The following is a 144,179-nucleotide window of genomic DNA, read 5'->3' as shown; positions in this document are numbered from 1 at the left end:
CCTGAGGCTTTCATTTTCAAGAAGGAATTTATTACTGAAGGATAAGAGAGAGGGGTGAGGGGAGATTGCTGCTTAAGAAGCACTCCCAGTGCCCACCCTTAGGTCCGTAATCAAAGGAGCGAGACTGATACAAAGCAAAGGTCAAGCAAAGCTTTACTTCACACCAAGCATCGAGAATCAACCAACTGGTCGGGGCTGCCTCTTACAGAGAGGGCGACCACCCCCAGCCTCACAGACTAACTTTTATAGAGCAAAGACCATGTGGTTGAGCCTGGCCACACACAGGTGGCCAATGAGATTGCAACACACAGAAAAAGCTGCAGTCATGCTAGGTCACACACGGGTGGCCAACTGAATTACAATTCACCTCATAGTAGCTATTTGAACTAGCCTCAACATTACTCATCATCAGGGAAATGAAAATCCAAAGTACAATGAGTTATCATCTCACACTGGTCAGAATGGCTAGAATCAGAAGACAAGTGCAAAGAATACCAACAAGTGTTGGTGAGCATGTGAAGAAAATAAACTCTCCTACACTGTTGGTGGGAATGTGAACTGGGATAACCACTGTGGAAAAGAAGATAGTTTCTCAAAAAATTAATAGAATACTATATGACCCATTAATTTGACTGCTGAGTATTGACCCAAAGGAAACATACAAACAAAAAATACCAATTCAAAAAAGATATGTACACCCCTATGTTTATTGCAACATTGTTTATAATAGGCAAGATATAGAAGCAACCTAAGTGTCCATCATCTATATCATCTATAAAGAAGATAAATATATACATACACACATGCCCCACACAGGAATATTACTTAGCCATAAAAAAGAAAAATATTTTTGCCATTTGCAACAATATGGTTGGACCTAAAGAGGATGAAAAGTACACCATAGGGAATAGAGTCTGTGATATTGTAGTAAGTATTGTATGGTGACAGCTGGTATCAACTCTTGGCGTAAGAACAGTATAACACGTAGACGTACTGACTCACTATGTTGCACCCCTGAAATTAACATAATACTGTGTACAACCACACTTCAATGAAAAAAAAAAAAAAGGAGTGGAGGAGAAAAAAAAATAACCTGCTTTTATATCAGTAAAAATTAAGTAGTTTTGGAGCACCAAGATTAAAGATACATTACTATCTTTTTATAAAGATACTCTATCATATTAGTGTTTACACAGTAGTGTTTCAACTTTTGCTCAGCATTGTCTTCTTGCTTTACTGGGGCAAGTATATTTCATGTGTAGTACCAAGAATGCCTGAGGTCCTTCTTGTGTCCATTCCTGGTTCTGAGACTTATTTTGGTGGACAAAACCATTTAGATTTTAGCACCATCATTTTCCCAGAAAGATTTTGCTGATGGGAATACAATATTCTCTCTCTCTCTTTTTAAGATTTCTTTCTTTATCTGAAAGAGAGAGAGTAAGCAGGGCGGGGTAGGGCGGGGTGGGGAGAGACAGGAAACAGAGGGAGAGGGACAAGCAGACTCTCTGCTGAGTGAGGGCTCAATCCCACAACCGTGAGACTGTGACCTGAGCCAAAATCCAGAGTGGGCTGCTTCACTAACCAAGCCACCCAGGCACCCTGACAATATGATATTCTTGAATAAACAATGAACCTTCATAAGCAGATTTCGGAACAGCCTTGAAGAGCTTCAAGACTCTATAGCAGGACCATTGTAATCCAGTTTACAGAGTTTTCTGGGACATAAAATGATTACTCTCTGAGCTCCATGGTCCCTACTTACTTTATAGTTCTGAGAAACTCCAAAGAGCTTTCTCAGGTGTCCCAAAGCAAGGTCCATCATGACCATGTCTCCTGCTGGGCAGAAATCCCACAGGGAACTGGAGTGGTCATAGTGTGAGCAGGATTTATAATCCACTATAAGAAACTCGTAGGAGTCCTTAGAACACAAGATGGGTTCCAGCATCTCTTGGGGCTGCTATCCACTCTTACACACAAAATCCTGTAGGAAACCTTTCTTTCCTCTCTTGTTTTCTCACCTGTCCCTAGCAACCCAGGCTGATGGCACACCTGTGTCCTAGCAAATCTTTTCCACTGCCCGTTTCCGAAATCATTGTGAACCCTCCTCAGGTGCAATTTCCCCCGAATTCCCGCATTCCTGGATCTGCTGGGCAGGGACGGTGAATGTGACCGGCAATTTGATAAACTTGTTAACACTGGCTGCCTCATACTGCGGCTTCCTTGTTAACATTCCAAATATTGTTCTCCCTGCTTCGGTGTGTATCAGGCTCACTTCCTGTTCTTTGTGGTCTCTACAAAGTGACACGTGATTAACTGAAGATGTAAAAAGCTGTAGAAGTATTTATCGAGCCCTGCCCCTTGCCTAATATTCTGTTCCATACAAATGGACATTGGGGAGGGTATGCATTGTGGTGACTATAAGGGCCTATTTAGCCAGAGCAGCTCCATCCTGACCCTGCCACCCTCCACCCCTTTCAGGGAACTTACTTAAAAACAAGTCCTGGAAACCAGTCCCAGGTAACAAAGCCCAAATACAAGGGTGGGTCAGGCCAGGTGGAGGTATCCAATCGGTGGGGGTGCATACTATCTCCTAGCTACCAAGGAGTATGGGCCCTTTGGGTGCCCTTTGGGCACCAATTCTGACCAAGGTGATAGGCTAGTTCAAATAGCTACTGTAGGGTAAATTGTAATTCAATTGGTCACTTATGTGTGACCTAGCATAGCAGGACTACGTAGCTTTCTCTGTGTGTTACAATCTCATTGGCCACCTGTGCATGGCCAGGCCCAACCACGTGGCCTTTGCTCTTAAAAGCTAGTCTGTAAAGAAGAGAGAGGTCGCCTCTTTCAAGAGATGGCCCTGGCTGGTCAGTTTGATTCCTGATGTTTGGCACGAAATAAAGCTTTGCTTGACCTTCGCTTTGTATCAGTCTTGCTCCTTTGACCATGGACCCATTATTGGGGGACCCAACAGTGACCACTGTGTGTTGTGTAAGACTGATAAATCACAGACCTGCACCCCTGAAATAAGTAATACATTATACGTTAGTAATAAAAAATAATTAAAAAAATAAAAGAAAGAAAGAAATTAGCGAGTCAGTTCTGTATTTTCCAGCTTTCTGTATCCATGGTTATGACAGCTCATATAAGGTGGGAATCCTCAGGCATTTTTTGCTGTATTTTATGGTGAAACATATATACTGTAAAAAAAATAATCATAGGCTGCCAAGTGTGTAACTTCTACCAAAAAAAATGTATTTGAGATTCTGCTTGTATAAATACAAATGCAGAATTTTGTGTGTCTTCATTACATACACAATTCTGGGCTTAATGCTATCCCTTGTATTAATGTTTCCTTTTAAATAAAAATTCACACATAAATCGTGTATCATTTTATTAGACACACTTTGCATGTCTCTAGCTCAATGCCAAGGCAAAGTGGATGCTGCTTGAATTTTTATATGTGAAAAAAATAGTGGATAAGAGCTATTATCTCTGGTTTATAAAAATAGGAATTGTTTTTATTTCTTTGCACTCTTCTGCATTTTCCAGTTGGCCTAACATAAATAATTTGCATATATATTTGTATGTATGCATACATACCTATATATTGATACGTTTATCTATATCTGCAGACATGTTTTTATGGGACCTCAGGATATCGGACAGTCCTGTGTCCTGCCATCGAAATATTATGTGCCATTATCCTTAAAAGAGGTCAATCATCAGAAGCCTAGAAATATTTTAAGTGGCTTACTGAGAATTAGAGAAGCAGGAAGTAATGGAGGAGGGACCAGAATCAAGATGTTTCTGGCTTATATTTTATTTTGTATTTTTCCTGTTAAAATGAACATAACAGGTGGAAGTGTGGAACCACCCTTCTTGTAGCATTATACACATGTGGTACCTGCTCTATATTAAACCTCTGGTATTCTGAAATGTAAGGTGTGCAGTGCAGAAGTGTGTGTATATATGTGTGTATGTGTGTGTGTGCCACATCTTCTTTATGCATCCATCAGTTGATGTACACTTTGATTCTCTCCACACTGTGTGTGTGTGTGTGTGTGTGGTCCTTAATCACGTTGAAGATCTTGACCCTTTTTAAAATCTAAGAGTGCTTTATACAGTAATATGCATGTATTAGATTCTCAACAATAATGCCTTAAAGAAAATATTTTTCCATGTTTTTCTTATTTTCCATAATGATTACTGTGTAGCTTGCCATTAATCAAGACTGATTTTTTTTTTTTTTTTTTTTTTTTTTGGTAAGAAGACAATTGATATCCTTGAGTTCGTGTTTTATTCCTTAAATAGGGAGGAATTTTTCTTTTACTCAGCAAGGACATATATTCATGGTAAATATTTAACACTGTAAATGAACTGCTTTTAAAAAACATATTCTGTCATGGGTTCCTTTAATAATCTATTGGAAGTTATGAAAACCTCCTCCCCAGAGAAATACAAATACACATATACAAGCAAAATGTGAAAAATTTCTCAAGGTTCACAGATACCCTGAAGTTTGTTCATATATACTCTCTCAGCCTTGTTCAAAGAATGAGCTACAATTTTCATTAGAAGACCTGGGATGCTTGGAGGAATCTGGGTTCAGTTGGTTAAGCAACCAACTCTTGGTTTCTGCTCAGGTCATGATCTCAGGATCATGAGACTGACCCCCACGTTAGGCTTCACACGGGCGAGGACTCTGCTTAAGATTCTCTTGGGGCACGTGGGTGGCTCAGTCAGTTAAGTGTCTGCCTTCAGCTCAGGTCATGATCCCAAGGTCCTGGGTTTGAGCCCAGGTTGGTCTCTCTGCTCAGTGGAGAGCCTGCTTCTCCCCTTCCCATTGCCTGCCACTTCCCCTGTGTGTGCTCTCTCTCTATCAAATAAATAAAATCTTAAAAAAAAAAGATTCTCTCCTTCTCTCTCTGCCTCTTCCTCATGCGCCTGCTACATCATCTCTCTCCTGTGTCTTGGCTCTTCTTTCTTCCACAATCTCAAATTCTTCCTTTTCAATCACAAGAAATGATTAACTTCATCTTCTGTATGATTCTTGTGGAGTCCAGGCTACAATTATGCTGAACCCCTGCCTTGAGTCAGGCATTGTAATGGAAAGTGAGAGGATTACAAAGATGGGGGGGAGGAATCCAGTTTGTTTCTACAGAATCCACACCAGCATCTTCCTCATGATCCTTCTTCAGCCTTACTTCTGTTCTTTTTTTTTTTTTTTTTTTTTTTTTTAAAGATTTTATTTATTTATTTGACAGACAGAGATCACAAGCAGGCAGAGAGAGAGAGAGAGAGGAGGGAGCAGGCTCCCTGCTGAGCAGAGAGCCCGATGCGGGACTCGATCCCAGGACCCTGAGATCATGACCTGAGCCGAAGGCAGCGGCCCAACCCACTGAGCCACCCAGGCGCCCCGCCTTACTTCTGTTCTGTTCTGCATATAGCTTTCATCAGGTTTTCCGTGAATGCGTTCCTGATTTCTGTGCTGAACACATAAAAACAAACAAACAAACAAACAAATACTATCAAGTGAATAGAAATCTAGAGAATTCCTTGGTGGTGGATAATGTAAGCACATTTCTCTAAGCCTTGGAGGGGTAAAAAGAAGAACAGAAATGAAGGGGAGGACTAAAAGAAAAGACCTATTATCAGTTAGCAATGCTTAGATTTGGATCATAATGTATCATCTATTTTATATGTTCCTGGGTTTTGTTTGCCAACACATTGTCTAGGATTTTTCCATATATGTTCATCAGCACATTTGCCTAAATTTTTAAGTTCTAGTAATGTCCTTGTGGGATTTTGATATTAAAGTTCTGCTACTCTCATAAAATGAGTTACAGTGTTTTGTCTTTTTCCATAAAAGTCTAGGTAAAAGAGGTATTATTTTTTTCCTCGAATTTTTGCTAGGATTCACCAGAGAAGCCCTCAGGACTGTAGGGTGTGTTTTGTTTTGGTTTGGTTTGGTGGTTTTTTGTTTGTTTTGTTTTTGCATATTATTGCTTTAGTCTGTAAGTGAGCAGCTTACACAAATTTAAACTAGAATTAAATATTTTTTGTTAAGGTATGACTTAAAAAAAACTTCAAGTTTGAAATAATTACAGATTCACATGCAGTTGCAAAAGTAGGATAGAGCGGTCCCACCATACTCTTCCCCTAGATCCCCCAATGATGCCATCCAATATAATACAGTACATACAAAACCCAGGAAACTAACCTCAGAACAACGTGTGTATATCTACATTATTTTATCAAGTTTGTGTACATTTTTGTAGCTGTGTATATTTGTGTACCATATTGTAACTACACATTTTGTAATGAAAGTACAAGGGTTTTCCTACACCAGAGAATGCTCTGGTGCTAACCTTTTATAATTCTACTTATTCTTCCCTCTCTCACCACCTCAATCCCTGGAAACTGCTAATCTGTCTTCCTTCTCTACAACTTTGTCATTTCAAGAACATCATATAAATGGAATCATACTTTTGAGAATGGCTTATTTCACTTGGCATGATACCTTCCTAAGTTGTTGTATGTCCAAAGTCAGTTCTTTTTCTAAAAAAAAAAAAAAATCTTTTGTTTAAATTCAATTTCATTCACATGTACTGTATCATTAGTTTCAGGAGTAGAACTGAGTGATTTATCAGTTACATAATGACCAGTGGTCATTACTTCAAGTACCCTCATTAATGCATGTCACCTAGTTACCCATCTCTCTACCCACCTCCCCTCCAGCAACCCTTAGTTTCTTCCCTGGAGTATAGAGTCTCTTATGGTTTGCCTCCCTCTGTCTTTATCTTATTTTACTTCTCCTTCCCTTCCCCTATGACCCTGTTTTATTTCTTAAATGCCACATATGAATGAAATCATATAGTATCTGTCTTTCTCTGACTGACTTACTTTGCTTAGCATAACACACACTAGTTCCATCCACCTCATTGCAAATGGCAAGATTTCAATCTTTTTGATGACTGAGTAATATTCCATTATATGTATGAATGTATGTGTGTCTGTGTGTACGACGTCTTCTTTATCCATTCATCTGTAGATGGACATCTAGGCTCTTTCCATCAAGACAGTATGGTACTGGCACAAAAACAGACACATAGATCAATAAAACAGAATAGAGAACCCAGAAAGTTAATTCCTTTTTATTGTTGAGTGGTATTTCAAGTTTCATATGTACCCGAATTTGTTTAACCATTCAGTTATTGAGAAACATTTTGGTTGGGTACATATAAGGATATTACAAATAAAACTGCTATGAACATTTACATGCAAGTTTTTGTGTAAATGTGAGTTTCCATTTCTCGGGGATATACACCCAGGGGTACATATTGGGTTGCATATGAAGTACTTGATTTCTCAAGAATTTTCCAAACTTTTCCAGAGTAGTTGTACCAAATTTACATTGCCACTAGTAATGTAAGTAATGTATGAGAAGTCCCATTTCTCTACTATCTCACCATTAGTGGGTATTATCAATTTTAAATATTTTTGGCTATTCTAATAGGTGGTTAGTGGCATCTCATCGTGGTTGTGATTTTATGTTTCCTCAATGGTGTAGAAATGCTGAACTTATTTTCATGTGTTTATTGCACAGCTATGTATCCTTTTCAGTGAAATAGTTATTCAAGTACTTTGGCCATTTTCTAACTGTATTGTTTTGAGGGTTTTTTTTTTTTTTTTACTACTGAGTTTAGAGAGTTCTTTATATATTCTAAATACAATTGGTTGTCAGCTATGTGATTTGCAAATTTTTTTTACCCAGTTTGTACTTACTTTTTCATCCTATTAACAGTCTTCTCCAGAGAAAAAGTTTCATTTTGATCAAGTTTAATTTATCAAATTTTCCTTTTTTGAATCCTTTTTTCGTGTCTAAGCATTCTTCACCAAGTCCTAGACCCTGAAGATTTTCTCCTTTTATTTTCTAGAAGTTTTATAGTTTTATATTTTACACTTTTTTTTTTTTTAAATTTTTTATTTTTTATAAACATATATTTTTTATATACATATATTTTTATCCCCAGGTCTGTGAATCACCAGGTTTACACACTTCACAGCACTCACCAAATCACATACTCTCCCCAATGTCCATAATCCCACCCCCTTCTCCCCAACCCCCTCCCCCCGGCAACCCTCAGTTTGTTTTGTGAGATTAAGAGTCACTTATGGTTTGTCTCCCTCCCAATCCCATCTTGTTTCATTTATTCTTCTACCCACTTAAGCCTCCATGTTGCATCACCACTTCCTCATATCAGGGAGGAGAACACGGGCAGCAACCTCTTCGACCTCTGCCGCAGCAACATCTTCCTAGGAACAACGCAAAAGGCAAGGGAAGCAAGGGAAAAAATGAACTACTGGGATTTCATCAAGATCAAAAGCTTTTGCACAGCAAAGGAAACAGTTAACAAAATCAAAAGACAACTGACAGAATGGGAGAAGATATTTGCAAACGACATATCAGATAAAGGACTAGTGTCCAGAATCTATATTTTACACTTTAATCTATTACCCATTTTGAATAAATTTTTGAATAAGGTGTGAGATTTGACCAAGGTTCTTTTCTTTTTTGGCCCATGGATATCCATTCGCTTCAAATATGGGTATATATAACACATACGCATATTTAACATATTTAAATATATATTTAACGTTTTCTCTTGATGCATTTTTATAAATTTTATTTTATTTGAATGTAGTTGATATGAAATTTGGAAGTTTTGGGTTTGTGAGGGAATGACTAAGGAAGAATTCTTGAGATGTTTTTGGTGCAAAAAAGTGATTTTGTTACAGGATGGGGACAGGGCCAGTGGGCAGAAAGAGCTGCACCTGGAAGTAGTTGGGGTGATTGATTATATATTTAGAGTTTTTTGGAGGGAGGAGAGGTAGAGATAACATACGTTTCTAAGGAATTTCTACATGCCGAAAGCAGATTCTCACAGGAGCTATAATATTTAGCTGTTGTCAAGATAGGGTTACTTTTAGTCTATAATGAAATACAACATTAAGGCAATAAGGCGGCCATGAACTCCTTGAGGAATGTCACCTCAAGCCTTCACTCTCCCCATCAGTTGACACAATGCTCCATTAGTTTCAGGTGAATATCGTAGTGATTTCACAAGTCTGTATTTTATGCTGTGCTTGCCGTAAACGTGGCCACCACCTGTCACCATAAAATATAATTATGGGGGGCACCTGGGTGGCTCAGTGGGTTAAGCCTCTGCTTTCAGCTCAGGTCATGATCTCAGGGTCCTGGGATCGAGCCCCGCATCGGGGGTCTCTGCTCAGCAGGGAGCCTGCTTCCCTCTCTCTCTGCCTGCCTCTCTGCCTACTTGTGATTGCTCTCTCTGTCAAATAAATAAATAAAACCTTTAAAAAATATATAATTATGGTATCATTGATTATCTTCCCTGTGCTCTGCCTTTCATTCCCATAACTTATTCATTCCGTAACCAGAAGCCATGTCTCCCACTCTCCTTCACCCTCGTTGCCCATCCCCCCACCCTTTTCCCCTCTGGCAACCATCATCAGTTTGCTCTTACTTAGAGGTCTGTTTGTTAATGAATTTGTTTCTCAAGATTCCACACATGAGTGAAATTACACGGTACTTATCTTTCTCAGTCTGACTTATTTTACTTCGCGGAAGACCGTCTAGGTCCATTCCTGTTGTGACAAAGGACAAGAGCTCAACCTTTTTATGGCTGCTTGATAATCCATTATGTGGGTGGTGGGTTGGGTGTATATGCACACACCACTTCTTTGTCCATTTGCCTTCTAATGATACTTATTCTGTAACTGGAATCATTATCTGACCAAATTAGATATTTTGACAAAGGTACTTACTTGACAACTCTGCTCACATCAGCAAATCTGCTTGTCTTCCCCACAAGTGGCCATAAAGTTCAAATAGGTCTGTGTAGGCAATTTGAAGATGAACCTATATAGGAATTCATTTTACATGCACTTGATTTACCAAGAGCAATTTATGTACCTATCTTAAATTATTTTATAAAATCAAAAATTACTTACTTGGATTAAATTAGTTCCAAGTCACACAGTTTATATCAATGTCAAGGATCAAAATTCAAGAATACCCAAGTTCCAGAGAGAATGTTTTGAAATAGAAGGGAAACCTTTGGTTATTTTCCAAATCTTTTGCCACAGAAACAAAAACAAAAAAAGGAAAAAAGTAACACAGGAGGTTATTACCACTGAAAAGAATAAACGTGCCCTTTGATATTACCAATATTGTAAATTCCCAAAGGAACTGATTCTAATTCCACTGTACGTGTATTAATTTTCTGAAAAGTTGCTTGGCAGTTCCTCAAAATGTTAAACATAGATTTACCATATGACCCAGCAATTCCAATTCTGGTTATATACTCAAATAAACTGAGAACAGATACTCAAAGAAATGGCTGCACACATATATTCGCTGCTGCATTTTTCACAGAACTGAAAAGGCGGAAACAAACCAAATGTCTATGAACAGATGAATGGTAAGCAAACTGTGTTAGTGTCTGGGTAGCTCAGTTGGTTATGTGTCTACCTTCAGTTCAGGTCATGGTCCCAGAGTCCTGGGATGGAGTCCAGGATAGGGCTCCCTGCTCAGAGGAAAGTCTGCTTCTCTCTCTCCCTCTGCCACTCTCCCATGCTCATGCTCTCTCTTTCTCTCTCACTCTGTCAAATAAATAACTAAATAAAATCTTTAAAACAAAACAAAAATAAATTGTAGTATACCCATGCAATGAAATAATGTACAACCATGATAAGGAAAAAAGTACTGATATATAACAGAACATGAATGAACCTTGGAAACATTACACTCAATTAAAAAAGCAAAAAAGGTCACATAAGTAAGATTCTATTTATAGAATTTTAAAAATATTTCATTTTTAGAATAGGTGAATCCATAAGAACAGAAAGTAGATTTGTCATTACCAGAGGCTAGAGTGGTGAGCCACTGCTAATTGGTTTGGGGCTTCTTTCTGGAGTCATAAAAATGTTCTGGAATTAGACAGTGGCTATAGTCGTACAACTTTGTGAATATATTTCCTAGACTACTGAATTGCATAATCAGGAGAATAAATTTTTATGTGAATTTTGTCTTCCCTTATTAACTTAAAAATGATTATTAAATATGACCACCCATGTAATTTGTTTCTTTTCCTTACAACATTCTTAGTTTTGAGTCCTAAAAGTACAGGGTAAAAGAACGAAAATTTAAATCGGCTGATGATCAAACCCCATTTATAAACAATCTGATTTGTAAAAGGATGCAATTTCAACAGCAAATTCCTCTTTCACTGAGAAAAAGAAAAACTGTAGGATAGTAAATAAACAGGGGGTTCACAAAATAGGAAAGAAGCAACTTATATCTGTTAAAGAAAAATAATGTGATAATTTTTAGAGATTTTGAATATAAAAGGAACACTTGAGACCAGAGATGTTATTTAATTAATAGAAATTTCTAAAACATCAAGTGAGGTTTCTAAAACCAGTCAAACTTTCAGATTTTTGAGAACTAAGTTTTAAGGATCTCATATACAGCATGGTGTATATAGTTAATAATACAATATCATTTATTTGACATTTACTAAGACAGTAGATTTTAAGTGTCTCATCACACACACACAAATGTAACTATGTGAGGTGATGGATTTACTAATTAACTCGATTGTGGTAATCGTTCACAATGTCTATGAATGTAACTCATGTTGTACACCCTAAGTATATACAGTTTGTTTGTCAATGATACCTCAATAAAGCTAGAAAAAAAAAAAGAAATACAACCAGCCATTCGTGAGTAGTTTGGCTGAACTTAGAATCCATGTTGGAGTAAGCTTTCATTTCAAAAGGAAGCTTAAAAATGAAAATAAAGGCAGTCAGTCCATTTTTCTGAAAGAATATAGAAATCCTATTTTTATGGAAACGGAGTACTAAACGGAGTACTAAACCTAATGGACAGCTGTATTCCAAAGGGCAATCATAACTTAATGGTTGCTTTTAAAGAACTAGCAAGAGCATTGAATCTAAAACGAACCTGTGTAAAACAGAGCCTTGAGAGACGTTTAATTCTAACAGGGAAAACTGCTCATGTAAATACTATCCAGAGCAACCAATATGGTCTAGTTACAGAACAGAACATAAAGGAATTACCATCACCATTTGCCTGGTGAGCTATATGAGTGCAAAATCTCATCCAATACTTCACTTAGCTTGGTAGCTTCAATAGACTTTGCAAAATCACGGTCAATAATTAAGTGAAGGTAGAAAGAGATTCTTCTGAATAATCCACTCTCTACCCCTAGTTTTTGCTATTAATATTCTCTTGGAAACATTACACTCAATTAAAAAAGAGATTAACAATCAATTCCTCTCTCTGGGTTTTCTCACTTAAACTTTCAAAGTCTGAGAAACTAGCAGTGGATAGTGGGTTATTCCAAATAATCTATTTTTACTTTCACCTCATTATTGACCCCGATTTTTCATGTATATTAAATATTAATGATTTCTGATGGCATGACAATCACCAACTTTATCTTCAAGTGTCAGTGGGACCAAGGAGTGTCCCAAGCCTGTTGGTATCACCTAAAGGCCAACACGGAGGGAAAACATAAAAGAGGAAGAAAAGAATGCAATTGAAAAGGACATAGTAATATGAAAGAAAGAGATGAGAAAACTGGAAAATGAGTGAATGAGAATGCCAGCAGCATTTGCCTTAAATATCACTGAACGAAAAATGCATGGAGCATTAAAAAAATGTATTGAGTAATGTGAAGAAAGGGCTAGGTCAAGAAACAGCATGAAGAATCTTACTATCACACTAACCCACATGTTCGAAGAGAAAACAAATACATAGGCAAATATTTTTATTAGGGAATAAGATGTAAATAAATTTACAAGAGCATTTTAAATAAAAACAGGTATTACAATAAAGAATTAAGGACCACTTTAAAATGGCAATCTTACCTCTATAAGTTAATCTTACCAAAATCTCATTGGCAAATTTACAAACGTTCCTTGAGCAGACATGAACATTGTTATCTGACTTGCTTTTAAAGATGCAAAATCCTTAACAAAATATTAACAAATAGAATTCAAAAATATATAAAAAGAATTATATACCATGACTAAGTGGAGTTTATTCCAGGAATGCAAGGCTGATCACTATCAGAAAATCAATCAATGTAATCCACTACATTAAGAGGCTGAAATCACATGCTCCTATCTATCAGTGTCAAAGAAGCACTTGAGAAAATTCAGTTGCCGTCTATTATTTAAAAGCAAAACAAAACAAAACCCCTTAGAAAACTAGGAATAGAGGGTAAATTTCTCAGCCTGGCAAAGAACATCTACAAAAACTAGAGTTAACATCATACTTAATAGTGAAAAACCAAATGATGTTCCCTGTAGATAGAAAATAGGGGATAGGTGTTCATTCTTTTTTTTTTTTTTAAATTTATTCATTTTAAAAAGAAATAGTGGGAGGGGCAGAGGGAGAGGGAGAGAGAATCTCAATCAGACTCTACACAGAACAAGGAGCCCAGCGCAGGTCTCAGTCTCAGGACCCCGAGATCACAACCTGAGCTGAAACCAAGAGCCAGACGCCCAACAAACTACAACACCCAGGCACCCCCAGAGATGTTCTTTCTTAACATTTTGTTCAACAAAGTGCTTTATCTTGACTATGTTAATGTCAAAATCTTGTTTGTAATATTGTACAATAGTTTTTTGTAAGATCTTACCATTAGACAAGTAGACACAGGATGATTTTGTATTATTTCTTCTTAGTGGATATAAATCTATATATCTCGAGATGAAAGTTTTAATTTTAAAAGCCTCATTTTAATTGGAGATGTAGTCTTTGAGTTGGAATTCATTTAGTTTTAGTCTAATGGATTATTAAAGTAATCCTTGAAAAATGATGTAGTTTGATAAATGCATTATTCTTTATTCCTTAAATGGGATTGTTCTTTGAAATTTCTACCAATGAGCAAGATTCACTCAATACATTTTTTAATTAGTAAGTCATTATGTGACTTCTCTTGCCTAAAATCTTGTGCTTCCTTATGTCCCATATAATGGGACCCTGCAACAAGTAAAAGAATTCTTTAAGATAGTTGGCCTTTCACTTTCCAAAACCTTTTAATCAAGCAGTTCTTTTTCAGTCTATAGAAGCACAGTCTGAGGTGGGTTGAGCAACCATGCCCAGGTCTGGAAGAGTCTGGGAGGTTCTGTTTCTGCGAGTAATTGCTTTGGTGAAGCCTGGACTAGGGCTCTTGGGGCAGCCCAGAGGCCTCTCAGCAATCCTGGGTCTTGACTGGCCTCAAAACTGTCTTAACTTTTTAAAAATGTATTTTATTATGGATAATTTTGATGGTGTGGAAAAAGTAAGCATATGAATTAAAGATTTAATTATCTTTAATTTAGAGTAGAAAAATAGTAATATAGTATCTAAAATAATAATTGAAAATCACAGAGTTTTCAATATGTACCTTGTTAAAACGTGCACAATAAGACTGATGACTCACAGACCTGTGCCCCTGAAGCAAATAATACATTATATTTTAATTAAAAAAAAACTTGCAGAAAAAAAAAAAGCTGTCTTAACTTTCTTTTAAATTTTCTTTCATACCAATACAAAAATTTTTCATCATGAAAATTTTTTCATGAAAAAGTGTATCACATTTCATATTTTTCTACTTTTTCATATTTTTTATACTTCCTTTGGAAGTATGTCAATACTTTCTTTGACACACCTGTAAGCGTTATAACTTTCTTAATTTTTAGAATTCCAAGTAGTAAATTCACTTGAATCCCATATCATAAGTTTATTCTATTTTAAAGATTTATTTATTTATTTGTTTGTTTGTTTATTTGACAGTGAGGGGTGTAGAGCAAGAGCACAAGCAGGGGAGCAGCAGAGGGAGAAGGAGAAACAGGCTCCCTGCTGATGAGGAACTCGATCCCAGGACCCCAGGATCGTGACCTGAGCCGAAGGCAGACAGACGTTTAAGTGACTGAGCCACCCATGCGCCCCCATAAGTTTATTTTAATTTGCCAAAATGAATCCAGGGTATTTAAGGCCTCAATACATATTGTTTAAATTTAACCTTTCTGCCAAAAATGTTGTTTTCTATGCACATATTTTTCTCATCTAATTCTATAAATTTTATTTAAAAATCTTAGAAGTTTATGCAATTAAGGAATATCTGCAACACTCAACCATAATTACAGCCCAGATCACTTGCTCTCTGGTTAATTTCTCACATAGGCTTGTGACTTCTCACCTGAGTTCTACCCACTTCCATGCCTCCTCACACTGATTCTCTCTTTAACTCTTCCCACCATGTTCTCAAGCCACAAATTATTTTCCAAGAGATCTCCCTAAAAATTTAGCTCTCCCTTAAAATGCTGCCATCTCATCACTGCAACTGAAGGCCTGAAGTTTGGCCCTTGATAAAGATTTCCCTGCTGAGTATCAGGGGGAGTCTGCTCACCCCTACACCCTCATCTCTAGACTAGGAAGAAGAGTTGGTATCATCTTGGCTGTGCCTTCTGCCTCGTTCCATTCATTGCTCTACCACCTTCCTTTAAAAACTCTCTCACTGAGTTTCACAGTTCCTCACCTCAGTTTCAAGGATGTTCACTTTCATTTCAGGAACCTACATACTATTTACCACCCTGAAATACTTCTTTAAAATTTTTAAGTCAACAAGGTAAATTTTATGAGATGTGTATATGGTGATAAGTGACACACATTTTTGTCATAAATCCCCTTTTCTGCCACAACCTCCTATGCTATTGCTGATGCCACTCTCTGTTCCACTAAACCTTTTTATTGGCTTGACAGGACTTACAGCCTGCTGACTTTTCCTTTTTCCCTCAGTTTATCTATAATTCCCAGGGAAAATGGAGATCATCTAGTCTTGAATTCCCTCAACTCCCGTTCTCTGTCCCTCAGGACCCACGTGTTTACCAATTCGACATTCTTCCTTTTTGCTGCAGAGGGAAGAAGTGTCCTTTACCAGTTTTCGCCCGTGTTACTGTCTCCCTTCTGCTCAGGGAGCTTACCCATACCTTATCTGCTCATTTTTGATCTTTAATCTCTGGGTTCTTTACCTCATTTATACAAATCAGTCCTTTCCTGCACATACTAAAACACAAACCAAACATTCTCCATGGATCATGCATCCCCCTAAATTGATTTCTCTTTGCACATCTAAATGTCTTGAAAGTATAGACCGCCTTCATTTCTCTCCCGTTCACCTCCCATGTACTCCACAGTGTTTCTACAAATATCCACGTAAGTGCCTTGTTGGAATCTCCATCACAAGTGCCCACTCGGTGGGATTCAATAACCTCTTTCTTTTTCCCATCTTCATCTTCCTTCATCTTTGAAGGAAACACCACTGGCAGGCCAAAGTGGGTCCCCTTACTAGTGAGTTATAGACAGAGACTGTACCACGCAGAGTGTCACTCATGAGGTCATTCTTATTTGTACAAATAAGGGGATCACGGGAAATCATTTCCAAAGTTATTCCTACCTGAGCAAGGGAAAATGGAGCACAATTTCTCACCTCAGCTTTAAGGATGTTTCCTTCCATTGTACTAGGGTTTGGGATGAATATTCAGAGGGGAATTTTAACATTACCATGAGGCGGAGCCACTTTTTGATTCATTTATGCAGGTATCTTTCTCAAATGTTTCTTTTTCTGTTCCCACAGTTTGTCAGTTAGTTTCTCAAGGTAAGATGGACAGTGAGGCAGAAGGTTCTAGGAGCTCTGTTCCTAAAAAATAAGATTTGCAGGCAGAAGGTTCTACTAGAAATTTCCTGAGTTCAGGGGGTCAGACATCAGTGACAACACTGTTCACCATCTTCCCTCCAATCTTCCCACCTTGACTTCCATGATGCCACTTTCACCTGTGTAATTTCTCTCCCTCTAAAATTTTCACTTAAACACAATTTTGGTGGACCTGCAAACTCCTCTCTCCATCTTCACAGTCAACCTCTTGCCAATTCCTGTCATTTAACAACTGCAATGTCTCTCGAATCCATCCATTCCTCTCCGTTCACTGCCATGAACTTGGTCCAAGATCCTCACCTGTTATACAACCAATCCATCCCCCCAACCCCCGCCCACACCACAATCTCTATCCAAAGATCTCCACCATTGCCAGAGAAATCTGTCCAAAATCCCAACCTGATCAAATTGCTCTCCTGGAAAAGAAGATGAGTGGTTCTCCAGTGATCCCAATATAATATTCAGGCTTCATAGTAATCTTTACCTGCTTTCACTCATTGACCACCCCTTACATTCTCTGCTGGATTCTAAGCCAGATGAACTCCTTGGGCTTCAAAGCCAGATCCCATATTACATCCTCTAAAGTGTGTTTCTAATCTGACTTTCCTCTTTACTTCTTCCTTTCTCTTTCATTGTCCTTGAGGACCTGGCATAAGTATGTACAGAGCTCTTTGGGAACAAAGATGGCCAGTTCAGTTCCTTCTTTATGCTAAATATTCTCACACATTTCAATCTCATGAATACAGCTGCCACATAAGATGCAGGACCCCCATTTAAATTTGAATTTAAGATGAACAACAAACATTTTTTTTTTCATGGAAGTATATCCCATATAATATTTGGGATGTGTTATAAAACTATCAAGGGGTGCCTGGGTGGCTCAGTGGGTTAAGCCTCTGCCTTCGGCTCAGGTCATGATCTCAGGGTCCTGGGATGGAGCCCCCCATCAGGCTCTCTGCTCAGCAAGGAGCCTGCTTCCCCCTTTCTCTGCCTGTCTCTCTGCCTACTTGTGATCTCTCTGTCAAAAAAATGAATAAGATCTTTAAAAAAATAAAAAAGAAATATAAAGAAAAAAACTATCAAATTTAGCTGGAAATCCTTTATAGTAAAAATAGTTCATTGTTTATCTGAAATTCAGATTGAGCTGAATGTCCTGTATTTTTCTTTGCTAGTCTGGCATTTGCTAGTCGTCAACCAGGCTGAAGGGCAGGTAAATGATGAGTTTCATGGCTAATGAAATAGAATGAAGCTTGGAGAGACAATTTCCCCAAAGTCACCTGCCTCAAAAAGATGGCAAGAGACATGACTTGGACCCAGATTTCATTCAAGGGGTAAATCTGAACTACCCCTTCGGCATCAATAACCATGCGCCATGGTGAGAAGGTATGAGGGAAGTGACCCATCACCAAAGCCGCAGACCTGAGATCGGGGCTAGCTGCCTTTCCTTCCAACACAAACCTCCTCTGCATGAAGAACCAACTCTACACTTGACTTTGTGTTTCTTTATTTGGTTTACTGAACTTGCTGAGACCTGCCTGCTGTAACAGCAGTCTCCCAGGTTTCGACACCTAGCGAATCACCTCTACCCAAATTTCCTGACAAGATAGGAAGAGGGAGGTAAAGTGCAGATACCATGACTGGGCTACCTGGCTGTTGACATATCTCATAGGGCTTGATAGTATGAATACTAATACGAATACTAGCTAGCTCCCATTGATTGAGACTCAATAATATTAATCCTAACACAAACAGCAGCCATTTCATGCACTGCATTGCCGAATCTCCCATACACAGATGTCATCTCGTGTAATCAACACTCTTGGACAAAAAAAATACTGTTATCATCAGGGAGGTAAGTAACTTGTTGGAGGTGGTTGGTCAGAGCCGAAATTCCTACTTAATTTGGTCTGCTCCCAAGTCCTGTGATACACAGCTCTCTCCCCAGCTGCCCAAAAACTCAACCCAAGATGGTTGCTGCTGCTCCTCACAACTATTTGAGTTTCAACCGAGAGCCCAGGAATGTCAGGGATGGAAAAGTGCCCCTCTCTGCCTCAGTTTACTACTACTACTACTTCTCCTTTTTATTTAAATTTAGGTGGCACTTGGGTGGCTCAGTACTTAAGCATCTGCCTTCAGCGGGTCATGATCCCAGAATCCTGGGATTGAGTCCTGGGTTCCCTGTTCAGGGGAAAGCCTGCTTCTCCCTCTCTCACTTCCCCTGCTTGTGTTCTTTCTCTTGCTGTGTCTCTCTCTCTCTCTCTCTCTGTCAAATAAATAAATAAAACCTTAAAAAAAAATAAAACTTAAATTCAATTAGCCAACATATGGTACATCATTAGTTATTTTCTTTTTTTCAAGATTTTATTTATTTGACAGATAGAGATGACAAGTAGGCAGAGAGGCAGGCAGAGACAGAGAGAGGGGGAAGCAGGCTCCCCGCTGAGCAGAGAGCCCAATGCGGGGCCCAATTCCAGAACCCCGGGACCACAACCTGAGCCGAAGGCAGAGGCCCTAACCCACTGAGCCACCCAGGCGCCCCCACATCGTTAGTTTTTGATGCAATGTTCAATGATTGATTTGTTGCATAAGACACCCATTACTGCCCTTACTTCTAAAGAGGATACCTGAGCAGAAACAATACCTACCCACCCACAGCCCTCCTTTGTTTCCTAATTAATCACCTGTGCCATAACCCCAAAGGCATTCCTTTTCTAAAACTGTCCACCTGACTCCAAAGTGTCCACCCCCAGAATAGGATCTGTGTCTCTAGCACGACCCAGGATAAATGAATAGGATCATATTATTTGGATTTTTACTCAGTGAGCAAAGCAATTGCCATTTATTCTTGAGCAAGTTCTGCCCCTATTGTAACTCTTTAGGAAGTGAAGTACAAGATGGGACATGTCCTGTCCTGCCCAGGACTTAGAAGGAACCTACCTAACTCTTAAGCCAAATCAAGAAATAAACTGTGAACATTGTAGTAAGAGTGCAGAAAGAAGGGAACTAGGTTCACCCTCTTATATAAGAAGTTCAAAAGTTTTAATCATAAGAGAACCATGGAAAGGACCGTGTTCAAAGATAATGACTCAACATAACACTTCCTCAAATGTTTATCAGTATGTTTTTTAAGGAAGGGTTTAGAAATAACTTCTTCAGGGGTGCCTGGGTGGCTCAGTGTGTTAAGCCACTGCCTTCGGCTTGGGTCATGATCTCAGGGTCCTGGGATCAAATCCTGCATCAGGCTCTCTGCTCAGCAGGGAGCCTGCTTCTCTCTCTCTCTCTCTCTGCCTGCCTCTTTGTCTACTTGTGATCTCTCTCTGTCAAATAAATAAATAAAATCTTAAAAAAAAAAAAAAAAAGAAAGAACTTCTTCAGTTTATGTATGTGTAAAAAGGGTCAGGGAACCCTTATTAGAAAATGCTGGTCTAGACGCTTGCTACTCAATTTTGTCCAGAAACCAGGAGCATTCGTGTCACCTGGGAGCTTGCTAGACTCTCAGACCCAGTCCCAGAACTACTGATTGGGCAGGCAAGGCAAGCTGGTGTAATATACGGGCAATATACAGTTGACTTTGATCAATAATATGGGATTATAGGCACTGATCCCTCACGCAGCTGAAAATCCACATCTGTATAACTTCTGACCCCCAATACAAATCGCATGTCGTCCTTCTGAAACAAACAAACAAACAAACAAACAAAAACCTTAACAGAGCTGAAGTTTGATTCCCTTTCTCTTCCCCAGGGGCATCCTGAAGGCAACAATTTGCCATAGAACAATTCCCCAAATCTGAACATAATGTGCGGAGAGGAGCTCTGTCAGACTGGCTCCTACACAGTCTTTTTAACCCTCCAAGTCTTCTGGTGTGTTTGAGAACTATCTACTGGTGTGAAATAAGGATGGGACTCTTTATTCTTCCTGCAGAACCCTAACGCAGCTCCCCTCACTCCCACACATGCATCCACCAGGGACAAACAGCCAGAACCTGGGGAGTCTAAACCCATAGCAAGGAGAAGGGCTGTTGCTCCAAGGGCAACCTCACCAGAAGCTTCCCCCTCCCTCAGTGGAGAGAAAGCTTGACTGTGTAGGGCAATTGTATCAGTTCATCATTTTCTCTGCTTCCAGACTTTGCCCAGAAACCTATTATTTTTAAAAGATCAGATCCTTTATAATGTTTATCCAACAATAGAGAGTATGGTCTTGGTGGTTATCCTTCAGCAGTACGAAGTCCAAACTGAAGCCGATGGTCCGTTTGCCTTTACATCGGACCAGATCAAATTCCAGGACATCAGCCTCTATGAGCAGAGGATGAACAGTTGACAGAATCCTTTTCCCCCTGTCCAGAGCACACCCAGACAGGCTGGGTTCAGTGGTGTGTTCTCTTTTCTCTGCATATAAATCTGTATGTCGTATGTGAAGGCAATTCATCGTAACCATGTTTCCCCCCAGGGGAAGAGAACAATCTCACGCAAACTTGCCCCATACCTAGATAGGAGTCAGGCATGCCTTTCAAGTCTTTGTTTCTTGTTCACCTGCAGGCACTACTCCTTTCACCACATTAGAACGTCTAGCCAAGATGATCAGACCATACGGCTCTAGTTTCCCAAACGGTCCCTTTCCTGCTAAGCGTAGGCTTTACACTCTTAGCGTTGCGACAGACTTATTCATTGAGACTCGATTTCCTTTAGTGGCTTTATCCTTCAAAGAAAGCAAAGCATACACAGTCCACCCCACCCCTCTGCCCCGTGTTGGGGAAATGCTCCTAACACAAACATTATCCCCTACTGAGAATCTTAAAATACTTGGCTACAGAAAAATTAATTTTAAAAGTGCTTCAAAGAATTCAGGGTAAACTGAGAACTCGATACACCTCCTCTGGGTAATGACACGGTGAAAACACGCGCTTGCACGCAGACTGGTAACAAAGAACTTGGTTGCAGATTTAAAGATGTGGATTCGGGGAGGAGGAGCGCGGAGCCTCTCGCGAATGCTGGCTGTGATGGAGCGACCCCTTCTGGTACGTATGGAGTACTGCACGCTAGCTGGCCCCCTTTGAAGGAAGGCTCTTGCTCAGGTTAGTCTTAAACCAGGAAGAATTCAATCAATTCCACTGACCAAGTTCAGTTTCATCAACAGGGTCACAGGTCCGTGAGCATGTTGTTTGGAGAGTTCATAACTCCCACTGCTCGATTTTGCAAGTTGTTTCTAGCCTCTGACCTTTTGGAGAGAAACAAAGCAGCTTCAAGCACACTTTTCTCCTAGAATTATGAGAATTATCAGCCGGACTCTCCGCACCTCCCGCCGCCCCACTTCTTGTCCAACCCAAGAGGAAATATCATACGACCAAAAATGAAATAAAGTTTTTGCGACAGTGCCCATTCCAGACTCTCTTTGATACGTAGGAAAGCTAGTTGTTACAGGGTGTTACAGTTCATGTTGTTCTAATGGGCCCTGAAACAGCAGGGAGAAAACACCCCACAAACACAATAATGGGGTTCCTAACTTCATAAGAGGAAAACAGTGTATTACTTTGCTCAGGCTGCTGTCACAGTGTACCACCAACTGGGAAGTTGAAACAATAGAAATGTATTTCCTCCCACTTCTAGAAGTCTGAGATCCAAGCTTTCAGCAAGGTTTGTTTCATCAGAGAGCTGTGCAGAAGAATCTGTCCCATGTCTCTCTTCTAGCTCCTGGGGTTTTTCTGGAAACCCTTAAGTTCAGTGTCTCTTGACTTACAGACACATCATTTTGGTTTTTGCCTCCATGTTCAGATGATGTTTTCCTAGCGTACTTATCTGTCTCTCTGCAGGGTGTTCTTTTATAAGGATTCAAGTTACACCCATGTCCAGTATGACCTGACCTTAACTCATGACATCTGCAATGATCCTATTTGCAAATAAGATCACATTTGGAGGTACTGGAGTTTTAAGACTTCAACATAGGGATCTTTGGGAGAACAGGGACACAATTCAACCTGTGACAGTTTCTCCCTTGGTCCCCAAAACTCATGTCCTTCTCACATGCAAAATATAATCACTCCATCCCCATGTCCTCAAAAGTCTTCATCTGTTTCAGCATCAACTTGAAGTCAAAGTTTCTTCTAAATCAGGTCTGGCTGGGATCCAGGGTATGAGCCATCCTGGAAAACATCCCTCTCTGTGTGGGATATAAAACCAGACAAATTGTCTTATTGCAAACTTTGAAGATATAACAGCCATAGGACAGACAATCCCGTTCAAAAAAGGGAGAATTTGGGAAATTACATTTGCCAATATCTGTGCTCATGTTTCAATTTATGTTTGGGAAATACTGGCTGTGTTCTCTCTCTCACCTGGCATGCTATAGCAAGCTCCATCAACTAAACAAATCTTGTTTTTCTCCCCTGTTATCCGTATACAAATGCTCATCATTCTCCAATTCCTGGATTCCTTGGAAAGGAAGTAGCATCATGAAATTCAGTGCTATTAGCATTACACCCCTCTTCTGCCACACACACACAGCCACACACACTCCTAAATATACACACACAAAAGTATACCCCCTCTCTTAAAAAAGAAACTATAAGATTGGCCATTTGTTGATCATTTCAGAACCTAGGTGATGGATACATGGCGTTTCATTATCCTCTCTACTTTTGCATGTTATTTGGAAATTGCAACAATAAAAATGCTTTACAACTATTTTAAACTGTTTTAAATGGAGAAATTGAAAAGGAAAAAGGGGCACGATTTCAATCTTTTTATGGCAGAATATTATTTCATTGTATATATACACTACATCCTCTTTACCCACTCATCCATCGATGGGGACTTGGGCTGCTTCCATTTCTTAGCTATTGTAAATAATGCTGCTATAAAGATAAGAATGTGTGTATCCCTTTGAATGGGTGTTTTTGTGGTCTTTGGGTAAATAGCCAGTAGTGCAATTACTGGATCAATTACCAGAGGGACAGGCATTGGTGGATACATGAAATAGGTGATGGAGATTAGTAGTGCACTTATTGTCAGGCGCACAGGGTGATGTGTGGAATTGTGTAATCACTATATTGTATGCCTGAAACTAATACTATATTGTATGTTAACTAAGTGAAATTAAAAGAAAAACTTAAATTACAAAAAAAAAAGAAAGAAAGAAAGAAAGAAAGAAAGAATGAAAGAGAGAAAGAAAGAAAGAGAAAGAAAAGGGAAAAGGGGTCATGGGTCCCAAGCAAGTCAGAAACCTAACACAACAAAATTGCATTAGATTTTGAGACTTGAGAATCATCTTCTTTGGATGGATGCTGTCCTCCAGGCCCACCGGTTGGCAATAGCCTCGTGGAGCCAGGAGGTGGCCCCACACTCTGGAACCATGGAGAAGCTGGTCCCTGCGGGAACATCCTTCCCTTTAATTTTCTTTTATTTTCCTAATTTTTTACTTTAATTTAGTTAACATATAGTATATTATCATATTTATGGGTAGTTCCCTTTTCTTGGAGAAGAACAGCACGTATTCACAACCAAATAGCTCTATTATCCAGTTTCTTGCCTGGAAAATCCCAGAAGCCTAAAAGCCTCCCTTCATTTCTTCTAGTCTCTGCCCCGCTTCAGCCCAGTCTTATAGAGTGTCAGCAGAGATGGATGATGAGGTCCATGAAACACACACCTAATCTCTTGTTTCCCTCTGGAGAACTTTCTCATTTTTCGCAATATACATAGGCTAAGAATTTTCCAAATCTTCAAGTTCTTGTTCCTTTTTTTTTTTTTTAATTTAAATTCAATTAACAGTGTATTACTAGTTTCAGAGGTAGAGGTCAGTGATTGATCAGTCTTATATAACACCCAGTTCTCATTACACCACATGCCCTCCTTAATGCCCATTACACAGTTACCCCATCCGTCCCACCCTCAGTTTGTTTCCTATGATTAAGAGTCTCTTAGGGTTTGTCTCCCTCTCTGATTTCATCTTGTTTTATTTTTCCCCTTCCTTCCCCTATGATCCTCTGTTTTGTTTCTTAAATTCCATGTATCAGTGAGATCATATGATAATTGTTTTTCTCTGATTGACTTATTTCGCTTAGCATAATATTCCATCCATATTGTTGCAAATGGCAGAATTTCAGTTTTTTTTATGACTGAGTAATAATCCATTGTGTATACATTCCACACCTTCTTTATCCATTCATCTGTTGATGGATCTGGGCTCTTTCCATAGTTTTCCAATTGTGGACATTGCTGCTATAAACACTGGGGTGCAGGTGCCCCTTCAGATCACTCCATTTACGTTTTTGGGGTAAATCCTTAGTAGTGCGATTGCTGGGTCATAGGGTAGCTCTATTTTCAACTTTTTGAGGAACCTCCATGCTGTTTTCCAGAGTGGCTGCACCAGCTTGCATTCACACCAACAGTGTAGGAGGATTCCCCTTTCTCTGCATCCTCGCCAACACCTGTTGTTTCCTGACTTGTTAATTTCAGTCACTCTGACTGTGAAGTGGTATCTCACTGTGGTTTTGATTTGTATCTCCCTAATGTCGAGTGATGTGGAGCACTTTTTCATGTGTCTGTTGGCCATCTGGATATCTTCTTTGCAGAAATGTCTGTTCATGTCCTCTGTCCATTTCTTGATTATATTATTTGTTTTTAGGGTGTTGAGTTTGAAAAATTCTTTATAGATTTTGGATGCTAGCCCTTTATCGATAAGGCACTTGCAAATACCTTCTCCCATGTCTTTTGGTTTTGTTGACTGTTTCCTTTGCTGTGCAAAAGCTATTGATCTTGATAGAGTCCCAATAGTTCATTTTTTGCCCTTGCTTCCCTTGCCTTTGGAAATATGCCTGGCAAGAAGCTGCTGCAGCTGAAGTCACAGAGGTTGCTGCTTGTGTTCTCCTTTAGGATTTTGATGATTTCCTTTCTCACATTTAGGTCTTTCATCCATTTTGAGTCTATTTTTGTGTGTGGTATAAGGAAATGGTCCATTTTCATTCTTCTGCATGTGGCCGTCCAATTTACCCAACACCATTTGTTGAAGAGACTGTCTTTTCTCCACTGAACATTCTTTCCTGCTTTGTCAAAGATTACTTGAACTTACATAGAGTTGAGGGTCCATTTCTGGATTCTCTGTTCTATTCCATTGATCTATGTGTCTGTTTTTATGCCAGTACCATACTGTCTTGATGATCACAGCTTTGTAACAGAGCTTGAAATCTGCCATTATGATGCCTCCTGCTTTGGCTTTGTTTCTCAACGTTCCTCTGGCTATTTGGGGTCTTTTATGGTTCCATATAAATTTTAGGGTTGGTTGTTCCATCTCTGTGAAAAAAGACATTTTAACAATATTTGTTCTTGCAACCCATGAGCATGGAATGATTTTCTATTACTCTGTGTCTTCCTTGGTTTCTTTCCTGAGTGCCCTATAGTTTTCTTTTCTTTTCTTTCTTTCTTTCTTTTTTTTTTTTTTTTTAAGATTTTGTTTGTTCATTTGACAGAGAGAGACACAGAGAGGGAACACAGCAGGGAGAGTGGGAAAGGTTGAAGCAGGCTTCCCGCCAAGAGAGCCCGGTGTGGGGCTCGATGCGGGGCTCGATGCGAAGCTCCATCCCAGGACCCTGGGATCATGACCTGAGCCGAAGGCAGAGGCTTAATGACTGAGCCACCCAGGCACCCCGTGTTCTATAGTTTCTGGAGTACAGATCCTTTGCCTCTTTGGTTAGGTTTTATTCTAAGCATCTTATGGTTTTGGGTGCAGTTGGAAATGGGATCGACTCCTTAATTTCTCTTTCTTTTGTCTGATTGTTAGTGTATAGAAATGCAACTGATTTCTGTGCATTGATTATCTTTATCCTGCCACTTTGCTGAATTCCTGTAGGAGTTCTAGCAATTTGGGGATGGAGTCTTACTGGGTTTTCTACAGAGTATCATGTCATCTGCAAAGAGTGAGAGTTTGACTTCTTCTTTGCCAATTCAGATGTCTTTTATTTCTTTTTGTTGTCTGATTGCTGAGGCTAGGACTTCTAGTACTCTATTAAGCAGCAGTGGTGATAGTGGACATCCCTGCCTTGCTCCTGACCTTAGGGGGAAAGCTCTCAGTTTTTCCCCAGTGAGAATGATATTTGCTGTGGGCTTTTCATATATGGCTTTTTAAATTAAATTAAATTAATTTTTATTTTATTTATTTATTTGACAGAGAGAGAGAGAGAAAGAGTACAAGCAGGAAGAACAGCAGAGGAAGAGGGAGAAGGAGAAGCAGACTCTCTGATGAGTAGGGAGCCCAATGTGGGCCCTGAGCTGAGCTGAAGGCAGATTCTTAACAGACTGAGCTACCCAGGTGCCCCCATGAGTAACTTTTATGATCTTGAGCTACGTTCCCTCTATCCCTATACTGTGAAGAGTTTTAATCAAGAAAGGATGTTATATTTGTCAAATGATTTTTCTGCATCTATTGAGAGGATCATATGGTTCTTGTCCTTTCTTTTATTAATGTGTTGTATCTCGTTGATTAATTTGTGGATGTTGAACCATCCTTGCAGCCCAGGAATAAATTTCATTTGGTTGTAGTGAATAATCCTTTTAAAGTACTGTTGGATCCTATGGACTCCTAGAAAGAGTTTGGTAGTTTTCCTTCCATTTCACTTTTTTGAAACCACTTCAGGGGCACCTGGGTGGCTCAGTGGGTTAAATCCTCTGCCTTTGGCTCAGGTCATGATCCCAGGGTCCTGGGGTCAAGCCCCGCATCAGGCTCTCTGCTCAGCAGGAGCCTGCCTCCCCCGCTCTCTCTGCCTTAGGTGTAAGGTTAGGTTGTATAGGAGAACTTTCTTGTTTCTTGAGAAAGGCTTGTATAGCTATATACTTTATGTCCATACTGATATCTCCATACTGATTATGTCCCAGACACTCAGAACTGCCTCTTTTTCTGTGACGTGAGTTTTTCTATTTTGTCATTCTGTCTGGAGAAGGATAGATGAACAGGAGAACAAAATACTAAAATGGCAACAATGACCCCAGATAAATATACACTAAATAAATCAGAAGAGATCAAAAAAAATTTTTTAATTAAAAAAATATAATCAGACAGGTGAACAGAACAGAGTAATACACTGGATTCTGGTGTATTTCAATCTGTTTGTTAGAAAACTGGATATCAAAATTATAAAGAAAGGAAAACTTATATATGCACAAAAATAAAATTAAATACAGTGAAAATTAATAAAATTAAATACAGGATAGAATGTAACTGCAAAAAGGAAAATTAAAAGACAAAAAAAGAAAGAAAAAGAAAAAAAAAAAGGAGGAATAGAAACAGACAAGTGAACACAGAAGAAAGCAATACATTATATCCTGAGTGTATTTTGGTCTGTTTGTTAGAAGAAACTACATCTCAAAATTGTAAAGAAAGAAAAACTTACATATATACATAAATAAAATTAAATACATTTAAAGGAGAGAATGTAAATGTAAGATGAAAATTTAAAGTCTGAATAAAACAGAGAGAAAAAAAGAGAGAGACAGAATATGATCAGGTGATGAGAACAGAGCCATACACTAGATTCTGCTTCTTAGGAAGGAACTGCTTCCTAAAATTACAAAGAAAGAAAAAGTTATACATATACAAAAATAAAATTAAATACAATGAAAGAATCAAATGTAACTGTAAAAATGAAAATGAAAATTATTAATTTCAATAACTAAATAATTTTTATAATTAAATTTTTATTACTAATCAATCGTTATTTATCAATAATTAATAATTAATTTGTAATTATTAGTAATTTAATAATTTTAATGATTTAAAGATTGATTTCTAAAATAAGAAATAAGAAATAAGAAATCGGGTGAAAAAGGAAAAAGAAAAAATTAAAATTGGAAGACTAAAGAATCATGGGTGGGAAAACCAGGAATTCTTTATGCTATATTCTCCTACTGCTGGAGTTCCGACATTATCATTGATCTGTGAACTTGGTCTTGGCTGGATGTTCTTGTTGTCTTTTGGGGGAGGAGACTGTTGAGGTGCTTCTCAAATGTCTTTGACCCAGGTGGAATTGCGTTACCCTTGCCAGGGGCCGGGCTAAGTAATCTGCTCGGGTTCCTTATAGGGAGGGAGCTTTTTTCCCTGAACCCTTGGGGGAGAATGAAGATGGTGGCCTCTCAGTCTCCCAAAGGAGGAGCCAAGAGCTTGGGGCCTCACTCCTCAGTGTGCCCTCAGAGAAAAGCAGTCAGTCACTCCTATCTCCCTGGTCTCAGTCTACACTCTGTTCCATCCAGCCTGTGACAGAGTATTTGTATCTCAGGCACGGGACTCTGTTTCAAGTCTCCAAACCCTGCAGGCTCCTGTGGCTCACTCCTGTGGTGCTCCTTATGGGGGGAGGAGGAGGGGTCTTGCTGGTTTTGTAACTTGTTGGGCCCTTGCTTGCAGAGTAGTCGCCAGACCGTGCAGTGGTTGTTCACGGTTTATAGCAAACCCGAGCTGAGAGCCCCCACCTGGGCTCAGTTTGAAGCCGGCTCCCCTGCTCCAATGCCTGGGAGCTCTGCTGCACTAAGGCATGATCTCCCCACCCCCACCCTATCTTCCTATGACCCCAGGGATCCTGAGACCACTCTGTCTCTCCTAGGATTCCACCCCACTTCTTCACCCGAGCACCTTTCAGGCAGGGATGTCCCTCACCAGAGCAGACTTCTAAAAGTTTAATTTTGTGCTCTGCTGCTATATCACTTTCTGGTGTCTGATGGAGACTCCCTCCTCTCCATGGTTTATCTTCCTCTTTATCTCCTCAGATTCACTTGTCCACCTCTCCTGCCTTGCAGAAAGTGGTTGGTTTACTATTTGTGGAGCTGCAGCTCCTTTCTGGAAGCCCTGGTTGAGTTCGCAGGTGTTCAGAATGATCTGATAGCTATCTAGCTGAATTCCAGGGACCAGACGAAACTAGGGTCTCCTACTCCTCTGCCATCTTGGACTTATGCAGTTCATTTTTTGAAATCTGTGTGACTTATTCTGAAAACGGGCTCCAAAGAATCCATGGAGATATTCCTGAAAGCAGCCTGGATTCCAAAATGCTCTCTTTGTGGCATGTCAACCACTCTGTTCCAGGCTGGGGGGCGGTGACCACCCTTCCTGTGTTTTTAGCTAGGTGCCTCTCTCTTGCTGTCAAGCATCTGCCAGACACTCTTGTGTGACTTTGGCAACTGAGATAGAACCATCTTCTTTTTCCAGTAAGTTATTCAATAAGCGGGAAAAAATATATTTCCCAGAATCTATTTCTGCCCTTGTTTATAGCTTTGATCATGGGGACTGCATTCTGTAGCATGTATTGTGTGATTCCAAATACCCTTTTGCCTAACTGCTTTCTGAGTATTGTGATCCTTGGGTGAATATAGGAAGAAAGCACCTGGTTCACCTAAGGCACTCATGCAGCAAATATTAACTGAAGAGTATGAGTTAAACATTGTAATAGGTACTCAGTGAGAGGTACATTTCAAAGAAGGACTTCACACAAAAGCAAATTGATGAGTGTGGCAATAAGGAAAATGGGACACACAGAATGAGAATGGGAAACACAGAGGCAGAAGGCTCTCCCTACAGAGCAGCACCCACAAATGCTCAACCCTGAATATCTGGAAAGGAAGACAGTGGAGAAAAATCGAAGGCATTCTCTTTGTGAAAGCAGGCTTGTTTGCTCAGTTTCCAAAGCATAAAACAGGCTTCCCTATATACAATGCTTTTTTGTACAAGACATAAAGAAAACAAATCACAAAGTAAAATATTCGTAAATTGTGTCAAAATTGAAACATCTGTGCATCATGGGATACCTCTCAAAAAGTGAAAAGGCAAACCATGGATTGGGAGAAGACATTCACAACACCTAAAAAAGAATGGGTGTCCAGAACTTACCAGAGAATGCTTATAATTTAATAAGGAAAGGGGCAAAGAAGCTGCTCACAAAATGAGCAAAGATCTGAACAGGCAAGTCACTAAAGGGAAAACCCAAAGGCCAATAAATATTTGAAAAGATGCTTAGTCTAACTAGTAATCAGGAAAATACAAATTAATACAAATACAATTTTGGACCCATAATACTGGCAAAAAGGTAGACACCCAGCAATACCGAGCACCATAGGAATGTAGAGCTAAAGTCACACCTGCAGAGCTGGTGAGAGCTTGGAAGTGTGCCACCCTTTGGAAAGCCATCTGGGTATATCTGTCAAGGTTATAGATGTTCATATGTTCCTGCCCTTGGTATGTCCCAGAGAAACTCGCACATACGGTGCAAAATTCAAAACCTAAATTGGTATTAATAGGAAAATGCATCCATGAATAGTGGTACATCTTCAAACAATAGCTAAATAAATGAACTAGATGAGCTCCATGTATCAGTATAGATAAATCCTCAAGATTTAAGATTCAGGTGAAAGGAAGAGCTGCAGAGTTACATAAGTATGCTTAAGTATTACAAAACCCCGGGCAGAGAAAAACAGAAACGAATTGTGGGAAGGGTTACACGTGGGGCTTCCATGTTGTCGGTTACATATTCAGGAAACATGACCAAGCATTGGCAAAGCTCAGGGGCGGTGTGTATATAATGTGTTCAGTAACAGCTTTAAGAAAAAAACCAAAAGGCTTCAGCATTTGACAGACCTGATTTCGCACTGTAGCTAAAATCTCTGGGCTCTTTCACTGGCAAGCTCGGCCCTCGGGGGAGTTCCTTAATTTCCTGGAGCTTCCACTGCTCTGTACACGAATCTTATGTTCTGATATTTTGTGTGGTTCCGATTCTGAGTTCTGGTGCCTGCTGTTTCTTTGAGCTCTTGTTCATGGCTGTTTGTTTCCTTCTGAGCCCTGGGATTGTTGCAGTGAGTTCGGATTTCTTGGAATTTTCTCTGGGAATGCTCAGGGGTCCGACTTTAAAGTGTTTTTCCTCCAGGGAGAATATCTGTTTTCCGGAGGCTTACAAACCCAGGGACACTTTAAATGCTCACCCTGGGGGCTTTTCTTTTTCCAGAACACTCTCGTAGCACTGTGTGGGAGCTGAGCTCTATTGCAAGTGCATTTGTGGTCTATAATTCTGCTGTTTTATCTTCACCCAATATCAAGGTTTGAGACAATCAGTTTTCTTTGTTGCTCCATGAAAAGCTCATTATTTCTACTTTGCATTCACCCTTAGGATGCAGCCCTTTGACACCCACCGTAAGTGCGGGAGGCTCTTACTAAGCTCTCCGCCTGGTGTCGATTCTAGTTTTGGGGCTCTGTCCCCTGAATCCATAGATACCATTAAGAATGAAAATGCAGGGACGCCTGGGTGGCTCAGTTGGTTAAGCAGCTGCCTTCGGCTCAGGTCATGATCCCAGCGTCCTGGGATCGAGTCCCGCATCGGGCTCCTTACTCCGCGGGGAGCCTGCTTCTCCTTCTGACTCTGCCTTCCACTCTATCTGCCTGTGCCCACTCTCGCTCGCGCTCTCTCTGACAAATAAATTTAAAAAAAAAAAAAAAAAAGAATGAAAATGCAAGTTCATCTGAGTTTAGTTAAAATCTTCAAGGTGAAAGCCAGTTGGAATTCTCTGCCTGCTCTCATTTTTACTTTCAGGTTTTTTGCCTCTGAAAATACCTTGTTTTCTTGCTGACTCATCAATGCGTTTTAAAAGATCTTCCACCTTAATTTAATCCAGCATTAGAAAAAATATTTGGTGTGGTATTTCCTAATGATACCTCATCCATGATCCTGTTGGAAAATGAACTTGTGTATTTTTTCATATATTTTTTGTTATTTCTTTTTAAAGATTTGCTTATTTATTTGAGAGAGAGAGCATGAGCAGAAGGGACAGAGGGAGAAGAAAGAAACTCAAGCAGACTCCTTGCTGAGTGCAGAGCCTGGTGCGGGGCTCTATCTCATGACCCTGAAATCATGACCTGAATTGAAACCAAGAGTCAGTCAGACGCTTAAGCGACTGCGTCACCCTGGCTCCCCCATGTATTCTTTTTAGAAGATTATATGAAATCATAACTGGGATTTGCATTAAAATAATTCCATCGCCCCCCAAATCCACACAAGATTGGCAAAACTGGGTGACAGGTACAAAGGAATTTCTACTCCACCTTCTACTTTTATGTTTGTTTGAAAATGTCCTTAATAAAATTTTCTTAAGAGGCAGAAAAAAGGGGCTCCTGGGTGGCTCAGTGGGTTAAACCTCTGCCTTCAGCTCAGGTCATAATCTCGGAGTCCGAGGGATCGAGTCCCGCATTGGGCTCTCTGCTCAGTGGGGAGTCTGCTTCCCCTTCTCTCTCTCTCTGCCTCTCTGCCTACTAGTGATTTCTCCCTCTGTCAAATAAATAAATAAAATCCTAAAAACAAAAAAAAAAAAAAAAAAAAAGGAGGGGCATAAAAAAGGAGAATCCAGAGGTCTTATCATCAGAGGCCTCCCTTTTCTGTTCCCCTCAAGGACTGGACTATATAGCCACTAGCCACAGTGTGGAAAGTTTCTACTCTTGGTACATATACAAGTGTAAATATTTGAAAATAAAAATACTTTTACCAATAGCTATGGTTTATTGTCTTTACTCTGTTCCGGGTGAGTTCCTTCCTCATGGCCCAGTCAGGAGGGGTTACATGCACAGAGAGGGAACAGAAGCTCAGGTAGGCTCAAAGGGACTTGTAGGTAATCACAGGTGCCACCAGTGGTGGGGCCACTGACTGAACTTCCGGGACCAAAAATCACTCCGCGTGTGTCTGGCTGCAGAGCTCTGGCCTCTGACCACGGCAGTAGATTGCCTCCCGCCACATGTACTAGACCGAAAAGAAAAACCAAACGCATAAGCTCCTCCTCTTCTTGGAACCTTTCGGCATCTCTTCTTCCTGCTAGCTCTTCCGCTCCTCTGTTCTGTGCTTCTAACTGTCCGTCCCTCGCTGGACACCATCCTCCCTCCCTTGCCTTCCAGGCCTGGGTTGCCCACTTCCTGCTGGGAGTTTCCTATGGGCCATTCCTTGCAACCAGGTCTTGAAGCCATAATGTCTTCAAGCTCACCGCTCGTCCCCAGTTAGGTGTGATGCCTTGAATATATAGTAGCCTTCTAATCAGTTCTGTCCTCAAGTCTCTTATTTCTATAGACCAATCTGTATATCACATGGTTCCTTGTGCTGAAACATGGCTCTTGTGGGGACTCTGTTCTGAAACCTTCAAGTCCTCCTAGGACTTAGGGCTGGAATGGACAAGCACAGGTCACAGAAGAGCCCCTCTGTGCCCCACTCCTGTCCCTCAGTCTTAGCAGAGTGTGCAGCCCTCACAGCCCACAGCTGTCTTCTCTCTCTTCTCTCTAGTGCTCTGGACACCCCACCAAGTCAGGTGCACAGAGGAAACACCCTTCCTGTATTGTGACCTAGAGGCCTGAGGGTCAATACCTGCACTGCAGGGTCAAGGCCTCCCTCCACAGAGGTTTCATTCTTCAGGTGGAATCTCGTGGATACTTGCATGAGCCCTCTGTTCTACCAAACGGCTCTATTCCCTCTCCCAGGGACATGTCTGGCGTTTTTTCACCCTGGCTTTTGTTCTTTGCTCGTGCTGTTTTTCAAACTTTGTTTTCCAGGCCCCACCCTGTTCTACCTGCTGAATCCTCTTCCCTGCCAGGTCCAGCTCAGATTCTAACTCCTCTTTTTTTTAAAAAACAAAAAACCCCCAAAACAGTTAACATACAATGCTCTGTTAGTTTCAGCTGTACACTAAAGGGGTTTGATAACTCCACACATTATGCCGTGCTCCCCACAGTCAGTGTGGTTGCCGTCTGTAACCACACAATGCTATTACAATATTATCGACTAAATTCCCCATGCTGGACTTTTTATCGCCGTGACTTACTTATTTTATAACTGGAAGTTTGTACCTCTTAATCTCCTTTTCCTAGTTCACTCGTCCCACTACCTGCTCCCCTCTGGCAACCGCTGGTATGTTCTCTATATTTAGAGCCTGCTTCTGTTTGTCTGTTTTTTAAATTCCACATGGAAGTGAAATCGTATGGTATTCGGTGTCATGGAGCCCAAGTTCACCTGCCCCATGGACAGAAAAGCCAATCACTGAGACATCGAGCATGTAGCAAGGGAAGGGCTTATTCTAGAGATAGCCAAACAAGGAGACAGGAGGCTGGCTCAAGTCTGTTTCCTGGACTAAGATTAGAACAAATTTTTTATAATCCTGGGGTTGGAATTATGTACATATTGATGAAAAAGGTGGAGGAATTTATGACTATTTGTGAGGAAATGTATGACTATTTATGTGCAACTATTTGTGCATTGTGCAAACAGGTATGTAAAATGCACCCCATGTTCGCTTTGGGGTGGACACGTAAGGTGGCAAAATTCACCTTCTGACATCAGGAGGTTATTTTAGGACAAGCAGAGAGCTCCAGATATGCTCCCAGAGCCTGTATAAACCGGATGTGGTCTGGGGCTCATTAATCTAAGATAAGGAATGCAGGACCAACCCTTTACTCATAGGCTGGAACCTAACTTAGTGGAGTCTGAAAAGAAACAGTAGCTGATGAGAGAGAAACAGATCTCTGAAAAATAAGCTTTAAGTTTCCTGTTTGTTTCAACCTCAGTAACTGTGGGGTCTGGTTTCATTTGTCTGACTTACTTCACTGAGTATCATACCCTGTGAGTCTATCCATGTTGCTGCAAACGGCAAGATATCATTTCTTTTTTTAAGGCTGAGTAATATTCCATCACACACACACACACACACACACACACACACACACACCCCACGTCTTCTTTATCCATTAATCAGTCAATGGGCAAGGAGGTTGCTTCCATATCTTGGCTATTGTAAATAATGCTGTAATAAATATAAGAGTGCTCTACCTTTTCAAATTAATGTTTTCATTTTGTCTGGGTAAATACCCAGCACTGAAATTCCTGGATTTCATAGTATTTCCATTTTTATTTTTTTGAGGAGCCTGTTTTCCATAGTGGTTACACCAATTTAGATGGGCACTAAAAGAGCATGAGGGTCCCTTTTTCCTATATTCTCACCAACACTAGTTACTTCCTGCCTTTTTGATACTAGCCATTCTGACTAGTGTGAGGTGGTATTTCATTGTGGTTTTGATTTGTATTTCCCTGATGTTGAGTGATGTTTAGCATCGTCTCCTGGTCCTATTAGCCATCTATATATCTCTTTCAGAAAAAATGTCTATTTCAGGTCCTCTGCCCATTTCTTAATTGGATTATTGGGGGGGGTGTTGAATTTTTCATAAGTTCTTTATATTTTTTTATATTAACCCCTTACCAGATACATTATTTGCAAATACGTTCTCTCGTTCATTAGGTTACATTTTTATGATATTGATGGTTTCCTTTGGTGTGCAAAAGCTTTTTAGTTTGAGATCATCCCAATAGATTATGTTTGCTTATGTTGCCCTTACCTGAGAAGACATATCTAGAAAAATGTTGTCAAGGCTAACAATGTCCAGGAGATTACTGCCTATTTTTCTTGTAGGGGTGTTATGGTTTCAGGTCTCATATTTAACTCTTGAATCCATTTTGAGTTTATTTTTGTGTATGGTATAAGAAAGTGGCCCAGTTTCATTCTTTTTGTGTGTAGCTGTCCTGTTTCCCCAGGACCCAATCCCCAGGATTGAAGAGACTGCTTCTCCTCATTGTACATTCTTGCCTCCTTTGTCACTATTTAATTGACCACATAAGGGTGGGTTTATTTCTGGGCTATCTATTCTGTTCCACTGATCTATATATGTCTTTTTTGGTGCAAGTAACAGACTGTTTTGATTACCACAGCTTTGTTGCATAGCTTGAAATCAGAGTCTAACCCTTATACAAATCTCTCTTGATTGTCACAACTAACTGGATATGTCATAGCCCTCACTTTAAACCCTTCTCCCTTGTTTCCCTCTCTTACCTGACAGTGACCGCTTAGGAGTTTTCCCATGTCTCTCTGGTTCTGTCCCTTTATCCCTTAGACAGTATAGCTCCCAGGAAGATGCTAGAAACATAATCTGTTCTGAATTTCCCAGGTAAAGAAACAAAAGAGCAGAGAGGCTGAGGGACTTAGGCAAGTTTACACAGTCAGTGATAGCGGCCTGGGTACACAATGTCAATATCTTTTCTTTCTTTCTTTTTTTAGATTTTATGTATTTATTTATTTATTTGTCAGAGACAGAGGGAGTGTGAGCATAGCAGGAGGAGTGGCAGGCAGAGGGAGAAGCAGGCTCCTCACTGAGCAGGGAGCCTGATGCAGGATGCGGAACTCGATCCCAGGACCAGGGGATCATGACCTGAGCCAAAGGCAGATACTTAACTGGCTGAGCCACCCAGGGTTCCCCAGAATGTCAATTTCTGGATGCCTCTTCAGCATCATCCTGCCACACTATATACTGCTTCCTTCATCAACTAAACGCTAACTTCCCTGTGGAAGTTTTGTGTACATAGCCATTCCCTCCAGCTCCCCCGACAAGCATATCCTTCCCCTGCCTCCCACCCAGTCTAGTTTTAGAAATATTTGTTGGTGACGAAAGGGGAGTCCCATTTGGAACTACAGCATTTGTGTAGTCTCAAATATGAAAACAATTCTTTTTTCTTAGAGGAGGGGAACATTTGAACATATAACTACCAAAGAGAAGCAATAATAGAACAGAAATGCATTTAAACACTCTTATGCAGTCAAACCTTTCTCAGGAGCACAAAGAAAGGTACTGCCTCCCTTTGCCCAAGGCCATTTGAAGAGAGTAGAGGAGATCAGTAATGTCTTCCTTTTTCTAACTGCCAGATAATTCTGCTCAAAAATTCACTGCAGAGATCAGATGTAGAGACCTTGATCCCTAGTTCAGTTAAATGTGTGGGACCAATTGTGTGCAGTCCTGTGTTCAGCCAGAGAGGAAGAGGAGAAAGTGAGAGCCTCACAGTTTAATTGGGAAAGACACATGTAAAAGTAACTCTGCATGAGGACACACTGTCAGGGCATCTGGGTGGCTCTGGTCGGTTGAGTGTCTGACACTTGGTTTCAGCTCAGGTCGTGATCTCAGGGTTATGACCTCAGGGTGGTGAGATTGAGCCCTGTGTAGGGTTCTGTGCTGGGTGTGGAGCCTGCTTAAGATTCTCTCTCTGAACCCCTCCATCCTGTGCATGTACCCATGCGCTCCCTCTCTTTCTTTCCTTAAATCTTAAAAGAGAGAAAAAGAGAGAGAGAGAGACTGTCAAGCTGCCCTAATGGAGAGTCATATTATTGATAGAAAGCATTTGAAAAATTATCCTATCTTACTAGTAATCACAGACAAGCAAATTTACATAGTAATAGAGATCATTATTCCTTGATCAAATTGGCAAAGTTTTTTGTTTTAAATAGTAATATCCAGTGTTGACTTAAGTTTGGGCTCTCAAACACTGTAGTAGATCCTCTCAGGTGCTAATTTAGCAAAATTTTTTAAAACCTTAAAAACGTGCATACTTCATCTAGCATTTCTATTTCTACAAGTAGACTTAAGCAAGTCTGTTTTCCAAAGATTTTACTACAAATATCCTCATCGTATCAGTATTTTACTAGTCATAGTGAAAAACTGGACACAATCTAAATAATGATAATGGCTAACATTTAATTGAGTATTTTTCTATGTCCTAGACCCTTGCTTGAACACTTCACCCACCTTAATTCATGCAGACCTCATAAAAAACAATATGGGGGAAATACTATTATTATCATCATCCCCATTTTACAGATGATGGGCTGAGGCCCCACAGAGGTTATGTGATCTGGTCATCCGTAAGTGGAAGAGTCTGATTTAGTCTCAGCTGTCTAGTTCTAGTGTCCACGCTCTTAACCATTCTTCTACCTCCCACCCACACTAAACAACCATTAATAGCTATCATTAAAATCAGTAATGTTCAACATGTGTGGGTGTGAGGAGGCAGGAGAGAGGGAAAGAGAGAGAGAGGGAAAGTAGAAGGAGGAGAGGGAGAGGAGAAGGGGCGAAGGAAGAAAGAGACGGTGTATGAATTATAGCACATGTACACTAACACAATGCAATTATTAAAAATGATAATGCAAACGATGCAGGCATACCTTGTTTTACTGTTGATTACAGATACTGCATTTTTCAAAAAAAAATTTAAAGTTTTGTGGCAATCCTGCTTCGAGCAAGTCTATTAACACCATTTTTCCAATAGCATTTGCTCACTGTGTCTCTGTGTCACCTTTTGGTAACTTACACTATTTCAAACTTTTAAAATACTATTATTTGGGGTGCCTGGGTGGCTCAGTGGGTTAAAGCCTCTGCCTTCAGCTCAGGTCATGATCTCAGGGTCCTGGGATCGAGCTCTGTGTCTGGCTCTCTGCTCAGCAAGGAGCCTGCTTCCCTTCCTCTCTCTCTGCCTGCCTCTCTGCCTACTTGTGATCTCTGTCTGTCAAATGAATAAATAAAATCTTAAAAAAAATAAAATAAAATACTATTTTTTATGGTACTCTGTGATCCAGTGATTGAACCTTGCTGAACGTTCAGATGATGGTTAGCATTTTTTAGCAATCAAGTATTATTTAATAAAGATGTACTTTTTTAAAAAGACATGATGCTGTTGCACAATTAATAGACTATGGTAGAGTATAAACATAAATTTTATATGTACTGGAGCATTAAAACAGTCATTTGGCTCAATTGATTGTGATACTTGCTTTATTGCAGTAGTCTGGAACCTGGTCCAAACCAGGTTCCAGACTACTCTGAGGTCTGCCTGCATCAAGTTGTGTTCTAGAACAGTGTCATTAATATTCTCTTGACATGAGCTGTATTAAGAAATAAACATTTGGGGCACCTGGGTAATGCAGTCACTTGGTTGTGCGACTCTTGGTATTGGCTTAGGTTGTGATCTTAGGGTTGTGAGATCGAGCCCTGTGTCAGGCTCCACATTCAGTGTGGAGTCTGCTTGAGTTCCTCTCTCTGTCTGCCCCCCACTCTCTCAAATAAGTAAATCAATCTTAAACAAAGGAAGAAAGAAACATTTTGCATCACAAACATGCCTATCTATGACAGGTGGGGGGTAAGCTGGCTTCCACCAGGACAACTGTGCTAGTTGTATATGGTGCATGTCTCCTTTCCTATGTCATGGCAGTTCTTAAATTTTTGGAGTATCATGTACATTGTTTTACGCACACACACACACACACACACACATCTGAAAATAGAAGTTTCATGAAAACCACACTCTTACTAAGTGTCCTACTAAGTGTGATGCAGTCTTATTTTTTCCCTTTATTTCTATTCTATTCCATTTTTAAGATTCTGGTTGTCAGCCTCTAGTGGATCTCATCATCCTAAATTAATGTATCCATGATTTGAAACTGATTCTGGAAGAAAATCACAGTGCTTGTAATACCTAAAGTGTCCACAAGAAAGCACTACAATTCTAGACAGGCAAGTTTTACACCAAAGGCTCCCTGGGCTGGGGATGGAGAGAAGGCAGGGATGTTGTCTTTTGCTGGACACAACTCAGTGGACCAGGGACAAGGCACCTGGCCGAAGGACAGCTCATCTCTGGACCATGAACTTATCGAAAGGCATGAAACGATAATCTGTGGAGACTTACTATTATTATTATTAGATTATTAATAACCTAATAATCCCTGTGGAGACTGTCAGGGGTTCAGTCACATGCACCTGACATGGAAACTGCAGATATAAGTGACTGGCAGAGTAAAGATGAAAATCCATGAGATGATAAGAAGCTGGAGGGTAATAATGGGTCAGTAAATAAGCCAAAGTTTCAGTAAGTTCAAGTTATGTTTGGAAGATGAAACTGAACAGGATGATAGAAGGAGCTAAAAAAGATACCTGGAGCAGGGAAGCTGCTGATAGGAAGAGGAGATAGACTCATAGCATCAGTGTACACGGGGATGCCGTCACACGGATGGTGGCTCCCACACTCGTGCTGCGGGTGTCCCAGGAGATTCTAGCTCTCTGCAGCCCTGTCGTTCTGGAATTCCCTTTCTAGGAGCCTGGATCCCTCTATTCCTGAGCTCCCAGCATCCTTACAGCATATGCTGTCTCGGTTTGCTCGCCCAGCAGCAGACCCAGCTTTATTCCTACAAAGGAGACTAACTGAAAAAAAGCAAAATGAGAGGTGTTCCCAGATTAAGTTAAAAGGTTCCCATATTAAGTTAAAAAAAAAAGATATCACTGCAGAGCATTTCTTTATAAGGTAATTTTGTTTTAAAATATATAACACAAATCTGCAAGGGTATATATACATCAAGATACTGACAGTGGTTACAGCTGAATTATGATTTGTGAGCATACTATTTTTTTGCACAAGTTTTTTTTTCCTAAAATAATCATATACTAATTGATGTGCTAAGTGCAATGCTTATTAAAAAGAAAGAAGGAATTTTAAAAAACAAGATTTTTTTAGTATGTCTATTTTTTATTTTTGTATTTTTATTATTTATTTATTTATTCAATTAATTAACATATTATGTATCATTAGTTTCCAAGGTAGAGGTCAGTGATTCCTCAGTTTTGTGTAATACCCAGTGCTCATTACATCATGACAACAGGACAGGGTTGCTGAATGTCTTCCGAGGGGTGATGTGATTTGGGCTGGGTCCCAGAGGCCTTTCAGGGTACAGGTGTCCTGGGAACTTTCCTCAAAGGGGCCACTCTGAGTAAAGTCTGAAAGGCTAGTGCCCCCATGGAATACTGGGAAAATGGTGGGGGGCTGACAATAGCTGAAGCAGAGAGCACCCTGAGCTCTTAAAGGATACAATACTTTGAATATATTTGATAGAAATTGCTTTATCTTTTCAGAATTCTAAAAATGATGTCGTTTTTGATAGATACTTGAAGTGACTCGATTTACATGTAAGTTATGAAGCATAGTAATTAAACAACAAAAAAAAATCCACTATCCAGCTTAAAAAATAGAACATGACTAATGCCTTTGAGGGCCTCATATACCCCCTCTCCGAACCCATCAAATGCCTGCCCTTCCAAAAGTAACCACTCTCCTGAATTTTGTGTTTAACGTGACCCTTGCAGTTTTACTGCAAATGTATACGACCTTATAACAGCAGTAATAGCTAGGGGCATCTGTGTGGCACGATCAGTTGACCATGGGTTTCAGCTCAGGTCATGATCTCAGAGTCTTGAGACCAAGCCCTGCCTTGGGCTCCATGCTCAATGGAGAGTCTTCTCTCTTTCTCTCTCTCTCTCTTTCTGCCTCTCCTGCTTGTGTTCAGAGTTGCTCTCTCTCTCTAAAATAAATAAATTAATTAAAAATAGTAATAGTAATGGGGCGCCTAGGTGGCTCAGTGAGTTAAAGCTCTGCCTTTGGCTCAGGTCATGATCCCAGGGTCCTGGGATCGAGCCCCACATCGGGCTCTCTGCTCAGCAGGAGCCTGCTTCCTCCTCTCTTTCTCTGCCTGCCTCTCCACCTACCTGTGATCTCTCTCTGTCAAATAAATAAATAAAATCTTTAAAAAAAATTTTTTTTAAATAGTAATAGTAACATCTAACATTTTTTGAGTGCTTGCTCTTTGTAAGATGCTTTTCTAAATTCTTTATGTATTTAATTCTAATCCGTACAACAACCAGAAGGGGTAAATAGTTATTAACATCGCAGTTCAGCAGTTGACTAAACTGAGGCACAGAGAGGTTAAGTGACCTGCTCAAAGTCACACAGCTAACACATGGCAGGCCCTGGTTTCAAACCCCAGCAGCTTGCTCTAGCTTCTGTACCCTTAACTAGTTATTCTACCCACGCTTAATAATAGATTGTCATTCTCCTTATTTCTGAATCATGTACAAATAGAATCCCGATGTGTTAGTTCTATTTGTCCAGAAGTGCATTCCCAGATGTGGGTTCTAATGAGAGCAGTTTCTTTGGGAGGTGAGCCACTGTATCAGTTAGGATTCTCCAGAGAAATAGAATTGATAGGATATACATAGGTAGATATAAGAAGAGATTTATTTTTATTATAGGAATTGGCTCAACACTTATGGGGGCTTAGAGTCCCACCATCTGCTGTCTGCGAGCTCTAGAACAAGGAAAGCTGGTAGTATAATTCAGTCTGAGTCCAGAGCCCCAAGAATCAGGGCCCAATGGAGTAAATCCTGAGTCTGAAAGTCCAAGAATCAGTAGCACCAATGTCCAAGGGCAGGAGAAGACAGATGTCTCAGCTCACACAGGGAGAAAATTTGTCTTCTACCTGCCTCTTTGTTCTGTTTAGGTCCTCGAAATGTTGGATGCTGTCCACCCACATTGGTGAGGGTAATTTCCTTGGCTCAGGCTACCATTCAAACATCTATCTCTTTCAGAGACATTCTCCCAGACATACCTGGAAGTGTTGTTACCAGCTCTCTGGGTATTCCTTAGTTCAGTTAGGTTGACATATACAATTAACCAGCATAGCCACAAAAACCCAGGAAGGGATTGGAAAACGGGAACAAGGAAGCAAAAGCCAACAAAGAGGTTACCACTTTGGGCAACTACATCTTAATCACAGTAAGGGGCCAGAGTAGAACAGACACTAAAGATTTATCCCACCAAATGGGGGGGAGTGAACCAGAGTATTAATACAGGAACTCGTGGCCCTCGTGGGCCGAGGCCTGGCTTCTAGATCATGTTCATTCCTGAGCACTCTGGCCTGCCTTGTGTGAAGACAGAATGAGCTTTGGAAAGAAACTCCCCTGGCAGAGAATGCAGGGCTTGGATTGGCCTGTGCTGACATGGTCAGGCCTAAGGGGATATGAGCAGGGAGCTTCTAGTATCTTGTCATGTACTCTGTGAATAATCCTGCAATCTGCTGCTTTTTTGCTTGCTGCTCACCACTGTGGTCGTGAGATTCATCCCCGCTGGCCTGCTGATACGTGTAATTTGTAGTTCGTTCATTTTCACTGCTACATTCCATTCTAGGATGATGTTCCATTTATTTATCTCTTCTTTTTTTTTAATCCCTTCTTTAGTTAACAGACATTTGGGCTGTTTACACTTTTTTGTTCTCAGAAGTACTGTTACCTTCTTTCACAAGTCTCTTGTTGGCCTCGTCAAGAGCTTCTCCTCTACACCTAAATTTAGACCTGGTGGGGTAGGAAGTATTCACATCTTACTCTTTACCACATGACTAGTTACAATAGTTGTTCCAGTAGAAGTTTCAGCCACAGCATCTCAGATTTCCTAATGTTTCTTTCATACCTTTGCTCAAAATAATATTGTTAGATTTTTCATTTTTGCCAGGCTGGTGGGAATAAAGTGATATTTCTTCATCTTTTGGGAGGATATCCCCCCCCCCCACACAGAAATGTACTTTTTAAAATTTAAAGGTCACGTGGATTCAAGTTCAATTTTGGTCTCTGTCATGTTTTCTAAAGATTTTATTTCTCTATTTGAGAGAGCAAGAGTGGGAGAGAGACCGAACAGGGGGAGGGGCAGAGGGAGATCTGCAGAGCAGGGAGCCCAGCGTGGGGCTCGATTCCTCGATTCCGTGAGTCTAGGATCATGAAGGGAAACAAAGGCAGATGCTTAACCTACTGAGCCACCCAGGCACCTTTGGTCTCTGTCATTGCAATTTATATTGTCAAAGAACAAAGATGGGAAATTACTATTGACATTGTGACTATAAATGAATGAAATTGTTTTGTTGACACTGCTTGTGTGATGGTTCATTTAATGCATCAATTTGACTGGATCATCCAGATATCTGGCTACATTATTTCTGTATGTGTCTGTGAGGGCACTTCCAGATGAAATTAATGTTTGAATCAGTGGATTCAGTTAAGCAATTTACCCCCTCCAGTGTGGTAGGCATCATCCAGTCTGTTGGGGGCTTGAAGAGAATGAAAAAGTGGAGGAAGGATTTGGCCCTTCTCAAGTACATGGGCTGGGACATTGATGTTCTGCCCTTGGCACTCCTGGTGCCTTCAGTCTGGATTGGAACCCACACCATTAGCTTTCCCTGTTCTCAGATTTTATTTTAAGATTTTATTTATTTATTTGACAGAGAGACAGAGAGAGAGAGACAGTGAGAGGGAATACAAGCAGGGGAAGGAAGTAGGAGAGGGAGAAGCAGGCTCCTCGCACAGCAGGGAGCCCAATGTGGGGCTTGATCCCAGGATGCTGGGATTAGGACCTGAGCCAAAGGCAGACGCTTAATGACTTAATGACCCAGGCGCCCCTGTTCTCAGACTTTAGATGTAGATTGATTTACAGCATCAGCTTTATTGGGTCTCCACCTTGCAGACAGCAGATTGGGGGACTTCTTAATCTTTAAAATTGCACGAGCCTATGTTTTATTTTATATATATGATATATAATTAATATGCATCAACATATTATATATGCTAATTATATGTTACTATTTATAATATCATGTATCATATACATTTATAATATACTATATAATCATATATATTCATATATTATATAATTATATAAATATTTAACATATATAATAATGTATATTATTATTATAGGCTCTGTTTCTCTAGTGAACACTAACTAGTACAACTTGCCAGCAGGTTCTAAGTTCAACGACAGGAGGACTTTCACAAGCATGAGTGAGGCTGGCACCTGGAGTCAGGTGTAACATCTGAGGATACATTGTACAATGATGCTAAAGTTCTGTGTGTCTATTAAAAATTCACTGTCTTTATCTTACATTCAGGTCTCATGCCAGACAGATGAGAGGCTTCCCTCTCTGTACTCTGACTTAGTGATTTTCTTAAGATCGTTTTCACTTTGGAGCAAGTGGTTCTTCTGAGGACTTATCACAGGAGAGAGCTTGGTCAACATCAATAAATCTTTGCAATATCTCTAGTGAAGGAGGTAGCAGTTCCCTGTATTAGTTTCATAGGACTGCTACACCAAATTGGGTGCCTTAAAACAACAAGAATTGGGGTACCTGGGTGGCTCAGTGGGTTAAAGCCTCTGCCTTTGGCTCAGGTCATGATTCCAGGGTCCTGGGATTGAGCCCCGCATCGGGCCTTCTGTTCATCGGGGAGCCTGCTTCCCCCCACCTCTCTCTGCCTGCCTCTCTGACTACTTGTGATCTCTCTTCATCAAATAAATAAATAAAATCTTAAAAAAACAAAACAGAAATCAATCCTCTCACAATTCTGCAGCCCTGAAGTACAAAATCAAGGTGTCAGAAGGGTTTTTTCCTCCTGGACGCTCTGAGCAAGAATCCGTTCCATGTGTCTTTCCTAGTTTCTAGGAGCTGTCAACAACCCTTGGCAGTCCTTCGCTCTGACTTGGTCTCCACAATCCAGGATGCTCTCATTTGGAGAATCTTACCTTAGTTACAGTTGCAAGGACATTTTTTCTAAATAAGGTCACAGTCACAGATTTTTGGGTAAACATATCTTTTGAGAGTCCACAATTCAATCTGCTAACAGGAGGCAACAAAAGATGTGGTTAAGTGGAGAGCTAATGACATTCGATATTCAGAGGTTCTGTTCATATCTCTCTTTTAGTGAGTGGGGTGGAAAAACACCATGCTGGGGCATTAGAGATGAGATTTCTTCATCTGTGTATTCTGAGAGTTAATAGCTTTTCCCCAAATAGAGGCTCAGTAACAGATGTCTGATCTCACCGTAGGGATTGTCAAGGAAGCCAGCCAAGAGGAGGTGTTGTTAATATTTTCACTGGGGAGAATATAAATGACTCTCCAAGAAGGAAAAATAAATGTGCTGTTGGGTGGACAGATTGTAAAAGAATTTCTTTATCTTGGTTGTTATTTATTTAATTTTCTCTTCCTGATCTTAATATCTTTCTTTAAAACAACAACAACAACAACAACAAGTTCTTTCCTGTAAAATTAACCTATTCTGTGTATTTTATTGAAAAAGTCAGAGGTGAGAATGACAACATTGAACTCTTAAATTCTTGTGGGTTTTTTTTTCTCTGTGTCTACAGTGAAAAAGTTCATTTGGTAAATTTCTCATAGTTAGCAAGAGACATCAGAGGTATTTTAAACAATGCCATTTACTTCTTCAGATGCTTATTGTTCATTCTGAACCTGTTCTTTTTAAAAAGATTTATTTTTATTTATTTGAAAGAGAGAGAAAGAGAGGGACCACACAAGTGTGCAAGTGGGGTCGGGGAAGGGCAGAGAGTGAGAAGCCTCCCTGCTGAGTGTGGAGGTCCCCAAGCCTGATAATCCCATGACCCGGAGATCACGACCTGAGCCAAAACCAAGAGTTGGCTGCTTACAGTTAAGCAGGCACCCCTGAACCTGAATTTCTAAACAATTGTGTTCCTGTCCAGGCATCTTTAAAAAAATGAAAGTGATGCTATTCTAAGAAAAGGAGTGCAACTACTGCACTGTTACGTTTATTTAGACAACATCGTAAGTGGTACAGACAGGCGCCTCAGCAAGGCTAGCAGGTTTGGACTAGACTGTGTGGTGCTCTGCATTCATACTAAAAATATCTGAGGATCACAGGGAAACTACCTTTGTGAGAAAGATCTTACCCCACCAAAAAAAGCCCAAAGTATCTGAATTCACTGCATAAAAAGCTAATAAAATTGCACTGTGAACGTTTATTTATTTATTTATATTTTTCTCTTTCTCCCCTTTAATTTTTGGTCAAAAAATCCCATGATTTTCATGCTAAAGACCTTTAAAAAGTTGCTTATTCTACTGTTGTCATTTCACAGTGAGGAAATAGAAAGCCTTAAGGTTAAATAAATACTTGAATGTGACACAGTTAGTGACAGAGCCTCTGCCGGGCACACACTTCTCCTGAACCTAAATGCCTGAACTTTAAACAGTTTATTCAGAATCATTATCAGGAATATTCTAAATCTCATATAAAATGATTACAAAAAGTAAATGTCATTCCCAGCAGTTTTTCCTAAGTTTTTTAAAGAGATATATTATAGTTCAAAACCTGAAAAATACTTGGTCCTTACATCTTTATTTTCTGATTTCTAATTCATAGAATTAAAAACAATGTACACACACACACACACCACGCGCATAATGTGAAACCCGGAAGGCACTGTAGTTAAAATTCTTTTTGTTCCTGTTGGAGAGGATTGGCATAAATTAGCATATTTGTTTAATTCAATTTCTCTGTGCAAATTGCACTTTCACATTCAGTACAGTGTTTCAGCTGTGGGCAAGAAACAACTGCCTCAGATTTTATCCACTTTAGTAACAGTGCTAAATTCATTATGAAAACCCCTAAAAATTACTTTTTATCAGTTGTAACTCATTCCAGCAAATAACACTCCAGAGTATAAAAATCAATTCCCCCCACCATATCTTACATAATTCTCATACAACAATCCTGAGAGGGATTTTATTTTCTTTCTTCTTCTTTTTTTTTTTTTTTTTTTGCACATGTAGAACCGAGCCTCTGAGATTTGCTCGAAGTCACAGTTCTCTATTACACATCAGCCTTATTTAAAATAGAGAGTTCCAGGGCTCCTGGGTGGCTCAGTGGGTTAAAGCCTCTGCCTTTGCTCAGGTCATGATCCCAGGGTCCTGGGATCAAGCCCTACATCGGGCTCTCTGCTTGGCGGGGAGCCTGCTTCCTCCTTTCTCTCTCTGCCTGCTTCTATGCCTACTTGTGATCTCTGTCTGTCAAATAAATAAATAAAATCTTTAAAAAAAATAGAGTTCCAAATAAAGTGTCTGTAGGTAACAGTATTATGCCCATGCTAATTTTCTTAGATTTGATAAATAAATGTACCATAGTTGTATAAAATGTTAATATTGGAGAAAAGCAGATGAAGAATATAGACTGAAACTCTCTGTAGCACTTCTGTAACTTTTCAGGAAATCTCAAAGTGTTGCAAAACTTAGATTGGAACTGTCAGGGGAGGATTCAAGATGGTGGAGAAGTAGCAAGCTAAGACGACATCAGGTAGCAGCAGATCAGCTAGATAGCTTATCAAACCATTGTGAACACCTACAAATCCAACAGGAGATCGAAGAGAAGAACAACAATTCTAGAAACAGAAAATTTACCACTTTCTGAATGGAAGGACCGTGGCGAAGGGACTCCAAAGCGATGGGAAGATAGACCGTGGGGGAGGGGCTGGTTCCCGGCAAGCGGCAGAACAACAGAGCACAAAATACGGACTTTTAAAAGTTGGCTCCACTGAGGGACATTGCTCTAGAGGCTAAACCGGGGTGAAGCCCATGCAGGACCAGCATGGCTGCAGGTCCCACAGGGTCACAGAAGGATAGGGGGTGTCTGAGTGTTGCAGAGCTCGCAGGTATTAGAGAGACTGAGACAGAGACAGAGGATTGAGCTCTCAACTCGGGGTTACCTTGAACCTGTCACAGGCCTGGTGAGCTAGGAGCGCGGCTGGAGGCCAGGGAGATGGGAGTGATTGAGTGTTTTTCTCTGACGGTGCACTGAGGAGTGGGGCCCCAAGCTCTCGGCTCCTCTGGGCGGGAGACTGGGAGGCCGCCATTTTCATTCCCGTTCTCCGGAACTCTACGGAAAGCATTCAGGGAACAAAAGCTCCCGAAAGCAAACCTGAGCGGAATACTTAGCCTGGTCCCTGGTAAGGGCGGCGCAATTCCTCCTTGGGCAAAGACACTTGAGAATCACTACAACAGGCCCCTCCCCCAGAAGATCAACAAGAAATCCAGCCAAGACCAAGTTCACTTACCAAGAAGAACAGCGGAATTCCAGAGGAGGAGAAAGCAAAGCATGGAATTCATGGCTTTCTCCCCATGGTTCTTTAGTCTTGCAATTAATTAATTTTTTTTCATTGTATTTTTTTCTTCTGCTAATTTTTTTTAACTTTTACCCTTTCCTCTTTTAACGTTTTTTAACTAGTTTATCTAAACAATACATTTTATTTAAAAAATCTTTTTTGAACCTTCATTATTATAGTCATATTTTATCTTTCATTGTATCTAACTTTATTTTTTGTATACACATAGAGTTTTTTCTTCTAAAAATTTGGGGTACAACTTCTTCTAGTAGATGGAATATACCTTAAATCTAGCTCCGGGCTTGTTCTAGTCTCCAGCCCTAGCAAATTCTCTCCACTTTCTTTTTCTTTATTCTCCCAACCAACTTACTTTATCAACTCCTTTTTTGGAAATTAAAAAAAATTATTTTTCATCCTTATAGGCATATTCCATCCCTTCATTGTGTTTACCCTTATATATGTTTTTCATTCTTTAAAATTTTGGGAGGTAGTTTCTTCTAAGAGACCAAAATACTCCCAAAATTAAGTGGGTGACCCTGTTCTAGTCACCAGTCTAATATATATATACATATATATTTTCCTTTTTATATTTTTTCTTTATTTGTTTTTTTTTTTTTTAAATTTTTTCTTTTTCTCAGAACTTCTTTTTATCCCCTTTCTCCCTCCCCCCCATGATTTGGGGTCTCTTCAGATTTGGTTAAAGTACATTTTCCTGGGGTCTTTGCACCCTTTTGGTATTTTATTTGCTCCTTCATATATTCTTATCTCAACAAAATGACAAGGCAGAAAAACTCACCACAAAATAAAGAACAAGAGGCAGTACCGAAGGCTAGGGACCTAATCAATACAGACATTGGTAATATGTCAGATCTAGAGTTCAGAATGACAATTCTCAAGGTTCTAGCCGGGCTCGAAAAAGGCATGGAAGATATTAGAGAAACCCTCTCCAGACAGATAAAAGCCTTTTCTGGAGAAATAAAAGAACTAAAATCTAACCAAGTTGAAATGAAAAAATCTATTAATGAGGTGCAATAGAAAATGGAGGCTCTTACTGCTAGGATAAATGAGGCAGAAGAAAGAATTAGTGATATAGAAGACGAAATGACAGAGAATAAAGAAGTTGAGCAAAAGAGAGACAAACAAATACTGGACCACAAGGGGAGAATTCAAGAGATAGGTGACACCATAAGACGAAACAACATTAGAATAATTGGGATTCCAGAAGAAAAAGAAAGAGAGAGGGGAGCAGAAGGTATATTAGAGAGAATTATTGTAGAGAATTTCCCTAATATGGCAAAGGGGACAAGCATCAAAATCCAGGCGGTGCAGAGAACCCCCCTCAAAATCAATAAGAATAGGTCCACACCCCGTCACCTAATAGTAAAATTTACAAGTCTTAGTGACAAAGAGAAAATCCTGAAAGCAGCCCGGGAAAAGAAGTCTGTAACATACAATGGTAAAAATATTAGATTGGCAGCAGACTTATCCACAGAGACCTGGCAGGCCAGATAGAACTGGCATGATAAATTCAGAGCACTAAATGAGAAAAACATGCAGCCAAGAATACTATATCCAGCTAGGCTATCATTGAAAATAGAAGCTTCCAGGACAAACAAAAACTGAAAGAATTTGTAAACACCAAATCAGCTCTACAGGAAATATTGAAAGGGGTCCTCTAAGCAAAGAGAGACCCTAAAAGTAGTAGATCAGAAAGAAAAAGAGACAATATACAGTAACAGTCACCTTACAGGCAACACAACAGCACTAAATTCATATCTCTCCATAGTTACCCTGAATGTAAATGGGATAAATGCTCCGATCAAAAAACACAGGGTATCAGAATGGATAAAAAAACAAAACCCATCTATATGTTGCCTGCAAGAAACACATTTTAGACCCAAAGACACCTCCAGATTTAAAGTGAGGGAGTGGAAAACAATTTGCCATGTTAATGGACATCAGAAGAAAGCTGGGGTGGCAATCCTTATATCAGATCAATTAGATTTTAAGCCAAAGACTATAATAAGAGATGAGGAAGGACACTATATCATACTCAAAGGGTCTGTCCAACAAGAAGATCTAACAATTTTAAATATCTATGCCCCTAAAGTGGGAGCAGCCAACTATATAAACCAATCAGTAACAAAATCAAAGAAACACATCGACAATAGTACGATAATAGTAGGGGACTTTAACACTCCCCTCACTGAAATGGACAGATCATCCAAGCAAAAGATCAAAAAGGAAATAAGGGCCTTAAATGACACACTGGACATGGACATCACAGATATATCAGAACATTCCATCCCAAAGCAACAGAATACACATTCTTCTCTAGTGCACATGGAACATTCTCCAGAATAGACCACATCCTGGGTCACAAATCAGGTCTCAACCAGCATCAAAAGATTGGGATCATTCCCTGCATGTTTTCAGACCACAATGCTCTGAAGCTAGAACTCAATCACAGGAGGAAATTTGGAAAGAACCCAAATACATGGAGACTAAAGAGCATTCTTCTAAAGAATGAATGGGTCAACCAGGAAATTAAAGAAGAATTGAAAAAATTCATGGAAACAAATGGTAATGAAAACACAATGGTTCAAAATCTGTGGGACACAGTAAAGGCAGCCCTGAGAGGAAAATATATAGCGATACAAGGCTTTCTCAAGAAATGAGAAAGGTCTCAAATACACAACATAACCCTATACCTACAGGAGCTGGATAAAGAACAAGAAAGAAACCCTAAACCCAGCAGGAGAAGAGAAATCACAAAGATCAGAGCAGAAATCAATGAAATAGAAACCAAAAAAACCAATAGAACAAATCAATGAAACTAGGAGCTGGTTCTTTGAAAGAATTAATAAGATTGATAAACCCCTGGCCAGACTTATCAAAAAGAAAAGAGAAAGGACCCAAATAAATAAAATCATGAATGAAAGAGGAGAGATCACAACCAACACCAAAGAAATACAAACAATTATAAGAACTTACTGTGAGCAACTCTATGCCAACAAATTTGACAATCTGGTAGAAATGGATGCATTCTTAGAGACATATAAACTACCACAACTGAACCAGGAAGAAATAGAAATCCTGAACAGATCTATAACCAGTAAGGAGATAGAAACAGTCATCAAAAATCTCCAAACAAACAAACGCCCAGGGCCAGACGGCTTCCCAGGAAAATTCTACCAAACATTTAAAGAAGAATTAATTCCTATTCTCCTGAAACTGTTCCAAAAAATAGAAATGGACGAAAAACTTCCAAACTCATTTTATGAGGACAGTATTGCCTTGATCCCCAAACCAGACAAGGATCCCATCAAAAAAGAGAATTACAGACCCATATCCTTGATGAACGCAGATGCAAAAATTCTCACCAAAATACTAGCCAATAGGATCCAACAGTACATTAAAAGGATTATTCACCACGACCAAGTAGGATTTATTCCAGGGCTGCAAGTTTGGTTCAACATCCGCAAATCAGTCAATGTGATAAAATACATTAATAAAAGAAAGAACAAGAACCATATGATACTCTCAATAGATGCTGAAAAAGCATTTGACAAAGTATAGCATCTCTTCCTGCTCAAAACTCTTCAAAGTGTAGGGATAGAGGGCACATACCTCAATATTATCAAAGCCATCTATGAAAAACCTACTGCAAATATCATTCTCAATGGAGAAAAACTGAAAGCTTTTCTGCTAAGGCCAGGAACACGGCAGGGATGTCCATTATCACCACTGCTATTCAGCATAGTACTAGAAGTCCTAGCCTCAGCAATCAGACAACAAAAAGAAATTAAAGGCATCCAAATCAGCAAAGAAGAAGTCAAACTATCACTCTTCGCAGATGATATGATACTATATGTGGAAAACCCAAAAGACTCCACTCCAAAACTGCTAGAACTTGTACAGGAATTAAGTAAAGTGTCAGGATATAAAATCAATGCACAGAAATCAGTTGCATGTCTTTACACCAACAACAAGACAGAAGAAAGAGAAATTAAGGAGTCAATCCCATTTATAATTGCACTCCAAGCCATAAGATACATAGGAATAAACCTAACCAAAGAGGCAAAGAATCTATACTCAGAAAATTAGAAAGTACTCATGAAAGAAATTGAGGAAGACACAAAGAAATGGAAAAATGTTCCATGCTCCTGGATTGGAAGAATAAATATTGCGAAAATGTCTATGCTACCTAAAGCAATCTACACATTTAATGCAATCCCTATCAAAATCGCATCCATTTTTTTCAAAGAAATGGACAAATAATCCTAAAATTTATACGGAACCAGAAAAGACCTCGAATAGCCGAAGGAATATTGAAAAAGAAAACCAAAGTTGGTGACATCACAATTCCGGACTTCAAGCTCTATTACAAAGCTGTCATCATCAAGACAGCATGGTACTGGCACAAAAACAGACACATAGATCAATGGAACAGAATAGAGAGTCCAGAAATAGACCCTCTATGGTCAACTAATCTTAGACAAAGCAGGAAAGAATGTCCAATGGAAAAAAGACAGCCTCTTCAACAAATGGTGTTGGGAAAATTGGAAAGCCACATGCAGAAAAATGAAATTGGAGCATTTCCTTACACCATACACGAAAATAGACTCAAAACGGATGAAGGACCTCAATGCGAGAAAGGAATCCATCAAAATCCTTGAGGAGAACACAGGCAGCAACCTCTTCGACCTCAGCCACAGCAGATTCTTCCTAGGAACATTGCCAAGGCAAGGGAAGCAAGGGCAAAAATGAACTATTGGGATTTCATCAAGATCAAAAGCTTTTGCACAACAAAGGAAACAGTTAACAAAACCAAAAGACAACTGACAGAATGGGAGAAGATATTTGCAAATGACATATCAGATAAAGGGCTAGTGTCCAAAATCTATAAAGAACTTAGCAAACTCAACACCCAAAGAATAAGTAATCTAATCAGGAAATGGGCAGAGAACATGAACAGACATTTCTGCAAAGAAGACATCCAGATGGCCAACAGACATGAAAAAGTGCTCCACATCACTCGGCATCAGGAAAATACAGATCAAAACCACAATGAGATGCCACCTCCCACCAGTCAGAATGGCTAAAATTAACAAGTCAGGAAATGACAGATGCTGGCAAGTATGCAGAGAAAGGGAAACCCTCCTATACTGTTGGTGGAAATGCAAGCTGGTGCAACCACTCTGGAAAACAGCATGGAGGTTCCTCAAAATGTTGAAAATAGAGCTACCCTATGACCCAGCAATTGCACTAGTGGGTATTTACCCTAAAGATACTAACATAGTGATCCAAAGGGGCACATGCATCGGAATGTTTATAGCAGCAATGTCTACAATAGCCAAACTATGGAAAGAACCTAGATGTCTATCAACAAATGAATGGGTAAAGAAAATGTGGAGTATATACACAATGGAGTACTATGCAGCCATCAAAAGAAATGAAATCTTGCCATTTGGGATGATGTGGATGAAACTAGAGGGTATTATGCTTAGCGAAATAAGTCAGCTGGAGAAAGTCAACCATAATATGATCTCCCTGACATGAGGAAATGGAGATGCAACGTGGGTGGTTTGGGGGTAGGAGATGAATAAATGAAACAAGATGGGATTGGGAGGGAGACAAACCATAAGAGACAATCTCACAAAATAAACTGAGGGTTGCTGGGGGGAGGGGGGTTGGGAGAGGGTGGTTGGGTTATGGACATTAGGGAGGGTATGCGCTATGGTGAGTGCTGTGAAGTGTGAAAACCTGGCAATTCACAGACCTGTACCCCTGGGTACAAAAATACATTATATGTTTATAAAAAAAATTTAAAAAATTAATTTAAAATAAAAAGAGAGATTTAGGAGTGCCTGGGTGGTTCAGTGGGTTAGCCTCTGCCTTCAGCTCAGGTTATGATCTCAGGGTCCTGGGATCGAGCCCCATGTAGGGCTCTCTGCTCAGCAGGGAGCCTGCTTCCTCCTCTCTCTCTCTCTCTCTGCCTGCCTCTCTGCCTACTTGTGATCTCTGTCTGTCAAATAAACAAATAAATAAATAATCTTAAAAAAAAACCCCACAAAACTTAGATTTAAAAAGAGCTCCTCTAATTAGTCTCAGAGTTTATTAGCATTTTAGATTTGGCCGGGTAGAATACAACCTTTCCATTTACAGAAGGAAACTGGTGCTCAAGTTGACTTTCCAAAACTGACCAGACCACATTCCCAATGAGTAAGTTGGATCTTTCACAACACCTGCCTGGTTTGCACAGCACGTGTAGAAATCACATACTTGGATTCAAAAAAATTTGTCAGCAAGACCGCAGAGCTTATCTTCTCTTGCAGGCCTGTGAGAAATAGGTACACTCTGTTGCAATGCCTAAATTCATTATATTTGTGAATCAATCTTCTTATCACATGACTGTTCAAACTATGTGCACCTGTAAAGGCCCCCAGCAATTCCTGCCATCTGACCCCTGGATGTTAGAAGACATGTGCTCTCTTACTCTTGCTTCTGGTTGCTTTTCGTTGGTACCACAGCATTTCTGGCCATTTCCTGATTGGATTATTTATTCTTTGGGTGTTGAGTTTGCTGACTTCTTTCTTCCCACTTCCTTTTCTTCTTGTGTCCATGGAGTGAGGCTGTGAGGGAAGCACTCAGGGCAGAATTCTGAAGATGTGTGCTTCTCCTCACCCCTATGATTTAAGAGACCTGTTGCAATTAGAGGTGTCTGGGTGGCCCAGTTGGTTAAGCATCCGGCTCTTTATTTCAGCTCAGGTCATGGTCTTGGGGTTGTGGGATTGAGCTCCGAGGAGGGCTCCACACTCAGAACAGAGCCTGCTTGTCTCTCTCCCTCTGCTTCTCCCCTGCCTATCCTCTCTCTCGGTTGTGTCTCTCAAATAAATAAATAAAATATTTTTAAAAAGAGACATCCCGGTTCAGTAAGACTCAGGTACAATAAACCTGGCGTGCTCACCTCATTTTTGAGCTCTGGGATCAACGAAAAGCACACGTCTTCAAAATTCTGCTCTGTGATCCAACCCAAGTGAAGTTATTAATATTATTCTATTCCCCGGCAAAGGTTGAATGTGTTTAACTGCTTTACTCCCTTTGCAAGCCCCCTCATTGAACAGGTGTTGGTAAACGAATTTTCCTTCAAGTCTGTTCTTACCCTTGGACTGTGAGCACTGCTTCTCTCCTCACCCTCTCCTGACCTCTAGTGTTGGTTTCTGAAAACTGTTGCCCTAGGCTATTGAAAGATCATGTGATGCCAGTGAACATATACAAAGAGAAAAAAAAAAAGAAAGGAAAACAATACAGAACACAAATGCATTATTGCCAGTTTTCCCATCTTCTGGCAAAGGCATAGAGCTGAAAAACCATTACAGAAAAGAGAGAAAGTTTTAAAAATAACAATTCCACTTTTATATTTTTCTTTTTTAAACATTTTATTCATTTTTTTTTTTTAAAGATTTTATTTATTTATTCGACAGAGAGAGATCACAAGTAGGCAGAGAGGAAGGCAGAGAGAGAGGAGGAAGCAGGCTCCCTGCTGAGCAGAGAGCCCGATGCGGGACTCGATCCCAGGACCCTGAGATCATGACCTGAGCCGAAGGCAGCGGCTTAACCCACTGAGCCACCCAGGCGCCCCATTTTATTCATTTTTTTAAGTAATCTCTATCCCTAACATGAAGCTTGAACTAAAGACCCTGAGATCAAGAGTTATGTGCTCCATTGACAGAGCCAGCCAGGTTTTCATTATTTTTCATGTTTTTCCATTTTTTATGTTTCCTCCCAGTCTTGGTTCACATGTGTAGATAAGTTAAACAAATATACTATACAGATTCTACTTTATATTTAATTTTTTCCCTTTAACATTAAATCATGCGTGTTTTTAAAATTTTGCTATAGTCTTCATTATGTTTATTTTAGTAGATGCATCATATGCATAATTTACAGAGTGTTGCCTATGTGTCCAGTGTTTAAAATATGTTATTTCATTCCCACAAAACTCTACAGGGCAAGTATTGTTTTGCTCATTTCATCTTATTTACAAAAGTAAAAACTGAAACTCAGAGGGCTTCAGTAACTTTCTGAAATTCATGCACCTAGTGAGGGGGTAACTTGGGATTCAAATCAGGGTGTGTGGACTCCTGAAGGTCTAGCCTTCCAGATACTAGGGTGAGGCTACCCAGTGGACCTCCCGATCCAGTTACCTAGTCCAATGCTCTGCCCTTAAACCTGTGGTTCTCTGGCAGTCCAGCAGAACGTATCTGGGGAGCTTCTAGCAATAGCTACCTCATCTTAGAGATCTGGATGTAACTGGCCTGGGGTGTGGGCCCAGGCATCAGGGAACTCCAAAACTCCAAGTGTTTTAATTCCAGCTACTCTCTGACAACTTCACTGTAGAGACAACAGAAGAGGAGAAACACAAATGATAAGTGAAATAAATGAGTTATTTAACTTCAAAAATGGTTTCATAAGTTAAATGTCTCCTGCCACATTGCGGTAGTCTATTTGTCTAAGTTAGAAGTGAAGCTGTGGTTGTAGGCGAGCTAGCTCTTGCAACAGGGACAGAGAAAAAGGATAAGAACAGAGCCCTGGGGCAGGGTAAGGGGGTGTAATATTTAAGAACCATGCGAAGAGCGGTCTACTTCCAGGATTTTTAAATGCTGAGTGCTGCCAAGTGGCCATGTAGGGGCAGGCCTTGAAAAACCCACAGAATCAGCTCCAAGTCCTCAAGGGAGCATTCACGGGAGAACACGGGGGAGCCATGTGGGTAAGGCAGATTCCAGAGACTGAGGCAAATGTGGGAGGTAAGGAAGTGGATACAATCTATATGGGTACTTCTACTCAAATCTTGGCTTTAAAAATGTAACAGTGTGTTTTCCGCTGTAAGCACGGGATTACCCAAATAAAAGTGCCCAAATAAGGCAATAGAGGCCGTCCTGTTCCAAACACACACACACACACACACACACACACACGCACACACACACACACACACCATGTAACAGGAAGCCAGGGGGAGGGTGGTTCACAGATTCTAGTTGGCTTCTCTGGGATAATCTTGGACCCCCCCTTTGTGGTCATGAGGTGGTAGAAGCATCTTCAAATATGACGTCCTCACATGACAACATCTAAGGGATAGGTCTCCTCTTCTGCTTCTTCTTTTATTAGGGAAGAAATATTCCTGAAAGCCCCCAGCTGACTTGCTCTAGTGACTCATTGCCCTTAACACTCACATACCCCTCCCCTAGTTACAAGGGATTGTCAGCAAGTGAACATCCAGCGTTTTTGTCCTTTATATTGGAAGGTAGTTTCTGCTTTCAAAGAAGAAGGTGGGGCAGGGGACGGAGAGAAAAATATGGCACTATAGGTGACCCCAAGAGTTGCATTTAGAGTATGAAGTGAGCATGGTAGCCAGAGGTAGACACGGCATAATGCAAGTTCTCTGATTGTTTTTTTCAACATGGTTGAAGCTGGGTGTGCTTAAATGCTTTTCATAGAAGAAACATAATCATAATAGAGAGACCCCATGATGGTGGGATGCATGGGAAGTAGAACACAAGAGATGGACGGGGTCTCTTTAATTCTAATTGGAGGGAAAAAGAAATGAAGAGGGTGGATACAGTACATGTCTTGTTTTCCTGGGAAATGGAGGGGATCTCCAGGGATGGCTTTGGGATCTTCCTTGCGACGTGGGTGGCTGAGTTATCTGCCAATGGTACGGGACACAAGACACAAGAGAGGGTTGCCTAGGTAACACAGGAATTCCAGGTGGTTTTAAGGGCGCAGTTGAGGTTGGCTGTCCTGAATTTAAAATTATTTTAATTAGGGACATTCTTGATTTTTTTTTTTTTTTTTGGCTCCAGCTGCACTAGACACCTGGCCATGAGTGTTGAGATGGCAGAATGATGACTATCTCGGGGGATTTCTGCACAGGTGATAAAATAAACGGAACAAGGGAACTGAATCTATTGTCAAAAGAGCAATTTTACTGATAGCACACACAATCTGAATGGGAAGGACGTGAATAGACCCAATGGGAGAAATTCAAGAGACCAAAGGATCAGAGACACTGAAGTGGCTGAGGGACTGATGTAGAATGAATAAATTGGCAGCATTGGAGGATAAGGCTTAGTAAATGGGCTGGCTTCTTTCAAACATGCATGTTGATGACATCCAGGACATTGTGTTACAATGAGTGGCTTAAGGACAACGAAGATGAAGAAATGAAAAGCTATGGTATTGGAAGGGTCATGTAATAGCCTGACGAACAACTTATAAAAATGGAAGTGGGAGAAAGAAGTACTTTTCGAATTTCAAAGTGCATATGAATCCCCTGGGGATCTTATTAAAATGAGGATTATGATTCAGTAACTCTGGGGTGAGGATTGAAACCCTGCGGCTACAATGAATTACCAGGTGATGATAATTTCTTGGTCCGGGAACCATGCTTTGAGTGGCAAGACACTAGATAACCCCATCACAGTCTCTCCTCTTTATTTAAGCAACCCTCTACCCCGCTCTGCGGAAGGGGGTGGACCTTAGAAGATACCCCTTGTCCCTGGTCCTACCCGTTGGCTGGTTGGGGGTGGAGGACCTGAGGCAACTGGAAACCACCCATAACCTGAACTCAGCTAACTGAAATTTCTCATGAGATTCTGAACTAACAAAATAGATACTAAGCTGCAAACCAGTGGTGGGCAGTGGCTCTACGAATCTATTTTCCCCAAGTTTAGCAGCAAAACAAACTTAGGCCTTATGTCACTGGAAATTTGGGGGAGTAGTAAAGATGAGGAAGCTGGTTCTTAGGAAAATGAAGCAGAAGAGGCATAGAAAATTAGTGAGACAAAAGAACAAGAAGCTCTAGAGTAAAGGGGTCACTGTCTCCAACTCAACCTTCCTCCTCAAACGCACCCTACAGGAATATCTGGCCTCTCTGGCCTGCCTTCCTGACTTTTCACCTCACGTTGGGTAAATTATACTCCTCTTTGAGTCTTGATTTAGAAGAATCCTTGAGGAAGCTTTCCCTGTCAGGTGAAGCCAGTGGGTGCCCTCCTGTGTATTCCTATAGCACCCCCAGGAGTCCTGATCATAGCATTCATCACCATTATGACAACCACCATTTGGATATTTATTTGCTCGATGTCTTGTATATTCTCTACTAAATTTTTAAAAATATTTTATTTATTTATTTGACAACAAGAGCAGGAACACAAGAAGGGGGAGTGGGAGAGGGAGAAGCAGGCTTCCTGCCAAGCAGGGAACCCGATGTGGGGCTCAATCCCAGGACCCAGGGATTGTGACCTGAGCCAAAGGCAGACGCTTAATGACTGAGTCACCCAGGTGCCCGTAATTTTTTTTTTTTTTTTTAATTTCTAAAAACCCATCGAGGGAAGATATGACCTACTTGTGTTCTCAGCCAATGTATCTTGCCTGTCTCTTTCTCCATCCCCAAATTACCCTATCTGGTGGTTGGCAGGTACAGAGCAGGCTCTCAGAGGTATTTGTTGAATGAACGTGGCTGAATGTGAGTGCCTGAGGTTATTTGTTAAGCGTATAGATCTTCTATCAGAACTGGATGCAGGATTGTCTAGCATTCCTGTTAAAACAAAACAAAAAAAAATCCTGCACAAAAGGATCATTTATGAAATATATAACTAGTAGATCAGATATGCAACACACTGTACTCTACTCAGTGTTGCAAATTTCAGATGGATGGATTTGTGGTTCTTAGTCCATCCCCTGTTCTAATCCCTTAATCTAAGCCGCTGAAAGACCACCTGGAATCTTTGCTTGGGCTGTAAATGTTACATGGCCACAGCGTTCCAACGCGCTTTCTCCCGGCATACAAGCATTGTCAGAGCGGTCGTGAATCTCGGAGCTGCATTGTCCAGCAAACCTAGCGTGGTTCCGTTTGTTCCTTAATACTTATGACTCCAAATGCGGTGACACTATGTTGCCTGTAAGGCCTGTCCACCTCCAGTTCGCTATGCTCTATCCCCCGGAAAAGAGGTTGACACACGAAGCGTTCTCTGTGGCTGCAAACATGCTTACTCAGCGCAATCACTAACAGCATGAGTGTGCAAGTCAAAGAGGTACCTTGCCAGTGTCACGTGCCCACTGTTTCTTCAAACGCCGCAGGATCTCTATCCCAGAACAAAACAAGACAAACATACAAACAACCCTAAACCAATTTCTCAAAGACTCGCGTTGCGTCCTAGTCGCGCAAAAACTGCTGCGGTTAGAACAGGCTGGCTGTTTTAAAGATCTTTTCAGCCAAATGCAAAGCTATCTTCAGAGAGGTTCTGTACCCACGTGGCTCGCACAGACGCTAATTACTAAGAGGCTGAGAAACAAGCAGCCAGGGAGATTGGCCGCCCCAGAGGGAATAAACTGGCACCTCCAGAAATAAAGCTCCGCAGCCAATGCGGCGCCGCGACCCGCGGGATTGGCTGTCCCCGCAGTGACGTCGCCTGGGCGGGCCAAGTCGGTTTGCGACAGAGGCCGCGGGTCCCGGCCGGGAGAGCCGAGGAGAGGGGTTCCGCAGCCCCGCGTTTGGCACTCGAGCCCGCTCTCCGCCAGCCCGGAAGGTTTCTTTCTTCTCCGCACGTCTCGCCCGCGTCCCAGAGTCTTTGGCACCGAATTCCGGCGGGTGTGTGAGCCCGGGAGCCGCGGACCCCCGCGCCGCCAGGACTCCCCTGCGCGAGGGTGGTAGGGGACGCCGAGGTTTGGCCTGCGGGCACGGGGCGGGCGCGGGGCGGTTCCCGGGAGGGTGGCCAATCTGCGCGCGACCGAGGCGGGATTTTCTCTTCGACTCGCTCCGCCCGGGCGGGTGCGCCAGCCCGGGCTCCTGCGGGAGAGAGCCGAGGAGAGCTGCGGAGAGCGCGGCGGTGCGCGCGGAGTTTCGGCAAATGGAAGGAGATCCGAGGTGCCTGGCGCGGCCGCGGCTGCGATGTGCATCTGCAGCGCTGGGGGAGAGGCCCGCGGAGCGCTCGGCTCGGGCAACTTCATTTTTCCCGCCGCTCGAGAATTGGAGGGGAGGGGAGGCGCCGAGGGCTTGGAGAGGGGCTTGTAATGAAGTCTTCACTGGAACCCCCCTCCTTCTCGAGCGTGGAGGTATTGGTGCCCAAGAGAATACTGAGAAGGCTTGGGAAACAATCGTGTAAAGGAATGCGGTGGTGAGGGGTGGGAATCGCGGGTCCCCCCGGGAGCGCGCGGCCGCGGATTTGCTTGCGGCGCGAGCTGCGGCGCCCGGACCTGGCCGCGAGCCCGGCCCGGCTGAGTGCTGAGATTTGGGGAAGTGGGAGCCGCGCGGGCGGGGCGTCCCGGAGAGAGTTCGCCACGCCGTGCCTCTTTCCTTTCACTTCCTGCAGCAGCTGCTCGCGATGAGGAGGGCAGCGGGCCTCGGGCGGAGCGGCCGGGTTCCTCCGGCCTGAGCGCCCACCCGACGCCGACGCCGCGGGGACGTCCCTGACCACCTGCGCTTCCGGCCATGAGCTCTCGGTGAGCGCGCGGCGTGGGCAGTCGTGGACCTGACCCTTCCGGAGGTAATGCCGGCTCAGCTTTGAGTGGCCTGGGAGAGCGAAGAAACCCTAAAATGGAGGACTTTTCTACCAGGACCTATGGCACCAGCGGCCTGGACAACAGACCTCTGTTTGGAGAGACGTCGGCCAAGGTGAGTGCGGCCCTGGAGACCGAGTTGGGATGTGTGTGTTTCTGTGTGTATCCGCAGTCCTGGCTGCGGCCCCTGAAGGTACTTGTAGGAAGAGAGAGCTGGTTCTTCAATCCTACTTCCCTCTTAAGATGTTTGTCCTGCCACTCGGTTCGCTTCGGACAGGTTTGGCCTCGCAGCCCTGAAGGCGGGCGTGGAGGAAAGTTGAGAAAGTTCCGGGCTGTTGGGGATCCTTCAGGGGTGTACGGAAGCCCCTCTCCAGCCCCTCTCGGAAGGGGAGGTGGCGCTGGAGTGTTAACCTTCAGGAGGCTTCAGGTGTGCAACTAAAGCTTCCGCAAGAAAACCCCGGAGAGGTGCTTCTGACGAGTATTTACATGGAACCATTAAGAGTTTACTGCTGAGCCAGCCAAGCAAAGAGGCTCCATAGGAGGGTTTCTTTGATGGCATTCCATTCCGGGAAGAGATCAGAGGGTCTCTGGATCTAAACAAGCTGTAGGACCTTATTTTTTAATACAAAAAGTATAATGCCTTCTTACAGCCTTCATCTTGGGATGTTCTGGGCCAGTAATCGAGGAGAGCTCTTTTTCTCTCTTCTGCTTTAACTCGGAGTCATTTTGGCAAAATGAGCCTGTGGGTCTCCCCCCCCCAGGCTATTATTGGTGACCTTTGACCCCTACAAAGTCCTTTTTTTTTTTAAGATTTATTTATTTTTAGAGATGGTGCAGGAGTGCAAAAGCAGGAGGGGGAGAGAGGTGACAGTCCTTTTAAGCCTCTCAAAAAGTATGGCACATGTGGAGTGCAGAACTTCTTGGGTTTTTCAGCTTTGGGGGGACCTCTGACAGAAAGGATAGGAAACTTGTACACCTGGCGGAGTGGGGTGTAACTCTGAATTTGGAAGCTGCAGGCCTTCTGCAGGACTACTCCATGATTTCTTTAAACTCTGTGTGGGGGTATTCTTTTGTGGAGTTGCTTAACAAGCAAATGTTTTAAGCTTGATCTCTAGGAAGATGCACCTTGTCTATTGTGTGGCTTTGCATAATCCCAGCTCACAGTGCACAAGGTTTGAGAAGTGTGGTTCTAGTTGGTTAGATGTTACTATTTCTACTGCAGTTATTAAGTATTATGTGAGAGGGTCCTCATGGTCCAAGGAATACAGTTTGTTGGGTGAAATAGACAAATGTGATGCATTGGATCTATGTTATGATAGGACATGGAGGGGGTGTGCTGGAGAAACTGGTCACTTTTGTTGGGGAAGATCTTGGTTTCTGACAGCCTTGGGCTTGCACATATGAATGCCCCTAAATTGGGGTTTAACGAGGATTTGGGGCCTGGAGAGTGGAGGCAGCTTCCTGCATGAAGGTGTTGGACCTGGGGCACCTGACTGTCCAGTTGTGCCAAGAGCTAAGAGGTTCAGCATCTCCCTCACATGTGCACAGATTGGGGTTCTGGGTGATGTAGACTTGTGACCTCCTTTAATCCCTATAGCACCTTAACACTGAGGTAGATGACTTGATAATGGGCTTGATTTACAGAGACATTGAGAAATACTGATGTTTTCTGACTTGCTTGGGCCTAAACGGTCAAGTTTTCTATAGCCTGTGATCAGTTTGAAACCTATCCAAGAACTTGACTATTCGAAATGTTTCTCTTTGTTGCCTGCTTATTTTTTCCAAGAGCAGATAGGCCTAGCATTACTTAGGCAATTTTGGGCCTTATAACAGTAGGTTCAGGTACTCAGAGACTCAGAATGAGGTACAATTCCACATATCAAAATTTAGTTCCCTCTGTGAGGCTGGCAGAATGACTAGACATAGAGAAATTATCCAGAACTGAGAAGAAAGAGACCATTGGTCTGAGAATGGGAGAAAACATCCTGCATCTTGCAAGTTGAGATGTCCAGTCTGAAGGAGAGACCTAGGTTTTTAAGGACGGCAGGTGGTTTTATTGGAGGATGTACAGAAGACCAGGCCCAGGAACTGGGCTGGGCAAGTTGCAGGGGAGCCATTTCTTTGGAGAGCAGTCACTGCCGGAGCAGGCCGGATCCCTGGTGACCCGGAGAAACCTTTCACTGGACTCTCTGTGCAGGTATTCCCCAGCCTGCTCTCTTTTCAGATACCAGGAAACTGGACCCAAAAGCCACGTCACCGTGAAACTTAGTATTAACAAGCTACCGTTTCTGAGGAGAAAACCCAGCAAGGGGAAAGCCCACTTCCTGTCCTACTCTATTAGATGCTCTGAACTTTCAGTAATCTTGTTTGCCGTACAACAACTGACCATATGTAGCCTCTCAATTTTACTTTGATCTCTATTTTTTTTTTTTAGTCTCCCAATTTTAAATCTAGAGCTTTAGGTCCAGTGTCCACCTCTAAGGCAAAGATGACTGAAAGCCCCCAGAGCAGAGAAGAGTGTCCATGGAAGCTGCTTTTTCTCAGTGCTAGGCAACATGCTAGGCATTCAGCCTTTCCCCTGTTGGGTCATCCAGTTCCTTTGTAAGGTGTGTGTTGTGACTGCTGCTGGGTAACTGAGGAAGCTAAACCCCACGGCAGGCTGCTTGTTCAGTCACACCACTAGCTCTTCCCTGGTAATGTTTGAACAACTCCCTTCAGGAGTTGCCACTGAGAGTAGATAGTAAATGATGCAGTCTGTCTGCATACTTTGGAAAGCACTGTAGACATTTACATTCCAGCTACCCAGTCCCAGGAAGCGGATTCATCTAAAGTCAGGGTGTGAGTGAAAGATTCCAGAATCTACTGTAGGACAGAAGTTACATAACCCAGTGGGCCTTGAGCATCTCCCTTGTGGGCAAGTCTCTGAAGTCTCTTTTATGTTCACCTGTATGGAATGCACATATTTCTTTCATTTACCAAACATGATCAAACATAGTCAGACTTCAGCATGACACTTAGGAATGCTTTCTCAGAGCCATGGAGGGAAAGGCAAAGTGAAACCATTCTGTTCTTGCATTAATATCTCGGATGATGGACAAAAGAGGAAACCCGTCTGTTGTTCCTTTAGAATTACGAATTGCTGGGTGGGCTAGCTTACGCATCCTGGTCTGAATGTTGTTTTCAGCTGTTTTTATCCATTCCCAAAGTCTGGGGTGTACTTATGTACATTGTTCGAAGGGAAAGCATAAATATGGCGCAGTTGCCAAGATGGACATATCCGGGTTGCCAAGCCCATGCTCTAGTTTAGCATTTTCTAAAGACGCATGGTCCAGTAGAAATACAATCTGAGCCATATATGTGAGTTTAAATGTCCTAGTAACCATACTAAACAGGTAAAATTAATTTTAATACATTTTAATTTCCCACCAAAAATAAATTTGAGGGGCATCTTGGGTGGCTCAGTTGGCTAAGCGTCTGTCTTCGGCTCAGGTCATGATTCCAGGGTCCTGGGATCGAGCCGCGGCATTGGGCTCCCTGCTCAGTGGGGAGCCTGCTTCTCCCTCTCCCTTTGTTGCTCTGCCTGCTTGTGCTCTCTGTCTCTCTGTCAAATAAAAAAATAATAAATTTGGATGTTTAATCCATACAAAAGCAGACCTACTTAGACATTTCTGGACTAAGCCTCGGACATCCGGCATGTAGTTTTCCCTTGAAGCCTGTGTCATTTTGGACGAGCACATTCCAGGTGCTCAGTAACCACAAACAGCTGCAGGTGCCTTACTGGACAACACAGTTCTGAAGCAGCTTAGTTCTTAGTTACGCTGTTTCCATAGTCATTCTCAGAAGAAAGTTTCCTTCTCTGGGGGACTTGCTAGAACCTTTAACAAGCAGATGTTCACCAGGACTCTGGTTGGAGAGGGTGGGTAAGTAGCACTTGTGGACTGTTGATAAGGTAGCCTTTTAGGGACATGATGAGTTATGGACTTCTTCCCTCCCCTCATGGGAGCATTCATGAGCCCAATTTCCACAGAACACTTGGCAATGTTCCTGTAGGAAGCCTCTTCCTTTGCTCCTCCCTTCCCTACCCTAATGTGAACCAAAACTGGAGAAGTTCCTCCTCTCTTGTCTGTGGCTGCCTTTAAAAATTTGCCTTAGCACCACACATAGTTGGGGCTATCTTTCTGAGTAACGGAGGGACCCTAATTTAACCTCAGGGCTTGTGAGTCCATCCTCTTTTGGTTTGCTGGCTGCCTGCCCAGTCATCTCAAGTCAGTGCCCTCCAGTCTGGAGGATGAATCTAAGATGGGAGGGAGAGATGGTTCTCTCTGGAGAGAAGGCAAACCAGCACCCCACAGTTAGCACCACTGGGAAAGCAGGAACGCTACCCCTGGTGGAAGGTCATGTAAACTGCTTTCGGGACCAGCCTGCTGGGTTGCTTTGTCGCTGGTTCCAAAAATGAGTGATTGATCTTTTAAGGCGGATGGTGACTGTGGTTGCCCCTCCATTCATACCTGGATGGGACAGAAGAAGGTGAGTGACTTCGGTGAAGGTACATCACTGAACTCAGCTAATAGGAGTGGGGTGTGGGGTCTGTGTAGGGATATGTTCTTGGGTCCCAAGGCTCAGATCTTTGGTTCCAAAGGCAGAAGGTCCAGTTACAAAAGTACTTTTTCTTCTTCCTATAAACAAAACAAACAGATCGGGAAAAGAAGGTGTTTTTATGGCCATTACTCCAATGAAGGCAATTCTGATTTGGGGCCTTTAGCTTCTGCAGATTTTAGCAGAAAATGAGAGAGTTAATTTGAGAGAGAGTTATTTTGTGCTTTTTGTGGGAGGAGGTTTAAGGGTTGCTGCTTAATTAATAACAAAACTGTGATTAAGATTATTGTGTCTGTCTGCCGCCCCTCCCTCTGCCTAGAAAGCTGAAGTCTTTACTCTGAGAGGTGCAGGCTTCTAGCTTTCCTCTTGATACAGCTTCTGGATGATCCTCTGATCACAACTCTTGTCTCCCTCAGAGGGGATCTGGTAGCCCGAGGTACCAGATCTGCTGGCCCCTTGCCTCTCTTCCACTGACCAGCCACGCTGAGTTGGGATTTCTTGTGCTGGACGTATTAGAGCATGACTCATGCCATGCCTTTTTCCTTTCTTACTCTAGTTGCTCTCTCCCACCCACAGACCAGAGGCCTGGGGATCTCTGCCGGTTGGGCTCAGGCATTTGTAATTTTAGAAAGCCCCTCAGAGGACACTGGAGCGTGGAGAGAGGGCTGATTGCCATGGTCTAACCCATGCTGTGTGGAAGCCCAGGACTGGCTGGAACCTCTCCATGGACCTGTTTCCTTTAGCTGCTGCCTGCTTTTGGCAGATTCTGTTTACCTTTTCTGTAGTGTTCTTGCTGAACCCTCAGACCAGACTCGGGATGCGTCGTAGGCCAGTCTCTGGGTGTCTGAGTTTGAAGCAGAGAAAGATGGATTATCAGAAGGGCAGCCCCATAAGAAAGCAAGGGAGAGCATGCCCTGTCTGTGGAACCGAGGAACGGCTGATCTGTGGTTAGCAACGTATGTGGCAGTTCGAGCAGGACCCGGGTGGACCCTGAAAGTTCTCGAGGTTATGATGTGCTATCCCTCCCATCTGGTGCCAGCCAGGGGATCTTGGTTTGTGATGTGTTAGCCGGTTGTATAAGACGTATCAACTGGCATCCCACCCCTGCTTTCTAACTAACTTCAGGAAAAAGAATAAAAGGACAGGGTTGATAATTTTTGCAGGGTGGTGAAGGAATGTGTCTGTCTGCAGCCCCTGAAGTTATTATGGAGGGAGAGCCTCGTAAAGGTTTAAGTGAACAAATAAACCTATTCCCTGGATCCAGTGCCCTCCTTTCTCCAAATGTCTGAATTCTCTTCGGTCTAAATCCCCGCCTGAGAACATTCCTTAAAACCCCACCTGCATCCATGCTGCCCTCCAATGAGCCTGGCCCTCGGAGGTGCCTCCTGGCGCTTACTCCTAGTGTTGTGAGGGATTTTTCTAGATCTTGCCTTCCTGACCCCGAATGTCAGCTCCTTGAGGGTAGAGCCATTTGCTTCATTTCTCCAACCTTTCCAGCCCTGGGCACAATGTCCATTCTTGATGTTAAGTATATTAACATCATGTGAATATGTGAGAAATGAGCATCACCAGAAGGGTAACTACATTCTTGGGCCATGCTGGGTGACTGTAGAAGAGGGGGCTGGTGTTGAGAAGCCTGGAACACTGGGCACCAGAACAGGAAAGGGGTTTCAGGCCCTCTGGCAGCTAACCAGCTGACGGCCTTCCGTGATCATCTCCTTGCTGTGCGTCAGCTGAGGGGCAGGTAGGAAACCTAATACTGTATTGTCTGGAAACTTCTCCTGAGGTTGTTGGCCTCTCAGAAGCTCTCTGGCCTGCTGAGTGGGCCTCTCCACAGATGGACTTTTGCGGGTCTGGTGTGGTAGGCTAGGTCTTCTGAAATGAGTCCTTTGTTTCCCGAGGGTCAGGCTTTGGGCCATGTGTATGTATAGTCCTATTTTTTGAGCTGTTTTAGGATCCAGTGGGTTGACAGACTTGAATGTCCCTGTGAGAATGATGAAATGCATTTGAAGTTGGGGCTGATTTAGAAATTGGGGCCAGGGTATGAGCCCTCTGTACTCCCATTCATCTCTGAGGTAAGATACCCCATTAGAGGTAAAAATACTACTCTGACCACATCAGCAGCCACTTACTGACTCTTTGGGAATTGTCACTGTTCTAGGGGCTTTACCAGGATACTACCTCCAGATCCTTTCAGCAGCCCCACACGTTCGACCGTTGTATGAAAACGGCAATTTAGGCTTCAAAGTTGAATGATTCCTCTAAGGCCACAGGACGGCTTTTGGTGGGAGAATAAATCTGTTCTGTCCATCAGGCTCCTAACCTTGTAATCTTGTACTGTGCCTCTTGTGCTAGAGGTCACGACCCCTTCCTTTGGGATTCTAGGGGTTATTTTGCCCCTTAAACTCATGGAGTAAGTTTGTTTTCTGTTTTCACTGTGATCTGATTTGCATAAGTGGCGCCTTAATGAAATTCACCTATTTTAAGTTCATGTGTCTATGACAAAGAGAATCAGGTAGGATGGAGGTACAAAAATACTGACAAATGAAAGCTGCTTCAAGACGTGGGTGTGTGAAATAAGGGAAACCTTTGAAAATGTCTGTGCATATACTTTGTCCAGATCGAGAGGAGGTGGGGGTTGGTATTCAGATGGGACATGCGGCCAATGGTGGCGCATTTGACAGGGAGCTGAGGGTGAGGGTCTTCAAGTGTGGGTGTGCCTGCACCCTGGTGACCACCTTCTCATGCTGCTTCTCCTCTTGGTGCCCTTCCAAGTTTGGTGTTTCTTTGGGTTGTCTTAGAAGAGCAGCAGCTAGGATCAAGTTCACTATTGGCCACATTTTGCCAGTGAGATAAGCTTTCCCCCGGCTTTCTACCGTGTGCAGGTTGTCCCTGGGGTGGCCCCAGATGACAGCATGAGGGGAAACCCTTGCTTAGAGCTGGGTAGCTCTGCGGGAACCACGTTAACCCACTGACAAGGTGTGAGATTTCCCGCTTCAACTGGGCCCCAGCCTCTCACATTTTACATCCTCTCAGTAGGTTTATACCTAAAGGGCTGCCTCTTGAGGCATCTGATTGTGCCATTTCCAGCACTTTCCTGGCAAGAAGTTTCCCCCCGAGATTTGGAAGAAATAAAAGGAAAATCATTTCTGAGAATGGCCATTTATTTATAGTATTGGTTTGGTTTGAGAAATGCAAAAACTTTCCAAAGTTGGAGGATGTGGCTCAAGGGTCTGACTCAGTCAGGTTAACAATGGTAGGAAGTGGTGCCCTTTGGACATTTCCTGCGTGCTGAATGGACTGTCCTCTCTTGGCCTCACCAGAGAAGATAATCTTCAGTGACCTGAAGCTCTCGTGGGTTATGGAAGACAAGTTCTGGATTTAAAATGGGATCGAGGTCTTTAATGAAAGGATGAGCAAAGTTCTGGGAGCCTGAAGAAAGAGAAAATTCTACTCAGGACACCAGATCAGAGGGCTTTTGAGTCTTAGACCTTGAAGTAGGATTAGGATTTTTGATAGGAGAAGGTGACAGGGAATCCCAAGCAGGAGGTCCCGCTTATGTGAAAGGGGTGGGAGCAGGAGAGAACAGGAATGGTGAAGGAACTCCAGGTACCACTGACTGGACTCGAGAGCTTGCTGGGAATGGCTGGGTGGGAACCTTGAATGCTGTGCTAGTGAGTATGATTTCCCGCTGGAGGCTATAGCTTATTGAGTGTGCACACGTGTATTCTTGTATTCATTTACTAACCACATTATCTCCAAGAAGGTGTGCCATGTGTTGGGACGTGCGTGTATCTTTTTTCGTGGAGCATGTGTGCACTACAGGGAAGTTAGAAAGGCATTAAACAATCCTTTTTCTTCCCTCTGTCTTCCTTATTGAGCTTCAGCCATCCTGGCCATTTATTTATTTGTTTGTTTGTTTGTTTATCTATTGTCAGAGACACAAACAGGGAATGGGAGGCAGGGGGAGAAGCAGGCTCCCGGCTGATTAGGGAGCTTGATGCAGGGCCCGATCCCCAGGGTCCTGGGATCATGATCTGAGCCGAAGGCAGATGCTTCGCTAACTGAGCCACCTGGGTATCCCCCTACCTCCTTTTTTATTTCCTTAATCCATTTTTCAGGCGTACTCTGCTTCACGGCCTTGGCACTTGCTGTAGTGGCTTGTTGGCGGTACCCTTTGCCCAGATCCTTGCATGTCTCATTCCTTTTCCACTCCTTAGGTCACATCCTCATAAAGGATTCCTTGACCTCTTTTTATAAATAGCTCCCCTGCCACCTGTCCCGGCCCCCATCACTCTTCATTTACCGGGTTTTATTTTCTTCCTAACTTCCTTACACTTGGCATGTGAGATGAGTGGAGAATGAATGCCTAACATCAAAGTGGAAGGTAGTATGGATGGAAAGTTCTTCTGATGCTGGAGGGAATTGAGCTTTGTGGGCTGGAGATGGACTCCATGATGGAGAGCTTCAACGTACAGATGAGGATGGAGATAACCAAGCCAGGGAGTGGGTGCAGGATTGGCAGAGAAGCAGGTCACCTTCTGGTCCCCTTCAGGCTGGAAGGAATGGAAATAGGAGGAGAAGGAGTTTCCTCTTTTCCTTGGCATCTTTTTTTTAAAGGATGTCTGCTGATACACAGGCTGCAGGAGTGGGATCAGGTAGCTGAGATGAGGTGGACCTACAAACCAGTTTCTGGAGAGACGCAGGGACCATCATCTCGGAATGAGAGGCCACAGGAACGCAGTGAGGGCTCAGCTGACAACAGGAACTTGCAGTCAACTCGGTTAGTCTGTATTTGAGTGAATATTTGGGTATCTGATGCCGGGCACTGTGGTCAACATGACTCATGCTACCTGGCACCATTGTACAAACCAGAGAAGGTTCTCTCCTCTGGGCACTGGTAGCTTTCTCAGCCACATGGCTTGGCTTTGTCCGAATTAGAGAAGGGTGCTCCTGCTGTGGGGTGCTACGGGCTGGTGCCAGCGTGCTCAGCGGGGAGGACAAAGCATGGGGCTGGACTGCAGCCACGCAGCCCCGTGTGGTGAGTGGCCCGCAGTCTGACAGCGGACAAGGAAGACGTGGCCCTCAGGTTCCCAGACCTTACAAGGGAGAGGGGGGAGACATAGGTGTAACCTGGTGGGTGGGCTTAGGACAGTGGGAAGGCTTCACAGCGAGGCTCAGCGCTGGAGCACAGAAGTCATTGCGGGTTTGCAGGGGGACTCAGAACTGCGTTTTCAAAGCATCAAGAGCAGATGTTGAACAGATCCATTGGGGAGTCTTCGTGCACAGCTGAAACCGCTGACTCCATGGCCTGAGATCGGGAGGAAGGCCCTCGAGTTAGAGCTTCGGTGGAACAGCTGGGGAATGATCTAGTCCGTGGATGCAGGTGAAGACCAGATTGAGGAGCAGCAGAGCAGAACGTTGGAGGGATACAGATTTGGCCAAAGCAGGTGCAGAAATGATCGAGGAACTGAGAAGAGGAGGGGGAAGAAGTTGACTGGACATAGGTCTTCAAGAGGATGCTTTAGTCCATTTGGCCTGCTACACCAACATAGCACAGACCAAGGACCAGGTGATTTTATAAACAACAGACATTGCTTTCTCTCCATTCTGGAGGCTGGAAGTCCGAATCAGGATGCCCGCACAGTTAGATGAAGGTTCTCTGCCAGACTGTAGCTTGTGTTTGTGCCCTCAGGTGCCAGAAGGGCACCAGCCCATTCCTGGGAGTTCTACCCTTGTGGCGGTAGGATGTGAACCTGAGAAATTAGGGGGCACAAACACGTGGACCATAGCAGAGGATGTTACTGCAGCTGCTAACTCCATTTGGCCCAGGGAGGGAGTAGGCAATGCCCTGTACCCCATTCCTCAGCCGTGAACCTGGCATGAGTACATGGTGACATGGCTCTCTTGGGAGCAAGGGAAGTGCAGCGCGTGGGAGAACTCCGCAGCCCACGAAGCCATTGGCTGACCTGAGTGGGTTTCAGAGGGTGGGACGGCTCACAGGACTTGGCAAGTGTGGGTGTGAGGACAGACCTGTGGAATGTTCAGCGGGCGGGTGTCGGTCTGCGGGGCTACCCACAATAGTATTGGAGGTGAAGGATTTTATGGAGTCACAAAATTAGAGGCAACACCAAAAAATGGAATTCTCAATCTTTTTTTTTTTTTTCCCTAAGATTTTTATTTATTTATTTGACAGATCACAAGTAGGCAGAGAGGCAGAGAGAGAGGAAGAAGCAGGCTCCCTGCTGAGCAGAGAGCCTGATGTGGGGCTCGATCCCCGGGACCCTGGGATCATGACCTGAGCCGAAGGCAGAGGCTTTAACCCACTGAGTCACCCAGGTGCCCCGGAATTCTCAATCTTACCCCAAGACTTGTACTCTCTGTCTCTCCAGAGGGCAGAAGAGATCGTTTCTGTGGCTTTGTGCATCCAGGGATTTTTTCTTCTGCAAAGCTTTCTGTTTTCCTTGCTTCTCCCTGGGAGTATTGAGCATCGCCAGAGCATGGACTCCTTGGCAGGAGTTGCTGTCAAGCCTCTGAAACGAGTGTGTGGTCTTGCTCTAGCCCAAAGTCAGTAACTGGGCTTGTCCTCAGATAGGGAAAGCTGACCCATGGTGTATTATGTATTTCCATGGAATTAATGGAACCTAGCCTGGAGACACCTGGGAAGGTGTCGGGCCTTCGTGGCTGCCAGGAACCAACCTCTGAGGGTGCAGGAGCAGGCCATAGCTTCTGCTGTGCTGTGGCATGTCCGTCCCAGAACTGTGAGGCCACGTGCCGCTCTGCCTGGGAGTGGAGATTTCGAGGAGCTGGACCCCACATGAATAAGAGGAGCCTCTGTTGGAGAGAGGCCCTTGGAGAGAGGTACTGTTTTGCCACTTCTGTTGACAATTCTGAGTCAACGGTATGCCAGGCTGCAGGGAAGACAAGGAGGCCACCTGCCTGGCCTGAAACTGACTGCCAGCCCTAGTGGAGGAGACCAGCAGTAAGTGGCAAGTCCAGACGGTGTGTTCTTGGGAATCTGGAGACAAGAGCATCTCATCCTGAGGGGAAGGTGCCCAGAAAGGATTTATGGTGCATTTGATATTCAAGTTGAGCTCTGAAGGGTGAGCATTCAAATTGGGAGGGTGGCATGTTAGCCACCCCACCTCCCACTCCACAGCTCACTCTCATGAGAACATTACGCCTTCTCTTTTTCTCAGGGGTCAGTATGAGACGATTATGTGTGAGGTGGTGGTTTTCTGTGTCCCTGTATTTGCAAAGACCCATGCAACCAAAGTTTACCTCTTCCAATGATCCATTGTGCTTAATCAGTAAGTGGTTATAAACCCTATTGCACTTCCCACTTCCCCAGCAGTCTAGTACTAACATCTGAGCTTAAATCAGATGAGTTTTCTTTAGTCCAGTTTTTGTGCCTGCCCTCTCACTCCACTCCCTAAACCCCTTTGGAAATTTTGCCTTGGTCTTTTTGTTGTTGCTTGAATGGGTTGGGGTTTTACTGTAGTAAAATCTTAAATCCATTTTGGAAGAAGGCAAAAAATAAATTGCTCTGGAAATGCAATACTTGTTAGCATTCTGAACAGTCTAGAACCAGGGTATTTCCAGGTTGCTGAGGGCAAATGCCAGTTTTTGTTTATTTGGGATGTTACTGTCAGTTTCCTCCCAGGGCCATTATGAAACCTGAGCATTTGACATGTGTTTGGGGTTCTCTTGTCTTGTATCAAGCTGGCTAATGACTAACAAGGAAAGATTGGGGGCTTCTCTGCTGTTTGATTGCTGGGGAGTAGGCCTTCTACTCTGGCCCAAGTGCAGTTTGAAGCTGATAATCTGAAACTAGAAATCGTTAAAGCAGCAAGGGTCCAGATACCATGTAGCCCAGTCCTCTGGTATGATAGACCCAGATGGTGTAAGGGATCTTTTTAAAGTCACATGGTTAGCCAGTGGCAGGAAGGAGATAAGCAGCTTGATCTCCTAACTCGAATTTCTGGATCCATATATATTATTGGTCTAAACTTTCTTGGCTTGGATTTTGCAAAGAGTATTGGATAGACTTGGCTGTTACCTGGTTGTATGACCTTGATCAGTATTATTGAACTTCCCCATTGGTAAATGGAGATGTGTTTTCTTACTTAATTCACAGGGTTACCTTCTATCAAGCCACTGGCATGTAGGTCCCTCACTTTCTCCTTCCCCATTTCCAAGGAAAATGAAGAGCTAACTGCTTTTTTGGCTGATGCCAGCCCTTTTGTTCAGGTCTAATGAAGTTGGCTTAGCTATGGGCTATCTCCATTTGCCATACTTTTGTTCTCTTTGGTGTCTTTTTGTTCATCTGTTAGTCCTCTTTCAGGTTTGACTTTCTTTTATTCTCTATCCTATGAAGGTACCTCACTTCCTTTCTCCTTAGTGCCCTCCTGAGCTCTGGACAGTGTCAGCTTCTGGAGGGTAGAGACCGTTTTATTCATTGTTGTATTTGCACCTGGAATACGATAATTTTCATTTTATTGAGATAGAGTGGAGATGTTCAAATGAATAAATGACTCACAAAGTAATATATGTAGAATTCCTCTGAGAACTGTACATTTCCTGTGTTCATGTGCCAGGGTGTCCTAATTCCCAATCCTGTCTTCTCTGCAATTAAGGGTCAAGGATGATTTTGATCCTATCAAGCTATCATGGGGAGTGCAAATAAAGCACAGTAGAAGGTCTAAAGGTCTGGAAGGGGAGCAGTGTTGGTAGGCAGAAATAAGAACAATAAAACTGGGAGGAGACTGTTTCTGTGAGAACTTAATATTCTTATCTTTATGAACTTTATAGTTATTTGGTACATATTAGTTTGAAAACTGCCCTTTGAAGTGCTATTATTTGCTTTTATTGCTCTGTCTCTCTGGGCCCAGGGAAGGGTCTCTTCTCTACTGAGCTGCTCACATTTTATTTAATGTGCGAATCTTGTTAAAATGCAGATTGATTCTGTGGGTTCTGGGGCAAGGCCCAGGATTCTGCATTTTTCATAGGCTCTCACGTGAGGGAAATGCTGCTAGGTTGCAGACCACACTTTCCATAGCCAGCTTTTAGAAGGGCCTGAAAGTGTGAGGTCTTATTAAGTCAACTCTGGTGTTTCTTTGGCCTGGTTCATAGTTACTTAGATAGCAAAAGGCCTGAAGCCAAGTCCTTGGCTTGGAGAAGGAAAACTCCGTGAGAAACACTAAATGGTTCATCCCATCTTGGGAGTCCCAGAGGGGCTGCATTATGATAGAATGACTGATACTCATGAAGATGACTTGGGATTCTACTCAGTGAACTGTCTAGAAGGCAAGCAGGGAGTCTTCATTAAAGTTTAGGTATCTTATCATTAAAGATTAAAACCAGTTAGGCTTATGTAAGTTTAACAACATGAAAAAGTCATTGGAGGATCTCTTCATTTCTGAAAGATACACCACTGTAGTTCTTTGCTAATGGGCTTTTTGAGGGGCCACCTGCTAGTTGATGTCTTTGCTAAGACCAGAAGTAGCATTCTAAGTTGCTCTTCCATTGAGAAGCATAAATGGGATTTGCTCTTTTGGCACCGAATCCCATCTCCATTTCTTACCTCTCTCTCTTACCCCTAGTGAGACCTTGGGCAAATTCTGTTTGCCAGAGCACGTTTTTGCCACCTATAAAATAGTCCCACCTATAAAATTTCCATCCCGGGATTTTTTTTTTAGAAGATATGTAAAAGCTCTTGGCATAGTTACTATCCCTTCACTATGATTGCTTTTCCTCCTGCTCTGATCCTAGTTGGCATCTTGCTGTGCTGTTTGGAGATAAGGGATTCTTCTTGGCTACCTCACCTGAACCTCTTCACTGTCTTCTTCCTACGGGTAAGAGAGCTATTGTGAAGTATGTAGACCTTTGTAAACTTTTCAAGTCCCTGGAACTCCTCTAAAGAGATGAGAGCAGATATTCTCCCAACAGACCAGAGTTCAGTTAAACCTTTTTCACGAGGTAAAAACAGTAGGGCCCCAAGAATAGACTGTACAACTTAGGTTGAGACACACAGTTGTCTTGTGTGTGGACACTAGTGACTAGTGATTAGTGAATTTGCCCTTGGGTCTCTTTCGCCACACACAGCTGTAATTTCAGACTCTCGATATGGCTGGGCAGGCTTCTCTAGCTGAGGTGGTGAAAAGATTTGTTTGGAGTCCTTCTAGGTTAGAAAGGGTGTGGCTTGTGGCTTGACTTGTTACCTTTGTCCCTGTAACATGTGAATTGCAGTGGCCTTTGTCTAGATAGAGTGGTTTGTCCTTGTTGAGATCAGGCACAGGATACTTGGCTTTCCTTCACTCTTCCTCTCAGCTTGGCTTGCCTCTTTGGATTCTTAGCTTAACTGTAGATAGCTCGGAAATGGTGTTCAGTTGCTGCTCCGTGCTTGTTCCTTCCTGTGCCCTTCCTGTCTGTGAGCTTTTGTTTATTGACTACTCATGGTCAATATTCTGTTGTTCCTTGCTCAGATGTTTTATTTGTTTTGACTTCTCAGAAATAAGACTACTTGGTCTTCTCAGTGGCCTTTAAAGTAGTGTTTCTTAATCATGACCTTGTTCTGTAAGCTCAACCAAATCTATATATTATACATGTATTACATATTACTAATATTATATTAGTTTTATATATACAGCTGAGACTTTATCTAGACAGTGACCTTGATTTGGGAATCCTGTTACAGAGTTGACTCTCACTTGCTGTGGGGCTTTAGGCAAATAATTTTAATCATACTCACTGGAACTAATTTATCTTAATCTATAAAATAAAGATTGAGTTAGATGAGTTTTCCAGACCTTTCTGTGGAATTGGTTGGAGTGGGGATGGGAATGATAAGACTCAGTGGGTAACCCCAGGCTCTGCATTCAGTCAAATGGTTATTTTGTTATTAAGTTGGAAAAGCACTGGCCTAGATGATCTGAGATGGCCTCCAGCCCTGGCATTGTATGATCCCTTCCAGCAGTAGCATCTACTTTTAAATCACATTAGACAAGGACACCTGAGCTGTCATATTAGTAGGCCTGGCTTGTCATCTGTAGTCTGGTTTGTGAATGGCTGACCATCCCAGTGCACTTGTCCTTTTGCCTCTGTTCAGACTGTTCCCAGTAGCACAGGGAATATTCATAAGCATCCTTTCCCCATTCAGTCCTTCCCAGTCTTCAAAAGACTGTAGCGTAAAAGCATCCTGTCTCTTCAGAAACCTTTTCTAATTAGTTGTCTGTGTCTTCCCAAGGTACCTTCTCCACTCTGATGGCACGGTACTTTGCCTTCCTGGCAGTTCTGTGTATGTGTATGCTCAGAGAGGGGCAGGACCTTAGTTTCTTAATTCTAAATCCCCCCCAGTGGCTAGAACTGTACCTTCCTGGCAGTGCCGTGGGTCCATGATAGAGCTCAAAAATGCTTTTCTCTTTCAGGATCGAATCATCAATTTAGTTGTTGGCAGCTTAACATCCTTGTTGATCCTAGTAAGTATGTTTATTTTGTGTCTCACCCAGGCTTTTCGCTTAAGTTTTTTGAAAGCTTCAGGACTGTGGTTCAGTTTAACTCGGAAAAAAGACTTATAAGAGGCCAGTATGTGTACCTGTGGGGTATTCTAGTCATCGTCTAGTATTGTTTTATTACTGCTTAAACAAAACTGCAGTTGGCAATGGGAATACTTAGATTTCTACCCTCACCCCCCCAGCTGAAATAGCACACATGAAGGCATCTTTCTGAGTTTGCAGTGTATGTTTAGTAAATTTGTAACTTCTCAGTGGCACCTGCATTTCCCCTCTGTGTGTCACCCACAACTCCCCGTTTCTGCTAATCCCTCAAGTTTATTTCGTCCCTAAAAGCACACTCATTATCCTTTGGTTTAAAATGATTATTTGGTCATTATTTTTTATCCCACGTAATGTAGTTTGATGCTCCTGCTGTAAAATAAAGCTATAGTTCCCAGAATCTGAAAATGGCATTTTTGTAGCACATTTTCATTAAATTGAAGAGAATTTAATGAAGTTTCAATGACTTCTTAAGAAAAAGAATGAGTATAATGCTTTATCTATAAACCTATCTCCGTATTTTCCAAAATGTTCAAAAACCTTTTTGGTTTTAATTGTTGCTGGCGTATTCAAAATAACCTAATAAAGGTTAGAACTTTTCCCAGTGTAATCCTTAATACTGGGAATGAGGTTTAAATGCTTTCTAATCTTTTTGTAAAGAAGTTATTTTGAGCTTAGCTAGTTTTATGAGCATGATGTTTTGTCTCCTTTTACAGTAGAGGAAAAGTATAGAAAAGGAAGTACTAAAAACAAGTAACATATTGGAACAGATTTACAAATACTTTACTAAATAAATATTAACATCCCAGAAGGCAAACCTGGTGGTAGATACTATTTTACAATGTTAAGTGTTTTATAATAGGACATAGCTTAAACTCCAGTCTAACCAAGGCCTGACACAATTTCTTTTCATACAGGTCACGCTGATCAGTGCTTTTGTTTTCCCTCAACTACCTCCAAAACCGTTGAATATATTTTTTGCTGTCTGCATCTCTTTGAGTAGTATTACTGCCTGCATACTTGTGAGTACTATTTAGAATTTAAAATGAGTATCCTTGAGGGCTGAAGATTGCAATGTATACCTAGGATTGATTCCCAGCTTTGGGTCTGTAAGAAAGGGTGTATCTAGTTACCTGTCCCCACCTTGATGCAAAGGATGTCAGAAGTCTCAGTATTAACTGACAGATTTCTTAGTTTCTAGAATCAGGAGTCATTATTTCTAAAGGGACACTGTTCCTTTGAAAGCTTGCTGGGGGACGGGGGCGGGGGGGCGGGGAGTTAAGACTTGGGTGGCCAAAAGCTTTGGTTTAAAATTGACCTAATTCATCTTCCTTCAAGGACTGCATAAAGGCCCAGGAGGATGTGGCAAATACCATTACTGCTCTAAAGGGAAGAGATACACCATTCCCGATTTAATTCTAATTATAGAATTAAGTCTATTTTAATTTTTCTGCTTATCTCCCCAAATGAAAGTAATTAACACCAAGACTCTCCTGGGAAATCTTAAGCTATAGCTTTGTCATTATTCCAAGAATGTGCAGTTTTACCATAAAGATGCATTTCCTTTATATAAAGAAAACAAAGATGGTGATAAATCCTCACTTAGATATTTGCCAGTTGTTTAGTCATTCATTAGTTGGCTAATGTTTTATTTCCCTCAAAGAGAGGTAGAACCCATACTATACACCCTTAAAAGCAAGTTTTGACTCACAACTCACAAAGGCTTTAAATCACCACTGTAATGTGCTTATCTAATGCATTTCTGCTCTATTCCTTTGCTCTTAGGAAGAGTTGGACCATGCACTTCTGGAGCTTTTGAAACAAAGCTACCAGAGATGGCTCTTCTTACTCCCAGCTAAAGCCAGGAGTGACTAACATGATCTAGTTTTGTATAAAAACCTAGTGTATTGGCAATCTGACTCTGTAATCAGTAAGAATGTAAATGTTGCCATCCCTTCCAGTAATGTGAGAGCTCTACCGTTTACTCAAATCCATTTAAAACAGACATATGAGGCAGATATTCTTGGATGGCTTGTTAGTGATTGGATGACGGACTACTGGTTTGAACAAAACAATAGCTGAGAAAGCAGGAATAGGTATGATCCTGAATGTGGAAACTTGGTACTACTAGAATTATAAAGAAAAAAACTGCATTCTGGCCACATTAGTTTCAGAAATATAGACTAATGTAAAGATGGTCTTGCTTGGGCAGGGGAGGTATATATGGATGGAATTGGTCATAGTTGAAGGAATTCGCTGTATTTAAGAATTTTCATGCCAGGCCCAGTGGCTATTACTTAAACTGTTACTTATTTTTTCTTCTTTTAGATCTACTGGTATCGACAAGGAGACTTAGAACCGAAATTTAGAAATTTAATTTACTATATCTTATTTTCTATCATCATGTTATGTATATGTGCGAACCTGTACTTCCATGACGTGGGGAGGTGAGGCTGCCAAGGAGAAATACTGACCAGGTCTCTTCAAAGCTATACGCGAGACTGTGAATCAGAGCTGGGTAAGCTGTGCTGAAGAATCTCCTGCACAAGTCTGATACATGATTTTCATGTTAATTGTAAATCTTTAATTCCCTCTTGCAGGGGACACATATCCTAGATTGCTTTGCTTTTTCTTTAAGGAGGTGGTGTTGCACTAAAACATTCCAACCCTTAAAGCTCAAATGGCACAAGCAATTTTCACTTTTGAAATTGAACATTTTTATAATGTAAGTGCATGGCGAAAAGCTATGTAACAATCTTGCATTTTAAGACAAATATTCTTTTATTTCTGTTAAACTGAATATACAATTATTGTTCCCTAGGCAACCAACTTTTCCTTATAACTACAATTTCACATTAACAAAACACAGACGGTGAAAAGACAACTTTGATTGTGAAGATCTAATTACAATAATAAATAAAATAATTTATACAAGGTTTTTTTTTTTTTTCTTTTTTTGGGGTGACTTTCCTATAGGGGTCATGTTCATTAAAACCCTAGAGGCTAATTTTGGCTTTACCTTCTCTAATACAGGAATGACTCTTGATTTCTTTCCTTTTATAACCGAAGCAAATTTTGTTTGTTTGTTTTTTAAATTGCCTGAGAGGGAGAAGTTATGTCGCACCCCACCAGCTAATGCACTAAAGTGAAGGGCAGACTCTGAATACCTTCCCTCAACTGTTTCCTGGGTAATTTGTATAGCAAAACATCTAAGAGTCATAGTATAGGGTAGGCAACCTTCCTGTCCCATTTAGTTTAATTATACTTCAAAGTGCTAACTTTGTAAACTGACAACAGTGGGTTCTGAAGGGGTGAAAACTCTACTTATCTTCTGGTGAGCTGTGTTGCTATTCTCTTCCATATGCCCTTTCTAAGTCATAAAAACCTGTAGTGAATGTTCTTAAATCTTGTAATGCTTCTTTGTGTACCCAGCCTGAATCAGCTCCCACTGCCAGCAATGGGTAAACCAACAGTAACGGCCACACAGTCCCCACCTAGGTCTCTGTATGGGATGCTGGTCACCTTTTAAACTAACAATACTTAACATTTTGAGTGTCACTGGTAAGCTCTATGCCATGTCGATGGGACATTTCTGAAATATGAACAGGCCTACTTGAGACTGGATAGAGCCATGTCTGGTGTTTAGAGATGAATATGACTGCTTTTAAAACAGAGTAGATAAGCTTTGGTGACTGTAAACTTTTCTCAGTAGCTGAAGTGAATGAAATTCCCTGCTGACAGTTAACATGAATCACAGGGATCTATGCAGTTAAGACTTCCATACTCAGTTCATCTACACACTGTCCTAAGACTAGACCTCAGATGGTATAGTTTAAGGAGGTAAAAGTCATAGCAGCAACATGTATGTGGCTTTAAGCACTGAAGCTGTTTAAAAGCCAAAGGAATGGTGAATTAAGCCTCTTGGGTGCTGCTCCTATTTCTTTGGAGATGTTGTAATTAACAGTGTGGCTTCTCTGCCTGAGCTACCTGTCTCTGAAGAATTACCTAATGACAGTTGACCAAATCCTCAACATCCTTTGAGTCTTCTGAAACAGGACTGCCCAAAGATGATCCAATGATATTTGATTCTTCTCGATGATGTTGGAGTATGGGATCTGTAATGAGTTAAGTGTTCAGTAAGTTTACATGTATTCTCTAATGCATCTCAAGAAGGTATAGTAAGTACCCTATCAAAGTACAAAAATCTAATAAGATGACCAGTTATTGTTGGATCAAGTAGCCTGATGTTCCCCTTAAGATTTATCAGGCACATGATGGAATTCTATTATAGTACCTGTTAGTGTTGTCAAAGGCAAGACAGATTCAGTATCTATAACATCAGATGCCTGGATGAAGCCATGTGGTGAAGGAACGATAAGGATGGTTTCATCATCTATGGTGGTTTGATCAACTTGTTCTTCTATGGTAGGAGACTCTAGATCCTAAACAGTGGCAATTAAAAAAAAAAAAAAAAAGACATCTGACTCCTATTTCTTAGTTTTCTTCAAAGATTCCACACACATTTAGCTTTAAAAGGACTTCATATTCAAACATTATCCCATTTAATAAAGAAAAGAAAATTAAAGCTGAAAAATGCACAAGACAGAACTTAACAGGAGCCTGAATGTAGAAGAACAATGCTGTTATGCTGGAAGGTTATTAAGGAAGGTTACTAACCTGTACCACAAAGACCTACTATGAACCACTCTCCTGAAAATGGTTCCATAGGTCCCAACAAACAGTTCTCAATCTTTTGGAAGGGTATGGGGGAAAAGTTTTGGTGCTAAGGCTGTGCAACACAGCTATCTCATACTTGTGAGGTCACAGGTGGAATATGCATTTGATTTTGTGTCCAGAGGAAAAAGGAAGTTAATGGAGACCCTCTCTCCCCCCACCCCATAAATTATTGCTAGGCTTTTTCCAAACTGAAGGTTTAAGGCTCAAGCAAGAAGGCTGTTCCCTTAATTGCAACTTACCTCAGTAACATAAGCACGGGCTAAAGGAGAAGACGACTCCTCTTGTTTCAGGTCGGTGTCAGAGATTTCTTCTGTTCTGACCATAACACTATTCATCAGTTCTGTGCTATTTTGGTCACTGAATTTGGATACATGAGCATCATTAAATGATGGCTCTACAGTTATCTTAGGCTGATGAATTTCATCTGGGAAAGTGTCTGCTTCTAGGGCATCTGGAGGCTCAGGAAAATCAGATGAGTGAATATCACTATCTACTGTCAGTTCTGCTTGGGATATGGAAGAAGAGATGTCCTCTGTGGCAACGGTCTGAATGATGACTCGTGGTGTGTGACATTGCACTGTGACGTTGTCACTTGTGTTCAACAAATGTTCTGGCTATAAAATGTCAAAGAAAACGATCAGTGGCAAAATGAGAAAATCCCTACCAGACTTCAGTTATAAGCAACAATTATCATTTATAATTTACAGGTGGTACCCTACTGTCCCCTCCCCTGTTCTCTTACCTCTGGAACTGCAGTGTTCTTACCACTGTTTTTCTAGGACCCCTCATCCCCATCATTCCATCTCATGGAAGGAGACACATGGGATTAAGGGTTATGCCTCAGTGAAGGCAGAGTGATGGTGTAAAACTATGTTCCTGAGACAACAGCAGTAGGAGAAATTGTTTAAATACATGGACTACATTAGTTCTGTTTCTTAAACTCTGTTATCAATTAGTCCTGGTCCCTACATGTAGGTAAACACTTAAACAGAGAACATAATCATTTTCCCCCTAGACCTATTATTATTGAAGGCATCTGGGTTCTCTCATGGTATTAAAAACAAAAAGCTTCTGTGACATCATACAGTCTTCTCTACAGAAACTAGAAAAATTAAGGAATTGACGTAACATACGGATAAAGCGTGGACAATGATCTGTTCAGGAGAAGCAGGAGCAGCAGCTGTCAGGGTTACTGTGGGACTAGCCGTCAGAGTGAGGGGAAGGCCTTGGCTTGAGCTTGTCTGAAGTAGGTAGGTACCTGGAGTGCCAGTGGGCTGTAAATGGAAAGACTAAAGGAAAAAAAAAATTAAGAATGACACAGGTGCAACAGACTGAGTAAATAAGCTTATTTATTAAGTCTAGGTTTATATCCAAAATGGGGTCTTTACTATACTTGGCACAAATGTACTTCCCAATCCTGAAGGTGCCCTCAAGTAATAAAATGAAGAGTATAATATTGACTTGTCCTACGTCCTTATATTTGTCTTAGAGATTTAACAGAGAGGCAAGGCCAGACCTTGATCCTGCCCTTCACTCCCATGTATTTCTGTGGTACTGTCTTAGCCATTTATTTCAAGGCACCAAGACATGGTAGCATAAGCCACTGTGTCCAGTGCAGTAACTCACACACAGTCTTCCTTCACGTCTACCTAGAACATAAAGAACTGCCACTCTCTCCATTTTTGAAAAGTTACTACTACAGCAGCGCTGAGAAGATTTTTTTCATAGTAAAATTTTACGAAATACTTCTTCTACTAAGGAGAAATGTATAGAGATAGTAATTAGTGTTGTGAATGACAAAAAGTATTTGACGGACAATACATTTATCTTATTATGTTTCACAGAACTGTAACAGAACTATTCAATGCCAATAAGCCCTTCATCGCCATAAGCTTCTACATTTGATAATTTGAGTTCAGTTTATCCTACTATCCCAAAGGGAAGGTATTTGCACTTAAAGGGTGATGTTGAAATCCTAGAGCCTGTGGTCCTGTGTACTGATGTTACAACAGCTCTCCTGGGACCAGCTCAATGAACCTTATTGCTAAAGCAGGCATAAATAACTATCTCAGGGAAGCGGTTGTGGGCATTACAAATTATTAGTAAATGGCGCCTGGCACACAATAAGATTCAGTTTCTTTCCTCCCTCTCCATAAAAGTAAAAGCTGATCATTTACAACACAACCTTCAGTAAATTAGATGTGGTCAGACAGTAAATACTTTATATATATGCATCTTAATTTACTTAAGTTCCTCTAATGTTCATGATTTTTTTTTTTTGAAGCTGAGGTACTATCATCCTTTATTAATAAATTAGGATGGAAATCTTTAAATATTTGTGACCCAAGTAAGTAAAAACCTGAACACATACTCTAAATATATGTATTATATTATTTGGCCAGGGGGAAGAGGGGAGGTGACAAAATAAAGTTATCAATCTGTGACAAAGACTATTATACATCCCTAATGTGGAGACTACAGGATTAGGAAGCGGAAGCTTTGGTTAAGTAAACTGCTAGCAGAAATTCCAAAGTTGTTCTAAAAGAGAACCTTCAGCCACACTGGCTATCCTCATGAGATGTAACTTGTGCAGAGGATAAACTTTTGTACTAACAGCCCCCTGTTTTTCACAGCAAATAAACCTTGACATAATTTAAATAAAACCTACTTTATATTTTTTTCCTGAAAAATAAGCTAATTCTGGGTATTACCATTTGAGGACTTAAAAAGTTATTCTATGAGAAACCCCCTTTCTTCAAATTAGCAATCTTGGCCCTTTGCTCCCTCAAACCTCTTAGCATAGGCAACCATTCCTCTTTTTGTCTCTATGGATTTGTCTATTTTAGACACTTCAAATAAATGGGAATCAAACACTATGTGGTATTTTGTAGCTAGTTTCACTTAGCATAACATTTTTAAGGTTCACCCTTGGAGCATGTATTAGTACTTTCTTTTTTACTGCTGATTTAATTGTATGGTGACAGCACATTTTATATACCCATTTGTCAGTGGATGGCCATTTGGGTTTCCACTTTTTGATTATTAGGAAGAGGAACATTCATGTACACGTTTATGCAGACATGTTTTCTTTTCATTTACGTAAACCTTGGATTAGAATTGGTGGCACAGATATTAACTATACTTTTTTACCTTTCTAGGAACTTCAAGATTCTTTTGTAAAGTAGCTACACTATTTAGGACTGGGACTTTTAAATTCTGTATCCCCAAGGGCTGCCAGTACAGTAAACTTTTTGGTTATATATAGTATTTGTTTATCAATACAAAGGCATACATGCACCCTCCTCATTAAGCCCTGTCACTTTTCATATGTAAAAAGAGCACATTATTGGTTTAAACCTATACAGAGGAAGAAAAAAGGGAAAGTCCTGATGTATGTCCTCATTTAATCATCTGGCCGCAGAAACATGGGCATAGTTGCACTGAATGCCAATCATGTTTTTAGTTCATTTGTTCATATGATAACAGTGCTAAAACCAGTGGTTTTTCTTATGCATAAAATGACCACTTTCTCTTTTGTGAAGTGTTACTCACTGGAAGAATCTCAAATGCCTGTAGTGTTCCACTGTTTAGTGTTATTGTTTCCGAGTCAACAGTAGCAGCAGGGGACTCTGTTGAAGCTGTGGTAGGAACAAAGACAACAGTAAATAAAACACATAATCTCATAGTGAATAATTTGCCTAGAAACCATTTAAATTTCTTATGAGAAGCAATCTTATCTGGGATGGCACCCATTAGGGGCTGGCTCAAAGCCAAATCCAGCCACTACCAGTTTTTGTGAAAAGTATTACAGGAACATGGCCATACCTGTTTATGTTCCACAGCTGCTTTTGCACTGTAAAGGCAGAATTGACTAGCTGTTCAGAGACAGTACCTGCTAACCCTTGACAGCGATCACAAAATATTTCTAGTATTAGAAGTGAGAGTAATACACTAAGGCTAATTTACAAGTCAACAGGAACTTGGTAAAAAAATAAAATTCCCTGGACATTCTGATAAGCAGTATAGGTTCCTGGAACAGGAGTCCCCAAACACCAGGCTTCAGTTTAGCAGCATTACTCTTGGGCCATGTAAACCCGAGCCAACGGCGTGCTTTGAACCTACTAGTGTTAGTGTTCAGAGACTTTATCTGTCCTGCCTACCTCATGTAGTCGTTAGGAGGAACCACAAACATGAAATATTTCCAGGGCCCCCCGGGTGGCTCAGCTGGTTAAGTGTCTGCTCAGCAGGGAGTCTGCCCTTTGCAATCCACCCCCTCCCACCCCTGGTTTGTGCGCGTCCACTCTCTCAAATAAAATCTTAAAACAAACAAACAAACAAACAAACCCCAAAACAAAGGTAGTCCTATTTCAGAAGGACACATTTGGAAGACTGAACAGCGTTGGTCACACCCGATCAAGGTTATAAGGAATTAAGAGTAACTGGATGAAATGGGATCTCAACTGCACCTCTAGATAAATCCATGTGAAAAATGACTTGGAATCATCTTGCAATGTGTAGTGTTTATTCTTAAAATACTTCTCAGTGGGAAAGGATATGAGACACCTTTCAAAAAAGTGCACTTGATTCATGTTACTATTTCTCTAGTTGATGGAATCTTAAGATCAAACCTAGAATAATTTAAAGGGATTCCAGATAAATAATTTTCGTCATGGGTAAGCAAACTGAGCAGGGACAAATTGTGGCCAAAGACTAAGAATGGTTTTTACATTTTTAATTATTTTGGTTTTTACATTTTTTAAGGATTGTTTAAAACCCAGAAAATCCCACAAAGACCTATGTGGGCGGCAAAGTTTAACATGTTTATATTTACTATTCTGGCTCTAAAGTTTGTGAGTCCCTGACTCCTAACAAAGGAAGGAACAATCATATGAGATTTAACCCTAAATGCAAAGAATAACTGATACGGTATAAAACTCTTACTAACATTTCTTGCTGGAAGAAATAAAATTATTCTGCATATTTTTAAAAAACCATCCTGTGAATATTAAGGTACCAGTGTCTGCATTCCCAGTAAGTACAGTCACTCCAACAGCCAAGGGAAGTTCTAACAATCTCTGTGCACAATCTATAACCAACAGTAGCTCGCATATTTATATCGGACCAGTTTTTGCAATTCTTCAGGTTATAAAGTTAAGTAAGCAGAGGGCTAAAAAAAGTTCTTCATGCTTTATTACACTGGTAGAAAGCTAAAGCAAATAACCAAACTTGAATTAGAATTTTAAGACAGGCATGATCATTTTAAAGGTCTGCAAGGTAACCTTGATAGTCACTGGATATATGGGTGTATGTAGTGTCACCATGACCAAGAGGCAGCCCACTGATTCTCAAAATGGTGTCATAGGGTACCTTTGGAAATCCTTGGGTTTTTTATTTGCCATAATGATTAGGAAGCACTACTGGCATTTTGTGGGTGAGTCAAGGGACACTGAGCATCCTGCAGTGTGTAGGACAGCACTGCCAACAATCAGTTATATACTCAAAATGCTAATAATCCCCTGGTTGAGAATAACATACAGCAGTTGGTATACTTTTGGCAATGTCCCTTCCATAGGCAGAGCATTTAGGTAGACAAAAGAAACGAGAAAAAAGTGAAGAATCATCTGGTTCTGAGGATTTTATTCGCACTTCTTTTCTGTTACTCTGTCATGGAAAAAAAGGCAGAACTATCAAATCCTTTCCCCGTAACAACTATTCGGTTCTCATAATCTCATTAAACTGAAAAAATATCAGAGGCTTAAAAAAAAAAAAAAAAAAAAAAAAAGGATAAAATAGTTCCCAAAGGAAAACTGGCTCTTCTTGAAGAAAATCTCAATCTCCTCAAATTCATTTCTTCTACACATGACTTCAAATCCACCCCCAATCTGTGTGTCTCTGGTTAATTATTACAAATGATGTGCCACCTTAGGAACTCTATTTCCTTGTCCAACTGATTTTAGGTAGTAGTCTATTAATCATTAATTCTTTGTGAACTCTAAAAGTAAGAGGATTTAAAATGGTTTATTATGGTTGGGAAGTTCTGTCACACACTCATCTTTTGTGCAAATATTAATTAAGCTAATGAACATAAAATGCCTTAGACTGCCTCTGTCAAACTGCACAAATTTCTGTCAACATTCTGGAAGAATGAAAGGTATTAGAGCCATTACCAAATCATAGAGGTCCAAGAGCAAGGAGTCTCCAATAGACACTTACAGACATGAGTGATTTGGACTGGAATCTGCAAGGCTGTCATGGGGCTTGGAGAGATGGCTGTATTGTCTTCCAAGCGGGCGACTCTGATCTGAACATGCTGTACACTGGAATTGGAATTACTGTTTGGAACTCCAGATCCTGATTTATTCTCCAAAAGCGTTGGGTTGTTTTTTTGATTCTCATGTAACTGTTTAAGACCCTTTATTAAGACTGAAGGGAGATGGGTAGACAAAAAGAACATTGATTCTCCGACAGACCACCATCTAAGCAGCAGGGGAGGTGGGGGTAAGGAGGGGAAGTATTTGGAATAAATAACTGCACACTGCATGTGAGATCTCAGCAAAATAACAATAAAAATATTTTAAAGCTATAACCTGTCTGGAAATTTCTGGAAACATTATCCATCACAAGAAATTTAAAAAATTCCTAACACAATGTTATTCTTGCCACCTAAGATACATTAAAAAAAAAAAAAAAAAAAAAAGGCGCCATTGTGAGGAACATGAAAATAAGACCTTTGTTATGTCTTAGGGCTCCAGGATAAAATTCTTATTATTTTGGGAGAATACTGTTAATGCAAAGTAGCTTACTTCCTTAGTCAGCTGGCTGTGAGTTGAACTCACAACTCGAGAGTAGCAGGCTCATCTTTTCCAAACAGTAATATGTAACCACCTTGAATTCTTGTGCAGGAAAGTCAAATCTAGACTTGCCCCCCTCCTATCAGTCCTCTCAGGTGGTAACTGCAATATGGGTGGGTTTATGTCACATTAGTATTCATTCACTTTTCTGGTTTTAATGTTAGATTTATTTATAATGGACTTAATTTTTAAAAAATCTTATTTTCATAGAGCCACAGTTCTTCAGTATTTAATTTTCCTTTGGAGAAATGGAAGTTGGAGCACTATATCAAGGGGCATGAATTTGACTGCCTTTAATTAAATGAACTGTACATCCGAGTTTCATACCAGAGTGCAAAGCAGGCAATGAAGGGACAAACATGCTTGTGCCTCACTTTTAAGCAAACCCAACTTAGGATGTCTAGATTTACATCATTAATGAATTATGAATTTACAGTCTTTATACTAAAAAACCACCGAAGAAAATCTCTGAATGACAAACCCAATTATGTGAAGTTCTTCAACACTTAAAAGTTGATTTAAACCTAAGTTTTCAGAAATACATTTTTGTACACAATATGTAAAATCATTTTCTGCACAGTTGTATGAGAACAAGAATGTATGTAAATATGTCTATTTTCATCTTAGGTGCTTTGAGAATTACACATCACATCAACTCTTCTCAAGGGAAGGAAAGACAGTTAGCCAAAGAAATAGAGCTGTTTCAGTGAAGATCTACTAAAATTCATATCTCTTTAGCTGAGGCAAAGAACGTCTGACCTCTAAGTCCTGAGGAGTAAATATGGTAAGACAAGGGAAGGACTTAAGAAGCAAAAAATACATTACCAGGGAATGAAACATCCTTATGATTTGCAATCTGCCTTTTGATGGTCCACCATTTACTTCGAAGCCATTGTGGTGAACGGACACTGCTCCATCCCTCCGCTAACAGATCCCAGTTGATGTCATTTTCATCAGCTACATCAAGCTCTGCTATCCTACAGGTTACAAAATAAACATCTGTTAGATGTTAATTTATTTCTCTGGAAGAACCCTTCCCTGACTACACATGATGGCACTGGCAATAAAGGGGACAGCAGCTTATGTCATGGAGATGCTACTGTTAACTGAATGGGAAAGGACTGCAAGGGTGCAGAACTGCCCCCACAGCTAGGAGCTATGACCTAGCACTATCAAGAGCCTTTTGTTAATGGTACAAGGAATGGGCCAGACTATAAATGGTCAGAAGCCAATGAAACACTGTAAAGGCAAGGGAGTAGCTAAAGGTTAGAACAGGGTAAGAACAGTGTTAGTGGAAAAGTGTTTTGTAATGTGTTACAGTGTGCCATAGCAAGTTATTTCCTAGATCTGATCTTTTCCCTATCTGTAATAAAAACATTTAGAAATGAGCTATTTGCAGATGACTAGTTGAAACAAGTATATTAAAAACAAAACCCAAAATAAAATGATAAAAACAAAAACAATACTCCAGCAGCAACCAAAACAAAAACCACTAATTTAATAGTTCCACAAGATTTGGGGTACGAGTGATCTATATTTGTTCTCCAGCTTCAACTGTCATGATGATGTTGATTTTCAGGAGGGAGGAGCTTTTATTACTTTGATGTCTCAAACATGTCCTTGCTGGTATTTCTGCCTCGAGTCACTGAATGGTTGTACTAACTAACTTAAAAGAAAAAAAAAGTAAAAAAAAAAGTCAAAAAAAAAAAAAAAAAAAAGCTCAGGATTATTACCTTAAAGCTATTTTTGGATACGTATGACATGGAAGCGCCTGACTGGGTCCAGTGTGAAGGTGTGGGGTAACTGTAACCTGGGCCCCCTGCTTGGCAATCTTAGCACAGTCACCCAAGATTGAAGGGCATGGAGACTGAATCGCCCTCTTCCCCTGCACACGGTGCCCCTCTGCTAGCACTGAGGCACATTGGTGGACAGTGGCAGGCTGCAATGCCACTGTCTGTGCCATACCTGTTCTGTGGGGAGAGAGAGGACTTCAGTCTCCACGCCTTCAATCTGGTACTTTGCACGAGCACTAAATCCACTAAAAAGGAACAAACACAAAACAAAACAAAAGAGCTCAATATGAAATGCATAGGGTCTGAAGGATCCTCCGTGGACCCATTCTCTATGGAAAGGATGCTTTTCAGACATTAGGCATCTCTAAGGAAACCAAAAGAGGAAACATCAATCAAGCCACCTACTGCTATTAAGCAGCTTTTAAAGGACTTAGGACACAAACCTGAGGATGAGATTGATTTCATCTTCCTTGGTCCATTCAGTTCCTCCACTCTGTTTCCAGTTCAGGTAGTTGAGCCATTTAGAACGACACTGCTTTTCTGAGCGGGTACCCACTCGCTCTGCCACAGCTGCCCATGACACGCCCTGTGTCACTATGTCACCTGGCTCAGTGCTTGTCAATTCATGAACCACCTCTGCAAGTCTCTTTTCCTCTTCTTCTGTCCACTTCCCTGAAAGAAGGAGATCATCAGACTATTACTGCTATCTTCTATTTTGCAAATCAGATGCAGCCCTGATGGGAAGTACGCAAGAACGCCGCCAGTAAGTTATTTCTGAATGACTCTGGGGAAGGACACTGCACGTATCTACTAAGACAACTACGTTTCACTAGGCCAGGAAGGTTCTTGATACAAAAGCAAATACAGAATCCTGATGAAAAACTGACTGACTCCTTAAGGAAAGAAAAACTACCCAGTACATACCTAGAAAGAATTATACACTGTCAGATGCACTAAACCTAAGTGGGAAGAGCTTCATGGTGGCAAGATGGACACAAAACCTCACAAAATTTTTCCTTAGTCTTGTCTAGAATTCCCTGCTCTGCAGAAGTGATGTGGCTAAGAGATCCCTCACCAGAGGAATGAATGATGAGACAAGTGGAGCAACTCCTATGGGCTCCTACCCACTTTAGTAAAATGGAAACTAGGTTTATACCATCTCCTTTCCCTACCAGCCCAACTCTAAGAAACTATGACAGCACAGAAGTCGGAGACTGGTATTCACACATGATTTTACTCCAGGTTTTCCCAAAGCCATAAACCAGTAATGATACCAAATGATCCGCTTGGTCTTTTCTTAAGGAACTTGAGCATAAAAACAGTTTTGTGTGTGTTTTTTTTTTTTAAAACTCCTTTCACTTCTGTTTCCATTTTGTTACTAGTAGCTAAAAAGGTTAGAAAATTTCAAAAGAGCTGTGTGCTTGCATCAGGGAGTCATTCATTCAACAAATACTTATTGGACCTTCTATTATGCGCTAAGCACAGTTCTGGATACCATATATTCAAGACAAAGTCCTGCTTCTACTTTAGCATGGCAGCAAACGGTACTCACAGTGCCTTACCTAAAAACTCTGGGCCAAATTCTATTATCTAGAGCTCCTATTCCTGTTTCATTCATTAAGCTGTCATTAACACAGAATGACAGAGTTGGAGGGGTTTATGTTCTCTCTGTCTTGCAGGTCACAGGGCTGGTGGAGTCAATGATTAAGCAGGAGATATTCCCCGATTCCACTCTGGCAGGGTAGGGAGGTGAAAACGGAAAACATACAACCAGGAAGGTTAAGCTTAACTTGAGAACCACTTTTCTTACTAAAAGACTGAGCACAGACTGTGGCTCCTTCAGAAAATTTTAATGCTAAAATGGAACTATCTTACTTTCCTTCTCATATATGAGAACTACAGATCACCTATTCTAACCTCTTCATTTTCGAGGAAACTCAAGCTCAGAAAGTTATGTGAGAGCTGGTGCCAGAGCCTCAATACTGTTATTGGTCACAGAGGTTAGGATTAACAGTATCATCAGTGCATCTGTATATACTAAGAGTTAAATAGGCATTTGTTGTCTGTACCAGAGACTGAAACACTAATGACAAGTTTTTTTCTATAGAAAAATATACTTACTTGCTTGAAATAAGCAAAACAGAGCCATAGCACTGAAAGGTAACTTAAGCTGGGAACTGCCGGAACTAAAGGTTTTTCTAGTAACATGAAGTTGATAAGGTGTTGTTTACAGAAGCTCAACAGTTAGATGGGTTTAAATTAAAACTTCCTGTTATGTAAGCCTTAATAATAAAAACTTTCCCAACTGGAGCAGTTTTGCATTGCTACAAAATGGAAACATGCTACATCTAAAACCTCTGAAACGGAGGCAATGTGTCCCTGTGAACAATGTCACCTCGCACAAAGGCAGAAAAATGAAGGCTTACTCGGGCCTACAAGGCACGAAGAAAAAGGAAGACTAGAAAATACAATGTGAACTCAAGCGAATGACAAATTGCTTTCCGGAAGAGAAGAGAAAGCAGTATGAGAAGGGGCGGGAAGCTCTGATGGAGACAAGAGTGGCCCCGCGGCAGCGCTCATAGTACCTGTGTTGCAAGTATCCTTCATCAGTCGGCACCGATCTTTGACGGAAGACGCGCTTCTTCCTAGCGCCGCCCCTATTGTTGCCCAGTCATTGCCATGCTTTATCCGGAGCCTAAAACAAGAGTCTGCCAATCAGCATTGGGTTCAACTGTTTTCTCCCTTTTAATTTCATCATTTATTCTTCATTCTTCTTCTTCCCATTTGACTGGTTTGGAAGTTGTGGGCAGCAATACTTTGAGAGCCAAAGTTTGAAAGTGTGGCCTTTTTTTGGGGTCCACAGTTGTCTGTGGGTGAAAAAAAAACAGGCAGCAATTGCCTTTTTCCTGGGTCAGAGAAGAAATAAGTAACTTGGATATGTGTTCAAAAAAGACCAAATTTCCCCTCAGGTTACTGACACAATCTCCCAGGCAATCCCCAGATTGTTCCCTTTGAGCACGCCTAACAAGCTCTTCTCAGACATCTGAAAAAGTTTCCCAAGCTGCTATCACCATAAAGAGGATCAACCTTCAATTTTTTCCATGGTCCATACAATCCATCAACCCATACTTTAGGGCCCTACTCAACAAAGCAGAATTATTTTTCCTGCAAAATTGCCTTCATAAAGTAAGAGTCCGCCCAGACATTAAGTGCAACATTTGCTAAGTCACCATTCTAAACTAAGCATGTAGCACAGCCCTGGTTTTGATCCTGGTTTCTAAGCCCAGTATTTAGTCTTCAGGCCACCAAGAATGGCCATCTAATCTCTTCTGTAACCCTTACTAGTGGTCTGAGGACACACTTAATTCAGCAACTCACTAAGGAAAAGACGAAATTTATGGGCGTGGCTACTCTGTGGATGTATGGACCTGAACATTTCTTTTTATGGTCAATCATGCTTAATAGCAGGATTAAATTACACCAGTCTACTAAAAATCTCTTGACAGTTTCAAAGTAAAAGTTTAGAAAAAACAAAGGTATTAAAAAAGTTAAAACCCAACTATCAAAATTCAGGGAAAGAAAAAAATTTTTTTAACTTACTCCTTGAGCTTTTCAATTTCTTCAGGTGTATATCTAGAAATTTAAAGAAATTTTTAAAAAGATCGATTAAAACAAAGAATGTTAAAAAAAAAAAAAACTTAATAAAAATCAGAATTTTACTTAGGGACCCAAATGTTAAGTCACTTAGCACACTGATAATATTTTTAAAGTAACCAACTTCAAAGTAAATTACTAAAAATTAAAACTGATGCTTCTATCTTCTTTTTTATAAAAAAATACTTTTAGCTATAATAAAAGTGAGCAATGTACATCTTTCTCTAGGAAAATTCAACACTTAAAATGTATTTGCTCCTATTCCACTTTAAGTCTTCCTTTATTTGAAAACTGGTTTCAGGCCCTCTAATATTGTAGTTATTCTGAAAGACTTATGTATGACACTGTAAACCAGAGCCAAAATGCAAATCTATAGTAAACTGTTACAAGGCACCAAAAAATTTAAAAAACTTCTCTTCATTTCCCCTACCCAAGCATCGACACCTCCCAGACTCTTGCTCCAATGTAAAGGCTCTTTTTCTTTAGAGGGTAAGTACTCAATACAGCCAATGCAATGTTCTTTTTAAAAGCAGTACCTAATAAGCCATATTATGACTACCTAAAATTCCCAAAGGGAAATTAAAAAAGTCAGTAACACCAAAGAATCATTGCACTGAAAAAAAAAAAAAAAAAAAAAAAAAAAAAAGATGCCTTCCCCTAAATGTTACCTATAACAGAAATCCAGGCATTGTATTTAGAAATTTATTTATTTTCCATTCTGGTTTTATTTAAAAAGATAAAAAAAGGGTCACTAACCTAGGAAATGCTATACTATAAAAAAATAGGAATGATGTTACCAATGAATTTAGAGGGGTTTTTTCCTCACACCTCCTAAATCTTTACCCACTATAATATTTTTTATTATAATGTGACTTTATTATATAGCAGACTTTGAATGAAGATAGCTAAGTCTAAACTCTGACATATAAGGTGATTGAGATTCTAAGTTCTAAGAGGCCTTATTATAATGAGATTTCCATAGTTACAACATGGACCTGGGGGAAAAAAATATTAACACAGCAAACAGTAATTCATAGCTGTTCCCAATTAAAATTCTGCTCATATTTTTTAAAAAAGATAGCTCTTTAAATATTTCTCCTAATTACATGAAAACATGCAGCATTACAAGTTTTCATACTTTCCCACATGGTTTCTGTCATCATACATGCGAAGCACTCTTCTATAAACTGCAAACAAAGGCCGGTTCAGACCCCATGCTATAGTCCTGTAGAAATCTTTTCTTTCGTCTTTTGACATCTCAAAGATGATTTCTGTAGCATCTTTTATTCCGCGTGCCTAAATGGGTTACATTTCTTTGATTTAGGGATTTCTGATAAAATGCATATAGATATACTATGCTTTTTAAAAGTTGATTTTTTATTTTCAAGATCATCAATGGCATTTAGAAAAATAATGTATTGCTAATTCATTAATAAGTCAATATAAACTTTAAAATGTTTCAAGAGATAATAAAGTGATACTTAAATGCTCCAAAAATAAACTACTAAATTCATAGTCATGTTGTGTCAACACCTTTTAAAATTATAAAAAAATTAATATCTAAAGAAAGAAGAAAATCACAAGAATAAAATTAACAGAATTAGGAATCAAATAAGTAACAGAAATTATAAACAATGCTAAAAAATGGTACTTTGAAAAGACTCTTAAAGACTAATAAAATATGAAAAGATAAACTATGGCAAAACTAAAAGACAAAACACTGGAAATGAAAAAATGGGGCCTAAGTAGAGATGCTACAGAGATTAGACAGTTGAACATTATGAAAATTCTATGGCCATAAATTTGAAAACTTACATAAAATGAATAAACTCCTAGAAAAAGTCAACTTACCAAAACAGACTCAGGAAGAGATAGAAAATCTAATAAGCACAGACCACCAAGAAAATTTAATAGTTATTAATAATTTTTCACAATGCAAATACCAGGCCCACATGACTTCATAGGTAAATCCTACCAAACAATCAAGAGAAACATCATTCTGATTTTAAACTATTCTAGGGTATAAAAAAACAGGGGGAACACTTCCTCATTCGTTTTATTAGGCTACTATAAACTCAACAGCAAAACCAGACAAGGACAGTTTCAGAAAAGAATTTTTAGGTAAGTTCGTTCTCTAACACAGATCCCTCAGTCCCTAAAATATTGAGCACCAGCAATGTATAAGAAGGTCAGTAATCAATACAGATGGATACAGATGGTAAGCTTATTCCAGGAATTTTGTGTTAATTAAAAAAAATATTATTATAGCATTAATTATTAAATTTACGGAAAAAGTGTAAATAGCTATAGATGTGGAAAGAACATTTGTAACATAGAACATTCATAATTACACTCCTAGTGAATTTGGATTTGCTGATAACCTAATAAAAGAAAATATATAAAAAGCACAGGTCGAAAAAGAGAAATCATTTACAGGTGTTATATATGTAGAAACTTAAATGAGTAGCAAATTCTCATTACAAAATCAATATACAAAGTTATTTGCATTTCTATACAAAGATCAAAAAACGTTTAAAAGTTCTCATTTACAGTATCACCAAAATTAAAAGCAACAGGACTAAATCTTAGACAAGTTATACAAGTCCTTTATGGAGGAAAACAAAGTACCAAAGGCATTAAACAGGAAGCCACTACAACAGACAGTATACAGTGTTCTCTACAGGAAAATGGAATACTGTGAAGATGTTAATTACCCTCAAATTGATGCACAGATTCAGTGCAGTCCAATAAAAATTCCAACAGTTTTCCATTCTCTGCAACTCGATTCTAAGCAAAGGGTCAAAAAGGGGCAAGACATTCATAAAGAGACTTGCCCTATCAGATGCTGTGATTTCTCTAGGTAGTGTCATCTATACTAGTACCAAGTATCAACAAACAGAATCTGGTAACAAATTAGAAACCTACAAAGATTTGTGGAAGCTTGATTTGGAACAAAATGGACACTGTAGATTGGAAGTAGACGGACATTCCATAGCAATGCTGGGACAACTGCCTTCCATATAAAACCAAAAATAAAATCAAAACAAACCAACAAAAAAAACCCAATAGTGAAACCCTATCTCAGAGCTTTAGGAAAAAAAAAAAAATCAACATGAAAGACAAAACTATAGAACTTTTATGTGACAATATATAGGGCAATATCTTTATGCCCTTGAAGCAGAGAAGGATTTCCAAATAACCATGTAAAATATAAAAGTAAAAAATGATTTTGATATTGAAATTAAGATTCTTTTTCATCAAATGACCCCCACAGAAAAGGAAAAGATAGGCTACTGAATTGAGACAAGATACCTGTCAGACAAATAAACAAAAAGCCAGCATACATTAAGAATGTCTAGAGAATGAAAAAGATAACCCTGCAAAAAACTGATCAAATAACGAACAAGAATTTCAAAGAGGAAACCTAGAAAGTGGCCAGTAAGCATATAAAAGTATGTTATCAGAGGAATACAAATTAAAATCCATAATAAAGTAGCATTCACACCCATCAAATTTGTTTAAATTCATAGCAAAAAAACGAAAGACCCCAAAGGACCATTAACTGCCCATGGATAACTTACAGTATCTATACTGGCATTATGAAATACAGCTAAATAAAAAAAAATTAACAGGTATGGATCACAAAAGCAAAATAATAAACAATAGAAGCCAATTATAGAACACCCAGAGGATCAAACTATTTACATAAATTTCAAAAAGAGGTAAAATTACACGGATGTGCATTTTATACATTCCTTGAAATGCATAAAACTTCACAGGAAAAAGTTTCTACATTTTATTTTTCTTTTATTTATTTATTTTGGGGGGGGTAAAGATTTTAATTTATTTATTTTGACAGAGAGACAGAGATCACAAGTAGGCAGAAAGGCAGGCAGAGAGAGAGGAGGAAGCAGGCTCCCCGCTGAGCAGAGAGCCCTATGCCGGGCTCCATCCCAGGACACACGGGGATCATGACCTGAGCAGAAGGCAGAGGCTTTAACTCACTGAGCCACCCAGCCGCCCCCTATTAATCTTTTTTTTTAGTCAGCTCTACACCCAATGTGGGGTTTAAACTCATGACTGCAAGATCAAGAGTCACACTCTACTGAATGAGCCAGCTAGATGCCCCAAGTTTCTAAAATTTTAGAATTTAAAATCCTCTTATTCCAGTTCTGCAAATAATTAAATCTAACATTTAAAATCTAAATATATGAAAGGCACTGTGTTGCAGGATGACCATATACTGAGATGAAAATGCTTCTGGTCTTTTTTTCCACTTGTATCATACTTTCATTTATCTGATGTCTAATTAATTGGTTTAAAAATGGCTCTACATGGGGCGCCTGGGTGGCTCAGTTGTTAGGCGGCTGCCTTCAGCTCAGGTCATGATCCCAGGATCCTGGGATAGAGCCCCACATCGGGCTCACTGCTCCACGGGAAGCCTGCTTCTCCCTCTCCCACTCCCCCTGCTTGTGTTCCCTCTCTCGCTGTGTCTCTCTGTCAAATAAACAAATAAAAATCTTAAAAAAAAAATATATATATATATATATATTTATATATATATATATATATAAATATATATATATATATATATGGCTCCAGTGTTCTTAAACAGCAGCACATAATAAAAACCATGATCAACTATCAAACCAGGTATCTTTTTCCAAGATCAGTATGCCTTTTTGGACGTTTCCTATCTCTGCCAATCCATTCCTCCTTCTCCCAGGCATCCAAAATAAAACACCCTGAAGTTACTCCAAATCCTCCTTTTCCCTCTTCTCTGACATCCAGTCACCAGGTGTCCTTACCGACCATCTGCTTATCTGCCAATTCTTCCACCACTCTAGTTTTACAAAGTCCTTATCTCATCCAGTCAAGCAATCTCAAATCAGTCTAAAAGATTTAGATCTCAAAGATCTCGCATCAGTCACATTCCCGCTCTTTACTCAGAATTGAAGGGGTCCTTGAAAACCATCAACTCCAATCCCCTAGACAAGAAACCAGCTTAATTCCGAAAGTTCAGAGTTCTTATCATTTGTTACTCCCTAATATAAACCTGCAGCATTTTTCAAGCTTTAACTAAAAAGTTTATGTGGCCAGTGGACATACACTTTCAGTGGTCACTGCATTTGTGTTTCTCCTAAAAATATTAGTTTGGTGGGAAGGATCTTTATTCATTAACAAAGAACTGAAGTTTTTTAATTTACTCCTTAGAGTTTACAGAGCTTAGCTCAGGAACAATGCAGATTAAAATCAGGTTTAGGAATATGGACATTCTAGACACCAATATATTTATAGCAGTGAAAAATTTTATCAACCACCTAAGTATCAAACAATAGAATGGTTAAATAATGCTGTACACGTCCCATTCCCAAACAATGTTGATGGTCTGTATTTCAAACATGCGCTAACTCCAATAAGGGAATGGTCAGCAAATTACTAGAAAAAGTCCCTTGAAAAGAGCACAGATCTACTCCACCAATCCCTCACTCAACTAAGTTACTAGTTTTTCTCATTTTCTGTAAGACAGTTCTACTTCTTTGGACTGGACTTCAAAGCCAAGTTTCCAGATAATTACTTGTTTCAAGTTAAAGGGACTAATTTAATGTGCTCTGAGTTTCATTTGACTCCTTGGTGGTCAGCATTTGCTCATGCTCCCTCCAGCCCCATTCTAGCCCAAGTTCTCTTCCTTTGAAGACTCCACTCAAAAAAAAAAAAAAAAAAAATAGGGGCGCCTGGGTGGCTCAGTGGGTTAAAGCCTCTGCCTTCAGCTCAGGTCATGGTCTTGGGGTCCTGGGATTGGGCCCCCCATTGGACTCTCTGCTCAGCGCCTGCTTCCCCCAGCCCCGCCCCTGCCTGCCTCTCTGCCTACTTGTGATTTCTGTCAAAATAAATAAATAAAATCTTAAAAAAAAAAAAAAAGACTCCACTTAAATCCTTGCTCTTCCAAATATTTTCCATAACTGTCCTAACCCTAAGAATATACTCTTCCTTCTCCAATCTCATGCAGAATTCACAACATGTATCACATGGTACAAAGCCTTACTCTTCACCTGCTTTTAACACTCCCAAATGAATTGCTGGCTTTTAAAAGCCAACACTGTGTATTATAGCAATTCATATCTCCAGTACCTCAAAAATACTATGTTCAAGAGACATTTAATGAAAAGGATGACTTAGCTAACCACATATAAGCCTCAATGGAAAAATGAACTAAAATTATTCATTTTTTTAAAAAGGGGTAGACTCATGTTGTAAATACACTCAAAGAAGACCTGAATCTTAGACTTTAGACAATATAAGCATAAACTAATTTACAGGCTGCTTGAAAAGACAGGGCTTTAAGATTCTGAGAAGCTATTAGGATCTGCCTAAATTTCAGGTGTTGACTAACACAGTAAAGTTGTGTTAAACTAAAAATTTGAAATTCGTTTAAAAATAGGCTATAATTATACACCTTAAAATTATGAAGCTATGACACATTAACCAATCATCCATTAGAAAAACTACTGAAAAGCTCCTTATAAAGTATATACAATGATGCTTTGATGATTTTTGCAATTGGCAATGAAAGAATTTGTGAAACAAACAAAAAATGCCATAAAATACCTTTAGATAGCGTTCAATATTGTTCATCAAAATATCAATTTCTTCCTTAGACCACATCCCCTGTTTCCATTTATGTCCTTTAAGGGAAAAGAAACAATGTTATAGAAAATGTTATCCCTCAAGAGGAATAAAATACTGCAAATCTGCTTTGTGATTAAATAAATTATCTATGGGAACAAAATATAGCTACATTTTTATTCATCTGAAATCTGAAAGATCCCCAATAGTTGCTTTTGTAATCTCTTTTGAGTAGACTCCAAGCCCAAGGTGGGGCTTGCTTGAACTCCTGACCCTGAGATCATGGGTCACATGCTCTACTAACTAAGCCTGCTATGTGCCCCATTACCTCTGGTTTGTAAGAAAGAATACATTCGCTCCTAGGGCACCTGGGTGGCTCAGGCAGTTAAGTTGTCCAGCTCTTGTTTTTGGCTCAGGTCATAATCTCAAGGTCGTGAGATGGAGCCCTCTGTCAGGGTCTGTGCTCAGTGTGGAATCCGCTTGAGATTCTGAGATTCAGTCTCCCTCTCCCTCTGCCCCCCCTTTTCCTATACTCTCCTTCTCTCTAAAATAAATAAATAAATCTAAAACAAAAAACACCAAAAAAACCCAAAAACCAAATGAACAACACTTAATTCTACTAAATAAAGAAAATAATAAGTAAAAGTGTAAGAATTTATTACTTCCTCTCAGTTATGTATGTCTTATTCTTGGAGCAATACAGGCAAGCTAAAAGATATGAAAATTACAAAAAGCCAAATCATGCTCAAAACTGTCTAAAAAATTCGCCAATGAAAAAAATAAACTTTATGGGCAAAAGAGCATGCACAAATGATTCTAGAACAAGGTAAACATACTATGTTGGATATGAAGCAAATAATATATTTATAATGAGTATTTACTATGCAGTGGATGAATGCAATTCCTTTCCTTAACTTCAGAGTGGTGTAAACATAATCCCCACTTTCTTGTAGCAGCTCCCCACCAATCCTCATGAACTCCAGAGCACGATAAACAATTTAAACCTCTAAGCCGCTTATCAGACCAAGAGTTTTGAAGACTTGACTTCCCACTCCCATGTGAAGTAACTACTTTCTTTTAAATGCCACCCCTGTGCATTTGTTTATGATTTACTGCATCTCAGAGAATTATGACCATTGAAAAACAAATGTTGGGTTTCATGGTCTCATTCAGAGCCAAAGTTAATCAATCACAAAAACTCAATTACTCTAACTACTCAATCACAATTACGAAGTCCTCAAAATCCTGATGACTCCGAGTTCTTCTTACCTCCTCTTTTTTTTCCAATGGACACTGAAATTCACATTACTTCTTACCTTTGTTAGTCAGAGAATCCTTATCTTCTTTAGTTGTAAACCATGCTTGGCTAACTGCTGAAACTTCCTCATTACCCAAGGGAGATATATCATCTAGTTGTTCATTCTGTAGAATCTTGAAGGAGTAAAGGGGGGGGGGGAAGTATAGCTTTATTTAATACAACTTGATTCATCTTTATCTGCAATACTAAACATTATAAAAACTCTAATCTATGGAAAAACAATTTTTTTTCCTGTTTTTATTATGACAGTATGAAAACAAACTTGCCAGCATTAACAAAATATGACCTTCATTTAAGTAAGTTAACTCCGTACTAGTGGCATGACTTCTATAGAATAGTAGCTAAAATTCCAGTAAGTACTTAAAGAAATACAAGATATCTAAAGCCATCTGTTTATTTATATATGTAAAATAAGCTCATACATATAACAAAATAGAAAGGTTTCATTTGACTGTCATGATTGTTCAGGTCCCTAAGGTAGTTTGCTGCCAGAATATAGTCTTCTGTAATGTTAATCTCTTGCTAAATTTAAAGGATTAATAGGCCAAATCAGAAGACATAGCAAAATCACGGTCTCTTTATGGACAGGTTTGTTTTAGCCAGCCTCTAGAACTGATTCCTAACCTCATCAATGTACCTTCTTCTCAAAGAACTGTATGTTATCGCTTCTTCTTCTTATTGCAGTTAAAGCAGTCTTTACTGAGAAACGTGTAGTTAAAAACTAATAGCTTTATTGAGATATAATTCACACACCATAAAGTTCACCCTTTAAAGTATATAATTCAGTGGCTTTTAATATATTTATACGATTATCACACCAGGTACATTTTCAATTACAGACATATGTGATCTAGCAAATTCTGCAGGAACAAAACCGCTTAAGAGAGCTGGCCTTGGGCTAAAGACAGCTATCGTATGAGTAAGGAAGATGTGGCAACAGGGCTACCATTCGAGGGACAAGCCCACCTATCATATGTAGGCCAGGAAGACAGTCACATGCCCAGTGACCACTCAGCTCAGTTCAGTCTCCAGACTGGTCAACTAAGCTATGTCACTGGCCAGAGGTAAGTCCTAACAGACATTGGACTACTTCTTGAGTAGGCAGAAACTGAATTTCTAATTTCAAGAGGCACTGAAATCATCCTGCTTGGGAAGATGGTAGCTGTCAGTCAACAGCTGAAGTACAACGAGGAGGAAAGACACCTCTCTACTGTTATCTCGTTGTTTTTTTAATCTGGAAATAATGAATGTGTTGTATTTAAAATCAGCATGAGTAAGTATGAAAAGTTTTGTCACTCTATGCTTATCTGTCATACATTTTAGGTTTTTTTGTTTTAAAGATCAAGAGGCTACCTCTATAAAGGTGAGAACAGAGACAGACTAGACAGATAATGTCTAAGGTCTCTTGTATTCTGAACATCCCAACTGTCTATGATTTGACACAGAGGTTATTCATCAAGATTGCTGTGAGAAGACCTTCATATAAACAATACCCACTATTAGGAAATGTAATGTAGAAAATACTCTCTTGAGATAATCTTCTTATATATTAATCAGCTTGTTAAAAAAATAAAACCACCATTTCCCAAAGTGAATCTAAATATACAGCCCACTCTTTGAACCTAGGAATATCCCTGTCATGCTGATTAACTGTTCTCTTTGGACAAAGCCTAATGCTTTTTGTCTCAAATTATTCTGATGAAGAAATACAATTACCACATACAAAGACTAAACACGTAAATAGTAAACATGTAAACAGCCATCAAATGAAGCCAATAATTATTAAATTTTAGCAATGAAACTTAACACCATCCGATAGCAAATGAATGGAGTATTGTAGATGACTTAGGCTCCTCAAAGAATGTCTAACTATACTTGGTATATACATATTATTAAGTTTTACAGTATTTTACTCCCATTTTTCACTACTTTATAAACTCATTTTTAAAAAATTACTCAGATATGTTTAGTATGCTGCTGTTTTTGACATGCAGCCTTTCTGAGTTGGTGTAGTTGTAGGATTTTATGTCTGTAACATACACAGACTTGGAAATCTAAATAATTCCCCCATGAAATACCTCTTGTAGCCACAAAGCACTGTAAATATTGGGAAATTTTTGAGTTTCTAATTATCAATGCTGAAATGGACAGTACATTAACTACAACGGTATGTGAAACAGTTACACCTGCTTTGGCACAGGACACCACAAAAAGCAGGCTCGTTCTGAACTCTGAACTATGCATTCACTCACAAACCTAATGGTATTTTTATGAAACAAGTATTAGAAATTATTAAACGTTTTCCATACACTAAAATGGTAATAATAAACCAAGAGGCTAATAACAAATTATAGCTCATTAACTTTTAAGAAATAACCCAAACAAAACAACCCTATAATTTGTCTCACACTGCCATTGCCCAATCTTTTAACAAGCAGGTTGTAAACCAAATCACACATGTATATATACACAGCTATTTTTACTGTGTTGAAAATGAAACAAAGTGAGACTATACAGTCTTTGAATTGGAAATGAACTTGACAAGCCCAGTTTTGAAGAACGTGCTCTATAGCTTCAGAGGACTTAGAAAAAATTCTTGTCCAAATCACCCACTCAAATCCAAGAGGAGATTATGAGGATCTGTAGGCAGGCTCAAAACTGTTTGATGTACATGAAAGACTCACTCCTCTAGAAATCTTGTCATTCTAGACCCACTGTGAAGCTCCCTGTCAAGAAGGTTCACAGTGCACCCACTGGAGATTTCCTCACTCTTTGATGTTATGTATCAACTCGTAACTTTTACACTTAACTGAAGGGTCATTGGAAAAATAATGACCTAATAATGTCTCTATTATCTACTTCAAAAATATGTTATTAAATAAAGAAATGAAGCAAAAGGACAAGATACTAAAAAGAAAGGCACAATCAGCCAGACGTTAACTTTATTTTTTTTTAATTTTTTTAATTTTTAAGATTTTATTTATTTATCTGACAGAGATCACAAGAGAGATGAGGCAGGCAGAGAGATAGGAGGAAACAGGCTCCCTGCTGAGCAGAGAGCCCGATGCGGGGCTCGATCCCAGGACCCCGGGATCATGACCCAAGCCGAAGGCAGAGGCTTAACCCACTGAGCCACCCAGGCGCCCCCAGACGTTAACTTTAAAGTAAAACAGATTTAAGCTCCAGGCTATCTAAGAGAGCAAAGAATTCTGATTACACTTCCCAGAAATAAGTCATATATAAGATACAAAGAAGTTCAGTAGGACCTGCTTGTTATCCAACCACCTAACTCAGGGTAAAATGTATCTTAGTCCTAGAAGGACCAAAAGGGACTACAACTGTTAAAATTAAAATCCATGTGAAATGAATAGCTTCCATTCATACTAAAACGCAACACATATGTAGCCCTTCTAAATCAGTCACCAGAGATACTGCTGGGTAACACTTAAAAAGCTTTATACCAATATCTTATATAACTGGTAAGATAAGATTTAAGGTTATTTAATAGCTCAAATGAGATCATCTTATGTAGATAAAGAATGCGCGTGCACCATCTGTCTCAACAGATGTGAACCACTCTACAGGTAATGAATTTTCAAACTCTATCTTTGCCTACTATTCTGAGAGTCGTATAAGTGGGGACTGGAAACCTAAATGAAATAATAATTCTTACCTCAATTCTGTCCTTTGTCAGACAAATTATGTTCTCATCATTTTACCACCTAAGGTATGTGTTAAGGATAATCCTCTTGCGGTCAGTAAAAAGACTCACTATACCTGGATCTGGGTCACAGTTCCCTCAGTAATCTCATCATCTGCCACCTCTGTGGTTGCAGTCATGGTCACCTCAAAGCTCTGATCATTTTCTGAAACTTCAAGAAAAACAACAATTCAACTCCAGAATAGTAGCAGATTCTAATTAAAAAAAAAAAAAAAGGAAAGAAATTCATGGGAAAAAATATGTGATCATCTAATTTCCCAATATATTCCTTGCCATATATGCTTAACAAAAATTTATTGTGTACCTGATATACATACTAGGCATTGCTTTGGGTAACAGGAAGACAGCAGTAAGCAAATGAAACAAAGTCCTACCTTCGTGGTGCTTATATTCTAGTAGGGGAAAGACACAAAATGAGCCTATTATGTCAAATGTTGATGAATAATGAGCAAAAATAAAGCAGAAAAGGGAATGTATTGGGGAAGGGGACTGAAATTTTAGTCTGAAAAGACTAAATTTTAGGAACTGAAAAGGAACAAAGATTTGAATCCAAATGACAAAGGGAACTAGTCATACAGCTATCTCGAGAAAGAACACTTCATGCGGAAGGAAAGCCAAGAGCAAAGACTCTGAGATAGGGGCAGACCTGGACTGTTCAAAGGAATGATAAGGAGGGCAGTGTGACCAGAGAAGGCTAAACAAGAACATTAAGATACTGTGTGGGGGCTTGAAGGCCAATGTAAAGACTCTGGCTTTAACACTAAGAGAGGAAACTACTAGAAGACACAGTGACAATCTGATTTTTATTTTAATGGGATCACTCTGGCTCCTAAGGAGACAACAGTCTGAGGGCAGGAAGGGCTACAGTGAGATCACTTAAGAAGCTAATTCAATAATCCAGGTAAGAGAAGTTGGTGACTGGACCAGGGCAGAACTCAAGTGAGGGGTGATGAGTAGTTCAAATTGTGGATATATTTTGATTTGGGAACCAACAGGATTTGTGGATAAACTAAACATGAAAGAAACCATAACGTCCAGGATGTTATGAAAGTTTTAAAAATCTGACCTAGTGGAAGAATGTACCTGACATTAATGAACTTTTATTTGCAGAAGAAGCAAACGTTAGAATTTAAGAAGTTTCAGGAGCTTGGTTTTAAACACACTAGTTTGAGGCTGAACATCTAGAATTAAAATAAATTCTGGACTGGAATAAATCTGGCATCATCACCTGAGACAGGATTTGAAATACATTCTAGAAAGTGAGAAGAAACAAAATAGCAGCAGCAGAAGAACTGGGTCCTGGACTGCTCCAATTTACAGCCCGGGGATGTGAACAGGTCAGCGTAAGAGACTCAGAAGGCACAGAGAGTGAGGTAGAAGAAACTACAGGAATGTGTTCCCTGAAAACCAAAGGACAAAATGTTCCAGAAAAGACGGAGTGATAAATATTATTAAAAACTATGGATAGCTCAAGTAAAGAAGACTGAAACAAACAAAAAAATCACCACTGTACTTAGCAGCAAGCTAGTCTCTGGAGACATGGGAAGAAGTTTTGATGAAATGATTAAGAGGTGAAACCCTGATTGGAGTGGGTTTAGGAAGAATGGAGGTAAGTATATCAATTCTTTCAAAGTATTCTGCTCTAAAGGAAAGGAGATAAGTTAGATGGGAGTCCAAAGTGGGCTAATGAGATTTTTTTGTTTTATTTTTTAAGGATTTTATTTATTTGTCAGAGAGACAGAGTGCGTATGCTAGCAGGGGGAGTGGCAGCCAGAGGGAGAAGCAGGCGCCCTACTGAGCAAGGAGCTCCATGCAGGATTTAATCCCAGGAACCTGAGATTGTGACCTGAGCCAATGCAGACACTTAAACTGACTGAGCCACCCAGGCATCCCAGGGACTTTTTAAAGAAGAAATTATAGTAGGTTTGCAGTGCTGGTGGGAATGATCCAGTGGAGAATGAAAAACTGTTGATTTAAAGGAGGGAGAAGAAATGCAGCAACAATGTCCCTGAGTAGGTCAAAGGGATGAGATCTAGTTAAGCGAAGGACGGGCTTTAGCTAGAAGACAGACAGAATGTACAGACATAGCTAAATGTGGTTGTGTATTTTGTAGTAGTGGAAATCTGCAGAAACTTATTTGGACTACTTCAATATTCTCAGGAAGTAGAAGCAAGGTTATCTGCTGAGATTAACGAAGGTGGAGAAAACACTGGAGGTTTCAGGAATGTATGAAAACAGTAATTTCTAAGCAGGAGAAGAAACATCATTGGTAAGTGTGGTGTGATTCACAGGCAACAGTATGAGCCCACTTCAAGTTAATAATCATGACTTTAAAGTAAGATCACTTAGCTTGTTTGTGCTGTTTTCCAATTGGCTATACCAGTGTAGACATAAATAGCCACAGATTTAACCAGGGTTGTGGTTTCACTAAAGGGCAATGAAGTGAGAGAAGGAAAAAAGAATCTGCAGGTAAATGCAAGATTAACCATGTAACAAGTTGGGTATGGAGGAAACAAAAGGTACAAGTGAAAAAGAACAATGCAAAAGTGCTAAGATCAGTGGGTCCTAGTGGGCAAAGGACTGCAAGCATTCAAGAGTATTAGAGGAAGAAATCTGGAAAGATAGGAAGCAGTGCTGGAAGTCGATCACAAATGGACTTCAAACAAAGTAACAGCAAAGGAGGTAATGGGAGAAATAAACAAGGTAGTGTGGAGAACAAAAGGTAGAAGAGGCTAAGATATTGCAACAATCATTTAAATAATCACCAAGAGTTCTGTGAATAGGGAATGGAGTACATGGGGGTGGTACATAATTGCAGTAAGAAGTAGTAAGTGATATAGGATAATTAACATGAGACTTAAGAGGATTTTAAAGGAGCAGACAGATAAACTTTTATCAGCTTTATAAAGCATATAATGAAAACTTAACTATTAAAATAAAATTTGAAGTTAAGTCTTTAAGAGCTAATGATATTTACTTCCCTGAACTCCAACAACAATGACTTGCCCATTCAGTCAGTCCCACATGATGGTGATGGACACAGAACTTCATGTTTTTATGTGACTTTTTTTTTTTAATGGAGAAGTTTTCCCAAGTTGATGTTATCAACATGTTTTTTATCAAATTAGAGAACAATACTTAAAGCCCATGTTTCATACATAAATTTAGTCTTATTACGAATATTAGGTTCTAGAATGTCCTCCAAACATGATGGTGCTAAGACCCCACATGAAGCAGTCAGGAGCTTTTAGGTCAGCACAGCTAGATTATTCCACCCAGTTAAGTAAGTGAGTGTGTGAAGGATTCAGTCTAACACTATAAAACAGAACAAAATATCAACTGTAATTTGAACATAAAATCATGACCAAAGTATTCAACTTTAACCAAATGGGTTAACCAGTCATAATTCCCTCAAAAATTCTGGCTTAGTAAAATAAATATTTTTGTTTTACTTTATGCTCTGGGGATGTAATGTACAACATGGTGACTAAAATATATTTTTTATATATATTATATATATATAAATATTTATATATTATATATAAATATATAAAACATATATTTGGAAACTGCTAAGAGAGCAGATCTTGAAAGTTCTCATCACAGGAAAAAACCCTGTAGTTATGTGTGGTGACAGATTTTAACTAGAATTATTATGTTCATTTCACAACATATACATATACCAAATTATTGTGTTGTGCACCTGAGGCTAATATAATGTTATAGATTAATTATATCTGAGTTTTTAAAAATTCTAGCTTAGAAAATGTCCATATAGGATTGTATGTGTACAGATAGGCCAGTCAAGTTTTAAGACTGGATCACAACCTAATGATGGTCAAATCAGGAGTTTAAAAATCATATGAATCATCACTAGAAGGAAAGATCATTTAATCAGAAATACATTATGTTTGTGTATGTCACTGGAAGCAATATTAGTATTAGTAATGCTAACATTAACAATATCTTGGAACAAAGTCTCACAGTAAACTAATATAGCAAATGGTTTCTTTTCTATTTAACTGAGTAAGAATAAACTGTACATAAAAAGTGCACATAGACTTTGTGAAGGCAAGGTTTGCCATGGTGAAAACCTAATCTTCGTTTTTTCCAACAGAATGAAGATGTGATTTTGCTTGATACCTAGAGCAAAGTTAAATTTCTCAAGAACCAGAATGGCTGGGTATGACCTTAGACAAGTTCTCATATCTCTCTGTGCCTTAGTTTTCTCATTATAAAACAGGGGTCATAATACCTACTCTACGGCATGTTTTCTCAATGAGGGCAAGGGCATACGTGCTTCTGGGCAAGGTGTGGGTGAAAAAAGCATTCTCTTTATTAATAAAACAATAATACATAACACAGTACTTAAAAAAAAAAAACAGTGTATCTGTGGTATTACAATTTCATGGTGGAGAGCAGGAGCAGGAGAAAACATCTACAAAAGTTTGGGGTGGGGAGGATGACAACAATTAAAAACAAAAAGGCTGAGAAGATTAAAATAGGCAGTATATGTAAAAGCATTTAGAGCCGTGCCCACTCATTACATGTTAGTTAAGAGTTGTTTTGACTAAACAAAGAGAAAAATAATGGGTCTAAGTCTACCCTGAAATGCCAATTAGAGCTCTCCCAAGCTGAAAGTTGATTTCAAAAGGGAACTCTGTTCTTAACACATGGTGACTTACGTGGAAGTGCAACAACTGATATGCAAGGAGTAGAATCGTCAATACTCTGATCATCCTCAGAAGACAGACAAAGCCTTTTATGTGGAGGTTCAGTACTATCTTCTGAGTCTATTTCATCAGCTTCTAATGAAACAAAATAAAACAAAAATCTCAAAATCTTCAAACCAATGAGGAAAACCCAAAGTCTCCAATAAGTAACTGTAAAACCACCTTATCAATCTGCTCAGTTAATCCAATTATGCAGGCTGGACTCCAAATGACACTGCCTTCTCCGTTCCCAGTGCAGAACCTCAGCTCCTACTCTTATGGCAAGAACTATGAGAACCGGGGTGCCACTTTTTAAACATTACGCTTCTGTGCTAACAACCTGTTTTTCCAAATAATTCCCACGTAAAAACAAGGGCTGGTTCTTTAAACCACTCACAAATATTTACTGAATGCCTACTATGTGCTAGGTGCTGGGAACAGAACAATGCCAGATACTCTTCCTGTCCAGAAACTCACAGGGTAGTGGAGGAGATGACTAAAACGACGATTTCAAAATAGTGTTCTAAGAGTTATGCAGGTGGAATGAGGGGAGAGGCAGCTAATTTAAACTACAGGTGAAGGAAGGTTTCCTGGAGAAGGTGTCTTAAACTGGAAAGGACTTGAATGAACAGATGCCAGGTGTAAATGATTATTACTGGCATTAGGAATAATTATTTGCAGTGACAGCAAAGTAGGAAAAGCTTAAGGTCTGTAAGGAAAAAAGCCAGCTGTGAATTGCTGGGACACAGATCTATGAAATGAGGCAGGAAGTGGGGGTTGGAAGGAAAGCGGAGATGATGGGAGTCCATCACTGTACTCTGAGAACCATGGGACACTTAAACAAACAAAACTGCACCACTGAGTATAATGAGCAAGGTCATCAGCAGTCGGGAAGATGAATTCAAGTGGGGAGATGCATTAAAAGGCTACGAGGGCCTCCCAGGTTAGAAATGAGACTCTGAACTAAGAAAGGGTGACTTGAGACAAAGGAAGCGATGGATTCAAGAAACAAAATACTATCAACAAGTCTTCATGATGGAATGAACATAGGAGATGAGAGCAGGGTTTATTCCTACCCACATTTATGATCTGGGATATGAAGTAATGAAGCTGACTGAGAGAACTAGGACTGGGAATTTTGTAAAAGAATTCAGTTTGGAACATGTGAAATTTAAGGTGTCTGTGAGAAACAAAGAATTCAGAAAAAAGAAGTTTAAATCATTTTAATAGGTAGGTGGTAACTAAAATCTATTGAATAAAATAATCAGAAATTAAGTATTGAATGAGAAAAGAAGATAAAACCTAGGTTGAGCAAAGATAAACTTAAAGCAAAATAAAAAATAAATACAAATAAGGAATAGTAGAGAAGTGACAACAAAATCACAAGCCTCAAGGTTATGGAATCTTAGCTTTTTACAGATATTCATCTTAAATCTTATTCAAATAGTCATATAGAATCCTCTAATAGACTACAGCAAAAAACCTGACAGGACTACTTCTATATTTTCTAATGTACTACATACACTGCGGGCACCACATGATATCGAAAAGGAAGTATATTACAGTTAATCAATCATCATCTTTGTAGGCTCATAAGATTGTACTCATTCATAAAGTAGCTACAAGACCGAAAGTTCAAATTTACAGTAAATTCTAAAAATACAAACATATTAAAAATATATATATATAAATTAAGGTTAATTCATGATCCAAAGAGAAAACCCCCTTTTCTACCATCCTGGCCTAATCTGTCTATCTGGGTAACAGGGATCAAAGGTGACCTAAAATCCAGAAATTCAAAAAAATCCACAATTCTACATCAGCAAGTTCTCCTACCATTCTGAGGGCAATGAAGAATGAGGTTCCCGTCTGTGTCCTGAGTCAAAGTCACAGAGTTCACAGTTTCTACTGTTACTGTGTCAGAATCCTCTTCAACTGTGCTCATACTCAAATCTGTGGAACAGATTTCGTATTTAAAACATTATTTACAAATACAAACAGAGAGTAGCCTCCAACTTCCTCCTCCTCCCCACCAAAACACCCCCCAATTTATATTCACTACAGTATTCTTTATGTGAACTGCAATGACAGTTCAGACTTCAAAAACTGTTTTTCAAAAGGTTATCCCCACTATTTAGAGTAAGATGTAATAATCTGCAAGAATCTGACTTCTCTAATTAAAAACTTACAGCACTTATTTTTTCAAATGGACTTGGTTTCACCATGTCCAATGAAAATGACTATTCCAAGCTGTCTTAATCCATAAAATATTATGTCTCATTAGCGAAACTCTCACCACTATTTATTGGCAATTTTGTGATATATTCAATAGGTGTTTAACTTCTGATTCTTTCAGAAGATTCATTAAACCTTGTATCTTAGAAAATCTACAATAAATCTAATAATTAGTGTTTTTCCAAAACACTTCTTACAAGTATTTAAGCTTTATTATTATTTTAAAACTAAGAACACTGTGGAATTATCCCCACCATGTTTTTTTCCATGATATTAAATAAGCACATACATCCATCACTGACCAAATTGCCTTTTTTTTTTTAAAAAAGATTTTATTTTATTTATTTGACAGACAGAGACCACAAGTAGGCAGAGAGAGGGAGGAGAAGCAGGCTCCCTGCTGAGCAGAGAGCCTGATGCAGCCGATGCAGGGCTCAATTCCAGGGATCATGACCCAAGCCGAAAGCAAAGGCTTTAACCCACAGAGCCACCCAGGCACGCCCCAAATTGCTTTTTTTAATGGATATGGAGGTAAGCCATTTTTTGGAATAGAGAACTGATTTTGTTTAAAGTGCCTTGACTGCTATTTTACACATACATTATTTTCCTCTTGTTCAGACAAACTGAATGATCAGTCTCACAATACAAATACTTGATGGCTGACAGGAGAAAGTGTACTGAATTAAAATCAAGGGCCTGTTTGAAGTCTTTGGGGTTCACCTTATAATGCTCAACGAAGTTCTTCCCTCAACACTCAATTTTGGTCTTGTCCACCTACTTTTTACCAACTAAGTAACAGAGGCCATAAGCTTTAATGTATACTAATCTCTCAATATTTGGCTCCTATATACAACATCTTAGTCTGTTCACATTTTTGCCATTTATTCAAGTGTCTTTTCCCTTGGCAGAAAAACTCAAAAGCCATTGACATGCACATGGTAAAGATTCAATGATTCACTCAGGTCTTACTCTACAAATTACTGTTTTAATGGACATCAATCATTTAACAATAATAAAGATGACATTTCCAAAATTAAAGATAAGTAGAACTCATGATCTAGTTAACACCAGAATTTGCAAAACACAGGTGAAGTCCTTGGAACAAAGGCAGGCTTACCTAGAAAATAGATGAATCAGGTATAGCCCTTCCCACAGAATCAAGTCGCCTTCCCTTAGACACCAGCATCACCTTCATGTTATCCAGACTGCTTCTCTCCCATATTCCGACCTCTGCAACACTCTGAAAAAGTAAAAGCGCTACACAATAAGGCTTAAATAAGAACACACAATTGTGTTCTGTCAATACACTCATGACACTCTGGCCTCAAGTCTCCGTGATGTCTCGACTAGAAATGAAATGACAAAAACCAGAATTCTTTTCTAAATAGATTTCATTTTAGAAATCAAATCAGCCTCTGAAAGTATTCCCCAGTGAAAGGCAGAAATGATGAGATCCTGTACTTATTTATAGGCAGTTTCTCAACCCCAGCTGTCCCTCAACAGGCAAATATTCTCAGAAAAAAAAGAGATTCAACTATGCTACTGGCTCTATGAACTACAGACAGAGTATGTGTAACCTAACCCCGGGTGTAGAATACCACAAATATTACCAGGAACTATATTTTTTCTTTATATAACTTACTAATACCACTTTATACATAATACTGTATTTCATCTTAAAGCATTAAAAACTGTGTATCTGTAAACAAACCTGTCTATGGATCTGTGGAAAAAAAGAAACCCTAAACAATTGAGCCAGAAAAGGTCAATTACAAGCAAGCTCTTGAATCCAATGTTGTTCTTATTCCCGAATCCATTAAATTTTCTTAAAAGGTTGATTAGTAATACTTTACTGCAGAAGATGGAGAAATTCAATGTGGGGGAAAAAAAAAAGTCATCCACAAACTTATCAAAAGCAGAGTTCACTCTGTGTGTTTATAAATGTGTATACACTATAGTGTGTAAGCAATTTATATCCTACTTTTTAGAGTTTATTCATATTAAAAAGTATGATGAAACCAAACTAGGTATCTAACTGAAGTTTTCGGAATCACGTAAACTTAAACCTCATAAAAAACATGACATTATTTAATAATTGCCCTATCTCTGGACATCTGCGCTGTTCCTAAGTTTTCATTTCCTTAAAACATACTCAAACGTTTATATACTCTATTTCCTTAAATAGTATTAATTAGTGGAAATTACTACATAAAAGAATCTTTTATGTAGTAAAAATTTAGAGTTTTTTTTAAAAAAAATATTTTATTTATTTGAGAGAAAGAGAGGGAGGGTGCATGAACGAGAGCACAAGAGCAGGGTGAGAGGCAGAGGGAGAAGCAGACTCCCCACTGAGCAGGGAGCCAGATGCAAGCGGGATCTGGAAACATGACCTGAGCCAAAGGCCGCTGCTTAACTGACTGAGCCACTCAGGCATCCCAGAACTTGGAACTCTTCTTTAAGTAACACTGAGACAGGGAAACTGTAAGGGACCTCATGGGGGGGGGTGTTTTTTTTTTTTTCTTTTGTTCTTTTTCGTGCTTCTAATTTTGCTAGGACCTGTACCCCTACCTTATACAGGCCTCAATGTATGTCCTCCTTGTAAAGGAGGTCAAGGAGTTAATGATTTCTTTGAAGTCTTCCAGCACAACTGGTAACATCTAACTAAGGAGTGACCAGATGAGGTCCTCAGGAACATTCTCCAAGACCTCAGACTCCGAACACTGGGGACAATACCCCAGGCTCCAGGGCCATTAAGTGACTTAAGGAAGACACCTGAGCACTAGTTGCTGTTTGACCAGTTCCTGGATACCTGAGAGGACATGTACACCAGACCACTGCCCTTAATAACAACTCCAGACCAGCAAACAAAGATGAGACTCTTGCCCATTTTCCTTTGAGTCTCCCTTTCAAGAAAAGTTGTTTGAATTTATATCCAAGCCACTGAGGTAGAACTTTATTCTTGGCAACCATTTTTTTTCTTTTTTAATAAAAAGAAAGCATGAAGCAAAAAAAAAAAAAAAAAAAAAAAAAAAAAACAGCACAAGAGCTCATGTGATAGGTGCAAAGTAGTCAATGGTTTAGTGTTTTCATCAATTTCACCAGGACCCAAATTAGTCTAAATTAAGAAAAAATAAAGGTAGATTTAAGACAATATAGAGATACGGTAAAATAATACCAGAAAAAAGGAGTCCGAAATGGCTAGCTGAAATAAAGTATTAAATTCTTGACAACCACTGGTTACAGGTAATTCTCTGCAGTGTACTAGCTTTAAATCAGAAATCTAGGTTCATTTTTAAAAATTTGGCAACTGAGGTTTGAGCTTAGTAAATGGTTCTAAGGTGCTTTGCAAATTAACAAGCGTATCTGTTCCATCAACAAATATTTATCCTTTACCTACAATGTATTAGGCACTCTCCAGGCACTGGGGATACTGGGCCATTTTTTTAATTAACTGTCTCTTTAGCTATAATCTTGACTCACTTTCCTGAGGCCTCTCCCACTCTCCACTGTAGTTAGAACTAGGAGGTCAATGTTATTTATTAATATTTAAGAAACTAATCTGGTTTTACTTGAAATTTAATTTTAATAGGTAACACATTTACATACTTCAAAATTCAAAAGATGAAGGTGCTTATGCAGGGAAGTCTGCTTCCTGCTCCAGTTCCCTAGTCACCGGGTCCCCTATAAGTAAACTCTATAAGTAAGTAAACTCTTCTTTAAGTAAATTCTTATCAATTTCTCAGGCTTCCTTCCAGTTATTTGATGCATATGTAAGTCAACATAGCCCTTCCTGCTACACATACTCTTTTTACAGAAATCAACACCGAACAGTACTTTAATGGCTACTTTGCAGGGCTTCAGCAAGATAAGGAGACACCACTACAAGAATGTGACTGAAAGCTGATTAGTAATAATAGCAAAGTCCCTAAAGTGGAGCCTGCTTTGGCCTGTTGCAGAGCAAACAAAAACAAAAACACAAAACCCCCAAAGCCCCGCAGCCAGTATGGCAGAGGCTTTCCATAATGAAGAGTAGCTGAATTTAAGGTTGGAGATAAAGACAGGGGTAGATCTCCCTCGGCCTTCCAAATATCCTTGGACGGTTTTCAGTTGGGGAATATAATTTACATGTTTAAAAGATCACTTAGACTGCAGAATGGAGAGTGGATAAGCAAGTTATGAAGATAAGCTGTTGTCTAAGAGAGGACTCTTGTTGGACTACTGACAACAAGCAAAGAAAGGAGACTGAACAAAGGATATATTTGGAGGCAGTGTTGACGGGATCTGCTCAATGAAGAGATGACATAAATTAAGGATAGGGGAACTATCTCAAACCTACTCCTAGGCTTTAGGCTTGGACAGCTGATTGAGTTTGGGGGGCACATGATGTGTATTATGTATTTTTATTACTATTAGTAGGAATAATTAACATTATAAGGTATTCAAATGAAGATATCACATTGACTGTTAGAAGCTGCAATTCAACAAGGATTAGACATATCAGACAAATAAGTTAGTGTCATGCAAATACATTTTCTAAAGATTTATTTATTTATTTATTTAGGCGGGGGAAGGGCAAAGGGAAAGGGAAACAAAGTCTCAAGCAGATTCTGACCTGAGTGCAGAGCCTAAGGCAGGGCTCAATTGCACAACCCTGAGCTGAAACTAAGAGTCCGACTTAACCCACTGCACCACCCAGGCACCCCGGCAAATAATTTTTAAACATAGTATCACCCAGACAGCTTTGGTGAAACAGCTTAGATTCCAGTTTCAGAGCACCCTTTAACAGGTGGAAATCAAGCTATATATAAGCAAGCAAAGGAGAATGAAAAGGACCAGCTAGTGATGGAGAAGGAAAACTAAGGTGTTAAGACACACAGAGTGTTTTTCAAGGAGCATTAAGTAGTCAACCATGGCAAGAGAGAAGATCATGGAGACGTGACGATCTGATCTGTCAATATGGAGAACACTGATGGCCTTAACAAAAGTATCTGAGGTATAGTGGGGACAGCAGCCCTACTGGAATACGTAGAGAATTCAAAGTAGGGAGACAAGACAAACAGGTCTTTTATGAGGTTTAGCTTTCAGGGCAAGTGAGAGTACTAGGTACAGTAATGTCTAGAAAGCTGTTATTTAGAAAAGCACATCTATACTGTATTCTGACAGGACTATGAGAGTATCTGAGAAATGTTGATGAATAAACTTGTGATAGTAGGGTACAAAGCTGAGTATTTTAGTGCCTTCCATTCTAATTCATTATACATGAAACTATGTTTAACTTCTGGACCTGTTCCTTATTTGGTTTATAGGGGAAATCTATCAGAAAGATATCTTCCCTTCATTCTCTATAAAGGGTTATATCATGTGTACTATTTTTATACTAACTAGAAACGAGAAGAGGGAAACAATTTTAACAGCCATCTTAACTGGTGAAATGGCTTTTTAGTACGTTTCCATCCATCCTTTGGTGGGTCTCTTAAATACCGACAGTATAGCAATAAAATCAAGAGAACATGTGAAATGCAGTATAAAATATTATAATGAAATACTTACATTCACATTTAAATGAAAAACGTATTCATGTTCATTGAGAGCTCCCAATGAAAGAGAACCCTATTTAATGTAGAACGAAAGAACAACTCTGGATCTGGTACTTAATACAGAATTTAATTAAAGAAACAAATCCTTCATCCTGTTCACTCCAGTATTGATGTAAAGTTCACATTCAATGGATTATTTTAGGACTGGTATTTCCATCCACTAAATCTACACAGAGGCATAACTCATTTTATTATACATTAAATTTTTTAATACAGTGAAGGTTTATGGTAACCCTGTGTTAAACAAGTCTATTGGCAACTACCAATAGCATTTGCTCATTTTGCATCTGTGTCACATTTTGATAACTCTCACACTATTTACAATTTTTTCATTATTACAGCTCACACTTGAACAACACTTTGAACTGCATGTGTCCACTTACATGTGGACTTTTTACAATACAGTACTGTAAATGTGTTTTCTTCCATTTTTCTATTGTAGGAATACAGTATATGATACATAAAACATACAAAATAAGTGTTAATTGACTGTTAGTGGTAAGGCTTTTGGTTAATAGTAGGCTATTAGTTTTGGGGGGAGTCAAAAGTTCTACAGGGATTTTCAACTCCCCAGGGGGCCATCTCCCCTAAGCACCCAACACCTGTATATTGGTTGTGGTGATTAAGACTAGCTGAAAACTCAGATGATAACATTTTGTGAGTTTTTTCTTAAGTTTGCACATTGGCTCTGACATGCTCTTGCATGCTTTTAAATGAACTACAGTAAGTATAAACCTAACTTGCACATGCCCTGAGAACCAAAAAATTCATTTGACTTGTTCTATTGCAACCTTTGCTTTACTGCAGTGTCTGAAAATGAACTTGGCAGTATCTCTAAGGTATACCTTTAATGGTCCTAATTTGCTAAGTAAACTGTCAAGATTTTCCAAAAACCACGATCAAGAAAAATGCATTTTTCCCTAGTTTGGGAATTAGTTTTGTAGGTAAATTTGTATCCGTTTCTGACTATCTAAGTGTGGGAGGGCATATTTTAGTGGAGATCATGAAAAGCACAGGAGCTAAAAGTTGCTGACCCTACAAGCTTGGAGTCAGGATTCTACACTGAAAGATATGATAAGACTAAACATTGTAAGATATGATAAGACTAAACATTGTAAGATACTTTTATACAAGGAAATCAAGCAAGCTACAGAACTTGTAACACTAAAATTTTATTGAATGAGTTGACTGAAAAACACAGATGCAGGGTTTCTGGCTTAAGGCCACATTTAATTTTCGGATGTTTTTTCTTAAACCAATATAAGGAAAGTTATTCATATATTCCACTGTAACATTTTGTGATGATCTTCCAAACATACTGTCCCATCTTTTGAACTTTTTCCTGCACTTACTTTATTGGGAGTATTTTCCAAGAGTTCTACTTATTTTTCCACAGCATTTTCAATGGGTGCATGCCATCTAAATTTATCTAACCATTATCCTATAAATGAACTTTTGTTTGAGGTTGTGCTATTATGAAGACCCCGTACTGACCACCACCACATCTATCATTGCGTGTAATTAATGCCTTAGGAAATGCTTATAAAGTGGATTTCCTCTGGAGTATGTAATAATTAAAAGATATGTTTTAAGATATTTTGAAATAAAACTCTTTGCTAATTAGAAAGTCTTAGTGAAAGAGAATCAAGATCAAATGCCTGTATCTTGAACATGGGTACACAGATCGTTGGCAGAAGAGAAAGATGCAGAATACTGTTTTAAGACAGAACAGGACACTTCATACTGAGGTTGAATGCTCTGGACGGTGGTTCCAGGCCCCTGGGGATTTGCTCTTCTATACACTTTGTGAAAAGCAAAGCTATAAAGAGCTTTGAGAAGCAAAGCTATAAAGAACATAAAGCATACTAGACTAAGGTAACTAATGATCCTAACAGCTTAGTTTTGCGGTGGCAAAATAGGACTACACACCATGTCAAAATTATTTGTTCAGTTTATTATAAAAGGCTTTAGTTGCTTAAGCTGATGATTTCAACTACCAACTATTTTCTTCTTAAATTTTATTTGAGAGAGCCAGAGTGAGTGAGTGAGTGAGCACACAGGCTGGGGGAGACTCCGGCAGGTGGAGAGGGAAAAAGCAAACTCCCCACTGAGCAGGACCCAATACCCAGGACCTGGGATCATGACCTGAGCAGAAGGCAGACCCTTAACTGACTGAGCTACCCAGGCACCCACAATTAACCAACTATTGAAAAACAATGTTATTATCAAAGAAAATTACTTGGTAGTATGGTTCATTTCAAAGTGCAGCATTTCATACATGGCTTGACAATAAAATCATATTGTTGATTAGAAAGAAAGACTTTTTCATGAACTGCATGATTTAAGAGCTTATAATCATGTGTATCTGGCTACATTTAAAAATTTTATCCATTCAAAACTGAGCACTTTATGCAAGGAACCATCAGAAACTCTTTAAATGGAAATATATCAAATTATCTCCATAGTCCTCTGATTTACACTGATGTTTAGTTTTAAAGCACACTTTCTTGACAGAAAGTAACATACAAATAAGCAGTAATACATAAACATAATGGGCATTTCTTTTGCTACATAGTATGTGATGGTAAATAAAGATTAGTGTAGACAATCCAGTGCTTGGAAGAAGGGCCTGACAAGAGTGTACTTAACCAAAATGACAGCTTAAAAAAAATTAAAAACTATCTCCAGTGTGCTTTTTCCTGACAACTTCTTTCTGGAATTCAGTCATGGAATGGGATATATTTCCACAAACTGGAAGCAGCAGACATGATAAACAGGTTCCTTCTTTTATTTATCTTTATGGAATCAAAGCAAAACCAAACCTATTTGTGATTTCTCTTACAAGAATTCTCTTCACAAAAGGAAAAGAAGGGGGAGAATGATATGAAAGCAAACAAATACCACATACATTTAATAAATGATCATTTAACAAAGCAATAAAGTTATTAACTTTCTCAGGTCATTTCCTATCATTTGAGGATTAAAAAAAGCTTTGGAACTGAAATTGCACAGCATTTAGAGGTACACCAATTGCTAGGCAAACCTTTTATATGGAAAAAAAAAAGTTACAGATTAGGGCAGTAAGAGGAGACTGACTATTAAAAACAGAGCTCCATTTTGAGAACATAAACATCCCATTAGTAGCATCTAAGACATAAAAAGTACAACTCTTCCTAAACTTCATTAGTGTTCTAAAGTTTTGCTGTCCCTGCAACAATTACAAATGTATGTTCAAAATGATCTAGAAGCTCAGTGTTTCAAAAAACACTTCCCAGCCCTCCTCAATTTTTAACATCAATATGCCAGGTTGTAAACCCCTAGGGATGCTAGTGTTTCACATTACTGTGGTTCATCCTCACAGGTGTTAACTTAAGCCAATGTACTTAATGGAGCATGACAAAAGCCAACTGTTTATAATAAGGTGGAGTTATTGTCAGAACATACAATTTTATTACAACGTTAATAAAAACTAGGGTCTGTAGATGCTGGAGAGATAAATGAAAGGAATAAAAAAAAGAAAAATAAGCTTCTGCTGTTTGTATTTCAATTCTAACCAGCAATATCTAAACTTACAAATACACTTCTCTCTCCCATTGCCTCAGGGTGAAATCAAATAAACCTGCTGTCTTAAACAAACAAAAACCTTAAAAAAAGGAACTTAAAAAAAGATTCAAGGACATCTGCCTTCTTTAGATAGAATTCTCTATTAGTAACCACATCCCAGCCATACTCTGCTTTCCAAGATCAAATCCTAACTCCAAAACATTCTTGTGACTGCTTCCCCTCAAAATATTTCTAAATCTTTACGTTCTGAGGAAAATACTTATACGATATGTATTTATTTGTCTAACTGCTCAAAGTATGAACTTAAAGTTCTAAGCAAGTATGCAATGCCCGGTACTTACTGATGAAGACAGGGCAATAGCATTTGGCCCCATCATCTAGCTCAACTGCAATCAAATATAGTCAGATAGTCACACAGAAAAGGCAGATTCTCGATCAGTCCCCAAAAGCGTATTTTTGGTAAGCCTAGCAACTAAACTAGTAGAAAAAATTTAAAAATTTTAAAAAGACAAAAATTAGCTTCTTGGTGGCACAAAAGTATATGGAAGTAAAAATAATGAGATAAACATGAAATGTATTTTTCATAACTGTAATTTTTTTCCATACAAATTCAAGCTGTTTTGTCCCTGGTGAACTATTCTCATCCCAAATTTTTCTCAGACAGCCTATTTTTTGGGAAGGAACTGAATATTTATTTTTTCCTAAATCTTAACTACATTTCTGAATCTTAACCTAATAAATGCTTTTATCACTACACCACCAGAGTAAAACGCTAAGTTTTTGGTATTTATCGCCAAAGAATCTTTAAATGTGAAAGTGGTGGTAATTATTCAAATTACAAAAAACAAAACAAAACAAAATAGTAATACTAAAAAGATTATTAGAAACAACTTTAAAGCCGGATCAAACCACCATTGAAAAATATGAAAACCTTTAAAAAAGAAAAAGAAGACACCTCGTTTGTAAAACTTTCAACACAATGGAAGAATAGTTTCTTACTTGGGCTGGAGCTTAAAAGCTGTAAATGGTTAATCGCCTTGCACGAATTAAAAATAAAAATAAAATTAGGAAAAGATAAAAAACATTTTGGAATGGTATTATTCTATTCTTAAAACCCGGCATATTCGAAAGTCCCCCTACAGACGATGAATTTTGTCGGATGTCCCAACAAGCAGCCTCTCCTACTGTCAAGAGGAACACGACGATGAATCAAATTACAAGAGCAACGACACACCGAATTTGAATTTCCAGATTCAAACGTGGAAAAAGAGAGGGACTACTGACTCACATTTCATATAATTATCACCCTCTCCTCATCTTCGCCGAGTATTTTTATTATAAAAACAGATGCTGTATCATTCAACTGCATGGAACGGCCCTTGGCCACCTCTCCTCCCAAATCTACGCCAGAGACTGGGTCAAAACAAAGTCTATTGTAAAGGACAAGAAGATTAAAAAAATTTAAAAACTTCCTCAGGACTCAGCAAAATATGACAACTACTACTCTGCAGACGCCTTTTACGGTTCTCTGCTCGACTAGGACACTCTCCCCTCCGCAGTCAGTCCAAGTCCCTCGTTTTAAGAGAGGCTGACCGAGTTACCGCGGCCAGCAACCTCGCCTGCCTCCGCATGGGGCTTGAACAGCAGAGCTAGAACGAATCCCAAAACATGGAAGAGTCTAAGCCGCAAACAAGGTAAAAGAAAAAAAAGGGGGGAGGGGGGAGACGAGACCCGCCCAACTCTCTCAAGCCCACCTCTCCTTCATTAGACCACATAAAACCGAAAAGGTAACCAAAAAAACCCCAAAAGGGACACCACGAGAAAGCAACTAAGGCTTCCTTACTCTCCCCATGCTCGTGCCCAATTCTCTACCGAAGCTGCCGGCCCACCCCACCCCCAGGGGTCCCGGCGCCATTTAGCTCCACCGAAGCCGCCGCCATTTTCCGCCCCCGCCGGATCGCTGCTGCGCCTCGGCGGCCGCTCACTACCCGACTCTGTAGCCCGAGCCACCAAGGCGGGCCGGGCCCTGAGAGGGAGGCCCTGGCCTGAGCGTGCGGGGACTGCAGCTTCAGCGTCATGAAGGCCCAGCTCCGACCCCGCCCGCGGTGCCCGAGTGCCCACAGCCTGTGCCGGCCGGCGGGAACAGGCTGGCAGCAAGGGGGCCGGACAGGCTCCACTGGGCGGAGCGGCCCTGGCGGCGGTTGGGACCTGAAGGTTCCATCGCACTTACTTCCTGTTTTGGGTCCGGGCACTTTGGAAGAACCAGGATGGAGGCTCCAAAAAATACCAGGATGGAGGAAGCAGCCACGGGCAAGAGTGGCTGCAGCTGGAGTGAGCGAGCGCGACGAGCCACCGGAAACGGAGCTACGGCCGCGCCCCGCCCCCAGCCCCCGCACGCTCCCCCTCCCGCTCTCCTCTCCCTTGGGACTGCCCTGCGTGGTGGCTGCTCGCGTCACTTCCGGCCAAGTCGGAGCGCTCTAAGTCCCGAGTTTTGGGAGCTTTGGTACCGGTTGTGTGGTGGTTCTTTGTGGTCCGCCCTTCTTTTCTCATAGGAAATCGCGGTACCTACAGTTCCGCAGCTGATGCTGTGAAGGAGGTCCATCTTTCTTGGGCGTAACTGTGGTCTTTCTGGCTCAGGGGGGCAATTGGGCCCAGCTGGCAGTTTCGCAAATTCGCCGTGCTCCGGAGCCAGTACGGCCGGGCGTGGAACGGAATAAGAGCCTTGTCTAGATGCAAAAGAAAGCCGGGAATTTTGTTTGGCTCCTCAAAGTGTGCATTACCATATAGGCGCTTTGGGCGTGTGGTGCCGTTCTAGTCAAAAGCATCCTCTGTGAGCATAAGATTCTCCTCTAGGGCACAGGCCGTCTTAAACCACTTTTTTTTCTAAGCGGGCTGCTCTTCAGTTGCGTGGGAAACTTTTAAGAAGGACCAATACTCGGGCCCATCCTCTGGACCAGTGTTTTAGAAGCTCCGTGAGACCCAGGCAGAGATTGTGTTTTTAAAGAGTCAAGGCCTTGGAAATCTTATGGTGGAATGGTCCGAACCTGTTACCACTATATAGGATTCCAACCTCATTTTTACTTGTTTCGGAAACTAGATTCTTGTAGTCTTTCTGTACTGAGTTGACAGAAGTTTAAAAGTTAGACTTAACTAATGTTCTTGCTTCCAACAACTATGTGTAGACTCAAACTATGTTGTCACAAGGGTAATGTAGTCCGTAAAGGTCAAATAAGGCTATGGAGAATGTGAAAAGGTACTCCCAAATTGGTCCTAAGTAGCTAATGAGGTTAATAATACTTAATAATCCCCCCGATTATCTTAGCCTGTTTTGATTTTTCTACGCAGTTGTGGTTTCCTTTGACTACAAAATGTTGTTGAAAGACTTTGTGGAAGAGACAGTAATTCACAAACATGGGGGTGTGGTGGTAAAAAACTGCACAATGAAATGGGCTTAGAAACATAAATATTTAGATTTTAACCCAGATGTACATAGTTTTCAGCAGTAGTCCACATAACCATGCTGTTCTTTGGGGTGAAAGAATTTCTCAGTCATAAATGTTGGGTTTCACAAAAGGAGCGTAAAACAATAAAGAGATACTATTATATACCTACTAGAGTGACTAAAATAAAAACCACAGACAGCACCAGATTCTTGTGAAGATGTGGAACAGGAACTCTCATTAATTGCTAGTGGGAATGCAAAAGGTTACAGTCACTTCGAGAGTTTGGCGGTTTCTTATAGACCTAAAAATTCTTACTATAAAATCCAACAATTGCTCCTTGATATTTACCCAATGAGTTGAAAAGTTGTGTCCACATAACCTGCACACAGATATTTATAGTGATTTTATTGATAATTGCCGAAAACTTGGAAAAGACGCCATGATGTGCTTCAGTAGGTGATGGGGATAAATTGTGGTACGTCCATACAATAGAATATTATCTAATGCTAGGAAGAAATGAACTATCAAGCCATTACAGGATATGAAGAAGCTTTAATGCACATAACCAAGTAAAATAAGTCAATCTGAAAAAGTTACATACTGTATGATTCAAACTATATGACATTATGGAAAGGGGAAGACTGGAGATAGTAAAGATCAGTAACGGCCAAGATTTAGGTCTGGAGAGAGGAATAGATGGAGCAGAGGATATTGATATTAAAATGGTAGATAAAAATGCTTCTATATTAAAGTCCACAAAATTTACGACACCAATAGTGAACCCCTAATGTGAACTATGATTTTTGGGTGAAAATGATGTCTCATTGTTGGTTCTTCATTTGTAATAAATGTACTACTCTGGTGGGTGATGTTAATAATAGAGGAGCCTACTCATGTGTAGACCAGGTAGTATATTGGAAGTGTGTACCTTTTAGTTTTGCTGTGCATCTTAAACACCTCTAAAAAAAAAAAAAAAAGGTCTCTTTGAAAAAAGAAAGAATGGAAGTGCGAAATAAGCCTTTGGACTTGGACAACATGAGCCAGCATTTTTTGAGTGCTTATGTGTCTAATGCTTCACCTGTATTAAACTCATTTAATGTTCACAGGTGTTAGATGCATCAGTACAGTTATTACAAATGAATCCTATTTTAGACAACCAAAAACAAGTGAAAAAATGTCCAAGGTCGCACAGCAGTTAAGCGATAGATTCAGAATTGAATCCTCAGCTCCACAGCCCATGCTCGAACTAGTACTCTTTTGCCCTTCACAAAGTACACTTTGGCAACAATCTTTGTGGACATGTTTGACCAATTTTCAAAAATAAATGCCAGAAGCAGCATTTTATTCCATCTAACTTTATTACCTATATGAGGTACTCTGTATCCTTTTGGTTACTACATATATCACTCCATTTTTAAATGAGTACATAAGTAATATGTAAGCAAAACCATGAGGTAGGATTGTATTGGGGAATAGATGTTGAAGTTAAACCTGAGTATGCATCTTGGCTTAATTGCTTAGTAATGGGTATGATAGTTCACTGCTCAGTTTCATTTGCTTTCAAAACATGGGAATAATAAAATTTACCTCCCAAAATAATGTAGGTATGCACTGCACAGAGCCTGACATGTGTAGTAAGCATTTAAAAATGAGCCAGAAAAGCAATTACTCTCAATTATTTCATTTAATGAAATAATAACTACATATGTAAAATTGTTAACATTAACATTTATGAGGAAGTGGCTCCTAATTAGCTACATTTTAAATAAAGCATAATCATCTAGGATTCTTTTTCAAGGCAAGACAGAGTGGTATCTGAATAACAGTCTGTCCATTGTCTTCTGCAAAAATTTGCAGCCTGCACTCTGCTGCACTCTGCTGTTAACTCCCTGAAAAAGTCAAGCCCATCCTCATAATTAATTCTCCCTTTCTGGCTGAGTTTCTTTCATATCTACCTTTTCCAAAGTCAGTTAGTAAATATTTGGGGAAGACAAATGAATTTTTTTTTTTAAAGATGTATTTATTTATTTATTTGACAGAGAGAGATCACAAGTAGGCATAGAGGCAGGCAGAGAGAGAGAGAGAGGAGGAAGCAGGCTCCCTGCTGAGCAGAGAGCCCGATGCGGGACTCGATCGCAGGACCCCAAGATCATGACCTGAGCTGAAGGCAGTGGCTAACCCACTGAGCCACCCAGGCGCCCCAAGACAAATGAATTTTAATAATAGTTTAATATATAATTTTAAAAGAAAATTCAACATCCATTTATGATAAAAACAGAGTGGACTTAGAAGGAATGTACCTCAACATAGTAGAGGCCATATATGACAAGCCAACAGTTAATCATACGCAGCAGTGAAAAACTGAAAGCTTTTTCTCTGAGATCAGGAACAAGACCAGAAATACCCACTTTTACCACTTTTATTTAACCTAGTATTGGATGTCTTAGCCAGAGCAATTAGACAAGAATAGGAAATAAAAGGCATCTAATTTGGAAAGGAAGAAGTAAAACACTATCTGCAGATGACATAGTATTATATATATGAAGTCCTGAAGACTATAAAAAAACTATTAGAATTAGTAAATCAGTAAAGTTGGAGAATACGAAGTCACATAAAAATTGGTTGCATTTCTATACACTAATAGCAAATTATCAGAAAAAGAAATTAAGAAAACAGTTCCATTTACAACTGCATCAAAAAGAGTAAAGTACCTAAAAATAAATTTACCAAGCATGTTAAAGACCTGTGTGTTGATATCTAGGAAATACTAATGAAAGAACTTAAAACAAATAAATGGAAGAATATTCCATGGGTTGGAAGGATTAATATTAATATTGTTGAAGTGTCCATACTACTCAAAGCAATACACAGAGTCATTGAAATCCCTTAAAAATTCTGATGGCATTTTACACTGAAACAGAACAAAGAATTCTAAAATTTGTGTGGAACCACAAAGACCTCAAATAACCAAAGCATTCTTGAGAAAGAGAACAAAGCTGGAGGCATCATGCTCTCCGATTTCAAACCGTATTACACAGCTGTATTAAAACAGTATGGTATTGGCATTAAAAACAGACCCATAAATCAATAAAACAAAATAGTACAGAAATAAACCCATGCATATATGGTCGATTAATTTATGACAAAGGAGTCAAGAATATACAAAGTTTAAAGGACAGGCTCATTAATAAATAGTTTTGGGAAAACTGAGCAGCCACATGCAAAAGATTGAAAGTGGGCTACTATGTTACATCATATATAAAAATTAACTCAAAATGGATTAGATACTTGAACATAAGACCTGAAACCATAAAACTCCTAGAAGAAAACCTAGGCAGTAGTCTCCCTGACATACGTCTCGGCAATGATTTTTTGAACCTAACACCAAAAGCAAAAAAAACAAAAACAAACAAACAAAAAAAACAACAACAAAAGCAAAAATAAACAAATGGGACTATCTGAAACTAACAGTCTTCTGTACAGCAAAGGAAACCATCAATAAAATGAAGAGGCATCCTACTGAGTGGGAGAAAATATTTGTAAATCATGTATCTGATAAGGGGCTAATACACGAAATATGTGAAAAACTCATACAATTCAATAGCAAAAAAGCAATCTGATTTAAAAATGGGTAGAAGATCTGAATAGATATTGTTCCAAGGAAGACACAGATAACCAACAAATACATGAGAAAATTTTCAACATCACCAGACAGGGAAATGCAAATCAAAGCCACAAAGGGATATCACTTCACACTGTTAGAATGACTATTATCAAAAAGATTAAAAAAAAAAAAAAGCATTGATGAAGATGTTGGTAAAAGAGAACCCTTGTGCATGGTTGGTGGGAATATAAATTGGTGCAACCATTATGGAAAACAGTATGGATGTTCCTCAAAAAACTAAAAATAGAATAGCCATATAATCCAGCAATTCCACTTCTGGGTGTTTATTGGAAGAAAACGAAAACACAAACTCAAAAAGATCCATGCACCTCATATTAATTGCAGCATTACTTGTAATAGCTGAGCTATGGAAATGACCTTAGTGTCCATAAATAGATAAGGAAGATGTGGTAATGTAATATTACTTAGCCATAAAAAAAGGAGATCTTGCCATTTGTGACAATACAGATAGACCTAAAGGGTTTTACGTTAAGTGAAATAAGTCAGAGAAAGACAAATACCATATGATTATATGTGGAAACTGGAAAAAAAAAAGGCAACAAAATGCCCTTTCCACCCCAAAACAAACCCGAAGAGCATAGGTATAGATATCAAATTGATAGCTGTCAGAGGTGATGGGTATAGGGTGGAGAAATGGATGTACTTAAAATTTTTTTTAGTACTAAATAAAAAAAATAATAAATTTATTATAGTAACACCATATTATCTTTAACTTGCAAAATCATTGTAAGGACTTACTATAATGTAATTTGAAAACTAGGGCAACTTTCTGTAGTTAGGTTCTAGGTTATTTCTACCTTAGTACTTTGTAACTGTGTACCTACAGAATGCAAGAGATTTTTAATATTATCCTAGGATTTACCTAATTAGGAATTAAATATTTTGAGAAAAATCATGAGAAATAGTCCTATCCCAAATAGAAGTTATATTATAAAAGTATTTACAGCAGAGTTACGGTATTTGCTGCATTTGCTAGTTATGAATAACTCTCTTGGACTCTAGATTTTTTTTATAACACTTTCTTAAAGCTCATCATGATAGAATATTGATGAAATTAGCTTTCTTTTATGAAAGGATGATATATGAGTACAAAAGGTGTTTCATATACTGAGAGACAGGCTCTGTGGTTCCGTGATCCTCTTGTATCTTGGATGATGTGAAAGAGATGTTTGCAAGAGCTTTTGTTCAAAGTATATGAAAAATGCAATTACTGAGTAGTCCATTTTCTTTCTACCCAGTTTCTGAGTCATGTTAATACAGTTTGTGGGTTACACTGGAAGGCTTTCAAGAAGTTCTGGGCATCTGATGGGGATTCCTATGCTAATAGGGGAAAGAACAAACTGTCCCTAATTAGGCCCACACATCAGGCTCTTCCAGGTCCTCCTCCATCTCACATTTCTCCTCTAAGCTTTTCTCCGGGGCTTATGGTATTCCATCTAATACTCCTTTTTATGCCCTGCCTTTTGGATCAGTGTCTCATTTCCACACTTTCTAAAATCTCTCAGTCTAGCCACCACCTCTTTATACGCTCCTCACCTTTTCTCTTGCAGTAGGTCTTTATTGAGACTTACTAATGGAATATTAGAAAAATTTGGTTTCTCTTTCAGTTAGGAAAATGGAGAACCAAGACTTTGGGTACTCCCAGCAAGTGAGGATAAAAGTTTTCATTCTGTCCTTGACATTTTTTTGTGCAAAATAAAACAGTTAAGTTACTTGACTAATAACTGGGAGAATGTCTGGACCCAGATTCAAAGACCCGTTCCTTTACAGTCTGTCATAGGAGAAAGAAGGAAGATATACCAATAAGCCAGGAAATCATTGCCAATTTTGCAAGTTATAAGGAGGACACAAATTGAATGCTCTGAAAGTGAGCTTTCCATAGGGTGTTCAGAGTATAGCATTCTGAGAAGACATTTGAAGAGAGACTTGAAAGATGACAAGAAATGAACATAGGGGTAAAAGGTGGGAGAACATTTGTCGAGTTAATATGGGAAAGAGTGTATTTGTAGAAAGCAACTGGCCTCTATAATGTTTATAAAAGGGAAAGAGCACAGTGTTAGTAAGGGGTAGGCTCAGTCTCTCTTGCAATATTAATTCATTTTTAAGTCCTCTCCTCTAAGATTGGAGGTCAGCATATGCCCAGGAGTGGCTGGACCATCTGCAACTTCTGCTTTGCCTTACTGCTTCAGTTTGTCAGCATATGGCGCAGTATTTCAACTTAATAGACTCTTAAATGTTTGTTGAGTTGAGCAACAGTGTCTTAAGCCAGAACATCAGGAAGATAGTCATTTCTCTTCTTTGGCAATAGTTACTGACCACCGTTAGCTTGGTTTTTTCAGATAGCATCACTATTTGTGTAACTCTGGAATAAAATACATACTACCTTTTATTATTACTATAGTGCAAGGAGTTTTTTTGTTTTTTGTTTTTTGTGTTAACAGACTTCTCTAAAAGTGAGCATTTGTCTAACAGAAGGTTCAGAATTACTTTATTGCCCAAATCTCCTTGTCCATTTGGATGCAATATTTTAAGGGTAGAAGCATTACATTTTAACCAGCAGATGTCCCTGTTGTTTAGCAAGATTTTTTTTTTTTTTTTTTCTTTCCAGAATAGTAGCTTCAAGAGTCGGGGAATTCTGTGGTTTGAATTTGTTCCTGTTACACTATGGTAGACCAATGATAAGCCTCATCAATAGGAAAACCAAAGGGATATGCTTTGAAATCCAAATGTGAAAGGTTTTCTATCATTCAAAGACTTGTCATTGATGTATCCCCTATTCAGTGCACCTTTAATTTTCTTGCACAGAATACACAGTGAAAGAAATGAGAAGGAAATAAGGAATGTGTGTGGCTTCTAGCTTTCAGGCGCTTGTGCATCTGTGGTACACTTATTCACTGGCTTCGTTCTGCAGACCTTTCTGAGCACTATTTTAGGCAGAAGAAATATGGTAGGGATCAAGAGACATAATGTCCTTGCCCTCAAAGAACTTATTTTCTAATGGAGGAGCTTACATTATAGTAGTTTTTTTTCAATGTGTCTTTGTAAAAAAATAAAACAAAAAAACCCTCTTGGTTAAAGTACCAATTTACTGAATTGTTTCAACTGCCTGTAAAACTTCCTCATTATTAACTTAAAGAGGGATCAAGACAAAATATGAATCAAATCACTTGGCATCATCAAATTAGTGTGAATTGCAAATATTAGGAAAGGTGGATCAATGCTTATTGGTTTTTCTTCATCAAAGCACTTCTAAATTACATACAGCTCTGTATTTAATATTGTTGTTAAGTTTTTTTAACTCCAGTGTAGTTAACAGGCAGTGTTATATTAGTTTCAGGCATACAATATAGTGTGACTCAACATTTCTACACATTACTTAATGTTCATGAGTGTACTCTTAAGCCCCTTCACGCATTTCACCAGTCCCGCCACCATCCTCCCCTCTGGTCACCATTTGTTTTCTATAGTTCAGAGTCTGTTTCTTGGTTTGTTTTTCTTTTCCTTTGCTCACTTCTTTTGTTTCCTAAATTCTGCATAATGAGTAAAGTCATATGGTATCTGTCTTTCTCTACCTGACTCCTTTCACTTAGCATTATACTCTCTAGCTCCATCCATGTTATTGCATATGGCAAGATTTCATTATTATGAATAAATATTTCATTATGTATGTGTGTGTCTACATATATATATGCAAATACATACATATATATATGCAAATACATATATATATATATATATATATATATACATATATATATATATATTTACCACACCTTTATCCATTCATCTATTGATGGACACTTAGGCTGCACTTAGGCTGCTTCCATAGTTTGGCTATTATAAATAATGCTGCAATAAACAGAGGGGTGCATGTATCCCTTTGCATTAGTGTCTCTGTATTTGTTGGATAAATCCTCCATAGTGTGATTTTTAAAAAAATATTTTATTTATTTGACAGACAGAGATCACAAGTAGGCAGAGAGGCAGGCAGAGAGAGAGAGGTGGAGGAAGGCTCCCTGCCGAGCAGAGAGCCCGACGCAGGGCTCGATCCCAAGACCCTGAGACCATGACCCAAGCCGAAGGCAGAGGCCCCAACCCACCGAGCCACCCAGGCGCCCCTGATTATTATTATTTTTAAAAGATTTTATTTATTTACTTATTTGACAGAGAGAAAGAGATCACAAGTAGGCAGAGAGGTGGGGTGGGGGTGGGAAGCAGGCTCCCCGCCAAGCAGAGAGAGCCCTATGTGGGGCTCGATCGCAGGGCCCTGAGATCATGACCTGAGCTGAAGGCAGAGGCTTAACCCACTGAGCCACCCAGGTGCCCCCATAGTGTGATTATTAAATCTTATGGTAGTTCCATTTTTTATTTTTAAAGATTTTATTTTTTGACAGGGAGATCAGTGGGGCAGGCAGAGGGGAAGAGGGAAGCAGTCTCCCTGCTGAGCAGAAAGCCCAATGTGGGGTTTGGTCCCAGGACCCTGGGATCAAGATCTGAGCTGAAGGCAGAGGCTTAACCCACTGAACCACCCAGGTGCCCATGGTAGTTCCATTTTTAATTTTTTGAAGAAACTCCATCCTGTTTTCCACCGTGGCTACACAGTTTGCTTTCCCACCAAGGTTGCACCTGGGTTTTTTTCACTCCACATCCTCACCAACACCTGTTGTCTCTTGGGTTGTTGATTTTAGCTATTCTGACAGCTGTGAGGTGATACCTCCTTGGAGTTTGGGGTGGCATTTCCCTGATGGTAAGTGATGAATGTCTTTTCATGTATCTGATGACCATCTGTGTGTCTTCTTTGGAGAAATCTCTGTTCAGGTCTTCTGCCCATTTCTTGACTGGATTATTTGTTTTTTTTGGGTATTGAGTTGTATCAGTTCTTTCTGTACTTTGGATACTAACCCTTTATTGGATATGTCATTTGCAATTATCTTCTCCCATTCGGTAGGTTTCCTTTCAGTTGTGTTGATTGTTTTCTTCACTGTGCAGAAATTTGTGTTTTGATGTAGTCCCAATGGTTGATTTTGGCTTTTATTCCCTTGCCTGAGGAGACATATCTAGGAAAATGTTGCTTTGGCCAAAGTCTGAGATGTTACCGCCTGTGCTCTCTTCTAGGATTGTTATGGTTTCAGGTCTCACAGTTAGGTCTTTGGTCCCTTAGAGTTTATTTTTCTGTATGGTGAAAGAAAGTGGTCCGGTTTCATTCTTTTGCATGTGGCCGTCCGTTTTGCCAGCATCGTTTGTTGAAGACACTGTCATTTTCCCATTGGTTATTCATTCCTCCTTTGTCAAAGATTAATTGGCTATATGATTGTGTGTTTATTTCTGTGTTTTCTATTCTGTTCTGTTGATCTGTGTGTCTATTTTTATGTCCATACCAGGCTGTTTTGATTACTATAGCTATGTAATAGAACTTGAAGACTGGAATTGTGATACCTCCAGTTGTTTGTTTTTTTTTTCAAGATTGTTTTGGCTATTTGGGGTCTGTTGTATTTCCATACAAATTTTAGGATTGTTTGTTCTAGTTTTGTGAAAAATGTGTTGGTATTTTGATAGGGATTTCATTAAATCTGTAGATTGCTTTGGGCAGTATAGACAGTTGGACATTATTTGTTCCTGTCAAAGCACTTAGAACAATATCTGGCAAATAGTAGGTGCTCCAAAATGTCCAGTATTATTTGTCTTGCCCGTCATAACAACAAAAAAATGAAAAAACAAGGGACTCCTGGGTGACTCAGTTGGTTGGGTGGCTGCCTTTGGCTCAGGTTATGATCCCAGAGTCCTGGGATCGAGTCCCACATGGTACTCCTTGCTCAGCAGGGAGCCTGCTTCTCCCTCTGCTTCTGCCTGCCTCTCTGTCTGCCTGTGCTCATTCTCTCTGACAAATAAATAAATAAAATCTTTAAAAAGAAAAAAAATGAAAAAACAAGAGAGAATCGTATTATTTGACTAGCGAGTAGGATTTATTAGGGAAACAGTTGTATCTCAGTGAAGAGGGTTAGGATATAAAAAAGTACTCTTTAAGATTTGTATTGGAAAAAAATACCTATCTTGAAATAAAAATAGATAACAGGTAGTTTGTTTTTAGATACCTTTTTAATTTACTTTAAACTGCCTTCCAAAATTCAGTCTATTGCTGATAGATATGGAAAGGAATATTATAAATTGCATTGTTTTGGGTTTTTTGTTTCTCTGAAACTCCTTGGAAATAGTCCTGTTTTCATGTGTCTGGGCAAAGGACATTATGCACTGAAGAAATTGATATAGCCACTTATTTGAGGAAACCCCTTCTACTAAGCTTCACTGGATACTTTAAAACATGTGTACAATAGATGCCTGTAAACAGATGCAAGCTAAAGGTCGGTCTTGGCCTGAAATAGTTAGACTTAAAATCCAAACTCAACAGAAAACCTGTTTATCAAAGAAGCAATTCCTCCAAAAACAATTACCTGAAATACCAACCTAGCCTTTTAATACCTACCCAATTTAAGAACATCTACAATGGATTAAATATAGCCATATCAAATTAAATTCCAGAGCATAATACCTTTGTTATAATGACTACATCTTAAGTGGGCAGACCCGGTAGAAACATGTAATATATAATTTTTAATTTAATGAGATTGGGAATAACAGGGTTAGGAAAGCAGAGCTCTGTGGGCCATCTGTTCAGACTGGTGAAAAATATTATTACACATCATCCTGTGTTAGAATTGAAGCCACTGTAGCAGTATTATACTGATACCAGCAAACCTAGAATAAGGAAGATATGTGGCTCCCACAGTCACAGTATCACTAATGTCTTTCTCCGCTGTTTATTTCTTACCAGAAATTTACATTTATGTCTAACTTTGGTTTGTGTTAGTTCAACCTGGTATAGTAAGACTTAAGGCTGTTACAGCCATTCTTTGAAGGTGAAACTCCTTTCTCTATTTCCATTATAACTGGATAAGCTCTATTTTTTTTTGAACAAGAGCCCATTTTCATATGACGCGGCAGTCTTTTCTTTCTTTTCCTTTGCCAAAGAGCCATCTGCCATGAAATCATTATTGAGAGAGAACACTCTTGATCTTGAGCCTATAATAAATTTTCACAAGTATCTCCTTTGAGAAGGAACCCATGCTGCTTTGCCATTGTAGACCAGTTGCAGGAAAAATATACGATGCAACAATATCTCATACATAATGTTATAAATAACTATGTTATTTGAAAAGGTCATAGTAAATATAGTACTCTATAAGCAATCTGTCTCTTGCAGTGGCTAAAAAGAAAAATGAATGTGAAGTTTTTGCTTTTAGGCCTTTCCTACTCTCCCTTCCCTGTAACTACATTTTGAGAAAGTAGTCAGTTGGATGAAAATTTTAAAAATTAGATTTTCCTCGGATAAGTGGCTTATAACTGCTGGTAGGATGCAACAAATGACCAGGGTTTTCCTACCATTCTCATCTGGACTTGGTAGTAATATATAATATTAGATATTTTACTTAAAAAACTAAATAGAAAACAAAATGGTTGATTTTACTTCTTATTGTTGTTTAAACAAATAAAAGCTGAAACTCAGTCCTCCTAATGAGAAATTTAAAGATGTAGATCATACTCTACAGTTTTGCAAGGAATGTATCTATCATTTCTTCAGTAACAAGCCTTCAGAGAGCTCCTCAGACCCCAATAGCCATTTATTCCACCTCTCTCTCAACAAATGACCTTTATGGAGTCTTATAAGTATGAACTCCCTCGGTGAGCTGCTTCCACTTATATGGTCATCTGTGTTAATCTAACCTCCTTCTCTACAATTCTAGAGGTGTTCAGTCTCTTATTCAAGGCTAATCTCCTTTTTTTTTTTTTTTTTGTACTTTTAATCTGTCTCCTCCCAGCACTGTGCCTGTTCCTTCTTTATGTTTTTAACCACTGTAGTCTGATTTCTGCCTCCAGCATGCCACTGAAAATCATTAATGGCCTTCATGTTGCTAAATCCAATGAATACTATTCTATTATCACTTAACTTAATTTTTCAGCAGCCTTTACTCCTGAAATGACTACCACTTCCTTCTTTGAATACTCTTTTTTAAATTTGGAGATCTAATACTTTGTGTGTGTTTTTTAAATTTTTAAAATTTTTTTCAGTGCTCCAAGATTCATTGTTTATGCACCACACCCAGTGCTCCATGCAATATGTGCCCTCCTTAATAGCCACCACCAGGCTCACCCATCCTCCCAACCCCCTCCCGTCCAAAACGCTCAGTTTGTTTCTCAGAGTCCACAGTCTCTCATGGTTCATCTCCCCATCTGATTTCCCCTAATTCACTTTTCCTTTCCATCTCCTAATGTCCTCTGTTATTTCTTATGCTCCACAAGTAAGTGAAACCATATGATAATTGACTCTGCTTGACTTATTTCATTCCACATAATCTCTAGTCCTGTCCACGTTGATACAAAAGTTGGGTATCCATCCTTTCTAATGGAGGAATAATACTCCTTTGTATATATGGACCATATCTTCTTTATTCATTCATCTTTTGAAGGGCATCTTTCCACATTTTGGTGATTGTGGCCATTGCTGCTATGAACATTGGGGGTACATATGGCCCTTCTTTTCACTACATCTGTATCTTTGGGGTAAATACCCAGTAGTGAAATTGCAGGGTCATAGGGTATCTCTATTTTTAATTTTTTGAGGAATCTCCACACTGTTTTCCAAAGTGGCTGTACCAACTTGCATTCCCACCAACAGGATAAGAGGGTTCCCCTTTCTCTACACATCCTCTCCAACATTTGTGGTTTCCTGTCCTGTTAATTTTGGCCATTCTGACTGGTGTAAGGTGGTATCTCAATGTGGTTTTGATTTGAATCTCCCTGATGGCTAATGATGATGAACATTTTTTCATGTATCCATTAGCCATTTGTATGTCTTCTTGGAGAAGTGTCTGTTCATGTCTTCTGCCCATTTTTTGACGTGATTATCTGTTTTTTGGATGTTGACTTTGAGTTCTTTTTAGATCTTGGATATCAGCCCTTGTCTGTAGTGCTATTTGCGAATATCTTCTCCCATTCCATGGGTTGCCTCTTTGTTTTATTGACTGTTTCCTTTGCTATGCAGAAGCTTTTTATCTTGATGAAGTCTCAAAAGTTCATTTTTGCTTTTTTTCCCTTTGCCTTTGTAGACACGTCTTGAAAGAAGTTTCTGTGGCCCATGTCAAAGAGGGTACTGCCTATGTTTTCCTCTAAGATTTTGATAGATTCCTGTCTCACATTGGGGCCTGTCATCCATTCCGAATTTATCTTTGTGTATGGTGTAAGAGAATGGTTGAGTTTCCTTCTTCTATACATAGCTATCCAATTTTCCCAGCACCATTTATTGAAAAGACTGTCTTTTCCACTGGATATTTTTTTCTGCTTTGTTGAAGATTATTTGACCATATAGTTGAGGGTCCATATTTGGGTTCTCTCCTCTGTTCCATTGGTCTATATGTCTGTTTTTGTGCCAGTACCATGATGTCTTCTTGGTGATCAGAGTTTTTTAGTAAAGCTTGGAATCAGGCAACATAATGCCCCCAGCTTTGTTTTTCTTTTTCAACATTTCCTTAGCAATTTGGGGTCTTTTCTGGTTCCATACAAATTTTAGGATTGTTTGTTCCAGCACTTTGAAAAATGCTGGTGGAATTTTGATTGGGATGGCATTGAAAGTATAGATTGCGATGGGTAGTATAGACTTTTTAACAATGTGTGTTCTTCCAGTCCATGTGTTTTTCCCCCCAGGAATGAAGAACACAGTCTTTTATTGTATCAACACTAGATGCCTACCTAATATTTAGCCTAGCATGATGCAGAGAAGTTATACTTGAAGCAATAATGATACTACTGGCCATAATAAGTACAGATTTCCTTGAATGGCAAGAACAATAGGAAGAAAGAATTAAAAACTTAAAGGACACTCCTTAAGCTATAGGCATGAATCTGCTATGCATATATTTTTCCTTCTCAACAAGGTATTTTAGTTGCTTGTTTATTTTTTTAGGAAGGTTTATATTTTGTTATATTTCATCATAAATGACTTTAGACAGCATGCAATGGCTGGTACTTTTAAGTTGCTCTGAAATTCATTCTATCTCTCTAAGCACTTCTTGGCTGGCCTGACTTTTAAATTTTAGAGTTCTTCATAGTGATCGGTAATCTCTTTCTCTTTCTAATCTGTCTTCCTAAGTGATTTCATCCACTCCAGTGACTTCAACTGCTCTCTATACACTGATGACCCCTACATTTATAACTCCATTGATCTACTATTCCCATGCCCTGTTGGATGTGGCACTTGGCTTAAATGTGGAAGATTGTATTTTCCAAAGACAGCTGTAACAGTGTTTCTCATCCAACGTGCTCTTCACACAATACAGCTTTGACACTCTTCCCATCAAGAGAAGGGACTCCTTCCATTGCAATGACATAGCTTCTGTGGATATTTTAACAAATAGAGTGTGCAGAAAGTGGTGCTATGTGACTTCTGAAGATAGGTCATCCAAAGCCCATCAGCCATCCTGTAAACAGCCACCATATAAGCAGTCTAGCTGCCATACTGTGAGGAAGCACAAATTAGCCCATTCAGAAAAAACACATGAAGAGGCACCATGTAAAAAGATAAGTATGACTGGAGAGCCTCTTGCTGCTCCAACCTCCTCTCCAAAAGGTATCTATTGCTGCATTACAAATTATCCCAAAATGTAGTAGCTTAAAACAGCAAGCATTTGTTACCTCTTAGTTACTGCTGGTCAGGCATTCAGGAGTGGCTTAGCTGGGTGATTTCCTCAAGGAATCTTATGAGGTTGCAATCAAGCAAGATTTCAGTGGGGCTCAGTCATCTGGTCCCAAGATGGCTCACTCCCAAGGCTGTGGCGAGAAGCTCCATTCTTGACTCTTGGCTGGAGGACTCAATTCCTATCATGTGGGCCTTTCCATAGGGCTGCTCAATTGTCCTTAAGCCCATGGCAACTGGCCTCCCTAAATACAAGAGACCTGAGAGTGAGGAAGTTTCAAATGCCTTTTATGACCTAGTTTCAGGAGTTACACATTGTCACTTCTATTTTATTCTATTCACTGGAAATGAGTCACTCAGGTCAGCCTATACTTAAGGGGGTAGGGATTGGGCTCTACCTTTTGAAGGGATTTGAGGATACCTTCCATCCATTTTTACAGTTGACTAAAAAAGCATGAGAGACCTGCAAGCTAGAACTGTTTATGCCAGTCATTCCTCAACTCCTCATCCATAGAAACTATAAGCAATAATATAATGATTATTGTTGTTTTAAGCCACTGTGGTTTGGAGTAAATGTTTTTCTTCAGTGCCAGCTAATCAGAACATGGAGTATTTTGGACTAAACCCTAGAATGCCAGAAGCTACTCCATTCTTTTCTGGGATCCCCCCCAATTTTTCTGGTGTTTCTATTTCTTTCTCATCCTCTGACCTAGGATTTTGACTCTGAGAAGGGAATAGTGTATGAGGTTCTTTCTCACCTACTACTGCTTGTTCTCTTGTCAAAATTTTCATTTCCTTTTGGTTGGGAAAATAGCTCTTATATAAACAACATTCTTCCCATGCTCTGGTTCATGATGTAAACTCTGACCTAGGTGGTCTAGGCTCTTCTGTTAGTTCTTAAATGAAAGTTTTCAGAATCCCCCAAACCTTTTTTTTCCCCTCCATAGTTCTTGGCTCTTAAAGATAAGACTCTGGGTTTCAGTGTTGTCTCATATATATTTGTACAAATCCATTCAGAAGTTTAACTTACTTCTTTTCTCTAGTCTATAGGTATGTTCCTCTTCTGAGGCAATATAGAGAAAACTGTCAAAGTTGCCTTTATGAAGGAGAGTAGGTATGGGAAATTTTAGGAAAAAACAACAGCCCATTAATTGCTCAAAATTATTATTATACTAAAGAATACTTGACATATAGAATTTATGTTAAGTGCTATTTGATTTTACATAAATAATAAAAATTTGCACAATATATGTATACCTGTTATAGTTCTCTATTTATGAATGATGGATTTTGGAATTTGGGAGATACAGAATTCATAGCCAGAACTGGAATTCTAATTTACAACATTCTACCATAGAAAATGGCAACTGAAGGAAATATGTACCTGGAAACTACCAGCATTTTTAGGAGAGAAGCAACTCAGCAGAGCACGTTCCAAAGACTACAGAGATACTTCTGGGTCCCAAAAAGTAAGAAGAGATGTATCCACATGAGTCCTTTACAGCACTGGAAAGATGGTAATTGGGAACATAGAGATAACCTGAAGATCTGGGCAGAACACTGAAATACCCATCACAACCTCAAATAGGACAGAATCATGTTCTGCATTTCCAGCTGATCAGACATTTTCATCTTCTGTTTTCACACAGCTTTATTAGTTCCAAACTCACTAAGGAGCTTCCCAGGTCTGATCTGAAACTGGCCCCTGTAGGAGGAGGATAAGGAGAGACCAAGGAGGCAGACTACTCCAGGTTGGTAGGTGGCAGTTTTAATAAACAAAAGGAACTTACCTATGAGGCTTGTGTTGGGCAGCAGCAAGATGAATGAATCCCTGCACTGCCCCCACTCCAAATTTTAAAAGTTTAGAAAGAGGGCCTACCTGTGCTCAGTTACATATATTATGTAAGTGTTTTCTATGCCATATCCCTATCTCAAGCCTCTGTTCTTAAGGACAGCCTGTGGGAGCTGAAAGGTAAGCAAAACCCACATCCTAAGGATAGGAGAAGGGTTGAGGAACCTCCAGGTGCCAGGGTCTTGCCCATGGGTCAATCGGTGGTCATATCTTTGATGACATTCCCCAGCAAGCTTACATAGGACAGGACTATATTATTCAACAAGGAATTTCTTCTAAGAAGGCCTTCTTGTATTGTACCTGGCTAACATCACAGAAAGATCACTTTTAACACAGAAAGATCACTTTCTGTGAAAAATGACACCTAGATTCTCACATAGGGCTTCCTGAGGACTGTTGGTTTATGTTTATTTGGTTCTAAATAATCTTTCTCCATGACAGCTTCTAATCGTGATGAATTCTCTTCAGCAATGAATTGTTTTGTAATTAGTCTTGTTG

General features: G+C 39.9%; 2 protein-coding genes across 9 annotated transcripts; one reads left to right on the top strand and one right to left on the bottom strand.

The window, feature by feature from the left end:
* The first annotated feature begins 62,026 nt into the window (after positions 1-62,026).
* On the top strand, positions 62,027-82,086 carry TMEM243 (transmembrane protein 243). Of its 4 annotated transcripts, none has more exons than XM_059170998.1 (5): positions 62,027-62,166; positions 62,814-63,115; positions 79,023-79,073; positions 80,066-80,170; positions 81,477-82,086. In XM_059170998.1, the coding sequence occupies exons 2-5, from the start codon at positions 63,038-63,040 to the stop codon at positions 81,597-81,599; spliced, it is 357 nt and encodes a 118-aa protein (XP_059026981.1). In that variant the 5' UTR covers positions 62,027-62,166; positions 62,814-63,037; the 3' UTR covers positions 81,600-82,086. The 4 variants fall into 4 exon arrangements, with proteins under 4 accessions (XP_059026981.1, XP_059026984.1, XP_059026983.1 ...); XM_059171000.1 differs by lacking the exon at positions 62,027-62,166 and adding an exon at positions 62,257-62,368; XM_059170999.1 differs by lacking the exon at positions 62,027-62,166 and adding an exon at positions 62,417-62,556.
* On the bottom strand, positions 81,906-126,342 carry DMTF1 (cyclin D binding myb like transcription factor 1). 5 transcript variants are annotated; one of them, XM_059170992.1, is made up of 18 exons: positions 126,188-126,342; positions 115,914-116,036; positions 114,398-114,514; positions 112,535-112,657; positions 107,906-108,000; positions 104,127-104,241; positions 102,793-102,869; positions 97,322-97,479; positions 96,130-96,162; positions 95,115-95,224; positions 92,973-93,201; positions 91,562-91,713; positions 90,099-90,308; positions 87,438-87,523; positions 85,019-85,174; positions 84,125-84,499; positions 83,443-83,590; positions 81,906-83,263 (listed from the first exon to the last, which is right to left on the bottom strand). In XM_059170992.1, exons 3-18 carry the CDS (start codon positions 114,504-114,506, stop codon positions 83,154-83,156), a joined length of 2,286 nt encoding a protein of 761 aa, XP_059026975.1. In that variant the 5' UTR covers positions 114,507-114,514; positions 115,914-116,036; positions 126,188-126,342; the 3' UTR covers positions 81,906-83,153. The 5 variants fall into 5 exon arrangements, with proteins under 5 accessions (XP_059026975.1, XP_059026976.1, XP_059026979.1 ...); XM_059170993.1 differs by having other exon boundaries at positions 115,914-116,053; positions 126,188-126,319; XM_059170996.1 differs by lacking the exon at positions 90,099-90,308.
* Positions 126,343-144,179: the final 17,837 nt, after the last annotated feature.

Source organism: Mustela lutreola, chromosome 4, assembly GCF_030435805.1.
Source record: "Mustela lutreola isolate mMusLut2 chromosome 4, mMusLut2.pri, whole genome shotgun sequence".
NCBI lineage: Eukaryota > Metazoa > Chordata > Mammalia > Carnivora > Mustelidae > Mustela > Mustela lutreola.
Note: the sequence above shows the minus strand (reverse complement) of the source record. Positions and strands in the feature narration are given on the sequence as shown.

Coding starts and splice junctions, on each gene's coding strand:
- TMEM243 (XM_059170998.1), top strand. CDS start 63,038: ATGGAGGACTTTTCTACCAGGACCTATGGCACCAGCGGCCTGGACAAC. Junction 63,116..79,022: donor TTGGAGAGACGTCGGCCAAG/GTGAGTGCGGCC, acceptor TTTCTCTTTCAG/GATCGAATCATCAATTTAGT. Junction 80,171..81,476: donor GTATTACTGCCTGCATACTT/GTGAGTACTATT, acceptor TTCTTCTTTTAG/ATCTACTGGTATCGACAAGG.
- DMTF1 (XM_059170992.1), bottom strand. CDS start 114,506: ATGAGCACAGTTGAAGAGGATTCTGACACAGTAACAGTAGAAACTGTG. Junction 90,309..91,561: donor TAAGGATGTTTCATTCCCTG/GTAATGTATTTT, acceptor ATCTCCCTTCAG/TCTTAATAAAGGGTCTTAAA. Junction 87,524..90,098: donor AGTCCAAATCACTCATGTCT/GTAAGTGTCTAT, acceptor TTCCTACCACAG/CTTCAACAGAGTCCCCTGCT.